General features: G+C 37.1%; 3 protein-coding genes across 7 annotated transcripts in view; 1 reads left to right on the forward strand and 2 right to left on the reverse strand.

Moving 5' to 3' along the window:
* LOC109112997 (adhesion G protein-coupled receptor F5-like) overlaps positions 1-3,634 on the reverse strand; it is an 18,284-nt gene extending 14,650 nt beyond the window's left edge. The window contains exon 1 of the mRNA XM_042747249.1: positions 3,344-3,634. The gene's annotated coding sequence lies outside the window, so the exon portion shown is untranslated. The remainder of the gene's footprint in view (positions 1-3,343) is intronic.
* A 35,660-nt stretch (positions 3,635-39,294) lies between these two features.
* Positions 39,295-62,193, reverse strand: tnfrsf21 (tumor necrosis factor receptor superfamily, member 21). Its single transcript, XM_019125573.2, has 6 exons — positions 61,700-62,193; positions 56,571-57,213; positions 54,692-55,219; positions 47,244-47,509; positions 41,917-42,130; positions 39,295-40,634 (listed from the first exon to the last, which is right to left on the reverse strand). The coding sequence occupies exons 1-6, from the start codon at positions 61,781-61,783 to the stop codon at positions 40,405-40,407; spliced, it is 1,965 nt and encodes a 654-aa protein (XP_018981118.2). The 5' UTR covers positions 61,784-62,193; the 3' UTR covers positions 39,295-40,404.
* Positions 62,194-65,557: 3,364 nt separating this feature from the next.
* On the forward strand, positions 65,558-108,825 carry LOC109112666 (CD2-associated protein-like). 5 transcript variants are annotated; one of them, XM_042747420.1, is made up of 20 exons: positions 65,558-65,829; positions 73,868-74,028; positions 76,771-76,969; positions 79,376-79,476; positions 79,794-79,865; positions 80,445-80,565; positions 81,504-81,673; positions 83,211-83,304; positions 83,602-83,696; positions 86,793-86,891; positions 87,107-87,160; positions 94,696-94,732; positions 96,823-96,885; positions 100,846-100,993; positions 101,485-101,588; positions 102,868-102,980; positions 103,734-103,820; positions 104,849-105,027; positions 105,233-105,296; positions 107,512-108,825. In XM_042747420.1, the coding sequence occupies exons 1-20, from the start codon at positions 65,826-65,828 to the stop codon at positions 107,551-107,553; spliced, it is 2,007 nt and encodes a 668-aa protein (XP_042603354.1). In that variant the 5' UTR covers positions 65,558-65,825; the 3' UTR covers positions 107,554-108,825. The 5 variants fall into 5 exon arrangements, with proteins under 5 accessions (XP_042603354.1, XP_042603355.1, XP_042603353.1 ...); XM_042747419.1 differs by having other exon boundaries at positions 65,559-65,829; positions 100,846-100,999; XM_042747421.1 differs by lacking the exon at positions 87,107-87,160 and having other exon boundaries at positions 100,846-100,999.
* The last annotated feature ends 6,657 nt before the right edge of the window (positions 108,826-115,482 follow it).

Raw genomic sequence — 115,482 nt, forward strand, 5'->3', positions numbered from 1 at the left:
CTCTGATAATATTAGTACGTTTTCACCGGATCACAAAAACTGTTCAACAAGGTAGGTTAATTACGTTTCAGATTCTAACGAAGATAAGCAAATGTTGAATATAATTGTTCGTTTGTGCACAAAATGTTATTGTTTGCTGTTTTAAATGTTTACTCAACAATAACAGCCACTGATTTGCCAGAAGCAGCCTATCGTTAGAATACGCTACAAGTAAATGGGCCAGTAGCTGTTAAATATTTTCTCATATTCCTGTGTTTTGCTATTAAAAGTATGTAATTTGAAGTTGTGTAGCATATGGTGGCACAAACTTGCTCACTGTATTGTAAGACTGTAAGGTGAGAAATGAAGAACGATATAAAGACTCTTATGTAGTAACAACTATTTAACTTTTTTTTCTCCTTAAAAAAGGTGTCACATGGAAGTGCATGACAGCCTACAGTTCATGTGGAGAAGCTGTTTGTTTGCAATTAATATATCTGTTACAAATCAGCAGAGTTTGATACTTCTACCTGTTATTTTTTTTCCTATAGCTTACAGAAGCTCTTCTAATAATGGGGAGACTTATATTTTTGTCAAGTTATATATGAGGCCACTATTGCACACATACATGAAGACATGCGTAAACGTTCTCAGAATTAAACTTTTGCTTTTTTATCTGATGCAGGGGGATGGTGGATGTGTACTTATCAGTGTAATAGTTAAACAAATCATATGCAAAATAAAAAACTTGGATAGCCTACTATTTGATACAAATGATGTATTATTTACACCAGTTTTAAAGTTTTACTACATTTTGTTCCTGAAATCCACACTTTTGGAATCAAGATAATCAAAGGTAATCAAACCAAGCACAAACTAATAAAACATGTTTCATGGATAAAAGGGTTTTTGTATAATAAAAAGATCATGTTGGTGGATATTCCACTATATTAAAAAACATGTGGGTCATTCTTGAATGGCTTATTCTGCAGTGGTATAAACAATATGATCCCATTGATTTGGAAGCATGTTTCTTCTCCCAACATTTAGACTGATTTCATTGAGTTTGTTCATGGTGCATAAATTTCTGTTTGCCATTTCTTGTTCATATAGGAATTTACTTTAATAATGTATTTAATAATTTACTTACAAACAGAAATCATATAACATGTGCTTGTTATGTTGATCAGTAGGCCTATCCCTGAACACATCATACAAGTTGTTACATCCTCTGTAGCTTTCACCGGGTTTTTTTTTTTTTTTTAAACATGACCACGTATTTTATATTTATACAGGTGTGTGTAGTAAATGTCATTTATGTAATGCCTTTCACCACATCCGTTTAATAAAACTTTTAACACCGAATCAGTTGAAGTCTTTATTCAGCAAAAGCAATCTACTTATTATCTTTGAAAAGAAAATATACAAATTACTGTATGTTTTTGATATAGCCACTTTCTATTAAACTACAAACATTTTAATTGTTATAAGTTTGTAGAAAATAAGCAAAAAATTGTTAAAGTACTGCAAGGTTGTGGATTTCAAAACTTGACCAATACACATTTGAGTCAAAATGATGATTTTCAAGTGCACCACAATGTGTATATGAATTAAATACAATAATAAAGTGTATAAAGACATTTGTACATTTTTGTTTAACTATATAGTGCATATATAGTGCATTTTATCTACTAAATGTATATTTTTTTAGACAAATAAATAAATAAATACAGAGATTAAGAATGTTTATATTCCAGTTCATGTGTGCATTAAAAAAAATTCATCTTTTGCTTTGTTATTAAAAACATTTGTTTGAATGATTGAGCAAACGATTAGGAATGACACAGAATAATCATCATACATTTTATTATGGCACAACAGATACATTTTGGAACAGTTATTAAACGACACATTTTAAGGACTCTTAATATTATAAAAATGCTTAATTGTTGTAGGCTCCATTGGAGCATAGCCTACCTCAGGTAAATCATTACGACAATCACAATCTTTAAATTATTTTTGCATATTAACAATAGTAATAAAAACAACAATACACTAAGCATAATGTCATTCTACGCTAAAACATACCCTTTTGAAAAATCGTTTATGTTTCAGTGACAACGTACTAATATTTTCAGAGACGCTTTAACGCGAAACAGGAAACTCATGAATATTCATGTAAGCTCCGCCCAGCGTCACCGAAAATCTCAGACACCGAATATTTCAGAACACCGGCAAACAGACCGTGTATTGCTACCTACTGTTTGTGTGTGTGTGTGTGTGTGTGTGTGGTGGGGGGTTATAAGGCTACGTGCCCATAGTTCATACATGGTCACGGTTTATCTCCGTGACAGTTTTCAACGCAGAATTAAGCAGTTTTCTGTCAATGTGTGAGACTTCGTTAGCGCTGTGGCGTCGGAAGACAATGGGCCTGTGAGGTTCAGCTGTTCTCTTGTGCTGCGCATTTAATCAGGTAACTTAGTGCCAATTCATCACTTGGCTTTTAGTATTTATTTCCCATGCGCTACAGTAAAGCCGATGCGATTAAAAGATTCCAGCAACTCTGGTGTAAACAAGTACAAAGACATTTTTATCACTCATATCGTTTGCACTGAAATAGCGCAGACACTAATATGTGTGGCATGGTGGGGTTTCGGCAACCGGCACAGCGGGAAGAGCTCGGGTGCTCCCTGTTGCCAATCAATTGTAGGTCTAATTTTCCTTTCCTCCACAGCCAATCACATTGGGCCCCGTCTGGATCCTTGATGTATATGACTTTTTTCTTTCAGACAAATTCAGTCTGAGTTATATTGAAAATTGTCCTTGTTCTTCCAAGCTTTAAAATGGCATGAGTGGGTGTTTTTGTTCAACAGACCAAATTTAGTCAAATAAAGCGCAGCCATCCATATTAAAACGTGCCTCACACAGCTCTGGGGATGAATAAAGGCCTCCTGTAGCAAATCGATGTGTTTTTGTAAGAAAAATATTTAAAATGTTCTAAACACCTTGTTAACTGTCATAGGTGGAAGGCATTCCGGGAGATGACATAGGACATACGCGTTGCGCACGCGCCAAGTGATTAGTGACAAATGCAGAAACACAGCGGAAAGACAGCAAAACAAAAAGCCGGTCATGAATTAGTAGCACAAAACGAGGATTTGTAAAGAAAAATGTTCTTTACAAAAAGCGTTTTTTTATATATCTGCTTGGACCAGAGCCTCTGAGCTCGGTAAAGCCGCATAATAGCCACAGTCTAATAGATAACCCCCTAGATTCCATGGGAAACTCTTAGTAAAACAAAACAGTGATCATAATCGTGCTGAGGCTGTGTAGTTTTTAAAGTGTGTAATATATGCCGACTTACGCATATGATCTGCTCCATGCGATCGTGTCTCTGGACCAGAGCCAAAATCCAGAGTAGACTGTGCGAGCTGCCGCGGTTAGTGTGACAAGGTGAAACCAGGCCTCATTTGCCCCAATCAAAAGCATATTTACACTGTCTAAATCCTTCCCGATCGCCTACATTGTGCACTACGAGCCATTCACTGTACACCAGTGCTTTAAGTGGGCCGGTAGGCTACGCACCGGTACTCAGTACCGCCACTTCCAAATATAGCTCTTGTACCGCCATCTCTCCGTGCGCCCAGAACGTGCTTTTAGCGTATACCGGGTCCGTGTACCTTCGTATAATTCGTTTTTTGATTTAATATTGAAATCTGAAAAATGAAAAAACTGCACATTTTTCGTTTTTCATTTGTTCAAACAAAACGAAAAATCAAGAATTCGGCTTCATTTTTTCGTTTTTACGTTCTGGGACAGAAAACGAATAAAAAACTTGAATATTCGATCTCTACATGTGGGCGGGAATGAAACGCCCCTCTCTGCTGATTGGTCAACCAAACATTACAACATAATAATAGCCCTAAAAAGCATAATAAGAGTCCTTCCCTTCTACGGATTCTTAACGTGTTTATTTATACTACATTTTATCTCTTTCTCTTCATCAAACAGGGCCGGGTTTCTCGATAACGATTGATCTTAGCGCTTAAGAGCGTTTTCTACGAGTCATTTTACGATCGTTTGCTATTGTTTCACTTGCATATCCCAAAAATGCACTTAACACAGTCGCACGTAGCCATGCTACTTAAGTGCTATAGGAGACGCTATCCGTCTGTCAAGTGCTGAAATGTCACCTTATAGAATGGCTCTAATTGTACACGATCGTTTATTGAAATGTTAACCTAATGCTGCATTCTAGACAACTCGGAAATAATAACTATAATACAATATTATTATATTATAATTTACATAATAATATACTATATATATATACTAGTGCTGTCAAATGATTAATCACGATTAATCGCATCCAAAATAAAAGTTTTGTTTACATAATATATGTGTGTATACTGTGTATATGTATTATGTATATATAAATACACACACATGCATGTATATATTTAAGAAGAATATGTTATGTTTATATATTAAATAATTTATATATAATATAAAATATAAGAATATAAATATATAAATGTATATACATGTAAATCTTTTTCTAAATATATACTTTATGTGTGTGTATTTATATATACATAATAAATATACACTGTACACATACATATATTATGTAAACAAAACTTTTATTTTGGATGCGATTAATCGCGATTAATCATTTGACAGCCCTAATATATACACACACATACATATATATATAGTACTACAGTATATAATATAGAGACGAGATATATTATATATAATAAAGAGATTGCTGGTTTTCATGCACTTGAATCAAGTTACGATGCTTTTGGTAGACAGACCATAATATTAAGATCAGTCGTACGATCGTTTTTACGAACTTCTTAGGCTTACGAATCTTTTGGGAAATTCAGCCCAGCCAGATTAAAGAATAGCTTGACACAAACCGTACCGAGGCAGAGCCTTTTGGTCCTTTGGAACGCCGCCTGTTTTATTATAGTATCCACACCTATCAAAATCTGTCTGGGAAAGCTGCCCGACGCACTGCAGCGCGGGGAGAATATAGTCTATTGTAGCGAAGCGCAGACCACTATCAATTTATGTGAACATGTAGTCATAACTTTTGTTTTAGACAATATGCTGCATTTTTTGACTATAGAGGAACTTAAATAAAATTACAGATATAAAAAGAAATTAGCACATCTATTATTTTCTTCTATTTTGAGTTTTATTCATAAAGCACTTTATACAAATTTCGGAAATCGTATGTTGTTATCCCACTGGCATGGGACTATTTGTTCGTCAGAGTGCTTGTGTTTCAGTGATTGAATTTAGTGAAATGTGAATTCGACGTCATGAATTGAAGGAAAACTCATTTGAGTTATAAGAACATATCCAAACCCTGAAATAACACTTCGAACAATAAACCAGAGATCAGTGTCAGAAATTAACTTTCCCATAAGGGGCACCTGATTTTCAGTGTTTTTTTTTTTTTTTTTTTTTACCTTTTACCTTGTGTATGTCATCTTTAATGTCAAATTATTACTTCAAAAAAAATGTAATAATATGACAATAGGCTGTTACCAATTAAATCAGTATTCAGAGATATAGAACCTGCATCTAAAGATGCTTTTATAGATGTATTTACAGTTTAATGCTGATCAGAGGGCTGTACATGCCTTTGCATAGCAATAACAAATGTATAATGAAATAAGATTAATGTTTTATACAACATTTTTAATACAGAAATATGAACAAAATGAAATTATTTGAAATGAAAATGAAACTTGAATTATGAAAGTAATATCACCACTAGGTGGCGGTATTTCGTTGTGTTAATAAAGAAGCCTTTTATTCAATCTATTCGTTCAAAATGCTTAATTCATTAATTCAGGAATAAAATCAAGTGGCTGTTTGGTCAGTGAATTGTTGTCTATAATAATGGGTCTTTCAAAGACTGATTCAAGGAACGATACACCACTCTATGCACCTACTGTGAGTCATTCACACAACGGTTCTGTGATGTGGGTTTATTTGGCAGAGAAAATAATTTTCTATGCTATCAGTTAGAAGGCCAACACCCAATATTAATTAAATAAATAAGCTTATTGTCTAAAACTACCTATGTTCACATAAATAAATAGTGGTCTGTGCTTGTCTAATACATTCTCCCCGTGTTGCAGTGCACAAAGGTGTGCCAAAGATGTATAGGCTAGTAGTTATTTGTGAGTGCAGGTGCGAAGAGAAAAGAAAGCTCTGTAGGCTCTGCCTCTGTACGGTTTGTGTCAAGACATTCGTTAATCTGGGCTGCGTTTCCCGATCACATGATTGATTTTAGACCTTAAGAGCGTTTTCTACGAGTCATTTTACGATCGTTTGCTATTGTTTCACGCGCGTTTCCCAACAATGCACTTAACACAGTCGCACGTAGCCATGCTACTTAAGTGCTATAGGAGTCGCTATCCGTCTGTCAAGTGCTGAAATATCACCTTATAGAATGGCTCTAATTGTAGTACACGATCGTTTATTGAAATGTTAACCTAATAATTCTGCGTTCCAGACAACTCGGATATAATAACAATTGTATTATATTATATTAAATTATATTATATTATATTATATTATATTATATTATATTATATTATATTATTATGGTATAGTGTATAATATTATACTTTACATAATATATATATATATATCTATATATATATATATATATATAGAGAGAGAGAGAGAAGAGAGAGAGAGAGAGAGAGACGTTATTTCTAGGTCCAGTACATGGCTGGTTTTCGTGCACGTCAGCAAGCCATTGACAGATTTTTTTTCCCCCAGTCTTTGAAGCATATTTCCTACATTACTTATTTTATTATTATTTTTTTTTGTTCAGTCATTAAATTTAGATGTATTTCTAAGTTTTTTTTCTGCCATTTTTTATTTTTTCATTTATATATATATATATATATATATATATATATATATTTATATATATATATATATATATATATATATATATATAGCCTATATATATACACACGAGTAATAACGTGTACAGTAAAGTACAATCAAATCATTATATTATAATCACATTGCACTTGAATAAAGTTAAAGGTGTAATCTGCCGATTGTCCTGCAGGTGACTGCATAAATCTGTTCTTATGATGCACTTTTATCATTAAAAGTTAAAACTTATGATGCTTTACGATTACGATGCGTTTGAGAAACAGACCATAATATTAAGATCAGTAGTACAGTCGTTTTTATGAGCTTTTGGGAAACGCATGCCTGGCTGTTTGATGAAGAAAAAGATATAAATAAAAACGTTAAGAATCCGTAGAAGGGTAGGACTCTTATTATGTTTTTTAGGGCTATTATTATGTTGTAATGTTTGGTTGACCAATCAGTGGAGGGGGGCGTTTAATTCCCGCCCACATGTAGAGATTGAATATTCAAGTTGTTTATTCGTTTTCTGTCCTTGAACGTAAAAACGAAAAATTGAAGCCGAATTCTTGATTTTTCGTTTTGTTTGAATGAATGAAAAATGAAAATTGTGCAGTTTTTTCCTTTTTCAGATTTCAATATTAAATCAAAAAACGAATTATACGAAGGTACACGGACCATACCGGTACAATCAGGGTATCTTCCGTCCATTCCAAATCCGTTTTCAATTAAAAAAACAGAAAACGAAAAGACTCAAGAGGATTCAAGTGAGAGAACATGGACAAGACAGTTGGTCCGTGTACGTTTTGATCATTTCATTTCCCTATTTAGAATTCAATAACGAGAAATGGAAAAATGGCTCGTTTATTCGTTTTTTCTGTTTAGTTTAGTTTATTTGTCGTTTGGGGTTTACAAATCGGTTTATGGCTTCAATATTTCATTCGCACTTGTGGGCGGCGCTGAAACGCTGCTTTCATCTGATTGGTCGAATCGCTCCGCCTTCAGTTCGGTCTTTTCATTCTTTCAGGCAGAATAAGAGTCAGTGCGAGTGCGACACTGTAATGTCTGAAACTATCGCTCACTGTTAATTAGCATAATATTTGAGTCAGATGTAGCTGGGCACATAATTCGTGCTGCTGCGACCTGCAAGTGACCCCTTTAAATTATTTCTATCTTATAGTATTGTATGAATATTGTCCCACTGATAAATACAGTGCAAATAGTTCTGTCTCCTCCTTGGATAAAAGTGAAGTGTAAATAAAAATTAATAATTAATTGAACAGATCCATGATAATATGTCTGTAACATTTACCACTCTCGTCTTTTTAAGTCAAAAGGTACTAGGTGTGTGTGACAATAATAATTAATTTTGAAAATTAATATAGTTAAATTTATGAAATTAGTAATATTAGTTTTATTACATACTAAACTGAATTATGTTTTCTCTTCTTAGTCTTCTTTGTTGGGCTTGAGAAAGCAAACATATATTTGAAGATTATTATTATTTATTATGAGAGTAATTGACACAGACTAGAACTTTAATGTTTCACCAAATTCAGCTCAGATCTTCAGACTCATCTGACTTGCGGTGCTATATAACTGGCCAGACTTACCTTCCCAAAAAAATCCTAGTGACTTTTGTTATCTAAGCAATGAAGGCCTTAACACTTAATGTCCACTAGAGGGGGCGACAGGATTTCTGTTTACATCAGTTTAAATGACAACTAAATACATGAATTTCATGTGTACTGCAATGAATATGCCATATCTGTGTACAAGAATAAACTTCACACTTTAAGCTGTACAACTACTTAAAACTTTCCCATTCTGGCTTTTTCAACCTACCTCCAAATTTCTTTTAAGATATTGTTTATTCACACTGGTTTATGTATTTAATGTTTGTCCATCTGGAACTTCTATTTTTCATGAGCTGTATATTTTAAGATGTACTAGGTGTTGATAAATCACATGCAAAAAGAATGTAAAGAGCTAATGTCAGGACTCTCAGTCCTGCTCCTGGAGGGCCAGTGTCCTGCAAAGTTCAGCTACCCCCAATTCCAACACACAGGAATCAAACAAATAAACACACCTAAGCTAACCAAGGTCTTCAGGATCAGTAGCAATGTCCAAGCAAGTGTGCTGGAACTGAACTCTGCAGAACATGGTTCTTCCGGTTCAGGACTGGGTTTTTAAATCTATAAATTAATTTGTACAGTTGGGTGTCTGCATGCAGAGGTGTACGTCAGTTAGTACAATGGAAAATGTAATCTATAAAGACAAAATCTTCAGATCTGCATTTAGGGCACTGCCTTGAGGTCTCCATCCATTGGTCAAAACAGACCTGGCACCCCACCACACTCCTGCTAGCTGTCAACATTAACTGCGGCTGGGGCTGGTGCCAAATAAAAATTATTATGTATTTATGTAACAGCAAGTCAAATGTAGAATAGAGGGCCACAGACTTGCACTGAATGTAGCATTGAATAGACTGAACATGAGCAATACCCATGTTACTGTTTCAGGACCATATTTGTTCCTCCTAGTTTACTGTGTTTTGGTTAGGATATTTAAAGATGCAGGTTTTTTTTTGTGAGTGGGTACCTCTGCAGATAAGACACATGAATGTTTCCTTTAAGATGGTCACTAGGTTTGCCCTATGTGCTGATTCCTGTTCCTGTTGTTGGAATTAATCTCCTGAATCTGTCTGGAAACATTTTCCAAGCCATGAGGGGCCTCCAACAGACGTTCTGAAGTAAGGAGGGATAAGTGAAAATTATAAATTATTTATGTGGTAATGTTATATATATATATATATATATATATATATATATATATATATATATATATATATATATATATATATATAGTCACAGTGATGCTGATCCCTCTGTTTTTCATAACCTCAAATTACAAATCGAGGATCTGTTGGAGGCAGAGGTATAAAAAAAAAAAAAAACTGCATCTTTAAATATCCTAACCAAAACACAGTAAACTAGGAGGAACAAATATGGTCCTGAGGCAGAGGTAAGGGTATTGATAATGTTCAGTCTATTCAATGCTACATTCAGTGCCAGTGTGTGGCCCTCTAGTCTACATTTGACTTGCTGTTACATAATACATAATAATTTTTATTTGGCACCAGCTGCAGTAGTAATGTTGTTTTATATTATACAGCTATCATTGAGCTAAGGTTTATTAATTTTTATTTCCACTTTACTTTTATAGAAGGAGATAGAATTATTTGCACTGTATTTATCAGTGGGACAATATTCATACAATACTATAAGCTAGAAATAATTTAAAGGGGTCACTTGCAGGTCGCAGCAGCACGAATTATGTGTCCAGCAACATCTGACTCAAATATTATGCTAATTAACAGTGAGTGGTGGTTTCAGACATTTCAGTGTCGCACTCGCACTGACTCTTATTCTGCCTGAAAGAATGAAAAGACCGAACTGAAGGCGGAGCGATTCGACCAATCAGATGAAAGCAGCGTTTCAGCGCCGCCCACAAGTGCGAATGAAATATTGAAGCCATAAACCGATTTGTAAACCCCAAACGACAAATAAACTAAACTAAACAGAAAAACGAATAAACGAGCCATTTTTCCATTTCTCGTTATTGAATTCTAAATAGGAAATGAAATGATCAAAACGTACACGGACCAACTGTCTTGTCCATGTTCTCTCACTTGAATCCTCTTGAGTCTTTTCGTTTTCTGTTTTTTTAATTGAAAACGGATTTGGAATGGACGGAAGATACCCTGATTGGTACGGTCCGTGTATCTTTTGGTCATTTGATTTTTTGTTTAATTTTGTAAGTAGAAAAATGAAAAAACAGCTCCTTTTTTTCGTTTTTTAATTTTTTGCAAAAAAACGAAAAACAAGAATTCGGCTTAATTTTTAGTTTTTCGTTCAGTTTTTTTTTTTTTTTTTTTTTTTTTTTTTTTTTTTTGTTAGAAAATGAATAAACAGCTTGAATATTCGATTTCTACACGTGGGCGGTGATTAATTAAACTCCCCTTTCTGCTGATTGGTCAGACAAAAAAAAAAATCAAACCATGCTGTCATCAGTCCTTCTGCAGTTCCGCGCGGCAGAATACTAGTCCTCTGCTGCAGCAGCAGCAGTGTACAGATTCTTAAACTTTTTTATTGCAACTACATTTAATCTTTTTCTCATCAAACAACCAGACAAATGAATGGCTCGACACAACCTGTTCTGTGGCAGAGCCTAGGGCTTTCTTCTGTGAAGATATAAATTCTATGCTTTGCATCAGCTGGGCATGCCAGGGCAGGCTATATCCTACCCTGGTCCCCCAGTAAGTTTGTTTGTTTTAATTAAGTAATTAATTATTATTATTATAAATATTATTAATTATTTCAAAATAAATATTTTAAACACTAATACAAAAAGGAAAGAGTAATGCTTTGACTTGGGTATATTCAGAGCTGGGTAGATTACTTACAAATTGTAATCCGTTATTGATTCCAAATTACATGACAAAAAATGTAGTCAGTCACTAATCCACTACATTTCACGTTTTAGGTAATATAGTCAGATTACTTTTTGATTACTTTTGACCTAACTGGTTTATCACACTGATTTAAACAGGATAATCTTGTACCATAATGATGTAAAAATACAAATAGTGAGAAAATATATTCCTTTCATTGTAATTAAAATAAATCATACACTTACTAAAAAAGATGAAATATTTTATGTTTACCTTCATTTGTTTGTGCCATATGACCATTCATCTATGTCAGAGGGTACTTAAAGGATCACTGGTTATGATTTCACTTTTTTTAACTTTAGTGTGTAATGTTGCTGTTTGAGCATAAAAAACATCTGCAAAGTTACGATGCTCAAAGTTTAACGCAAGGGAGATATTGTATTTTACAGAATTGCTGATTGACCACCCCTTTAAAGTAAATATGTTAGGTAAAAGAGGTTCAGAGGACAAAGAGTTTGAGAATGTCTGCAAATAAGAAATAATGAGAATTTGTGCATTTTAATGAGTTTGAAAGACAAAAGCCTTTCAATGATACATAATAATACATGGTTAACATACTGAGTGATCATTTAAATAAAAAATAATGCGTTCATCAGTAGGTGATGCAATGTTGAAACACTTCTTAAACCTGAAATTACTTTTTGGAAACCCATTGGTCAAATGCTGTATAGCCACCGGATTAATTGGTGATATGTTTTTTATTGTTATATGACTGTAAGACTTTCTGAGTGTATATAAGCGGTAGACTATTTTAGAAAGGAACATTAAAAAAAAAAAAAAAAAAAAAGAGGAATTAGAGAGAATCAATAAACGATGAATCATTTATTTCTATTGTGTGAACAATATGTAATCTATAAAAAAGTAACTGTAGTCTGATTTAGTCTGACACTTGTGCACTCGCACACAGGAATGTAACACAAGATTTACATAAATGTAAGGAGGGGCTGGCCGCGTTTGTTTCTCTGGAAACCTTACTGTATACCTTCAGAACGTTTGGAATATAGCATACGCCACGAGATGCATATTATTTTATAACAGATTTGCATCCGCTTAAAGAATGAAAAAGTGAAAGTCACCGTTCTCTGCCATTAAATGGGTAAGTGCGAGCAGGACATTTTTGTTTGTGTGTTTCGGAAAAAAGAAGGTAGACCTAATAAGCCTTTAGAAAAACATCTGACTAGTTACCCTAGTTAAATAAAACAGGAAGGTATTGAAGTGCACAGGAAATATGCAGCAATCTAAACAGTTTATTTAATTAATATTGAGAATTAGTTGATGTTCACCTGGATTTGTTCCTCAAGAGGGTAAATAATTTTATAAGTTGTCATTTATAGTCATATGGTAAAATGCATATTTTTATTTGTGTACATTCAAAATGACTACAAAATGTCGTCCCTTTGAAAAATAAAGAAAACAACAGAATGCACTGCTTTAGCGCAAAACATGAACCAATACACAGCTAGTAGGCTGCTTGATGCGCCTATTTTTAAAAGTCTACATTAAGGTGATTTGACGTTAAATGCATTATTTAAGTCATTTTAGAATAAATCACAGTAGTATATATCATGATAAAAAGTGACTTTACAGTGTTGGAAAATATGGTAGGCTATGAAATCCCCCCCAGCAGCAGCAGAGGACTAGTATTCTGCGCGAGGAACTGCAGAAGAACTGATGACAGTTTGATCTTTTTCTTTTTTTTTTTTTGTCTGACCAATCAGCAGAAAGGGGCCGTTTAATTCCCACCCACGTGTAGAAATCGAATATTCAAGCTGTTTATTCATTTTTCAACCCCTGAAAGAAAAACTACAAATTAAGCCAAATTTTTGTTTTTTGTTTTTTGCAAAAAAATTAAAAACGAAAAAGGAGCCGTTTCTCATTTTTCTACTTTCAATATTTGAAAGAAAATCTAATGATTAAGAGATACACGGACCGAATATTAAACAAAAAATCAGACATCTGTTTTAATAGAGGTTTTTAATCCTTTGCCTGCGCTGCCGCTTTTCAGAGCGCCCTTCATAATGCACGCTTCCTAATTCGTCCCACCTAGAGCAGAGACTACATTACCCATACACCCTTGAGTTTTACAAGTGAAAAGCGCATGCGTCGCTTTTGCCGCTTTCAGTGTCAACAACTCAACGGAGAGGGTGTGTGAAACGCGCACACTCGGCTCGGTAAAAATACAAATACAGTGAACAACACTTAATATGCTCTCCTGGCTTCAGACTCTGAGTACTAAAGAACACGGTCAGAATCAGATGACTCGCTGGCTGATACCCTGTTTCTACTGTTCTATGGTTATGTTATGTTTTATAATTTATTTTATTTACATTTTGTTAAAAAAAAAAATTCAATACCCTTTTGCACATTTTATTTATGTTCAGTAGCTCTTTCTAGCTCAAGCAAATCCACAAAATAATAAAAGGATTTATTATTTTTTTATAAGGTCGTCTGTTGAACTGCTGTATATAAAACCCCTTCAACATAGTTTGTTGTTACCTTTGATGAATGTAAATTCTAAAAAAAAAAAAAAAAAAAAATAATAATATATATCTATATAATATAATATATATATATATATATATATATATATATATATATATATATCGATATATATATATATATATATATATATATAGGCTATCGGCACCTCTTTTGGGCCACTTAAAGCACTGCTGTACACTGTAAACAAGTGACCAATCTCAGCCGCAACTTCAACTTCTATTTATAGTGTAGGGGTCGGGCGCTTTGGATTCTAGAGAGCATTTGATTGGTCAGAAGATTTGATGACAAGCTGAAGTATGAGGTGACGTAAAAAAAAAAAAACATTGATCTGTTTTGGCGGAAGTGTAGAACAACAAGCTTTGAATGCTTTATATCTTCTAAATCCGAATTTTGTCACTGTTTTGGAGCTCACTGGCTTATTGATAACCTTAAGACTAGGGATGTAACGATTAACCGTGAGCCGGCTGAAAATCGATTCAAATATGTGACGATTCAAATCGGTTGAGATGCTGAACAATCGTGATTCAATTAAGCCCCTTTCACACTGCACGTCGGTCCCGGAAAATTGCTGGAAAATTGCCGGATCCCCTTCTGTGTGAATGCAAACACATCCCGGGATTGATTCCGGGATCGATCCCGGGTTGGGGACCTAGTAACATTGCCGGGTTCAGTCCGAGCGGCAACATCGCGCTCTCTCTCGTGAAGCCAATAAGGAAGTGACTAAAACTGTAATTCATCGACTGGCCGCTTGAGGCTGGCTGCAAAAGGGAGTCAGTTCCATAGACTCCCCATGTTAAAATGCCCAACTTTACAGCAAAAAAAAAAACGTTTACAGCCTGGTTCAAAAAAATGATTTTGGTCTATATTGCTAATTTTGCCCTTCATGACAACTGTGAGGGGGTGAATTTTTTTTATAACTCATCCGTTTAAATTTTATTAAGCCTTAAAGTTCTGCATAATTAAGGGCGTGGCCAATTGATTGACAGCTGGATTGCCGCTGCTGACAATGCCGTCGCGCTAGGTGGGCGTGGCTTCAGCAACCAACTCCCTCCTTTTTGCCCATTTTCGATTATCCGGGAGAGTCGCGCGGTGACGCGCTGCCAAGATGACGACGGCCCGCTCTGCACACTTTGAGCTTCAAAACCGCTATTGAGGAGTCTATGGGTGACGTCACGGACACTACGTCCATATTTTTTTTACAGTCTATGGTTCAGTCCTGGAACAAGCTCTGTGTGAACAAAAGCCAGAACCAATGCCATAAAGGGTGTGTCGTAGTGATGACGCACATTATCGTGTGACTGTTTTACCAGGTGTTTTGAAGGCATGTTTTGGAAGGATGTTCTTTTTGGCCTTTATGACCTCAACAGAATTAAGACTAGGCCTAATGAAACTTTCATTATTAATCTCATTATTCTCTTGGCAAAATTTCACATTCATAAATGTAAGTTTGCACATTCCAAAACATCTTTTTTTGCCTTTAACATTGAGGTCAAGGAATATGTCAACACTCTCTTAATCAATATGTCAACATTCTCTTAATCAAAAGGCAACAAAAACTGTGAAGTTGTGTAAACAATTTGATATATTTTTGTAAGTCCGCATTTCCCCTGGCAAAATGTGATGATGTGAGTCTTTTGTTTGTTTTTTGTTTATGTTAAAATACTTGCAATGTTGGAAACTGCACAATGTGATATTTTTATAATGGAGATGAACGCTCTTGTAAACTGTGCAATTGTTGAAAAAAAAAAAAAAAAAAAAAAAAAAAAGGTGTTTTGAAGGCAGATCAACGTTCGCGACGAAAAAAATATGTGCAAACTGTAATGAAGCAGAGATCAGTTAGCTCCTCACTATCCGTGCTGAAACTAAGATTGTTTGCCAGCTTAAGTGAAAGTTAACGTGCCTAGTGTTTTTGACTCATACATTACATCCTGATGTCACATGTCATTACGGGACCTTTACAGGTTGTGTGTAAATGCACGCATATATTCCGTGAAATCGCTGGCAGTGTGAAAGGGGCGAAATCTAGTGAATCGGGAACAATTGCCGGGACACATTTCCCGTGTATTTTCCGGAATTGCAGTGTGAAAGGGGCTTTAGGGGTAGGAATTTATATGAATGTATGTCTGAGGAAAACTTACTGTCTTTAGAAAAGTTTAGACTGTATTTTTTCTTTTCATCTTGCCTCTGTGTAATGCATATTGAAGTTCATAAGTGCAGCACTGCTGTTTACAGCAGAAACCAAGGAAATGCTTTAAGCACCACCTGCTGGCAGAGAGTGAATCTGCATCTCTTTCAGTTCGTTTGATGTTTAAGTTTCATGCAGATATTTTTATGTATAGTTTCAAACTGAAGTCAAATCATTCTGTTTTTGCTTCAAATTTCAAAATTATACAATCTAATTTAGATTAAAAACTGCTCATGTTGCATGTATGTAGGATTTTTTATTTTTATTTTTTTTAGATCAAGATGCAAATGCAGTGTTTGCCTGTCTCTTATTTTAAATGGAAAGATGACAGACAAAGCATTATTTTGTTTATATGAGATTTATTTTATTTGTGTTACTTATTTATTTGATTTGGAGCTTGTTTTAAAATTTCAATTTAGTTTTGTTATTTACATTATATTTAAATTTTGTTATTTAGCAGACGCTTTTATCCAAAGCGACTTACAAATGAGGAAAATTGAAGCAATCAAAACCAACAAAAGAGCAAAAATATGCAAGCGCTATTAGTATATAATTATAGTGTTATATTTAAATCTCACAAAGCAATAATAAAAGGACACATTTAATTTATAATTTGTCTTAAGTCTCATTTTGTATGTGAATCGAATCGTGAGTTGAGTGAATCGCTACTTAAGACTAACATATTGATAATAACACCCAAAAAACTTTCATTTTGATTTCATGAGGACTTTAAATATGATTTATTGTTCAAAATCCGAAGTCAGCAAAATTAAAGGAAATTACTGCTTTACGTTCTGCTTTAGAGTCCTTGCATATAAGTTCTGCTGAGAGAAAAGTTAGGTTCGCTAAGCAAAGGCTCTATGAACATGGTGATAAGCCAGGGAAATACCTGGCTTATCTTACTAAGAAAAAAGCAGACTCACAAATGATATCTTCAATCAAGGATGATCAGGGGCATTCTTCTTCTGATGTTACAATAATTAACAATACATTTGTTAACTTTTTTAAAACACTATATAAAGCAGAGTCCCCATGTAACTCATTAAGCCTTATGGATGTGTTTTTTTCTAAAATAGAGTTACCTTCTATATTGGAGGATCAGAAGCTTGCTCTTAATGGTCCTATTTTAAAGGAGGAGGTGTTATCAGCAATAGGGAGTTTGCACACTGGGAAAGCCCCTGGTCCAGATGGACTAAGTTCTGAATTTTATTCAGAGTTTCAAGATGTTTTGGTAGATCCTCTTTTAGAAATGTTTAATTATTCATTAGAGAATGGTATTCTACCTCCTTCCTTACGGGAAGCTAATATTTCTCTGATACTTAAAAAGGGAAAACAACCAGAAGATTGTGCCTCTTATAGGCCAATATCTCTATTAAATTGTGATTTCAAAATTCTTTCTAAAATTCTTGCTAAAAGGCTTGAAGACTTACTCCCTCAACTTATTAAAGAAGATCAAACTGGTTTTATTAAGGGACGTAACTCTGGAAATAGTATTCGTAGACTATTAAATATTATTCAGTTTTTCACATGAGCAGAAAATGGACAGTCTTGTTGTCTCAATGGACGCAGAAAAGGCGTTTTGATCGAGTTGAGTGGCCTTACTTGTTTTATACATTATCTAAATTCGGTCTGGGTGAAAAATTTGTTAGTTGGGTGAAGCTGTTGTATACAGGCCCTCTTGCTGCTGTTATAACTAATGGCTTACGTTCTTCCAGTTTTGGGATCAGTAGGGGCACTCGACAAGGCTGTCCATTATCACCCCTTCTTTTTGCTTTAGTAATAGAACCTTTGGCTGAGGCAATTAGGTCAAATCCAGGTATACATGGTTTGGCTTTAGCCAGTAGGCAACATAAGATTAATCTTTTTGCTGACGATGTGCTCGTTTTCTTATCTAAAAACCGGACATATCTATAATTAATCTCATAAGTGTCATTAAAGATTTTAGCGTCTTCTCAGGCTATAAGATTAATTTTAGTAAATCTGAAGCTATGCCACTTGGTAACCTACAAACTGTCCCTTCAGGTTCACTTTCTTTCCCATTTAAGTGGTCTACGATGGGCTTTGTATATCTGGGAATACATATAACCCCTAAATTTGACCAGATGTTTAAATCAAATTTTACTCCTCTTTTTTAATCGTATTAAGCTTGATCTAGAAAGATGGAATACTCTACCTATTTCTTGGCTGGGGCGCATTGCTCTTTTGAAAATGAATGTTCTCCCAAGATTATTATACCCGATTCAGATGATTCCAGTTCTTTTCTTACAGAAAACATTAAAAGATATAGACAGATGGTTCAGTTCTTTTATATGGGCTAATAAAAGACCTCGCCTTAGGATTAATATATTGCGTTTAACAGAGGATATGGGTGGCTTGGGTCTTCCGGATATTAGAAGATATCAACTTGCTGCCCATTTACGTTATATAACTCCCTGGATTTCTGAAAGACCCAACTTCATTGTGGCTGGATATAGAGTCCTTTCAATCACAAGTCCCTCTTCAAAATTTGCTTTTTATTAAAAAAATGAAGACAGTTAGAGTAGCTTGTACAAACCCAATTACTGTAAATTCTGTGAAAGCTTGGCAGTCTGTTAGGCGATTTGAGGGCAAATCATGTTTAACATCGCTTTATACTCCAATATGTAACAATCTAGATTTCCCCCCAGGTATCAGTGATTCACGTTTTCGACAGTGGGCTCTTAAGGGGCTTTCTAAACTAAAAGATCTTTTTGATAATAATATTCTTATGTCTTTTAGTCAGATTTCCCAAAAATACAACTTAGATGGGCTGGATTTTTTCTGCTATTTACAAATAAGAAATTATATTCAAAAGGATACAACACTTCTTTCTAATGTATGTTCTTCAGAAATCGAGAAGCAGCTTTTCGAAATGCACTCGATTAAATCTATAAGATTGTTTTATGATGTGTTATCAGAGTATCTTTGACACTTCCACTCATTTTCTTAAAATAATTTGGGAAAAGGAATTTAATATACAAGTAACAGAGGAAAGATTGGTGTACGGTTTGGGAAAATGCAAAGAGTCTGAGTATATGTAATAAAGTAAGAGCTATCCAGCTCAAGATTCTTCACAGAGCTCACATTTCTCCTTCCCAGCGTAGCGGATTTAGGGCTGATTGCTCTCCTTTCTGTCCCAAATGTAAGACAGAAATAGGTAGTCTTACTCATTGTTTGTGGTTTTGTAACAAGATACAGAGGTTCTGGTGGGGAGCTTCTGAAGAACTGAACAAAATTTTGGGGGTTACTTTGGTTCCAGATCCAAGGACTTATTTGCTGGGAGTGTCTCCTCCTGTGGGTCTTGATAAGTGCAAAATTAGGCTTTTTAATATTCTGATTTTCAGTGCAAAGAAATGTATACTTTTAAAAATGGATATCAGATAAGGCTCCCTCCATTAGGATGTGGCATCAAACTATTCTTGAATAGCTGTCGTTAGATTACCTGACTTGTATTGTACATGATAAGACTGGAAAGTTTCATAAAATTTGGGAACCTTTTATGACATATGTTGAATTTGACATTGCTTCCATCCTGACAAGAGGATTTATCTGAGGGTATTATAATCTCTAATATTTTTTTCCCGACTTAGTGAATTCCCATGTATGTGTATAAAACTATGTAACCCTTACTTTTAGGGTGTGAGCTGATTTTGTGGTGTTTTTTTTTTTTTTTTTTTTTTTTTTTTCTGCTTTTTGTTTTTGTTTTGTTTTTGTTTACCTGTCATTGTCATTATATTATCACAATTTTGTAAGGATGTTATTTCTTTGTGAAAAGTGAAAAAAAAAAAAAAAAAAAAAAAAAAAAAAAAATATGATTTATTAATTAATTAATTATTATTATTATTTTTTTTTTTTTTACAAAAACGCATCAGTTTGCTTCAGGAGGCCTTTATTCACCCCCTAATGTGTGAACAACATATTAATTTGGATGGATGTACTTTATTTGACTACTTTTGGACTGTTGAACAAAAACATCCGCCCATACCATTCTAAAGCTTGGAAGAGCAAGGACAATTTTAAATATAAGAAGAAAGTCATATAGACCTAGGATGTCTTGAGGGTGAGTAAAACATGGTGTAACGTGGGGTTTGGGTTTTGTTTCTGGTTTAGGTTATGTCTTTTATTTTGATATTTCATGGTACTGTCATGTTGTGTGATCCTGCTAGGTGGTCCTCTTGTTCTTGTGTCTTGTTCTGATTGGTTCCTTAGTTGCATGTGTCATGTTGTCATTGGTCGGTTTATGCCATGTGACCCTTATTGTTTGGTATTTATAGCCCTCATGTTTTCATTGGGTGCTTCTCAATTCTTATTTGTGCATCCTTGTTTAATTTCCTTGTGTCTTAGCTCCACCCCTTCAGCAGGTGAGGGAAGGACGCAAGGAAAAGGATTGAGGAACTGAACGAGGATTGAGGAACTGAATCAAGTGAAATTAAATATCCCCGCTCCCTTTAGCATCACTTTAAAGCGTCATCGACTGCGCTATAAAGGGATCTGCCCTTATGTTGTTAAAGTTTGTTATTTAAGACATTCTTAATAAATATTAATAAAGCAAGATGCCCTGTTTGGAGTATATGACATGTATGGTTTATTTAAACTGCAAAGTTAAAATATAAATTAAAATTATTACAACAGATGTGAAGGGGGAGGATAATTTATATGTGCGTCAGGGTTTTAAATGAAAAACTTGCTCATGACTCCTCAGGAAGCCTCCTCACGCCTCGATCCTCGCCTCCTCATGGTGCAATTAGATAATTGAAATGTCCTTCAAGGTGGCTGTGCTTGATCAGTTTCGGGGGTCATAGGATGGAGGACAGAGGATCGAGGAAACAAGTAGGGATATTGAGAAGCGCCCTTTAGATGCGTTTGACTTAACAGCGCTGCGCAGATCGATCAAATTTTGACTTGAAGCAGTGCATGCTGGTTAGAATTTTTTTCTGACTTGAGACGGCACCGACTCCATGTGACTGTCACTTATGGCATCAAAGTACCACAAGAGCATTTCTAGAGCAGTCGGCCGACTCAGCTGATGCAGTTTCTCCAGAGCAACTGCAGGAGTGCTGATAATGACACTACTGTTTCACGATTGGCCAGATTCACTGCATGACAACAATCAAATGTGTTTCAGGTTTATTCTTTTTTTTTATTGGGGAAATATATAGAGTACAGATAAGCTTAACAGAATTCAAATCAGAAGTTCCTCCAAATTTTCCTTATGCAAGTTATAATTTTTTCTGCAGTTATTAACTATATGTACGTATTTATACATACACTTGAATACCCAATAAACATAATCCTATATATGCACATGCACATATTTTCTAACATACTATACAGAAACTCCTAAAACAAAACAACACAACTCTATACCCACCCGCCCAACCATTCACCTTCCTACCCACCCACCCAACCACCCACCCACTCTCACTCTATCTGCCTGATACGCCATCCCGCTATGGCTCCCTGAACTGCCTGCTCCGCCATGGCCGTCTAAACTTTCTGCACCGCCATGGCCCCTTGAACTGCCTGCTCCACCATGGCCCCCTGAACTGCCTGCTCTGCCATGGTTCCCGGAACCAGTACTGCCCTCCCATACAAGGCCTCCCGCTTTGTCCTCTTGCAACAGTACTGCCCCAGCACCAACTCTGCTAGCATCCACTAGTAGCTTAAAAGGCATGTCAAAATTTGGAGCAGACAACAAAGGAGCATGACATAAGATCTTTAGCAGAATCAAATGCAGCTTCCCACACAGCATTCCACACAAACTTTGTTTCTGCTTTAAGAAGATCAGTCAAGGGTGTGACAACAGTAGCAAATTACTTACAAAACCTACGGTATCCAGTCATCCCCAGGAAACGGCATAACTCTCGCTTGTTACTTGGCCTTGGAAACTCTACAATAGCCTCTACCTTAGCTTGCACAGGCCTCACTTGGCCCTACTAATTTGCCAAAGTAGGTCACTCTTTCCTTAGCAAATTTACACTTGGTTAAGTTTAAGGTAAGATGGGCTTCCAGCAATCGCTTAAACACTAACTCAAGAGTTTGCACATGTTCTTCCCAGAACTTCCCAGTTCTCTGAGATTCTGTTAAGAATAAATGTGGTTTCCTTATCCTGCTCCTGCGTCGTGCTCTTCACAGCAGCAACTTGTGACATGAAGTTTAAAACTGTAATCTTTTTTGAGGAAAATAAAATAAGATATTTTTAAGAAAGCAGTTTTGTACGTTATCTTCTATACATCACACACACACACACACACACACACACACACACACACACACACACACACACACACACACACACACATATATATATATATATATATATATATATATAAACAGATTTAGCATTCTTACCTTACTTCTGGGAGAAAAAAAATGTACTGATATGATGCCATGAACTATCAAGTAATCTGTATGAAAAAGTGTGTTTGTTTCTTTGTAAAATTTCTGTTTTGATAAGAGGATGACTGTAAATGTAACATGAGAAAGACAAGTGATAAGTGAAGAAAAAAGGCAAGCGATTCAGTTCCTGACTGATTGCATTCCTCTGTATGTTTTTTTTTTTTTTTTTGGGTTGTTAAGGTTACAAGTGAAGGTTCAAGAATCTGAAACCCCAGGCAGGTTTTTTTATAAGCTCAATTTTGCTACTCCAGGCAGGTATTTTTATAACCTCAAATTTTTTCTGTTTTTTTCATAAATATATTTAGGATAGCATACAGCATATCAGCTACACTATGTGTAATAATATGTAGTTTGTAACCATCATAATTAGGATTAATATCTTGGAAAATGTGTTTTTTTGCACTCCTGTGAGCTCGAGCATACACTTTTTTGAGAAAAGCAGGGGAAAATACATTTAAAAAATGTCCTTTTCTGATTATATTAAAATAAGAATGTGAATGACATGCAACATATCAGCAACAAGGCTTGCACATATCAGACAGTCATCATCATGATAATAGGCTTACTCCTCCCATGTGATAGAGGAAAAATGTGCCTAAAATAACAAGAAAAACATGTCATGAGATGAGTGGATAAAATTACTTACTCTTAATGTTGAAAATTAGCCACTAAATTAACTGATATTTTGCTATTTTTATGTCACTCAAAAATGAGTGCAGCTCATGGACAAAGCAAAAATTAAGACATACAATGAATTATTCGTACAGTAAGAACAACACATGAAAACCACAAATTATGACAAAAAAACAATCGCATGGTAATCAACAATAATAACAAATGTCTTGGTTACATGTGTAACAAGATAGCAGTTGGATGTAACAAGTTTTGTTATTTCACAGGAGTAGCAGGTAAGTAACAGATTTCCCAGATCTTTTAACAGGGATACTGGAAAATGAGGTAAATCCACAGGAGAAAACAGACTAAACACTGGAGACCATGGGCATCGCTAGGCTAGTTTATTTTGGGTGTGGATATAGGTTTGAGTTTGGGTTTATATAAATAGAAAATACACAAATTTGTGTTCGCCAGAGTCTCCTTTAAATTTCATATGAAAACGCTGTGAAACAATGGATGTGGACAATGGGTGTGTTTATCGATAGATTGTTATAATATCCGCATCTGTGCAGTTCTGTTCTTTGTCATAAATACAGTTTACTAAATATCATGGGGGAGCAATAATTGGTTCGGTTCCCCATCTACTAAGTTTTCACTGTGTTCACCCATCACACCACAGCTGTTTCATCCAGTGAAAATGAAGCACATATTAACGCATACTTTATAAAAAGATCATGTTACCATTTTCATTTGAAAATGTAACTTTCAGTGTAATAAATCCAGTGCATGTAGCAAAGTGGTTTGCATACTTGAGCTAAGGAAAGAGGGTTGTACTAGAAATGCAAACAGTAAAATATTGCGTGTGTACAGTAAACTGGTGTGTGTGTGTGTGTGTGTGTGGCTTATTTGGCTTATTCAGTTATATGTTATACCTATCTATGCAAAACAGTGGAATACTGCACTTTTTGGTATATAAGTTTAGCATACCACCCCTATTAGTCATGGGGGCTGAGCCCCCCTAAAATGAAAATCGCTTCGGTTGCTTAACGTAACCTCGGTTCCCTGAGATAAGGGAAGGAGCGTTATGTATGGGAAAACCCTTTTTTTCCTTTCTGCTGAAGCCTGATTTGTTCACGTTTGTGTAACTGCACAAACCAATGACGCTTCAACCCGCCAAAGGGGGCGGGGCCGACAGCTACATAAGTCGGTCCGTAGGGCCATTCATCAGATCTTTCGACTGAAGCAACGATCATCGATTCATGCAGCTTGTAGTGCGGTAAGTGACATAATGCTTGTTCCCTTATCTCAGGGAACTGAGGTTACATTAAGTAACAGAAGCGTTCCCTTTCGAACGTTCACTCACGTTATGTATGTGAATGAATCCAATCATGCCGCACTACGAGCAACAATTATATGCACTGATAAGAGCCCTAAGGGACCTAGGCATTATCTCTTAGCTGAGGGCATAAGAAACTACTACCCACATGGGAGGTTTAAACAGATAGAATCCGTGCCTGCAGGGCGGGGATGTCTAAGTTATAAAATCTGGCAAAAGTGGACCCCAACGACCAGCCGGCGGCCGCACAGATCTCACTGATAGATATTCCGCTGGACCACGCCCATGAGGAGGCCATTCCCCTTGTGGAGTGGGCTTTCACACTATTAGGGCATTCCAGTCCTTCCGATGCATAAGCCAGAGCTATTGCATCGACAATCCAGCAAGACAGTCTTTGCTTAGTAACCGGCAGACCCTTCTGGCAGCCTCCAAAGCAAACAAACAGCTGGTTAGACTGCCTAAACAGTTTAGAACATTCCACATAGACTCTCAGCGCTTGTAAGTCACCCACACGCTAACCCGACGCCAAAGCAAGGAGAAGGGACATTTTAAGCAATAAGGGCCGCAAGTCAGCCGAACTGAGCAGCCTTTTTAGGGGAGCCTGTCAGGCTCCCGTCAAGGCACCAGACATGAAGGGTCCACAACTCTGGGTGGGGATGCCAAATCATGCCTTTCGCTTGTGAGAGAAGGTCCCTCCTCAACGGGATGGGCCACGGGGACCTCATCACCAGCTGCATCAGCTCCGGAAACCAAGCCTGGTTCTTCCAGAGCGGAGCTACTAGGAGGAGGGAGCATTTGGTTTCCTCAAATCGCCTGATGATCTGGGGAATCAGGGCAATAGGAGGAAACGCATACAGACGAGGCCTGGGCTAGCCGTGGGCCAGGGCATCTCTCCGTATTGAGAAAAATGTTGGGCAATACTTATGTAAGGTTGCGTTTGTTACTGAACAATCACATATGCGCAACTCCGGTGCAGACTGATGTGCTTAATCACAACCAGAGTGCATGCAATAAGCAGTGAGCAGCGCTCCGTTATGGGCAGAACTGCGCAAGAAAAAACTAATGCAGTACGTGGGGCTGTGCAGACGATAGTATTCATGCCATTCAGGGATATAATATAGTTATTGTGTGCGTTGATGCCATATAGTAAGTTTTCTATTCTCATTTCTTATTTAATCATTTAGATTATTGTGTTCGGGCGTTATATTGTGATTTATGGCCAGCCTCTAGATGACGCAATGCTAGATTCATTTGATATCTCCTCGTTAACTATTATAAACACAGTGTATATTATGTTTGGCTGTCGAATTAAGATATTTTCTGCTATATTGTGTATTGTATAGCTGGATACTTTGAGTTTCCAAATCTTTGACTTTTAAGTTTCATCAGTAATACTCGTTATAATCTGTGACGCACTTTTTATTTAGTCACGTTTCCGTACATGTGACTGTGTTTCATGGCAGTCATTATTTCTTTGACGATGTTTGTAATTAATTTGCACACATTACAGTTTAGTTTCTGTTTTAGTTATTGGATGAATGTATATGGATACTAATTTCATATGATGTTACTTATATTTGTTATTTGTTTATTTCAGAACCACACACGCATATATTATAAAGCCAACTGCAAGATTGTTAGCCCATGCCTACTCAACTGTTCATTAAATAACCTCAATTCAGCAATTGGTCTGGTTCCTGTGTCCTGACCGGCACCCGAGAGTGATTACCACACAAAATAAGACTCGGCAATAGAACTCAATATACAGTCCTTCTAAGTCTCAGTAACATTGGTCCTTTGAGCCGGATGTGTGTCATTTCTCTCTAGAAGATGGATGATAGAGCCTCAACCAGACCTAAACGTCGGACCCACCCCCCACATCATTATGATGAGTACGAAATGGGTTTTGTGCTACCACAAAGACAGTTATCTGAACCAAGAATCAGTAGGCATGGGCAAGAAGAGGAGTTGTGTTCACAAGAAAAAGGAGCTGTCAAGAGGACACCCCCCACTTTTAGTCGTCGTCAGTCATTAAGGGATGATGACTGTACAGAGGAACAGCACATTGCAGTGAGTCAATACAGCCAAAGACCAGTTTCTGAATTCCAGTTAGCCCATCAGTACACAGAGAGAGCACAGGCTGAAAAAAGCAGATTATCCACTCCAAGCAGTTGGTCTTCAGTACAGTACAATTCACCTCCAGCCTCCCAGAAAGATCTTCTGCAAAGTAGAGATGAGCACCTGAACGCCACATTAGCTGAAATCAGAGAGACCAGATCTGAGTTAAGATTACTAGCAGAAACGGTGCGCAGCCTAAAGCAGATTCCTCAACCAGCTACAGGGAGCTCTCAGTCGAATACATTGGATCCACGTAAGTCTGATCAATTACCCACACTCCCTTTAGACCATGGGTTTATGCCTCCGCCCTGTGAAGAGCTGATCACTAATGTACAGGTTGATGAGTATGATGAGGCAGACTGGCCTGATCCCCCTCCATGGCCAGAGACAGGAGACCCACAACCTCAGCCTGCCAGTAGTGAGCCCATTGTCGACTTTGTGGACAAGATGATGAGTGAGCTTCAAGTTCTAAAACAAGCAGCTGTTAGTAAGAGTAAGCCTCTTGTTGCACATACACAAAGCCCTCCTATCGTTAAACATGGTACACTGACAGCAAAGACAAGCAGGATGCTTCAAGGCCATTTGAGTCAACCACAAGGCTTCCATCCTCAGCCACCTATTCGAGACATTCCAGCATATAACTCAGAACAGTACAAGAGTTACCTTCAAGGTGAGCCTGCAGCGATCTCACAGCCATACCTGCCAATGAGGGCCCACACGAGAACTGTAATCGATCCTCGACACCAGATTCCTCTACATTCTGAGCCGATATACCGAGGTCCGATGCCGTCAATTCCCTACTTCTGTCGCAGAGACCCCAGTGAGTTTGCTAGGATGAAAATAGCTTTAGAGAATCGACTACCCCCAGATGGGACGGAGCTCTTTAAATACCAAATCCTGGTGGATCACTTGAAGTTGGAAGAGGCAAGGTTGATAGCAGATTCATATCTGAACTCCCCCAGACCTTACACTGATACCATGGCGGCTCTTAATCTAAAGTTTGGCCAGCCTCATCAGATGGCTCTGAATAAAATAGCCAGTGTTATGGACTCGCCTGATATTCGACGCGGTGATCAAGCTGCCTTCGAGAAGTTCGCCCTACAGGTCCAAGCACTTGTGGGCATGCTTAAATCCCTTGGTCCCCCAGGAGAGATAGAGCTACAGTGCGGATCTCACGTAGCACGCTTGCTGAGCAAGTTACCGACAGAGATGAGGGCTGAGTTCAGGCGCAGCAAGTTCCATTATCCAGGAACAACCTATACTCTCACTGATCTCTCTGAGTGGCTGCAATATGAGTCGTGGTGCCAGGAATATGACGGTTCATCAACAGTGAAGATCACTAAGGAGAGACAATGGCCTAGACAGGAGCCTCGGCAGAAGAGGTGGACCACTACTGTGCTACATGGATCTAGAGAGGCGATGGAGAGAGACGTTTCACCCACACAAGTGAATCCATCCACTAAGAACAGAACTGCACCTTACTGTCCATTCTGTAACAATGCAGAGCACTTCTTAAACCAATGCACAGAGGTTGTAAAACTGACCACAGACCAGTTATCAGAATGGATCCGTACCAATAGAAGGTGCTGGCGATGTGCTAGAACTCACCAAGCAGCCCAGTGCAATCTGCGGAAACCTTGCAGCATTTGTCAAGGTAAACACCTACCAGTGCTGCATGAAGTTAATTCCAAAACACCTAAGACTGTGGTCAAGTCAACTAAAGAGGAGAGCTGTCTAGTGAATACATCTTCTGAAGTGCTGTATGTGGACAAACCAGTAGATGGAAGTCGTGTGCTATTAAAGGTTATTAGAGTACTACTCCACCATGGTAAGCGCACTCTGAGCACCTATGCTATCCTGGACGATGGCTCAGAGTGGACTATGCTCTTACAAGCAGCAACACACCACCTGGACCTCCAAGGAGAGCCAGAAGACCTGGCCTTGCGGACTATACGTCAAGATATTAAAGTTCTCCACGGGTCCAAAGTGTCATTCCGTGTTTCCCCAGCCGATAAGCCTCAGCACAGCTTTCTCATAAACCGATGCCTTCACTGCAGATCATCTTGGTCTTGCACTTCACTCTTACCCCATGAACAAATTACAGGAAAGTTACAAGCACCTTGTAGGCCTCCCAATACAGGCATTTGAACAGGCACAGCCCTTGCTGCTAATTGGAGCGGATCACCCTCACTTGATTACACCTGTTAAGCCAGTAAGGTTAGGACCCCCAGGAGGACCGGCAGCCTTGAAGACACGATTAGGGTGGACATTACAGGGTCCCACCCGACTTGTCGAGCAGTCCATTCGGCCACAGCAGTGTTTATTGACCTCGACAAATCCCCTAGTGGAAGAGCTTTTCAAGAACGTAGAGAAACTGTGGCAAGTGGACGTACTTCCTATTAAGAACGAGAAAGAGGTTACCAGGTCACGACAAGATCAAGAGGCCATTAACATGCTTGAATTAAAGACCAATCGAGTTAAAGTGGACGGAGTTTTACGTTATGCCACCCCGCTGCTTAGGCACAAAGATATGCCTCTTTTCCAAGCCACAAAGGAAATGGTAATGCCCAGCCTCCGGAACACCGAACGGTGCCTCGTTAAAGACCCGGAACGAGCGAAGGCATACAACGCTGAAATTCAGAAACTGACTCAGGCCGGAGTAGTTAGGAAGCTGAACTACCATGAGATGACACAATCAGTTGAATCATGGTATATTCCACACCACATGGTGACCCACAATAGCAAGAATCGTATAGTGTTCAACTGCTCTTACCAGTACCGAGGTCTGAACCTAAATCAGTGGCTGTTACCTGGACCCACCTTAGGACCCTCACTCCTAGGAGTGCTGTTACGATTTCGAGAACATAGTGTAGCCATAAGTGGTGACGTGAAAGCCATGTTCCACCAGGTCCGCCTGCTCCCTGAAGATCGCCCCCTTCTGAGATTTGTCTGGAGAGACCTGGAAAGAGACCAAATTCCATCTGTGTATGAGTGGCAGGTTTTACCTTTTGGTACGACGTGTAGTCCGTGCTGTGCCACTTACGCCATGCAGCACCATGTAATCAGTCACAGCCAGCCAGAGGATGATGTGAGGTTTTCCATTGAGAAATGCTTCTACGTTGATAATTGTCTGCAAAGCCTCTCCTCACCTGACCAGGCCAGAACCCTGATAGATAAGTTAAGGAAGACTTTAGCCTCAGGTGGATTTGAACTCCGACAGTGGGCCAGCAATAAGCCGGATGTCATCAGTCACCTACCCGAAGAAGCTCGATCAGACAATCTGGAACTCTGGCTAGCTCATGACCGAATAGATAACCCTGAATCTGCTCTTGGCCTCAGCTGGCACTGTTCCAACAGATGAGCTGAGATACAAACATCGCCCTGTGGATTATGATGCTCCTACCATGCGGAACATCTACAAGGTTTTAGCCAGCCAATATGACCCTCTCGGCTTTATTCTGCCATACACCACCCGTGCCAAAATATTAGTGAGACAACTATGGGACAAACACAGAGACTGGGACGACCCCCAGCTGCCGCAGGATTTGCTACAGGCCTGGAGGGATTGGGAAGGAGAGTTAAAATTCCTGCCGAGGATCACGTTCCCCCGAGCATACGTACCTCCTGCCATGGATGAGAGAAGAATAACTCATGAGATACATGTGTTCTCTGATGCCTCGGAACAATCCTATGGAGCTGTCGCTTACCTGAGGACAGTTGATACTCAGGGTCAGCCTTATCTCTCCTTTATTGTAGCCCGTTCAAGAATTGCACCTAAACGACTGCACTCAATGCCCAGACTGGAGCTCTGTGCTGCCCTCACAGGAGCCCAACTCAGTAGATTGTTAGAACGAGAGCTTCCCCTGCCAATCAGCCGAACTACCCTCTGGACCGATTCAACCACGGTCTTGTCCTGGTTACACTCTGAGTCATGTCGATTTAAAGTTTTCGTTGGCACTCGAGTGGCAGAAATTCAGGAGCTCACTGATCGACTTTCATGGCGATATGTTGACTCAGCGGAAAAACCCTGCTGATGACCTCACCACAGGTAAGAAGCTAGAAGAACTGGCTGAGCCTAACCGATGGAGCCATGGGCCACCCTTTCTTCTTCAAAGCCCAGACAAATGGCCGACCCCACCAACAACAGTAATAGACGAGTGTCACACAGAACTTCGCAAGTCTATATTCTGTGGAGTCACTATGACCATACCTGACAAGGAGCCTTACCTACCAGATGTGCATCAGTACACCACTTGGAGGGAACTTTTGGAGGCAACCGTACAGAAGCTTCAAGGGGCGGCAAGTAACAGCAGAGCTCTGAGTGCTGATGACTACAGTACAGCCGAGATTTTTATCCTAAGAAGGGCACAACAGGATAGCTTCACAGAGGAGTTCAGCCTACTGCGAAATGGGAAAACAGTTCAACGTAATAGCCGTCTACTTACGCTGTCTCCAGAGCTGGACAAGACAGATGAACTCATTAAGGTTGGTGGCAGATTGAGACAATCTGAAGACTTAGACCCAGCTGCTGTGCATCCCATTATTCTGGATCACCACCATCCCACCACTAAGCTTTTGATCCAAGACTACGATTCTCGACTCGGCCACCCCGGCCCTGAGAGAGTGTTTGCAGAGATCCGCCGCAAGTTTTGGATCTTATGAGGTCGAGAGGCAATTCGACGATATCAGCATACCTGCACAGATTGTAGACGATGGAAATCAAACCCTCAAATTCCTAAGATGGCAGACTTACCTATAGCACGCCTACGCCTTTATAAGCCAGCATTTTACTCGACGGGGATGGACTGTTTCGGGCCCTTTGTAGTTAAGGTGGGCAGGCGGACCGAGAAGAGGTGGGGAATCATATTTAAATGGCTTACAACCAGATGTGTACATCTAGAGATCCTCACCAGTATGAATGCCGACTCCTTCTTAATGGCCTTGAGGAGGTTCATCGCCAGAAGAGGGACACCAGCTGAGTTGTTCTCCGACCAGGGAACAAATTTCCGGGGAGGAGAAAGAGAGGTACGAGAGGCTCTTGCGGAACTGTCTCCAGAACTCCAACTCCAGCTTGCCAAACATAAGATACATTTTCACTTCAACCCACCTGGCGCACCCCACTTCGGCGGAACGTGGGAAAGGGAAATTCGCTCTGTGAAAACGGCACTTTACAGAGTAGTAGGAAGTCAAGCTGTCACGGAGGAAGTGCTCCATACTGTTCTCCTGGAAGTAGAAGGGATGTTGAATGCTAAACCATTGGGATATGTATCCTCTAACCCTAAGGACCTTGATCCGGTGACTCCGAATTTTCTTCTGATGGGGCGGCGGGATGGATCCCTGCCCCAAGCAGTGTACCCCAAATCTGAACTCCTGAGCAGACGCCGATGGAGACATTCCCAAATTCTGGCTGACCAGTTCTGGTCTAGTTTCATTAAGAACTATCTCCCAAGTCTACAGTCCCGCCAGAAATGGTATTCCACCTCTACAGATATATCCCTAGGATCTGTAGTACTGATGATGGACCCTCAACTGCCGAGAGCGCACTGGCCTATAGGACGTGTCACCAAAGTTTACCCCAGTGCTGATGGACATGTAAGGACAGTGGACGTAAAGATCAATGACAGAACCTACACTAGACCGGTAGCCAGGCTGATTGTTCTATCAGAGGTTCAAAATGAAGATAGGAACTGTTCACAGCTACTGAACTAAGTACTTATTCAGGAACAAATGTGCTCCACACATTTGGGGGCGGCTGTAAGAAAGGCCGCGCAGATAACTGAACAATCACATATGCGCAACTCCGGTGCAGATTGATGTGCTTAAACACAACCAGATTGCATGCAATAAGCAGTGAGCAGCGCTCCGTTATGGGCAGACCTGCGCAAGAAAAAACTAATGCAGTACGTGGGGCTGTGCAGACGAGAGTATTCATGCCATTCAGGGATATAATATAGTTATTGTGTGCGTTGATGCCATATAGTAAGTTTTCTATTCTCATTTCTTATTTAATCATTTAGATTATTGTGTTCGGGCGTTATATTGTGATTTATGGCCAGCCTCTAGATGACGCAATGCTAGATTCATTTAATATCTCCTCGTTAACTATTATAAATACAGTGTATATTATGTTTGGCTGTCGAATTAAGATATTTTCTGCTATATTGTGTATTGTATAGCTGGATACTTTGAGTTTCCAAATCTTTGACTTTTAAGTTTCATCAGTAATACTCGTTATAATCTGTGACGCACTTTTTATTTAGTCACGTTTCCGTACATGTGACTGTGTTTCATGGTAGTCATTATTTCTTTGACGATGTTTGTAATTAATTTGCACACATTACAGTTTAGTTTCTGTTTTAGTTATTGGATGAATGTATATGGATACTAATTTCATATGATGTTACTTATATTTGTTATTTGTTTATTTCAGAACCACACACGCATATATTATAAAGCCAACTGCAAGATTGTTAGCCCATGCCTACTCAACTGTTCATTAAATAACCTCAATTCAGCAATTGGTCTGGTTCCTGTGTCCTGACCGGCACCCGAGAGTGATTACCACACAAAATAAGACTCGGCAATAGAACTCAATATACAGTCCTTCTAAGTCTCAGTAACACAATGAGAGTTGTCTTCAAAGGCGAAGAGTTCGACCTCTGCCTTCCCAAAGACCGCCCAAATTTGATGTACCGTCTGAGGGTGCAGCGCCCAATCGCCCGGGGCTACCTTGCCTCTGGACAGCATGTCCGCTCCCAGGTTCATCTTGCCCGGTACAAGAACCGCCCTTAGTGAGAGGAGTTCTTTCTGTGCCCAGAGAAGGAGGTGACGAACCAATCTGTATAAGACGTGAGACCTGAGACCACCTTGGTGATTGATATAAGACACCACTGTAGTGCTGTCTGAATGGACCAGGACGTGGTGACCTTTGACGGCTGGAAGGAAGGATGCCCATCCTCAGTCCTGTCTGAAACAGGTGAGTGGTCCTCCAGAGGGCCGAAGCTTCGATACAGTGGTGGTCCACCCTGACCGTAAATCTCTTCCAACTGCCAAGCGTGGGGTGGGACTCTGACTTTTAGCCAAAATTGGAGGGGCCGCATGTGGAGCAGGCCCAGCTGAGTTACAGAGGCGGCAGCGGCCATGAGGCTGAGCAGCCTCTGAAAAACCCTCAGGGGGCATGTAGTCCTCGGTTTGAGGGAAGCCCTCAATCGCTGAATTGTCAGGGACCGATCCGGCGAGATGCACGCCCGCATTAGGGCGGAGTCTAGAACCATTCCCAGAAAGACAGTTCATCATCTGGGCAACAACTGGCTCTAGCATGGATGACCAACCCGAGGAGCTCTGAGCAGCAGCTCTTTGTGAGCGTTCAGTTCCCGTTCTGATCTGGCTAAAACCAGCCAATCGTAGAGGTAGTTCAATACGCGGATTCCCATCTGCCTAAGAGGGGACAGAGCCAATGCACTTTGTAAAAGTGTGTGGGGCCCAGGACAGTCCAACAGAAGGACTGCATACTGATAGGCCACTCCCTCAAACGTGAATCTCAAGAACGGTCTGTGACAGGGGGCTATGTGGATGTAAAAGTAAGCATCTTTCAAATCCACGGTCAACAACAAATCCTCGGGGCAAATATGTGCGAGAATTTTCTTGACCGTCATCATCTTGAATGACTGGCGCATAAGCGAGCTGTTCAGATGTTTGAGATCTAGAATGGGTCTGAGCCCGCCATCTCTCTTTGGGACAAGGAAATAGAGGCTGAAAAAGCCTGACTCACTGTTCGCTAGGGCACTATTTCCACAGCACCTTTTGCAAGCAGTGCTTGCACCTCCTGCCAGAGAAGAATTGCTTTGTTGTCCGGGACAGAATTTTAAACAACGCCTCTGAAGTGGGGCGGTCTGTGAGCGAACTACAGCGAGTAGCCTCGTCGAATTGTTTCTAAAACCCATCTCGAGATTCCTGGAATGGCTGCCCAAGCTGTGTAATGGGAGGCGAGGATGAGGAATTTTGCTATTTAAAGCATGTGGGTCCGCTATCACAGCGGTAAAATATTCAGGCACGCGCTGCACCTGCAGGACGTGACCCACTGAAAATTAAACTCCATCTCTCAGAGGTGTTCGAAGTGAAGGCGAGCTGTTTTGGGGGGCATTCAGTCCGAGGCGAGAACATGGCCCCCTCCTTTTCCACTCTAGCGCCTCAGGACAGCTTCGGCGGCTCTGGGTCCAGCACAACTTATGGGCGGGGACCTTGACGCTTCGGGAAGGGGAAGTATTTCGCCGGCCTGGATTGTTGTTTCAGCCCAGGCCTTTGCAGGCTGAGCAGCAGGGCTCTTCTGGCAGCCCACAGCCGCGGTGCCAGGGCATTTTGGGGTGGAAGTGATGCAGTGCCTGCAACGTCTTCTGAGCCTCCAAAAACCGTTCAGTGAACCGATGAACAGCAGAGCCGAATAGACCTTTCGGCGAGACTGGCGAGTCGAGGAAGACCATATTCTCAGTGTCCCTGATCTCTGTCAGCGTTAGCCAGAGGCGGCACTCCAGCTCCACCAGACTGGCCAGGGTCTTGCCGATCACTTACGCTGTGACCTTTGTAGCGTGCAGAGCGAGATCTGTTGCTGTGCGCAGTTCCTTAAAGGCCTCCTGGTGCTCTTGGCCAGACATGTCCATACTATGGAGGAGTTTGGCTTGAAACACCTGAAGGATCACCATTGTGTGCAGCGCTGAACCGGCCTGTCCAGCTGCTGCATAAGCGCTGTTGGCGATTGCCGAGGTGGTCCTGTAGGGTTTAGATGGATGCGCTGCATGGCCCTTTAAGCCGAGGGCAGATGGTGGGCACAAACGTGTGGCGATCGCTTCCTCCAGGGGGGGAAGTTTGGTGTAACCACTTTCATCAGTGCCGTCAACGGTGGGGAGAGCTGCTGCAGTAGAGGGGTTCATCCATGCCGAGTAGGGGGCTCGCCACGTCTTGGTGAGCTCATCATGGACGGCTGGGGCTGGGCGCTGGCGGGAGGATTGCTGTCGGGTCTCTGGCAGAAACCATTTATCCAATAAGCCATGGGTGGGCTTGTCCGGAGCTGACCACTCAAGGCCCAGATCCTCTGCGGCTTTTGCGAGGACTCGAATTAGCTCGGCGTCTGGCTTTGGCATCGGCACTTGAGGGGGAGGGGCTGCTTCGGGCTCCTCGCTGGAATCACCCCATTCCTCCGTTTCTGACGCTGCCAAGGACACAGAGTCATCGGCGATGTCATCGATGACGATGTCTGCCTCAGACGTGCTGAATGAGACCAGCCCGCGTGCAGCTGAAGAGGGGCGCTGGTCCTCATGGTGAGAGGATGCTGGGAGGGCAGGGCCACTGACGTGACACTGCTCGAGCCCATTAGAAAATCTCACCTGCATGAGAGGATGCTGGGAGGGCAGGGCCACTGACGTGACACTGCTCGAGCCCATTAAAAAAGATGCGCTCCCCCGTTGTTTTTTCCTCTTAGGGGAGGAAAAAGACGGGAGGGCCTGGCGGAGAGGATCGCAAGTGCAGACGGGAAAGGCTCATGCTCTCGCAAAAAGAGCATGAGACACCAGTGAGCACAGCCTCTGAATGGGCGCGGCCGATGTAGGTGCCGTACTTGCTGTGCCCTTCTTCATCTTGCAAGAGTCCCTTGCACGAACCACACTCGCGGTGCGACATTTGATTCAACGTGCGCTGAAAATTTACTCTTTAGGAAATTTGCTCTTACCCGGATGCCTGCAGTGATGCTTCCGTTGTTGCTTTCGGCTTCTTCCACGGCAGTGAGCAGAGCTGGGGGTGACTCGTGGGGTTGTTCTTGTTGTTGAGTGAGAGTGGAGATGGTAATGGCTTATGATGGAGATTAATCTGACTTATATAGCGGTCGGCCCCGCCCCCTTTGGCGGGCTGAAGCTCCATTGGTTTGTGCAGCTACACAAACATGAACAAATCAGGCTTCAGCAGAAAGGAAAAAAGGAGTTTCCCCTTAACGTGAGTGAACGTTTGAAAGGGAACCTATAATAACCCCTACTGTAGACATTAACAGATAAATTACACCAAGAGTCTTTGAATCCTTAAACATGGCCAGACCCTGACTGTGGGAGAGTGCAGTTTTTCTATGAGAGTCCTGATGAGCAGATTGATGAAGTGCAGGCATGTGGGTTAGTTATTGGGTGAGTTGGAGCATGCAGCAGGGAGTAAGCAATGTTTCTAAATGGTTTTAAACCAAAGGTGTCCAATCCTGCCCCTGGAGGGCCAAGGAGTCTTGCAGATCATATTTATCTCTTTTTAATTGATTATTAAAGTTTAATTAATGTTTATCTATGCTACTCTCCATGACAGAATTCAAGATAAATCTCTTCATTACTACCAGAGCTAGTTTGCTAAGTTTCAAATGATTATTAAACAGCAAGCACAAACTATGCAAAAGCAGCAGCCCTTCCGTTTCCAAATTCGCTCACTTGTTTTCATTCACTCCTTCAAGTAGACTTTATTAATGGATTAATGTAGGGAATAGTGAATGAGGGTATAGGAGGCGATTTTGAACACAGCATAGACTGGATTAACTGGTTCAGGTGTGTAGCAGAAGATAGCAGAAGAGCACCCTTCTTGGTACTACAGTAAGTAGAACCCTATTTATACAGTTCTATAAAGAACCATACTTTGGAAGTACTATATATGATAATAGTGTTATAAAGAACTATTTTTCATTAATATTAGCTTCTTTAAAATATTATTTATTTACTCCCAACAGTTATTAGCTAAATACACATTAACAAATGACAACTGAAACTGGACATAAATAAATGCATAAACGCAGTAAAACACAAAATAGAAACAGATCAAGTTCCAGTGGAATCAGGAGAATGCTTCATTCACGCTATGTGAATTCTAATGCAAGGAGCGACTTTTGATGTGCAGATAAACTCCTGTTTGAGCATTCCAGAGGTTCCAAAATTACATACATTACTTGTCTCTGAATGACACAGTGGAACAGAGTCAGTGCCAATTTTTGTGTCCATCACATTGGTTTTTGTAGCTGATGATAGTAATACCATTTGTCTAAAGTAGGACAGGCAAGTGACTGTAGAGACCAGGGCTGCATCCGAAAACTTAGGCAGGTGACTTGCTGCCTCGCTGCCGTATCAGGCCATGACTTTGCAGGCAGCATTTTTGCATGAAGGCACCTCATGAAACTGATTTTGGACAGGCTTCTGAGGCAGAGTAATGGTTTAATGATCTACAGCAAAATATAGAGAGCTTTGATGATAACATATATAAGTGGATATTTCATTACTGCAATATTAATTTCTCGCTAGAAATGACATAAAAAGTGGAAAACGTTTATCAAAAACATACATTTACACACAAACTGACCACCAACTGCAACTTTCAGACGCCATCTTTATGTTTTGACTTAACTGTCACAGAATGGAATGCACAGGATTGTGGGATATCAAAGGCAGCGAAGGATACATCTATGCTGCCTTCAAAAATCGGCCAGATGAAGGCATCTCAGAAAACAGGAACTGAAGCTAACATTGAATTCGGACGTGGCTTGATGCCTTCCTACCTTGGAATGAGTCCTCCGAAGGCAGCTTTTTCAGTTTTCGGATGCAGCCCAGGTGTGGAAAACTGCAGAATTTAGACTCAACCCTAATTAAACGCACCTGATCCAGCTAATTACAGTAAGTCCTTCAAACTACATGGTATGTGGGTTGTAGCAGGGTTGGAACTAAACTCTGCAGAGCTGTGTCTGAAACACCCCCATATGCTTAAACATGGCATTGTTTTAAGGGACAGCCATTTGTAGTGGAGTCCAAAACTATAGTGGATGTTATCAAGTGCATTAATTCAATACCATAGTGCACCACAATAACGAGTAGACCATAAATATGTATATAGGTAGATGACCTATTAGTGGCTGTTTCTATGGGCTGCTATATGCTATGAGTTATTACATATTAAAAACACAACTGTGAAAAGTTTATCCAATTTCGTCATGAATTTAAGATTTTTTTTACAACATGAACCAGATGCTGCGCAATGTTGTGCCGTCTTGAAATTAATTGATTTTAATTGTGAATGACAAAACATTGACCGCTCCAAGGTGGCGGATGCGTCAATGTGTCTAGAGCAGTTGAATGTGGAATCTACCTATATACATCTATGGTGTGTACAACTGATGTACACTGAAAGGCTAGAGCAGGGGTTCTCAAACCTGTCCTGGAAGACCCCTAGCCTTGCACATTTTGTATCTCTCTTTTATCAGACACATCCCTACTAATGAGCTGATGAGTTGAATCAGGTGTGTTAGATAAGGGAGACAAACAAAATGTGCAGGGCTAGTGGTACTCCAGGACAGGTTTGAGAACCACTTGGCTAGAGAATACTCATAATGCACTGTGAGGGTCATGTGGAATGAATTCCCGCATCTCACCAGAAGATGGCATCTGCAGCTAAATCATACATCCATCCATTTTCTGCACCCAAACTGCTGGTCCAATATGGGTACAGTAATATCGCACAGGTATAAATTTATTTTTAACTGATTATTAAATAGTTTAATTAAGATTTATACATACTTGTTTCAGAGTTCAAGATAAATCTCTTCATTCTCAAGTATTTTTATGTCACTCAGAAATGAGTGCAGCTCATGGACAAAACAAAAATGAAGATTCACATTAAACTATTTATATAAGCACAACAAGAATACTACCACAGGTTATGACAAAAAAAACTTTAATCTGTTGATTTCCCAGGTTACATGATAATTATCAATAATAATAAATGTCTTGGTTACATGTGTTACATTTGAACAGCCATTAGAATACATATTAGCTATCCACTCCATGATTCTGTCCTTGTTTGTTTCCAAACAGCTCATCTGACACTCTTCCTCAGATCCAGGAGAGTCAATACAGCTGCTGTTTTGTCTTGACCCACTTTTTTTTTTTTTTAAAGTTCAGTGGTCAAATGACCATAAACACCGTTATTGGGATAAAATTGACCACTTTCCCATAGTTTCACATCTAGCACCAGAGTGACTTGATTTAACAGAGTTCAACAGAGACATTCTCTCTGTACTGCATGTCATCTGCAATATCAATACTGAAATGCTACATTTAAATGTTAAATAGACTTTTTTTGTGGTACTCTAGCCTGTGTGAAATTACTTCGCAATCATACTTGCTTCTTGTCCCCTTTTATTGAAAAAGCACATGGGAATGGAGCTTATTTTGAGAGTTGTATAGTGAATGCACATAATCCACAGTCATGATTTGTATCATAACTAGTTGGAATTATTTTCAATGCCCTTGAAATCACATAAAACACAAAATTAGTATCTAAAAAAGGCTACAGTGGTAATACTTGAGAACATAAAAAAGACAAACAAAGGGAACAAAAATACCTTGCTGATTAGGATGTGTTAATCTGTAAGTAGTAATAAAAAAAACACATTTTAACATAACATCAAAGGACTAAAAGCTTGATTTAACAATTTACAAAACGGTTCATAAATTACATCATATAGCTTTGAGTAAGACATCATGCTGAGGTGTGTGCAAGAATATGCTGCATGTTAGAGAGGTTATAGCATTGACACCAGCTGTATCCAGTCAAGAGCTCACAAACAAGAGAACGCTTCATCCACGCTCTGTGAATTCTAGCGCAAGGAGTGGCTTTGATTGCAGAAAAACTCCTGTCTGAGCATTCAAGAGGTTTTAATATTACGTGCATGTCACCGAATTACACAGTGGAGTGGAGTGAGTGCACATCTGTGTGTCCATCACTTTGTTTCTGTAGCTGACAATAGTGAGATGTTGTAAAGATCTAAAGAAGGTCAGGCAAGTGACTGTAGACTGAGTCGAGCAGCGTCTGGCTTGCTTCTTGACTCTTCACCCCTGCTATCTCGAACAAGCGGTCCAGCTTGTCCTCTGCCATCGGAATCTCCTCAATAACATGGAGCTCCTCAGGGTTGAGAATGTGCAACATATCGTCGAAGATGGGCTGCAGGTCACAGGGGTCCAGACGCACCTGCCGCAGCACCGTGTCCTTTTTCTCTGCGGGACAGAAGATTGAGTGTTGCCATTAATAAAACATAAAACATTTTAGGATTTATTATTCATTATAGTCTTTATAACCACATACTAAAAGAAAAGTGCAAATTTGAAAGAAAAGCTTCATATTTAATAGGAGATGGTGTGATGAAAAAAAAAAACAGCATTTCTTATGATTGTTTGTATATTTTAACAGCGGAACATAAAGCATCCACAAGGGGGCAACATATTTTCTTTTATCACATTAAAAGTGCAAACACTCTAGTTTGGGTAAACCTGTTTAAATCTTTCCCTGAACAATGTAGGACACTTAACTGTCATTTAAAATGTAATCTTATTACTTAATTACTTTTATTAATTACGAGAACTGAATAATATTTATATTAATTAGACTAAATATTTAATAATATACATGTTTACTGTTATGCATTATTATTTCAAAATTTTACTGATATAAAATCAAATTACAAAACTGCATTTAATACATGATTAATACATAAGTATTATAGGGCTTAGCAATCAAAAAGGTAACATTTCTAGATTTAAATTATTTATGACCTTGGACCACAAAACCCGTCATAAGGGTCATTTTTTTTTTAGATTTATACATGATCTGAAAGCTGATGTAGTACTCAAAAATTAAGTTCTGATATATTTACGGTAGGAAATTTACAAAATATCTTCATGGAACATGATTTTACTTAATATCCTAATGATTTTAGCTCTTAAAAAATCAATAATTTTGACCCATACAATATATTGTTGTTTATTGCTACAAATGTACCCATGCGGTTTTGTGGTCAAGGGTCACGTTTTAATTATTGAACATACAATGCAGAAACATAAGCATCCACAAGGGGGCGATATATGGTAAGATACTACTGTACTACAATAGCTATCTATCTAGCCTAGCAACTAAAAACGTAACAATAAATTATTTGCATATTTAAATGGTACAACATACTATGCAGAAACATAAAACACACACAAGGAGGCCATATACAGTAAAACATTTATGCAATAATTTATCACAATAAAGATCATTAAACACTACCCAAGTATTCGATGAAAACTATTAAAATCTCTGAGGAATTTAGAGCACTTAAATGATAAAATTACATTATATTTAAATGTTATATTTTAATTCAAAAGTGTGACATTTTGATGATCTGAAATATAATACAAATATTGAATTTTTATATATCATAAGTTTATTACTACTAACTTTTAATTTCTGTGTTTTTCTAGCTGTTTTTCTTCCTAGTGTTTATCCATGTGCATTTACCTTTGGTTATGAAAGAGCCTGTCCGGCTGAGGGCAGAGTCCTTGCTGGAAGTGGAGTCACAGCGCAGCAGCGGCTCTGATTCGTCGGGGAAGAATCCTTTGGTGCGCTCCATGGGGGACTGCTCCACCACCACACCGGGCGATTCGAAAGGCTTATGGCTGGGGCTCAGACAATGGCTTACATTCACAGCCATCATTAGCTTGTTCAGGTCAACCTACGGCAAAAGAGGTGTCGCAGTACATGTTAATGACAGCGATGAGAATGTCATTCTGGCAAAGGTTTCTATAGAGATTCTTTTTCATGCTGTTCTGTACCCACAAGTGTATCCTGTCAGAACAAACAAAGTTTTCTTGGAACAACTATTACGTGAGTAATGGATTTGAAAGAATGAGAGTCTTTGCTGATAGACAGCGATGACTGTATTAATGTGTGGGCTCTACAAGTGTATCACTATGTGCTCACGGCCGGGTCAACACAAAGGGTTCAGCCGTCGCAGCCCTGGACCACCCACATGAGTCCTGTCTTTGTTGGCCTTTGCGTCAGGGGAGGACAGATGAAAAAGATCCAGTACTGCCCACAGAGCACATTGTTACACAGGCCTGTGTTACAGTCACAAAACCCCCTGTGCGCAAAGCATACTTGTTATGCCAGTTTGTTGGAACATTAATGGTGCATTTCCGAGAACGAGTCACTTCACAGGAAGTCGGTACAGTCCGGATTTTATTACCGCAGTCTATACTGGACACTAAAGGCAAATGTGGCCACCATTTTACCATACTATGCATATTAAGTGAACGTACCCAAAAAACATGCTCAGCATAATCCATATGCAGGCCCAATTTAAATACGACATCTTGTGAGCATAGTTTGATCGGTGGGGTTATCTGAAAGGTATTTGATTGTAATGTAGCTAAAATCAACATTAAATAGACTTGGTGCCTCCTAAGAAAGCTCTGGTGACTCCCAGATTGGGAAATCCCAACATAAGCTATTCAAGGAAGCATATAATAGGCTGGGCAGGTATTCAAACTTCTGAAGTGGAACATCCAAATTATAGAAAGGACGGAAACCACTCCATTTCCGGGAAAGTCTCCCTTGGAATCAGCAGTGAATAATCAATGGCACATAAAAAGCAGACCATTACTCTGAGTGGCACGGCGAGAGATCACATTTAGTCATTCATTAGCCACCCCACACAGAGAAAAACAGCTCTGAACTCAAAGACACCACCAGGAAAATGGGAACACAAGAGGTCAAGCGAGATAATTTATGAGTAAAGGAGCATTACAGAACACAAAATTGTACATTGCTTGTGCTATTGTGTTTGTTTTTTCTTAGAAAATTTGGTACTTCCACTGAACAGGTAGTAAACTGACCAAATTTAATACACTAAATTTATGCAATGATGTGAGTTTTCTTTGACTTCAGAAATCTTGTATTTTGGCATACAACAACAGTAGGAACTAAGCTAACAGATAACACCGCTCCACCCTGTCCATGAAATCATGCATTAGTGCAGAAAGGAAGGAAGTAAGTGTGCCGCAGCACATGCAAGATACAAAAATAGCCACTTTTTACAAGGGAAGCCAGAATGAGTGCAGCAATTACAGATGCATTGCTGGCAAAATGTTTACCCGTCTATATCCAAATGCAAAAGCTTTACGCCACAAAAAATGAAGAAAAAAGGGATCATTTAGATTTTTGGCAATGTGCCATTATTTTCATGACAATTAGACATGTTTTCATACAAAATTACTGTAATATGAAGGAAATTTGCAGTAATGAGAAAGAGATTTGTACAGTAGTCTAATGACAATGGAGGTTTAAATGTGCCTCATTTTAATAAAACTAATCACATACAGTATGTTTATATACATACTGTGTGAAATAAATGTTTACCTAATTTCAGGTATATATACACTCACTGGCCACTTTATTAGATACACCTTGCTAGTACTGGGTTGGACACACTTTGGGCTTCAGAACTGGCTTAATTCTTCGTGGCATAGATTCAACAAGGTGTTGGAAACATCCTCAGAGATTTTGGTCCATATTGACATAACAGCATCACGCAGTGGCTGCAGATTTGTTGGCTGCACATCCATGATGCGAATCTCCCGTTGTAGTATACAGTATATGCACACATATCAACATTGCACTATTGCTGAATCCATATCATTTGTATTAGAACTGACTAATACAAACTAGAGGCTTCCACATCTAATTTCCAGCCTCAATGAAATCAACAAGCGCATTATTCTAACCACACAGTCTACTGTTCAGTCAAGTTGCATGTCGCAGAAAGAGGATGGGTGTATACCCAAATATCTTCTCTATTAATATCCAGCAAACAAGCTGTTGGCAAAAGTCCGGAACCACAACATGGGAGTCGCCATGAACGCTGTGCCATCACCCACCAGGACACAAGCCACAGATGTGGAAAGTGTGTCCCTCCCACACTGATCTTATTAGCCACAGCTAACACTGCTCCAGACTCAAGACCACCTACAGCACACAGCGCATGGTCCACATCTGACTATACAAAGCCTGGTAGTGGAACTTCAACATTATACATTAAAAAAATATATATGATTTCAAAAGAAACAAAAGTTCTTTGTTTCTCTCAATGGTTTGGAAAACCTGTTAAAAGGCGTTATATAAATAGTAGCACGGGACAGACTGGTGGTGGCTTTCAGATGGCGTCTAAAAGTTCTGGGGCTGTTTGGCCCACGTCCATGACAAGTGAAGCACTAGGTGTGTTTAGGGCCCTTATCTGAGGTTTACATGCATTCTGAGTGCAAGTGGTATGACTTTTTTATCCTTTGTAACTCATAAAAGTGCATGTGATTCTGTTTATAAGTGGTAAAAGAACAATAACATGATTCCGGGAGAAATCCGAGTGTATATAAAATTATAAAGTACAAGAGATCAAACATTTGAAGAAATTATGCACTTTACTTCCTTACTTCCCAGACATTTGTAAACAAGGAGGAACATACCTAAATCCAAATGTCCTAATGGTTTTGAGACTCATTTAATCTGATACTAATGTCTTTCTATTTCTTACCATGTGCAATTCATTCTTTGTTATGTGCACTATGGCACTGTGGAGCATGGGATATACGTGATTTGATCTACAAACATGTGGCTCTGATGAATGCCGCTCTGTCATGAGAATGAGGTTTCATCCTCTTTGCTGCATCATTTTCATTCAGCATTGCTAATTCAATATCAGATTTTGTAAGCACCATTGTGTTTTTGCTCAGAGAAAGAGAGAATGCCCTGACAAAGCACATTTAATTTTCACATTCCATGGTCTTTTAAACATCTTTTAAGGGATGTTCACCACAAAAATAAAAGTCCTGTCATTATTTACTCACCCTCATGTTGTTAAAAAATGAAAATAAAATAAAAAAATCTATTAAAATAAATATATAAACAATGGATTGCTCAGTTCCAAGGTAGAAAAAAATGGTTATATCCAACTGCCTCACTTGTGAAAGACAGTTTGGAACCAATTGTTGGTTAGTTACTAGTTACTAATAAACTTATGTATATATTTTATCATATTTACTAATTCACAAAAGGAATCAGACAAAATGGTCATGCTTCTTATTCCATACAATAAAAGTGATATATAGTTTTATAATAATCATATTTTTATAAAACCTTTTTTAATGTTAATCTATAGGTGAATTATATATTTAAACATACAGATTTATAAACAAGACATGAGGACGAATGAAGCGAAAGAGGACGAATGAAGCGAAAGTAGGGGAACTGCTTTAAAACATTGAACAGGATGTGCTCCGCAGAGAGATGACTTTGCTCAACCTTTACAAACAAGCATTCAGTGAAAGTCACCACCAGCACTGGCAGTTAGGTGATTATGAGGTGGCGTTGACAGGAAGACATATAAATAAGTCTGAGAGTTTTATCTCACTTTATCCTGGTCATATCAGTAGCATCAATATCAGTCCAAAAGCCTTAACTTCACCATATGCTGTGACCTTGAGACAAGGACAGAGTAAATAAAGTGGCCTTTATAAAATCTGCACACAGGAAAGGCTGTAAACTCTAAAATGAAAGTTGATGGCTGATCCTCCATCTCCGGTAGCCTGTCAGGCTTTTGTCATTAGTAATGCAGCTCAATAGGATGCAGCCAGGAGTCACGATGCACTCATGAGGTTTGTTTACTCTTCTGAGCACGTATTATCCAAATAAAGTGTCATTAGACCTGGGGTGTGTGTGTTATGTTAGACTATATACACATGACTACTTGATCCATTATTGTGGCCTGACTAATGCAGCAGCTTGTGGCTTGACCATAACAGGACAGGTTTGATGTTTACTAATATACAAAAATAAAAATACTTTTTACTATATAATGTAAAACATTATAATATTATATTTTACTTACAAAATCCACAGACCTCCAAAATTATGTTTTTTATATATGTAAATTGCTTATTTAATTATTATTTATAATATAAGTACACAACTAAATATATTTTTATATAATTATATTTTCTTCATATTATCTTTATTTATTATTTATTAATTGACTATTTTTTCATTTTATATTCATTTATTTTCTTTTTTGATTTATTTAAATCATTTTTTTATTTTAATACAATTTATTTAAATAAAAGGAAAAAGGGATAAATGTATACATGTTTGATTTTTGTTTAGTTTTATGTTTGATTTTTGTGTTACTTGTTAATGTGTAAAGTGTTAATTTGTTGTATGTTGTATTTTTTATTTTTTTTTTAATTTATTTTTTATTTATTTAACAACTGTATTATTTTCAATTGTTTTGCTCATTTAGTTATTTATTTAGATTATTTTTTTTTTAAATCAGTAAATGACTAAATATTTATTTTAACTATATTTGTTTTAATTAATAATTTAAATGTTATTTATTTTAAGCAATAGCTTTTGTTTATTTAGCTATTTTTTTTTTTTTTATTTTAATAACATGTATTTGTTTTTATATATTGTTTAATCTTTTTTATTGTTATTATATATATATATATATATATATATATATATCTATATATATATATATATTTAATTGCTTTTCTCTCAATTTTTCCACGGACCCCCCTAGCATTTTCTTGCACCTGGTGGCTCCAGCTTGAGAACCCCTAGCCTAATGGATGCTGCCATGTTCAGGTCACATGACCAGCTGAAAATAACTCACTTCATGCTGTAATCATGGCTGACTGCTAAAATCTCATGTTTACAATGGTATCTGTAACCAAAAACATTTGTTGTTATTTTTTTCGCAAGACTTCATTGTCAACCTGAAACCTAAAGTTGCTTACCTGAGGATTGTCTTCCATGACACTACGTATCTTATCCACCACGTCAATGCGGCGTTGGCGGTGAAGGGCATTGATCAGCTTTGCCAGGTTGGCGTCGCTGTCGCGTATGGTCCAGTGCTGCAGAGCAGCGTATGCCCTCTCGTGATCAGCAGAGTAGCCGTTGGAAAAGGCGGCCACCTCTCGCTCTGTGGCACTGGCCAGAGACTTATACATGTCAATCCACTGACTGCCAATCTGTGCTGCCACCAGCTTCAAGATGTCAATACCTAGAGAATGAGAGGAAAGGTCAATCCTATGTACCATTTAAATGTTTTTTTATTATTATTATGTTTATTCAGCAAGGATGTATTACAACGAAGACTGGAGTAATGGCTGCTGAAAATTAAACTTTGACATCACAGGAATAAATTACAGTTAGATATAGTAAAATAGAAAACAGTCATATTAAGTTGTAGTATTATTTCAAAGTGGTGCTGTTTTTACTTTATTTTTAATCAAATAAATGCAACCTTGGCATGATGTTCTGCTGGCGCATTATAGAGTAGACAGTGAGGAATGGAATCATACAGTGCAGAAGGGCAGCGCTCTAGGGTTACAGTACACCAGCGGCTCCTGTGGGACATACTGTCCCATGGATAAGGTCATATGAATGACCTAGATTGATGCCTGTGTTTATACACTTTGGTGTAGAATGACATACAGATGCCTCCTAGGAAATCATTTTAAGAGTGAACCCCTAAAGCAAACCCAGGGAGCCATGATAAGGTTTTTTGTTTTTTTTTAAGATCACACTATACTCATATATATGGCATATTTCCACTTGATTCAAGTATTTGCTCATAGGGTTAGGGATCTAAGTGCAGCCCCAAACCAAAGTCAGCATGTATTGTAAATCATCTCACACCATTTGTGCTTTAGTCAAAAATGAGAAATCAAGAATCACAAATAGATGAATAGAAGTACTATTAAGTGACACCCCCCCCCCCAAAAAAAAAAAAAAAAATCCCCCAGACTTTGTGGAAAATCCCATAGATTCGCACTGAGGAAGGAACTAAAACTGAAACTAAAACCATAAATAACATTTTGTTACCTGAAAAAAAAAGTTAACTGAAAACAAATATTTCAAACTGAAATTTATTTTATTTCAGGTAGTTTCCAAGGCGACATTTCTTAGTTTCCTTTAGTTTAAAATGAAGTACCAATATAACTAAAACTAATAAATAAAAATAAATAAATAAAAATGTATATATGACAAAAAAAAAATTACTAAAAATTTAAAATACTAAAATAAAATTTAATAATAGAAATAAAATAAAACTACAAACAAAAACTATAAAAAACTATAATAGTATATCAATGGAATTAAAATAACACTAGATCAGAATAGAACAGAGACAGAGAGAACACCATAGCAATCGCATAGCAATGTGCTACAAACACAGCAACGCACTCTGCATTCCACCTATGGAGATTTTTAAGGGAAGCACCACTCATGTTTTCTTCAAGAAATGTACAAATCTAGTTGTATTGTATTGTTGCTTCACAATTATTGTGTAAAAAAAAAAAACAATTTTAAAAAGTCATGAAATTACATTAATTGTAAGCAGTGAAAATGTAAAACCCAAACAATTTAAAAAACAAACAAATAAATACATAAAATCAACCGTAAAGCATTGAAAAATATAAGACACTTCAATTTATCAATAACTTTATACTACAGTTTCTTAAAAACTCTGGTTTTCTAAAAAACAATGCAAATCATGTAAACTTTCATCAAGAGAACCCAATGTAAAACAGCATAGATCAATGCAATCCATGTTGAATTAGTCTCTACAGCAGATAAACGTGACTGAGTTCAGTGTAACAGGATGACTGTAGAGGACAACTACTGCTGGAAGGTATTAGAGCATCTATCTGTAAGCCAGATCTGTCTTGTTTGGGATCCATCTGTAGCAAATTCACTGGAGCTCTCAGGAGGATAGCGTGCCACAGACTGTACTGCGGATGTAAAAATGCCAAGGCCTGCAGGCTGCCCGTCCTCTCGCCTGTTGTTTCCAGAGGTCACTACGGCATGACAGCGTGTTAAAGGAGGACAGGCTTAGTCTGAGTGATTTAGGCCAAAGTCAATGGGTTGCATGATGCCTTCTCCTGTCTATGACTGTACTGCGTGATGGATTTGGTTGCCCTAGTTCCAAAGGCAACTTTTATGGAATGCTGGGAAAACACGTGTTGCTACTATCTGAATGTACAGCGTGCTTACAAATGTTTCCAGGCTTGTGCTTTAGTCAGCAAGTACAATGTTATTCTTACACTCTTAAACTAATGAGACTTATATTTGTTATTATACTATTATTTTAATAATATTATTTTAAATATATATAGTAAATCTATTTATCTGTTATCTATTTTTATTGTATATATAATATTTAATATTATAAATACATAAAGATTAGGTAGATAGATTGACTGATTATATATATATATATATATTACAAATACTACATATTTTTCTTTAGTCTTTACTGTATTTTTGAACAAATAAATGCAACATTGATGAGCGAAGAGACTTCATTTACCAACCCCTATATTACTGCATAAATACAATATATATTTTGTTAAACTGTATTTAAATATTTTTAAAAATATTACAGTGTATAAAAATACAGTACATTCTAGCGATGAAACTGTCTGACAATTTCATGTCAAGGTTATAGTGATCAAAATTATCATGGTATTGTTAAAATGTGCTGGAAATGATCAAAAAGTACATTGCATCAAATGATTTTTATTAAAATATTTAGATTACTGGAGAATTTTACAAGAAAATACCAATTCACAATAACCCACGCAAGGCTGCGGGTCCTGACGACATACCTTGCCTTGTACTGAAAGACTGTGCTGCACAGCTGACAGATGTCATAACAGATATCTTCAACACCTCGCTGAGCCAGGCAGTCGTCCCCACATGTCTCAAATCCACAACCATCATACCGTTACCAAAAAAAATCACCCCGTGTCCTGTTTTTTAAACGACTACCGTCCCATAGCACTGACTCCAATCATGATGAAGTGCTTTGAGAGGTTAGTCATGCACAACATAAAAACCAGCCTCCCCAACACACTCGATCCGCTCCAGTTTGCATACCATCCAAACCGATCTACAGACGATGCAATTTCCTCCATCCTCCACCTGGCTCTTACCCACCTAGAAAATAAAGACTCCTATGTCAGAATGCTGTTCATCGACTTCAGCTTAGCATTCAACACAATAATCCCACAACAGTTCATTAAGAAACTAAACCTGCTGGGCCTTAACAATTCCCTCTGTAATTGCATCCTGGCCTTTCTAACTGGAAGACCTCAGTCAGTCCGTGTCTGCCACAACACCTCGAGCCCTACCACACTGAGCACAGGTACCCCACAAGGCTGTGTGCTCAGCCCACTGCTCTTCATGCTGCTGACCCACGAATGCACTGCTAAGTTCAACTCCAACCACATCATCAAGTTTGCGGATGACACAACTGTGGTAGGTCTCATCAGCAACCGCAATGAAATACACTACATAGAGGAAGTGGCACAACTGGCTGAATGGTGTGGCACTTACAACCTGTCCCTCAATGTGGAGAAGACAAAGGAGGTTGTGATGGACTTCAGGAGAAACTCCATTGACCACCCCCCACTGACCATCAACAGCTCAACTGTGGAGAGAGTCAGCATCACTTAATTCCTGGGGGTGCACATCACAGAGGATCTCACGTGGAATACCATGTCACTCTCCAAGAAGGCACAACAGCGGCTACATTTTCTCTGCCAACTGAAAAGATCAAGTCTCCCTCCACCCATCCTCACCACATTCTACAGGGATACCATTGAGAGCGTGCTGACCAGCTGCATCACTGTCTGGTATGGGAACTATAGTGCAGCAGACTGCAAGACCCTCCAGCGGACAGTGAACACAGCTGAAAAGATCATCGGGGCCCCTTTCCCCTCCATCCTGGACATTTTCCTTACACAATGCTCCAGCAAAGCCAACAGTATTGTGAAGGACCCCACCCATCCCTCCCACAGTCTCTTCCAGCTCCTACCATCAGGAAGATGATACTGGTGCATCAGAGCCTGCTCTGCCAGACTGCTCAACAGCTTTTTCCCCCAGGCTGTGAGAGCCCTGAACTCAAACAACCCCACCCACCTCTGAAACCCCATACAAACCCCCTACCTCCTGAAACATGGACCATCTCATTTCAAGTAAAGCTTTGCATAATGCAGGACAGTATTTAATAGTAACATGAGATGGATTCAAGACACATACTAGGTGTAAACGGCTGACCACTTGTGTTCGGACCACCCTATCTCCATCTTAATAACAGCTGTAAAAAGGGTACATACAAAAGGCGTTATGTAAAAGGGAAGAAACACCTTATGGCTCATTTGCATGTACAAAGACAACAGCTTACCAGCTACAGCCGTTTACAATAGAACGAAGCATTAACGTCTTCATATGAGAATTCAAAGAGGTGGCAAACCAGCTGCAACAGGTCTAGGTTGGCTGCAAAACAAAGGAATCCTCAAAGGGAGTCAGGACTTCCCCCTTTTAGAGAGTCGACGTGGTGGCTTTGACGGAATGTCTCACGGCAATGCAGTCATCCCATAAATCCCTGACACCTCATACACCATGCCAGCCACAGTAATTACCACTTCCCCATCAAAACAATGAAACCATTCGCTTGATAAAGACCAGGGGAGGTTCACTAGCAAGGGGATCCTACAAGCTTCCCCGGAGTTTCCCTGACTCCTAAACAAAATGCTGGCAAGGTTGAGCTCACCCATGAAGTTCCTAATCGTCTCTTATAAAAGCCCCAGCCCACCCTGACTCTGGGCAGTGGGCTTTTATAGATAACACCTATTGCAGAGGTTGTTATATGAGGCGTACATGCGGGTGGTTCTACGTCTTTGATCTCCGCTATGCGTGCTTTGTTATACCTCCAATGAAAGAATTCATTATTTGTACGATCGCTCCTTCATCTTTATGTATGTTTCCCATGCGGCCCTTTATGGCCATTATTTCACTAATGTAGTAAACGGACACACATGCACTTCAGGCCGCCCAATTGCACACATTGAATGCATTAGGGATATGTTTTGTGTTGTGTTCGCGGAGGCAACCGCCTGTTTAAAGGTTACCTGTGCTTTCTAACATGAATCTAAGAGGCTCTACTCTCTCAGTTTAATTCAAAAGTTCAGCATGTAATAAATTCTTCGCTCGCCGAAGTCAATAAACAATGAAATTGTTCACGTTTAGGAGTGCAAGGGAGAAAAACACCGCAGTAAAAATAGCACAAGTGTTTTTTTGTTGTTGTTGTTTTGTTTGTTTTGTTGCACCTGGTGGAAGTGTTTAAGGTCATTGGTTCCCCTTTTCCTTGATATTCCACTATTTTCAAGGCCAATTAACAATGAAATATCATAAAACTACTCTTAAATTGGTGTTTTAGATTGCTCATATAATTATTCATCATAAATAATAGCAATATCTAAATAATAGTAATTGTTGGAAGTCCACAAAGCTGGAAAAAAAATCAATGTTACACTTTCATAATTTGAGTTCAAATCCAGTATTTTTGTTTTAGGTATATTTTTGGGTGCTAGGTCATTAAGGTGTGGCCAAATTTCTTGTTTAATAGGTATAATCCATTAATTTCAATATAAATCCAATGGATTGGGAACTTTGGGACAAAAGGTCTTCCCACACAGATTTCACAATTGGGTTCAGTCGGTCATGCAAATTCTCTGTGATGATCAACAGAAAACTGCTTGGTTTGAAAGTGACCTCTGTGTGAACTGTGATTCATACGTCACTAGACTATTGACAATAGATGATTTTTGCCCATTAAATTTTGCTGATGTGTCCACACCCTTATGGGTGGTTGGTGGTTTCTCAATAGAACTAAAGTCAAAATAGCCCAGCCGAAAGTCTAAATGATCTGACATTCCATGTTTCAATGGGAGTCTGAGACAATTTTTTTACTCATTCGATTACTCATTTTATCCTAAACATGATTTAATGTACCAGTTGCATCTATAGCACAAATGGTGTAGGATAAGTTTCACACTAAACACTTACAGTTAGATGTTTGCTCAGTGGCACCCTGAATTCAGACCTCTCATGACACATTAGTCAGTCCACCCACTCATCTCCCACCAGACCATGTCCACCGATACACTCCTCTGGTTCTCAAACCACAAAGAACTAGAATAATCTGGTTCCAACTGCTCGAGCATACACACAGGTGCATATCTGAGGCTGATATAAGCCGGTGCCCACTGCCACAGTCCCAACTAACCTAACAGCCTCTGTGGCATATTAACAACCAGAGTGTGAAATAATTAATAAAAGAGAAAGAGAAACACCAGAGACGCAAAGCAAATGCTACCCAAGGAGCAGAATGGGAAACAGAAGGAGATTAGGTTCTGTATGATCATGTGACTGACAGAACACGAGAGAGGTGATCTTATCGCTGGTCATGGTTGTGTAACTCTTGAAGTTCTCAATACGATACGCACTGGTGTGAAGACAGATCCACAGATGCTCTAGTCTAGTGCATTATAATTCATATTGCAAAGTCCTGAGTGTCTGTGCAGCCGCCCAATAGCATATAGTCATTAACACTTTTTCATAAATGGCATTCATCAATCTAGTTTTAGATGAAGCGTGTAAAGTCTGCACAAGTTTCCGTACTTGAGGACACTCTTTCTGCCTGCCACTGGTCAGCCAAACAGGTAGCCACGCCTAAAAATCACACCATTGGTTGTGTTGTTGTTGCTGTGCAGTGCTGGTCGGGATTCTCAAACAAACAGAGCAATGTTTTGAAACCACCAGAGTGTTTATAATTTTCTGGGAAAATCAACCTACGAATGATTTACTTAAAGATACGCTGGGATAAGAGAATGTATTTTAACATAAATCACCTTTAATGAACTTTAATGTAAAGTTGAATTTACATTAGCACTTAAATGCTATTCACACTATGTCCAGATATCTATCTCTACAAACTTCTTCACACCTTCTGAAAATACGTACTTTGGCAATATATTTTTTTTTTTAATTTGATTTGAGTTTAAGTTGATTTTTAATTGTTTGGACTGGTCAACTTAATCAGGTATTTTGATGACACATTCAATAAACATTTTGACGAAAAATTAGAAAAAAAGACATTTAAGAGAACATGGTGACAGAAATTAAAAATTAAGAGATGGGAAGAACAATTATATTTAAGTGCTATAGTGTTCTCTTAAGAAACTATTGTGTTCCCCTGAGAAACTCTGAGTTTGCTCACAATGAAGCAAAGAAATATAGGCCTTCCTCCCATCTCATATTATTCCCATCACAAAAGTTTTGTAAACAAACACAAAATATTGAAATATATCTATAAAAATACAAAAACATAACTCACCCTGTCCATTTGAGTAGTAGATCCACCTCTCCTTGGTCTGCGCTGGAGAGCTGGGCTTCTTGTGGATGGCTTTCTCCATGATGCTGCTGGGATCCTGTCTGGGACCCTTCTTCAGCACTCGCGAACTGCGCTTTATGCTGCACACCACAATCACTACCAGCACCAGCAGAAGCAGCAGGACTATCATCCAAGGCAGGTGCTCATTGATGTCAAAGTGCTTGTGCGTGCTAGGCCTCGGTGCACCCCTGCGGATGGGCCGGTAGCCCAAACCTTGGACCTTGCCCTCAGACAGAGTCTCCATGGCCTGTTGACTGGCAGGCAGGGGGTCTTGTGATAAGGAAAACTTGTTTTGCAATTTAGGGAGGTCCTTAGTTGCAGCAATTAAGAGTCTGCCATCCTCATCACTAGCCTTGGAGGAAGCTGTAGTTGTGGGAATGTCTTCTTCAGCGTCGAGGGCCGTGTCTGTGCTACTGAGGACTGGCCCGTCTACATACTGAATCTCTGTAGCTGGTAAAACTGCAGTATTTGCTGTGTGCAGAGTAGACCATATAATTGCAGACAAAAACAGAGACAGAGAGAGAGAGAATTAAATACAGTCCTAAAGATGAGCTTAACCTAGACAACAAAACAGAAGGGAGAGTATCTAAAACTTTAATCCAGCATCAAGCTGGCATGCGTAGATAGCAAAGTGGAGCTGTGCTGCTCAGCCAACATAATCTCACAAGGATTTCTCATCTTAACTGCTCAGATTTGACCCAAAAACTAAAGTCAATGCAAACTGAGGAATCAGAAATAGTTTTCTTCTGAAAATAAGAGATAAGGACTAATACTACTGGCAATACTATGACTGCTTTGGTGAAACACGTAAAAAAAAATTATTTATTTTTTTTGCACATTTTTTCATATATATAAATATTCAAGAGTTTGGGATCATTTTTTTTTTTCTTTAGGAAATTAACACTTTTATTTAGCGAAGATTTGTTAAATTAATCAAAACTGACAATTAAAACATTTATAATGTTACAAAAGGTTACTTCTATTTCAAATAAATTAGGTTCTTTTGAACTCTATTCATCAAATGCTTCTGAAAAAATGTATCACAGTTTCCACAAAAATATGAAAAAGCACAAAATCAGCATTGTAGAATGATTTCTGAAGGGTCATGTTACACTGAAGACTGGAGTATTAAAATAGTTAAAAAATAAATTATATTAAAATAAAATAAAATATATTAAAATAGTTTAAAAAGAAACAGTTCTTTATTATTGTATTTTTGATCAAAATCCATTTATGCAGTTTTGTTGATCACAAGAGTTTTCTCTGAAAAACTTTTAAATAATCTTACCAAGCATTAAAACTCTTGATAGGTAGTGTATGTGCAAATTAAAAGGTGTTAAATAATTTTCATGAATTTATATTATTATTATTATTATTATTAATAATAACATAATTATAATTATTATTATTTAGGCAGTAAGCTAGAAAAAATTGCCTAGCAGGCACTAAGTTAATTTTAAAAGCTATAGCTCATAAACAGCTACATCCGTACAGGCTTAAAAAAAAAAAAGAGTTCTCTAAAGAACATACACAAAAACATCACATACAACCACTGCTTTATTTAAACACCAAATTAGGGAAGTTGATGAAGGGGTTGAGCAATCAAGTTGAAAAGAGGGAGCTGTTAGTAACAGAACCAGTGGATGAATGCACTTGTACAACAAACCAAGAGAATATAACACTACCAAGTGTTGTGTTGTTTATGTATTTTTTTTTTTTTTTTTTTTTTTTTTTCTATCTATCTATCTATCTATCTATCTATCTATCTATCTATCTATCGACAGTGAGGAATAGCTCTTCACTGAGCTTTGTCCACTCTCACCTCTATATGCTGACTCAGTGCTGGAAACCGTGGAAACGGAGGCCTCTCCAAGTAGGACATAGAACGAACTGGCTGGAGTTGGCCCACACACACTATCTGTCTTTTCTGTGCCTTTGATCAGCATCGTTAAGCCCAGAGATGAGCAATCTGTGTGAGATCGGCACCTCAGAGCATCTGATGCCACGTCGGAGAAGGTGCCACGCTGACATTCCCGGCAGCGCACATCCCCTGTCTCACTCCCCCGCTTTCGGACGCCCCACCCCGGTGGACATAATGAGTACCGCTGACACTTTCCACCCTGGGAGAAGCTGCCTGGCGGACACACGCACAACCGGTCGTTGGTGGACGTACAGGGAGTTTTCTCGACAAATGGGGCTTGGCAGCGTCTCTGACAGCGGTGGCACTGCTGAACACCGTTCTCGCCCCGGGTGAAGGTGCCATCTGGGCAGGGGCTGCATTCCCGTACGCTGGCCTCTGTGCAGTGGGAGGACACATAGGTGCCCGCCGGACACTTGTCGCACACCAGCTTGTTTCCAGTGGCGGGGTCGATGTGGTGGTAGTGTCGAGGAGACAAGGGCTTCTCTGTGGTCGGGCTGGGGGTCAGTGTGTGGGTTAAGATGTCACTGACCGCAGTGAACAGCAGCTAACAGCAATGAAAGAACAAAAAGAAGACTGTTATGCAATGACAATACAAACAATCCAAACACACAATAAAAGTCTATTTAGCATGAATGACCACTGCGTCATCAGTTTGTATTGTAACAAGAGTCAACAATATAACGATAAAGAAAACCACTGGTGCTAGAAAATTCTTTCATTTGTTTGATGGCTACATACTCATGTCCTTTCAACAACTACGAGACAAGTTTGACATTTCATAATCACCAGTGGAAGAGTCACTAATTCAAGAAAACGGAGCCAAGAGTCATTTACAGTTGTGATGAAATGGAAGTAGCAACAGATGATTTCTTCCATAGTGTGACGTACATCTGGGTAAAATGGATTATTGAAAAAATATACAGGGTGGGGCGGGTTTATGTGGACAAAATTATTGGTGAAGTCCAGCATACGTCATAAGAAAGGTCTGTCATTTCACAGGGAAAGAAAAAACACATTAATAGATGAACAAATGTGTTTAGAGAATAGATTAATTTCTATTTCATCCCAACATTTTTATAAAGAATGATCATCGAAATTGAAGATTGTGCAAACCATTTTATTTGAAATAAGACAAAGAAAACACTGTTTAAAATTGCTCATCATCTCCACTTGGCCTTGTTCTTAATGAAATAAGGCACTATATAAAGAAATACATAAATTAGACTCTTTATTTGGCTGCACAATTTGTAAAGACCCATTCACCTTTCTCAAAAGCTGCTAGTTATTTTTTATTTGAACTAATGTATTTTTCTTTGGAACAATGTTCCTTTCAGATCATTAGTGATTTGGGAATATTTTCAAAATTTTCAAATTTCAAAGTCTCCCTTTTTTGAATTTCATCAGATACCACAAAAAAACTGCAAAGTTTCACCACTCTATGCAATGAAAAAACACTGCTTTGCACTGTCCAGGATGAGTGGGAGCCTTGTTTTTGTTGAATTTGTCTTTTTTATTATTATTACAATTGTTTCAATGTGTGTATTTACTGTTAACCAATAAATATTCATTAATAACACAACAGTATGCTGTACAAAAATATTGCTCAATGGGCAATTTAAAAAATGTCATTGATTATATTGAAAAAGAGAAAAACAGAATATCCCAACAACAACTAGCATTACGTTTAGGTAATGAGCAATATCTCAAAGGGCATATTGATGTCATAATATGGAGCAGATGACCTCAAGAACTTTAAATTGCAACATCAGTGGCATCGGATTAACAAGCATGTTCTCTTGAGCCAGCTATGCAAGCAGAGACGTAAGCAACTCATAATTCCTCTCTAAAACAAAAGTCTGCTTCCACAGTCTTCAACAAATCACCCATGCAAAAACACTTTATAGACCAACAACAGGGAACCTTAGAATGCGTTGACAGCACTCCCACAGCCCGGTGACCTTCAGAATAACTTTTAATGACAAGAAGCCTGTAAACACAGCCGCTCTAAAGTTACTACAGCTTAAGCTTGCCCCATTGAAAGCCAAATTCCGATCATAACGGCCCCCTCTTTCCTCTGGCGCATCCAGCAAAGCCGACTGCACAGCATGTTAACTGCACCTAATATTCTTTATGATGCTAGCCCATATTTTAATTCGGCACCTAAACACGACAGGCATCTTGGGCTTGGTACAAAAGTCATCACCAAAAAATATGATGCTGGAAAGCGCGGCACACATGGGCCTCGCTGCATCATCAGTTTCTAAACACAACGCTCTATTAACTGCTGATCATGAATCCCCTGTAGTTTTATTACATTTCCTCAACAACAGACCGCACAGAAGACTAGTATAAAAGTGCAGGAGACTAATTTCCTCGCTAATACGGGGAGGGCTGAATCAAAACAAACATGACATTAATATTCTCCAGCCAACAAATACTGCCATCGCTGGGAACTGTGGGACGATGCCAGAGCGCTTGGGCTCGGATGCACATGTTGCTCTTCATGAGGTGATGGGGATTGTTTCAGGAGGACAGACTGAGCATGAATAGCGATTAGACAAAGCTGTGCTTTCCCAGAGGCCTTAGCTCTAGAAGAGGGCCAGCAGTGAACTGACAGACGAGGGTTTGAATTAGGGCAGCGAGGGGGATGACAACTTCACTGATTACAGGACAATGTCTGTATGCTTAGTGTGCTTCTAAAGTGAAGAATGAGTACACTGTTGTCGCACGAGTTGGTTTTTCTTTCAAAAGGTTCTGGTAAGAGGAACTGGCAACCCAAGATAAGAGGAACACTTTTTCACGCACTCTTGCTTTCAAAAACCACAAGAAGGAACGTGATGTACAAAACACTAAGACATGTTACAACTCCATCTTCTCATCCCACCCTAAACAGCGTCTGGGTTAAAAGGGCACTTGTACGAAACCTAATTTGGACATTTTTACGGAAGCTTATATAAACATGACTTCTTATGTGAGAGTGTATTCGAATTCTTGCCATCCATGTCTGTGTATAATGTCTCAACATTCAGAAATATGCAGTTCTGGCACCAATTCAAAACGAACCCTTTTATAGCTGTGACTTTCAAAGTGCCATTTTCATAGAAACTCATTAATATACAAAAGAATTCATAAATATTTATTCTAAATGTTAGGCAGACATATTATTACCTTAAAGGCCATGAGAAACAACAAACAAGCAAAAAAAGCTTCTTAAACTCTATTAAGACTAAGATATTATCTTCTGTTCATCAGAGAACAGATATTAATGAAGTCTACTGCATTTTGTTCCCTTTGTGGTCTTTACAGATTTTTATTAAGTGAACACAAGGATAGAAGTTCAATTAACTATTTATCTGAATATATATTAAGCGGTATATTTAAAACCGTAATTTACACTTTGCAAGGGTTAATTGTTGACTGAGCTGCTCTTATGAGCATGATGTTTTGTAATGACTCATGGGGTTTCCTGACTAACCTTTGAGTAAATGGACTTGGCATTTCACTGATACATGAGCTTGCAATCTGTGCATACATAATTACATAACATCACATTTATTTATACTTGGTGAGTAATCAATGACGTAACTAAATACTGAACATGTGGGGTGACCAAATGTAAAAGTGTCATTGAACAACCCCCTGGGTGTGTCTCAGTGAATTTGCCTATGAACTTCAGGTTAAATTTGAGAATAGTTTGTTGTCCTCAAGACAAACATAGCATGCAATTCTACAAGAACAGACACAGGGCCAGATGTGATATCATCAGGACTCCATGTGCCAGACAATCACCTGTTACACCTCTGATACATAATAACTGAAGACTGCGAAGCAAGAACAAACATTCCCTGTCTAGAGGCATTCATGCCCGTTTAATAATCCACAACAGCCAACGAGTCTGCAGGTGGCATGAATGAGTGAGGAATATTCCTGCAAATGTCAGGCCACCTGCCAAACACATTGCATCATTTGCGTCAATGCCAATAAATAAGTTTTTCGAGGGTGCATGGATGATTTAAACCGACAGAGCAAACTGCTAAACCTTCTGGTGTTGTGAAACTAACAATGCACATTGGCCTACATGGGTATCAAACAACTGAATCCAATTTTTGAAAACTGAGCAGCAGCAGTAAGCTGCGTGCATTATGGGATTTAAAGGTCCCCTGATAAAGACCTGCTAATGGATGAGCCAGTTTGAAGAGAGATACCAAATTAACCTCAGCTGGCTTCTAATTTCATGAGGATATTAAGTAATGTAAATCTTTACAACGCAATAGCCATATTAAGCCATGTCAACATGACATTGTCTATGAAACAATAACATATGTCATGCACATGTCTTTAGAATGAAAACATATAGAAAATATCAAGCCAATGACATCAAAACCATGACTATAGGCATAGTAGTAAGTCATACGAATCACTTTGATTTAATAAAAAATATCAATGGTTAATATCTTCAAAACAAAAACAACATAGGAACATTAAGTGAATGTTTTAACAAGGCAGCAGTTTTAAGTAAAACAAATGTCTGTAAACTAATACATATGAATATTACTAAGCCATAACAACTACAACAATGTAATATAATGTATACTCAAGAGGAAAAAAATATACTTCCCATTTTAATACATCTTAAAATAGGTCAAGTGGTGTCCCTAATTTAACCTTTAACAATTCAACGTTTGATAGAATTGTTATTTGGAGTTTTTATTTTTAAATATTGACTAATGTAGGATAATATGTGAAATTAGTACCACAAACAATAGCCTACAATAATACTCTTAAGATTGTGTTTATCCATTTAAGCTGTGTCATAAGCCTACGTGTGCCACCTTAACTATTAATTCGTTTAAAAGGAAAATAATTGCTTTATTATTCTGTGCTAATCTTTTGTTTGGGCTCCATCCTCACTACAGTAGTATACACCAAGAGCGACACCAGGTACCTCTACTGTCCCTTTAAATCCAACAAAAGCCAGAATATTCGAGAGGACTAGAGAAGCATAATGCGTAAATAAATGTATCACTTACCATTATCAGCGACCAACTCATAGACATTTTCCCAGGCATTGTCCCAGTGGAATCACTCTTGTTTAAATATGCCCAGATCCACATCTGTTACTTTTTGGCTTCATAGGTGGAGCATCAGCATCTCCGCATCAACAGGACACCCACATTGTTGTGAGGTATTGTCCCTTTGCTGGCTTATTCCCTCAGAATGTACAAATTCCGTCCACTGACGCCTTTATAGTCTGTGCCCCGGCGTGCACTGGTTTCAAGTAGTAGGGGATAAGAGCTTCGTTTTGGAAGAAGAACGCTATAATTCCCATAGCGATGATGGATGGATCTGTGGACTGAAGTCTGGCTGCTGTTTGTCCAGGTTACCGATTCCTGTGCCGCAAAGACGGGCTGCGGATGGGCGGGTACTGGCGACACACGTCACGACCGAAACTCGTCACTGGCTGCTTGTCTGCGCCGCACGCCGTATCAGGAGCCTGATACGAGCCGGTTTCCGGGAAGATACTGGGGGAGTCGTGGTGTAAGTGGAGTCAGACTAACAAATAGTATGACTAAAGGTGTTGCACAGGTGTACTGTACGCACACACAAAGTAATAAAGTTAATTATTATCATTGTGGCACACACTGTGTAAATCATTACAGTAAATTGGACAATGTGACCTCAATTTAACCTTACAACTTATATAAAGTTAAATATAAAAAGCCTGTATAAAATGTGTAAAAACATATATAACATGCTGAATAAAAATACTGTTTATTTTAAATTTTATCATTTAAATTTTATAATTTTAAGAACACATCCTTGCTGAATAAAATCATGTGACACTGAAGACTGTATATATGATGCTGAAAATTCAGCTTTGCTTCACAGGAATAAATTATATTCTAAAGTATATTCATATAGAAAACTGTTATTTTAAATAATATTTCCAAAAATGATTTTTTTCTATGTTTTTGATCAAATAGCCTTGATGAGCATAAGAAAGTTTTTTTTAAAGAACACACACACACACACACACACACACACACACACACACACACACACACACACACACACACACACACACACACACACTCACAAAATGTAATAAAACATACAAACGACAGATATAAAAACATATGTAAATAATAACTATATAAATATATAAGGTTCTTATATAAAAATATTACATATGTTGAATAAATAATAGGCCTACATTTACATACATTTATGTTAAATTGTATCATTTATGCTATGGAATGATAACATATTATAGGGCTATCTAAATCATATATGTACACACATAAATGTATGAAAGTAGGCCTATGCCTATACCTACACTGTCCAGTCTCATTTGCATTATTGTTTGAAAGAAAGTACCTCATCCAAACAGTCATTCTCAGGCCTCAGACATATGCAAACAGCATACAGCTCTTTTGTGTCACTGGCACAAAGACAGGAGATCATTTCCAGTGTGTCTCAGACAGGCCACTGGCAGATGAAGAGCACACCATCTGGCAAAGGCCTACACGTGCATCTGAGAGCTAAAAGGATGAAATGGAGAAATGCTCCCACGTGCCACACTGTTTCTGCCCCGGGAACTCGCTCTAAGTGGGTTAGTGAGTTAGACGTTAGGGTAAGACAAAATGCCTTGCTATGACTAACATTAGTGCATCCATGCAGAAATGTACAACAATATGTTTATTTGTGCCTTTGTGCAGTCACACACCACCTAGTGCTATAAACAAACAACATTCCATCAGCACTGTGGAGTGAAAGCTTTAATATTTTACTACATTTTTATTATGTGTGCTGACACCAGATTTTTGTTAGCATCTGCTACAGGATATAAAGTGATGTGTCTGTAGTTCTAGAGTTCAGATCATGAATATGTCTAAAGCTAAACAACCAAATTATATTTTATAATTATATGTCAGTCATTATGTTAATATGTCAATCATTAGAACAGCAATACTCAAAATGCCTTAAAAATTACGTGTAAATCATTATATTATATTATATTATATTATATTATATTATATTACATTATATTATATATTATTTGAATGATTTTATTTCTTGTGCAAACTAAGACATTTAAAGTCAGAAAGTAAAAGAAAAAACACTATTGATGTAAAAGAAAATACAGCGTCAATCCACCCTGTCTTAGTTTTGTAATTTTTTCATATTCTGCCTGCCCTCTGCTGGCTGAAAAAGAAGCCATATATTGAGAATTTTACAATATCGTTAACCTTATTTAATGATTTGATTTTGAAAATAATTTATACAATAAATAATGACATTTAATTAAGGAAGGCTAAAGATTAGGACTTGATAAGTTTACCCAATTTGTACTAAGGCAACTTAAAGTGAATGTTTCAATGGTTTAAAAGGTCTAAGCAATTGCTTGGAGTGCCCAGCAGAGAGAGACAAAAACCATAGGAATATATTGAAAGAAATGCCACTCACTTCATAGGTCTGTATAAAGAGGGTAAACAAAACAAAATAATTGAAACATCAAGCAATATATTAAGGACCTATTAAGGAGTACAGCCAGCATTTGCCCTTCAACCGATTTGGAATGCTGTTACTAGTTCTGAACTGTGTTTATGAGGGGATAGATTAAGCACATATAAATCTACTAAAATCTGTGCTTCAGAACTACTCATAAAGTTTCAGTGTTGTTTATGTCTAGAGATTAGGAAGCACATAGAAAGCATGACTTCATTCTGGAGCTCCATTCCTAGGAAACCATTGGATCTTACGACCCCACTATAGATGGATATCTATTATGTAGATAGATGTAAATTGTGTGTGTGCGTGTGTGTCAATATTTGGTAGAGTTCACAGCAAATGTATGTTTCTGTATGGTCATGTAATATAATAGAATATTACATTTTAAACAGGTTGTAAATAATAGATTGTCAAAATCTAAAAGTACAGCACCGAGCTTTTCTTTTAACTTTTTTGGTTACTTGCTTTCTCATACATTTAAGATATTATGACCATTTTGCATATTATTTTTCATGTTTTTCCTTTATTACTGCATAGGTTTTCACTATAACAATAATACATTTAGGTGTTAAAATTAGGTTGCATATTAATCCACTATGTTGCAGGGCTATAGAATAAAAAGGGTCTCATGTTACTTTCAGATGATGCCATAAGCCCTCTTCCAGTGTAAGTCGTAGTGTAATGCTACCATTCTTTCTCAGTAAATTTAATTCTTTGTGGTTGTCCTGTAATCATGGACATAGGCTGAGCAGATATCATTTCAAACCTGCCATAAAACTTAGGGAAGTACATAGGCTAGTTATGGAAATTGACTTTGATTGAGGCAATTTCAGTTTACCGTTAACAGCTTAATAGCCAAATTGAATGCAAATAATCAGCCACAGAGAGACATTCAGCTGAGAGAAGAAGAGATTTCACAGCTACTTCACCGCCTACATACTCTGTTGACAAAAATATCATGAGTAAGTGACTGCAGAATGACTGGTATCCCCACCCCAATGTAAATGCAACATAATCTCTTTTTTTTTTTTTTTTTGTATTAAAATAGGCCTATTTAAGACATGATGAACAAAAAAATCGCCTTTTTCATTTTTAATACACATGCTTCTTATATACAATAAAAATACGAGTATATTTCCAGTTAATTTACAATGTTTGCTGTACAAATTCGCAAAGTTTAACTATGTATATGTATAACATTATATTATAAATATATATTATATTATATTTTATATTGGTAAATCACTGCAATATTTGCGTGGATGTGGCCATGTGTGCTTTAATAACCAATTTACACTAAAATGTCACACCTCAGCCTTTTGCATTCCAGCGAGGAAATCTGACTTCTCGCGGGATCCTCCCGATGAAATATCGCGGAGGCAAATCTAAGAAAGGTGGAGACTTCGGGATAACTTCCTGCACAGTACTCTCAAGAATTATACCTCACACTTAAACAGCAGGCCGACGTCAAAACCAAGTCGGATGGATTAGTAACGCAAATAAACTCGCTAACAAGCACTTCATCAACACGTTTCCTCGCACAAGTAGGATTTACCGCTAGCATCCAGCCTGCTAGCTAACATCAGCTACCAGGACGGCAGATTGTACACATCAGATCAAGACGGTCTCGTATCGAAGGACAGTATGGGTGAGTTCAACTCGCTTCTTATGGATCAGTTAACTTACAGTGTCACCTCGCGTTTCGGTTTCCAATGAAACAGCGAGAGCGAGTCACTTTAGCGTCATTTTAAAAGAAGAAACTGTGTCCAAGTGGAAAAAAGAAAGAAAGAAGAAGAAGAAAAAAAACTTGCAGATGAATATTTGACTAGGCGCCAGTGTCGCAAACTGGCTCGGCTTGTCCAAACCAGTAAATTCCAGGCGTTTACGTCAAGATTAATGACTCCCTGCTCTGCCACTACAGTATTATTGTTTACCTTTCGGATGTAAGTGGCTTTGACGTTGTTTGATTGTTTTTAAAACAGTTTGTACTAGTTGCTGTGGCTCAGTTCCAAGGAAGCCCCCTTAAAGGTACAGTTATTTTTGCTGATGAATAAAAATTAATATTTAAAGAAATAAACCGCACTTTTGGCACGTTTTATTACAATGATATGCGCTTAAACAAGATTGACAGTCGAAACCATGTCAGTTTATTAGATAAAGCAGTTTTATTTAACACGAAGCGGGTCGCCCCCTTATGGGTGCCGTCATATTTACATCACATGACACGCTGTGCGATGACCCGATTTACTACTATTATTAATAACCACAATAATAGTGTCAGTGTAAGAAGACAGGCAGGTATTAGGTAACGTAAACAAATATTAAAGTGGAAAACGTTAGGTTAGTGCATGTTTTGCACTGTCATGCTCTACTGCACGACTCTGCTGGTTTGAATAAAGTGCAAATGTTATAAGTTGTCTACAAATCCTGTTTTGGGTTAGCTTCATTTCCATATTTACTCCTCTCGATTTCAGGTTGTTGACACGTATTGAACTTACTGTATTTTTATTAGCAGTTATTTTTATTATACTAATGGAATGAGTCAGACTTAGAGTTGTGTTTGTTTTATTGGCCACGTTCTATGTCAGGTGACCAACCCATTGGCTCATTCTTGTATTGTTAGTAGCCAAAAGCAAATGGAACATTCAGAAGTAGGCTACATTTTTTTATGACTGGTTATTATGGCTTTTAGCAAAACTCTTTATGGATCTTTTCTGTCATCCATGTGGTTATCTGAATGATGGGTCTTAATTGTATAAGACCATAGAGTGGAGTTTTTAATCTCAAACACAACCTCTGCATACTAGAGTGGAAGATGTGTTAGAGCATGTCCCTTTTACATTTACTTTTTGTTGAGAACATAAGCACTGAGACTCAAAGGAAAAGGTTTGTGTTTTCGATACATGTTACATGGGGCATAATGGTCATTTGTTTTCCCAGCTGTAGGTTAGAGTAAATGTGTGGCGTGGGCTGCCGGCCGGCTGGCAGACAGGTTGCTTTCCTGGCCTTGAGTGCCTCCCCCCTCTCGTCAGTAATTCGTCATGTTGTCACAGAGTTATGAAAGCGCTTGATTGGAAATTGAACCCATCAGGAAGTATGGAAGTGTGTTAGAGTAATAAGTGTACTTTGCACAGGTGCGAGTAGACATTGCATGGTCATGTCGGGTCTTGACTGCAAACAAAATCAGTACAGGCAAAGTGACAATAGGTGAACATTTCTCACTGATCTCAAATTTCAATGGGATCTTTAACACTGATCTGTTTTCCTCACATGTGGGAATCTGCTCTACAGATGGCCTTGTCATGTTGTTTAACAACTAAAGGGTGGCCTAATAACTTTCAGTTGATTAGTAGTCAACTTCTTAGTCTGCATAGATTACATGTTTCTTAATGCAATGAATTTTAATAGACATTAACTACATTATTTTTGCCAGCCGGAGCCTCACTCTTACAGACCCCGAACTTTTAAATGGCATTGTACACAATTAAGAACATTTCTAAATCAAAATCGTTTCATTTTGAGTTCACTGAAGAACCGTTAAGATTGATTAAGTGAATGATTGAGTCTAATTTGAACTGATAACATCACATTTGGTTTAAGCACTCATGTGGTGAAGGAAATATTATTACAGTGCTTCATTATGAAGTTTCTTCCACATCAGCGAAAGAATGCAGACAGTAAAGACCTATTAATAATAATAACTGATGCATGAAAATAATGTTGTTTCTGTATTTTTATAGAAAGCAAAAACAGAACTAGTTCTGAATAAGCTTTCTACAATGTCTCTTGACATCATGCAAAGGGCTGAAAATATGTGAGGAATCTCAGCAGCCTCTCCCAACATGCTAACTACTGCACTACTAGTTATTTCACTTTTGTTAAGTGATTTTGAAGAAAGGAGTCTGGTTGACCTCTGAAGTATGTGTAATAATCTTTTGTTTGATTGTGTTTGACTGACGTGCTTAAAAATCCCAGATCTTCTCTGTGGTCTCAAACTTTTGACCTTTTGAAAATGCTTTGTTTGGGGAAACCAAAAATGATGCAGCTTCATGTATGACTTTAAGGAGGAGCAGGCTAGCTCACAAATGGATCCTTTCAAAAAAGAATAACTTTTTGTGTTTAAAAACTTTAAAGCTGTTGTTATTTTTGACACGAGTCAAAAGGTCTTCAAATTTGTTTATTTCATATCTGCATGTTGGAAAAAACCCTCTTTCTTGAAGTGCTGCAGGAACTTCCATTCTGGTTGGTACAGGTTCTTCTTTCTGTGTAAATTCCAAATCTTTAAATGAGGACTAGTTTATTTAGTGTGTGTGTGTGTGTGTGTGTGTGTGTGTGTGTGTGTGTCAACCAGCGTCTTGATTAACTCAGTCCAAACTGCTTGAGGGCATTATGAGGTTAAATTGAAATGAAGTTCTCATATTAGTTGCTCTATTTCCTCCAAGCTCCAGTCGCATATTGATTGTATGTGTTTTTTTTTTTTAGTGTAGTAATTTTATTTTATTAAACCATTGACCCATTTAATGTCTGACCTCTCTATCTGATTCATGGCACACACGACTCGCCTGGATTGCACTTCCACAGTAAACATATGCTCTGAATAATTTTGTCTGTGGAATTTTGAGGTTGTCGGCACATGGTTTTAAAAAAATCGAACCAATTTAGTTTCATTTACGTTCAGAATCAAGGACGTTTTCAGCTAGAATTTACTCTGGAGTCATTGTTCCTTCACTAATTAGTCTTGCATAATCAGACTTTTGACTATAGGCAGAAAATCTGGGCCAAGAGCCAGCCATTTGTTCTGACATGAATGTTATCAACCCTTTTTTTTAAATTAATTATTGTTATTTTTTATACATAGGTCAGGTACAGAAATGTTGTATGAAAACATTTTTAAAAAATCTTGCAAATGTCAAACTCAGAAAAACGGCACATACATGCCAACCCAAGGCAGGGACTGACTTTTTAGCACTCTAGACAACATTTTCTTTTTCTGTAGTAAGATACAGATAATATTGTATGTTTTTCTGTAAACCTTTTGTTTCACATTTTTTATGTAACAAATCAATAAAACTGCAGTAAGGTAGCAATGTTCAGTTGTTAGAAGTCTAGGAGAGGTTGGACAGACAACACAGAATAAATTAATATTATATTTCAAACTTCTGCCAACTTCTTGCCATTTCTGTGTGCAATATGTATCAGATGGTTTGTGGGCATGCCATCTGAAGATCTGACAAAGCTCTAACCTACTCTGGCAGACAAATGTTTCGGATTGGTATGATTTCAATGTTTTTGAAAGAAGTCTCTGATGCTCACCAAGACTGCTTGTACTTTAATAAAGATACAGTACAAACAAAGATATTATGAAATATTATTACAATTAAAAATAAATGTTTTCTCTTTTAATATATTTTAAAATGTAATCTTTCCCTGTGATAGCAAGCTGAATTTTCAGCAGCCATTACCCCAGTTTTCATCCTTCAGGAATCAGTCTAATATACTGATTTGGTGCTTAAGAAACATTTCTTCTTATCAATGTTGAATACAGTTCTGCTGCTGAATATTCTTATAATTTTTTTTTTTAAATAATTTTTTTAAATAAATAAAATGTCCAAAAGAATAGCATTTATTTGAAATAGAATACTTTGTAATAATTTAAAATCTGTACTGTTACTTGATCAATTTAATGCATACTTTGTTTAAAAAAAGAAACAATTTCTTTAAAAAACCTCTAGCCATCATATTATCTCTATAGCACTTGTTGCTATATAGATGTTGTGTTAAATGACCTAAAGATTTTATAATTATAAATATTAATAAATCATTTCCATTAATGGATGAACTGTTTGAGTACCAGAACAGTACAGTGAAAGCATTCTAGCGCTTTGATCCATCAATGAGCCATTTCTAAGGTTTAGAATAAACAAGGGGCCGTTTACTTCAGCTCCACCTGTGGAAATTAGTCTGAGAGGTAATTTCAAAGATTGTATTGCTTGCTTGTTGGATAAAACTTAAACAGACCTTATTAAGACCTCGTTTGTTGGACTCAAGGCCGAAATTGTTTCCTACTCCATTCAGTCTTTTGTGTTATTTCACTGACCCGGTATATTCCTGTAGTTATTCACAAACTGGCAACTGTTAATAGCGTTTTAAGTAAAGCTTTAAGAGATTTTGGCAATCAGAATGCAGAGAAGTAAATTACCTAATATGTTTTCCTTTCTAAATGGCTGCAGAGGGAATAAGAGCGAATGAAAGCAGAGTCGCTGGCTCTGGATCTGCTCCTGACACTCATGCCAAGTCGGCCAACTATGTCATTATGACAGTTTCTGCAAAGCTCTGCTCTAGATCAGGATGCTTCGGCAGGCGAAAACAGAGAGGCTAAGTCAGCATGAAACATTGGATACATGAGCTACACGAAGAAGCCATATTGTTGTTTTACTAGACACTTTGTTTCCAAAAATCCTGACCTCAGTTATTCTCTGCATTTCTGTCATGTTGGTACCGACCAGAGTTTTCTATGCAATAAGAGCTCAGCATAAAAATAAAAAATACACTTTTTATATACTCAATGACGTGATTAAGCCTTTAGAGTGAGTTAATTTGGAAGCTCATCTTAATTTGGAAGTTCTTCTTCCCCCTTCCCCTTCTTTTATGGTTGGAAACATGGTCAAGCCTAAATTAGAAGCAAAACTAGCTAACCACAATTTATGGTGGTTTGACATTATACATAACTTTGTCTTCTGCAAACTGGACCAACAAGAAGAGGAAGAGACGATGACTGTGAGGCTATAAGCCTTCACACAGTGTTAAAAACAGAAAGTGGCCACAGATTTCCATCCAAGAGGAGAGATGAAAACTCATCTCTTTCGAAGCTACTTGACTTCATCATAAAAAAAACCTGTCTTTCTCTTTATTTATTCCTTCTCTTTCTAGCTTGTGCTTATTTGAACAATGTCTAAAACTTGGTATTACAAGAACTTCCTGTGTCTGTTTGCCTCTTTAAGAAAAATCGCTTTATGTATCCCCCAAACTTTGGATAAAAGCATCTGCAAAATGACTAAATGTAAATGTAATTAGGTGGTTATTGTGGCAAAAGTCATAGCTAATAGTTAGGCTATTTAATAGTGAGATTTGGTCCCAAAAATAAAGTTTATCCTGGTCAGAATTCTTGTCAGGGTAGCAGCCATACAAACTAATAAAAAGATTAAAATGTAACACATTAAACATGATATGCAAAAACCAATGTGATGTAGGCGTCACACTATGCCACCTGTCATAAAACAGTAAATTTAAAGAAGAATGTGATTAGTAGCATTATTTATTTTTTAAATTTATTTATTATACTACAGGGCCATTGAATGCTTTAGTCTGATTGGCTGACGAATTCTCTAAGGTGTGCAGTTATTTTCAGGCAAACAACATTACATGTCCATATCACTTTGCCAAATGATTCCAGTTATTCCAAAGTTCCTTACAGCCTAAAACAGCAAAATAACCAAAACCCACAATGTCACTGGCTAAGCAAATAAATCTAGTAAACAATAAGAACAATAAAAACTACATTTTTTTTTTTTTTTTACTATGTACGGAAAGCAAATAGTACTTTGTTTCTCCCACTCTTTCTCCCTTACAGACGCACTTATACTGACAGTTACACACGCTAGTGTGGACAAAAACTGGAAGAATGACTTAATGCCTTAAAATTTATCATCTGGTCAATGTTTTGTATTTATTCAACATTTCTATAGATAATTCTTCAGGCTGCAATAATTGTGTAGTAAAAATTTTATATTGTGACAACCTTTGTAATTCAATACATTGTAATATTATTCACCGCTGCAATGTGTACACCTTCCACTTTTTTATCAACAAGAAAATGTCTTCTTTGTCAAAACCACAAAACAGATTCCTCATCATCAAGTCGTCAAGTTGGCCTAAACCGGTTTATTTTGCATCTCTCGACAGATGCTCCCAAAAGAATTCCCCAAAATATGCGGGCCTTACAGGCAATTTTGTTTGATGATTACAACCGTTACATATTGTTTGTAGAAATACTTTGTACAGACATAACCAGACAAGGATGCGATCCTGTCTCAAACACACTGACCTCTTACCTGTGTTTTCCATGAGAAGTCCCTGCTATCTCTAACATCACTGTGTAAATAATCTGTCAACAGAAGTACTGTGTGCGCATATGCAGCTGATCACATTCCCCTCAGACTCATGCAACTCTCACAGCCAGATTTAGTGCTTTTCCTAAGGCATTGTCTAACATGATACAATTTCCAAAGACTCTGCAAATGGTTGGGAGATGTTTGTGTCTGGGTGTCCGTGGTAATGATTAGGTAGCAGAGAAACACACATTGCTCAGACATTGTTGTTTTTGTTTGCCTGAAACTTGATGGAAACCACTTTGCTTGGAAACGGTCATTCCAAAGCCCTTGAAAAGCGCTTAAAGTGCTTTTGGCTGTAAAAAAGACCATTGTTAGGCTTTGTCTTTGAAAACATACCTATATTTGATTTAAAACATTGTTTATAGGCTGTGCTCTGCTGGCCCTTGGCCCAGTGATTTTGAAGTTATCGCTCAAACAAAGAGTTCAAACAATAGTAGCTGTAAAGGGCAAGGTCTAGACTTCCACACGGTTCTTCTGTGGTCTTGGTGCGGAATGTTTATTCACTCTTTAAAGGTCTGAACCAACTATATTAGGACACATTTTAAATATTGGACTAGTCAAGTTTATGTTGATCTGAGCTTTAACCCCTGTGTTAAGTAAAAATCTGGGTACAATCATTATGAAATTTTAATTGGATTCATTACAGTTAATCAGAAATCACACTATGTAAAACAAACAAACAAACAAACAAAAAAACTGGTACAATCAGCACAACTTTAAAATTAATACCTATCACACATTACAAAAAAATTAACATGGTTCTAATAATATTATAGACTTTTTTTTGCCGAATACATAAATGTGAATACCCTTAGGGCTTCTTTGTTGAGAAACTGACATGATGAAATGCATCAAAAAAATATTTAATTTTGGGTCTGTACAGCTGCCTTTACCAATGAAATATGAGGTCAAATTGACTCATAATCATCATAACTGTAATAGAAATTCTATCACATCAAAGTGTCGAAACAGTGCAGGCATGTTAATGGTCTGAAGTAAGGAAAAATCACATTTCAAGAAAAACTTTGTAAAATAACCAGTATTTCGGACAACATGAAATTCAAAATGACCCGAACAGTTCATCCCAAAGTTAATATTCTCATAATTTTCTCACCCATGAGACGTTCATATGACTTTTGGACTGCTTGTATGATAATTATTGTGCTTTTTTTATATATATATGTGTTTCACCTAAGAAAGTCATGTGGGTAAATGATGACAGAAGTTTCATTTTTGGGTGAACTATTCTTTTAAGGACCATCAATACATTTGAAATTGTATACAATATCAGTTTCAGTGTGTGTCAACGCAAACAGACCATTTGTTATTGAGAGAAACCATTAATTTTTCCATTTGTTTAGCTTTATCAGTTTGTATTTGGTGTGAAAAAGCCTTGGTTGTATTTTACTGTACATCCTTGTCAAGTAATATCTGTGCCATTATGTCACAAACAACCTTTATCAGAGTCTTAATCACAGCATGACTTTCAGTGACTGTCTGTTCTCCCCTTTGTAGTTGAGGTGGTGGTGGAGTTTGAGTATGAAGCTGTCCACGAAGATGAGTTGACCCTCAAACTTGGAGATGTGATCAGAAACGTGCGACGGATTGATGAGGAGGGATGGATGGAGGGAGACCTCAACGGGAAACGAGGTCTTTTCCCAGACAACTTTGTAAAGGTAATTTCAAGAAATGTTTTTTTTTTTTTTCTGTCATTTAATATATTGGGTTTATGTAACGAAATAAAGAAAGGTAAAAAGCCTTGTGGGTGGCCAAAACTGAGTGGCAACAGGTTGAATTCCGTTTGAAATCTGGCCATGTGTCATTGCAGGTATTGCAGTCTCATCTTCAATTTGTGTTCCTCTTAAATAGTGTTTTGAGTAGTTACTGAAGCAGCCTGAGGAAACCCAGATTAAAGTCGGTTGTAATGGCAAATCTTGTCAAAGGCAGGAAATTATTGCTTTCGTTTTCCTTGTGGAGATACTTTAGTAGGGTGTGAGGTAATCTTCCACTCCCTTAACTGAACTTTGATCCCGGAAAGATTTGATAGTCAGCACTCAAGTAGTTTTTGGAGAAGATCATGGAAATAGAGCAGGTAAGAAGCTTGTTTTAGTTTGCCTGTCTGTCAGTTCATATCTAAATAAGATCTTGGACTTGTCATGTCTGGAAAACATATTACTGGTAATGTTTTGTCTTTTAGTTGGTTTTCTGTTGATTTAGTTTCTCATAACATGGCACTGGATTTGATTGCCTGTTTCGCTGAATCACCAGACAGATTCAAGATAGCACGGGATTTAAAGAGAGCTTACAGTAAAAGCATAACCAGAAAAGAATTTAGTGAAAAAAAATGTTTTTACACTAACGGCACAATTTGATTTCATTTTCTACAGTTGTGCATTTAGAACATTTGTGTTTTTAAAAAAAATGCTATTTATTTATTTTTAGACAGGAATGATTTTTGAAGTGATTTACACTTTTTAACTGATTTGATGTACCGCTTTCTGTACACTGGTTTCATGTACGGATAATTTTGTATATTTATTTATTAACTATTAAATTATTCAGGTATTATAAGAAAACCAGGAGCTTTAAAAAGGTTGAGAAGGCTGACCTCAAATTAGTTACTGAACAGGGAGTAACAAAAAGGAATTTCTTTGTCAGCACCTCAGGCAGGAAGTTTGGAGCGGATGCAGTCTGTGGCATTCTCCATTCTGCACCGGAGCTTCCAGGAAACAAAGAGCGCTGCTCCACATGCCTTTCTCTCAAACCCAAACTCTGTCTGAGTCCGTCTAAACCCAGCTAAAAAGACTTCTGTGGAGTTTCTTTGGTAATACTATGGCAATGCTAGAATAATGGGTACTTTGATGTATTACATAGCACTGAATATATTACATAGTGCTTACCATAGTATTAAAGGGTACTTAAAAGAATGTTGTGTTATCAACCATAATACATTTCTAAAAACAACATAGTATTATGCCCCAAAATCCATGGTAGTTCCTTGGATAGTAGACTAAATAAAGCAGAAGCAAAGTGTTCTGAGGTTGGCATAGCAAATGAGCTTTAAGCAATTTAACTTTTTTTTTTTTTTTTTGGTATTATTAACATTTTAATGTAATTGCATTTATGTATATTGTGCCACTAATTTTAATTCTGCTTCATTACCTTCTAAGTGCTACCTTAATTAAAATTCAAGAATTTAAAAGGTTTCTTAATTCAGTGCTGAATTGGACGCTGAATACGTGTAATAAACTGGCTCTACCAGCTCAGGATTCTTTATTCTTGTTCATGGTATAAAGTGCTATACTTCAGATCCTCTTAATATCCATAACAAATACAAATATCATTGAGAGAGAAAGAGAAGCACAGAGCAAGTTTCAGCTGGATGAGCTGAAAACTTACTTCTCGGGGCGCATGAGAACACGGCTGTCTGAAGTCGCTGGAGATCTTATCACTCCTTTGTTTCTCTTCTGTCTCTCTCTTCGCACCTTTTATTTGAACGTGTGAGGGAGGCTGTGGTGTTGCTGAATTTACATGTGTTTGGGAACCGTGAGTGTAGGTGCTAGTCAGTGGTTTCTGTAGAGTTTTACATAACGTGGGTGTGAAGAATGTAAATGTAAATGTAGAATGTAAACGTAACAGAATTCATGCATTCATGGTAAAATAAACAAAACAACCTACAGGTGCTGTTGGGCGTATAGATGTTGAATTCTCTCAGACATTTTCATTTGAATTTAAACTGCCTTAAATTCAGATTTTTTCATTTATTGTATTACTGAAGAAAAAAAAAATTCTGTATTTATTTATCAAACAGGTTTTGCTAAATCATTTACACCAGTGAATCTCAACCCTGGTCCTTGGGTACCCCAACACTGCACGTTTTGCATGTCTCCTTAATCAGACACACCTGATTCAGGCCATCAGCTCATTCGTAGATACTCCAAGACCTGAAATTATGTCAGAGAAAGGAGATATGCAAAATGTGCAGTGTTGGGGTGCCTCAAGGACCAGGGCTGGGAGCCACTGATTTATACCATAGTATACTAGCAATGCTATGAGTGACAAAGAAACATGGTGTAACGTGTAACAACAGAGACAAAATAATATGAGAGAAATGGCTTATATAACGAAGATATAACATCTGTCAGGTTCCAAACAAACTGAGAAAATAATTAAAAATAATGAATTACCTTTCATTTGTGCAGCATTTTCTTCACTGAAAATACGCAGGGTCATATGATTATTTAATATATAAAGCATTTTCATTTGAGTTTTCACGGAAAATACCATGACACATGTTGTGTCCGTGGTATAAATTACTTTTACCATGATTTGTGATTTGTAGTACTGCTGTTATATGTGATGCTATACGTGATATTTGATTCTTTGTGTGTGTGTGTGTGTGTGTGTGTGTGAATCAAGAGGTGAAAAAAGATGAGCCAAAGTCCAAAGAGGAGCCAAAGGAGGCTAAAGAAGTGAAGGAGGTGAAAGATGAGTCTCCGATACAGCGGCGGCCATCAGGGAATGTGGCGAGCCTGGTGCAGAGGATCAGTACCTACGGAATCCCGGCAGGAGGAATTGGCTTACAACCCCGTTCTCAGCCCCGTGCCTCAAAAAAGAGTGCGTCTTTTGTCGTTTCAAATTCTAACAGCTTTTTACTCTTCTTTATCTTAGAGATTTTTTTTTTTTTTGAATGCCACACATAAAATGTCCCTTCTACCAGACAGACCACATAACTGTTTCTGTGACAGCCCTGGACTCAATAACAGCAAAAAAATTGTCACAAATCCACCCAAGCTTTTTAGCAATTGAGCAAAAGTAGCCAATCAGAAACACATTCTACCTGTAAATCATTTTGCATGTTAGGGTTTGCTGACTGACTTCATTGGGTAGACTGACATGTCTTTGGATGAAGGCCATGTGGTCTATAGATTGTGGTGGTCTAATTTTAGTCTAGTGGATAATGATATTAGCATAATGGTTTACAGCATCTTTACTGTCGATTGGTTACTTGTGTGTCATTGTGGGAGTTTTTGTTGTCAGAATAATTTGTCACAGCAGGCTGAGATGATTTTTATATAGTTTACCATAATACAGCATATATATCTTTCACTAATTTTATTTATTTTTTTATATATATATTTTTCATCCGTTTTTGTGTGTTTGTTTGATGGAATCAGAGTTTAGCAGAAAAATGTTTAGCCAATGAGAGCTTTGGCCAGTAGTGGGCAGCAGTTGCTTTCTTATTGGCTCATAAAGCCTGTTTTCATTTCCTCTGTCTTGAGTGTAGACTGTCTCAGATTTCAGAGGAAGTGCACTTGATCCTCTCCAGCTGCGTGGGAACATTGTCACAGAACACACAATGATTGTGGTGCCGTCCTACCTTTAAGGCTTCTGCTGAACAAATCATCTAAAACAGTGATAAGAGTGGAATGTAGTTGTGTTGATTCTCTTCCTCTGTGCTCCTGTGCAAGTTTATCACATTGTACCCTTGAGGAAATGAGGGGGGGTGTGGGGGGGCGTAGAGAGGGATCTATGGACTATGGTACAGTATTAAGAAGTGCTAACCTGCAAACCTACAAATGATATGCTATCAGATGCAATATTTATCAATGTAACCCAATGTATACACTCAAAAAATGACTCTTTGGCTGAACATGATTCAATCGTGGACAGTGGTTACACGTGTTTGTGCCATGTTATTTGGACATGAATAAATCAAGTTATTAGGACATTAGGGCAAGTTCAGCCAAAGTGTTAGAAAAACATTAGCAAGTAAGATATAACTTTTCTTTACACATATGATGTTAGTTGTTGGCAGTTTAAGGATGGTACTGTGTGTACATCATGCACTAGCTCTCTCATTGGAGTCACTTTTTTAATTAAAGTATTTTAGACTTTTTAAGCAGGTCCTCGACCCAACCATATGCTCCAAATTTCACCACAACGGTAACTCGCACAAAATAAACCAATAGAAAGTCTTTTAAAATGCCCACATAATAAAGCATTGGACATGAAAAAATCTTCCTATTATCACATTTTACTAAAAAAAATGCATAAAATAACACTTTATATATAAGAGCATCAAAATATATATTTTTTTGAGTGTAGGTTAAGTTCAAATTTTTGAGTTGATTAAAATCAAAAAAATTGTTAACACACAAGAAAATGACTAGAGAACATTCACTATTTCAGAAGTATGCTTTTATTGCATAATTATATACAAAAACAACAAAATACAAATGCACTAAATAAAATAATTTAATAAATTCATATTTACAATTTAAGCACTTAAGTATTAAATAATAAAATAAATAACTAGAGAAGGCTGACTATAATCAGCTTGCTTCTATTTAGTGAGAAAAGCCTACTCTTCAACTGAATTAGAAAAAAAAAGCTCCTCTGGTCTTCAGTGGTGCAGGGACAACGTTTGAGCGTACACATATATCTGAGCGAGAGAGACAATTCATGAAAGAACCATGTATATTTAAAAGCACACGTCCAGTTTTGTGTGAGTGAAGGAAATCTGCGTGCGAGTGGAGATACGTGCTCGCGCATTACATGGATCACTTAATATTATGTGCTCTCGACATTTTCAGTAAGATCATGCTATAGAAACCACCTAAAATTAAGTATAAAGAAGAGAAAAAATCGGCCCTAGGCAGCTGCCTACACATGCCAGGATCCGCCACTGCCAGATGCAGTTATAAATACCACCCCTGGCCACCATGTAGACTCGCCCCTAAGGTAACATGTCTTAATTTGGCATGTAATATGGAGCAAACAGAGTAATCTGCCGTTTTCTTTTCTCCTTAAAGGGCACATGAATCATCTCAAGGACAGGGTGTGGCGTCTGTGTGTGAGAGTGTATGTGTGCATGCAAGTTTAATTAAGACTCTTCCTGATAGTGCTAGTCTTTACTCATAGAGCCCTCTTCAGGTGGCTGGAGGAAACGCTCCCCTTACATACTGGCCTAAGCAACGTGTCAAGCCAGATCCAGAGTGACTTGTTGTGTTTTCATTACAGAGACCAAGAAGCGTCAGTGCAAAGTCCTGTTCGAATATGTGCCTCAGAATGAAGACGAGCTGGAACTGAAGGTTGGAGATATCATTGACATCACTGAGGAGGTCAGCTTCTGTCTTTTGTATTTAATGTAACTCGATGTTTTGAAATTGTGCTGAACATATTAGTTTTCTGTTTATAGAAATTCACGGACAGCTAATGTTCTTTGATAGGCTTTTTGCATGCTGCAGTGTGAGATATGATGATAAAGTAGTTAGATGTTCTTTAATTTTCATTTCTCGTGAAATGAGCAATTTCCTTGTCATTTCAGTTGCCCGCTCAGATGTTTCTCATGGGCTAGTAATAAAAATGTTGTTTATTTATTTATTTTACATACTCTCTCTCAAACATTCTTTGTGACTTCATCCATAATGGTATGAAGATAAGTGGTTCTCCAACGATGGTTTGTGGCCCAAAAAGTCACAAGTCTGTTTGCAGACATGAAGGAAAACAGGTATATAAAATGCAAATTAAACAATTCAAGTAATCATATAATTGTGAATAGTTAGTAAATGAATAAAATAAAATAAATGGTCATATATAGGCTGAATGCTTCATGTATCATGTGTTGTCAAAAACAGTGTTTCTGATAAAACTGTAATATTGTAGTGCAAATTATTCTAGCTTAGTAGATGCTAACCAGATAAATGGACACATACCAATATGGCCAACATGCTTGACATCTCCCTCATCTTAAAAAAAAATTAAATAAATTGAAATGAAATGAAATGAAAGACTACTTCAAGCCAGACTACATTTAATATGACTCTTTTATGTCATGGATTTTTTTTTCTGCCTATCAAAATTCAAGCAACATTAAAAATATCAAATCATTTAATATAATTTAAGTCTTTGCATTTTTTAGGATAGTTTTGCTTCATGCTTTAAACAATTTTGCTATTGTGTTGGTTTGTCACTTGATGTCCAGTGTAAAATCTGCATCCTGAAGTGAAACCAGTTGAGACCCACTGTCTTTGAAAATGAGCTTTTGACTGGACAGTTCCTGTATTAGTGCTGACTAAGTGTTTTTTAGGTTGAGGACGGCTGGTGGAGCGGAAGCATGAATGGGAAGTCTGGGCTCTTTCCTTCCAATTTCGTCAAAGAAATAGAATCAGCTGAAGAGACAGAGACCAGCGACGTAACAGATGAGCCAGGTACTGCTCAGCTTATCTCAGAGAGGGCATGTCCTTACACGAAAACGCTCAACAAACACCTTTGTTGTTTTTTTGTACATTTAAGGGTGTGTACGCTGTGTTTTGGAGGTGTTAATTTTAGTATTAGAACAGCAGGCCTACTAATAGTAGTTAGATGCCAGATATATTAGCTTATGTATTTTTAAGCTATGATTCTGGATAATTGATTTTTAGAATATAGATCACGGTTCTCCCGATTCTGAAAACAAAACATTAGACAACCAAACAAAATAATGTGTAGGCTAATTTACTGACAAAAGTTTTTGACAAAATATTATATTTAATGGTATGAGGCTATTTAAAAATATTTATTAGGCTACTTTAAATGAATTCATTATGACAAAATCATTGAATGAAGACTTGTTTCGTACAGTTTTTTTAGCAGGTCTCTTGAATGATACAGACATCAGATACATTTTAACAGGCACTGGTCGCCACCTACTGGCATAATGTAACAAAATCTATATTTGAAGCGCAACATAGTTCCAAATGTCATTTACTCAATTTGATCGAGGCTGCCGCAAAATCAGAGTTTATGTCTGGACTAAACTTTTATCCCAATACTTTGGTTATTATTTAACGTTTGCAACAAAGTAATGTAGCCTAACCTACTGTGTAAGTAGACTGTGAAGCTGTTTCAAACATAAAGATTACATGGTGAGCTGCTCTCTCTGGAAAAGCGGCTGGTTGAAAGCAGGTTTAAATATTCCGATGCGACTGTCATTTTTCAAAGGTTAAATAGACATAGCAGAATCGTAATTTAGGAATAAAGATCGCTTGTATTTTAATCAAGATCGCAGTCTTTTAAAGATTAATTGTACATGACACATGAGTTTATTTTAATCAAAATTTTGTACAGCTTGTTGTGGTGGTATTAATACAAAAGTGTGTGTTCACAGATAACAGAGATGGAGCGTCTAGCCCCACATCACCTCACCAAGGCAATGGAGTCATGGCCCAACCGAAGAAGATCAAGGGCATCGGCTTTGGTGACATATTCAGAGAGGGCTCTGTAAAACTCAGACTCTCTCAAAGATTACCATCTGACAATGAGGAAAAGAAAGAAAAAGTAAGTGTAGTTCTGCACATGACAATGTCTTATTTGCCTTTCTCAAAGTCTTTCCTTTGTCTATACTGCAGGACTAGTACCAGTCCCAGAAAATGCAGTATAAACTTTACATTAAACAGAAATCTTTCAGTATTGTAGATGTCACAATCAAAAAATAATTATAGTTATATATATATATGCAAGATATTCTGGTATTTATGAAGTAGGAACTGTACCGCAAACCAATGTAGCACATGCCACGTAGCCTTGGCATGTATGGAAATCAGTGCTGCCCATTCCCATAGCCAAGAGCAATGGAGCATTACTTCTAACTGCTCTAAAATTTGTGGTGATGGTAATCCATACTCTGTTGGTAAGGATAAATTACTATATAAATCAATGATATTCAAACTGGGTTACAATTCGAGGCAACATTGTTCTTTTACACAATAAAACACTAAGAATTAAAATTTTCATTGTACATATGAAAAGTTTGTATATTTCTAGGTCATTTTTCATTGCTACTGTTGTCGTTAGCTTGCTCAATGGTTTTTCTGCTCTCCAATGATATTTATTGTGAAAAGAGCTATAGAAATAAATCCAGATTTATATGAAAATATTTCTCTACTATTCTAATGTTGGTCAGAATATATATATATATATATTTTTTGTAGCAAAAAAAACAAACAAACAAAAAAACAAAGTATTTCCAGATAATGTTTATTAATATGTTCAATTATTTATACATGTTTATTGCTTAATTTTTGTGCATGCATTTTTGCTTTGTGTATACAAAGTTTTCTTCATAATATCATGTTTTTATTTTTTCTGCACACACACACACACATATATAAACATATTAGTATATATGTGTATATATATCCTTTAGAAAGCATTCTTATATACTGATTTGGTGTTCAAGAAGCATTCCTTTTTATGATCAACATTGAAAACAGTCAAAGGAGCAGCATCTATTTAAAATGGAAATCTTTTGTGATATTATAAATCTTTACTGTCAGTTTTGGTTATTTTAATGCATCCTTGTTGAATAAAAGGTAAAAACTGATCCCAAGGTTTTAAATGTTAGTGTACATCATGTTATAGTTGCTAAATTTGCCACAAATGACCTTCCATGTTATGTTTTAAGTCATTTAGCTCTATTTACAATATTAATGCATTTAACCAAACTTCCTTTCTCCCTTTTTGTCACATTTTGCATCCCATTATGTCGTTCAGTTCAGTTGAATCATCCACTACGTCTCTTATCAAGAGCTCAAAGGTCATTTATAACATGTTGTCATGTGATGTCAGATGATTTACTAAATACTTACAGATTCTTACTCCACTTTGGATAAAAAAAAATAAATAAAAACGTCTAAATGCGGCATGCACTCCTATTAAATATGTGCATATGTAAGAGTAGTGATTGTTTGCCCAGCATTCCTTTCATTCAGGCATGGCTGACCTGTCTCAAAGTCTCTACCTTCCAGCGTGCAACTGCATGTGTTTGTGTGGCTGCCGTGTCAGTAAATCCATTTGTGATTCTGCTTAATTTTAGCCAATTCCATCATTACCATCAGCCACAAAACCCACCCCTCTGAGCACTCCTGAACCCCCTAAAGGAGAAAAAGAGGCAGAGAGCAAAAGAAAAGGTGAGTTCATGTGAAGGTTGACAAAGCTGTATGTGATAACCAAAATAATGACAGGAGATTTATGGAAATGCACCAGACATGAACAGCTGATACTGACTGCCCTGATTATGACTGACCAACATTGGTTTTCTTCCACTTGGTTATTAGCTAAACCCAAATTATAGATTAGTATGTCTTTCTGTTAGTACTGGTTGTGCTTTACTAGTTGCACTCCACAACTTAAAGATTTTAGTACAGAGTCAGTAGTAGCTACATAAGACAAATCAAGGTGTAGTCTTTTGTCTTGTCTCTCTACAGTAAAAGAATATTGCAAGGCCATATTCCCCTTTGAATCAACTAACCAAGATGAGCTGGATTTAAAGGAGGGTGACATCATCCACATACTGAGCAAGGTATGGAACATGGTGAACAGATGTCTTTCTAACCACAGAGATCTCCAAATAAACAGCACATATTCAGGAAGCATCGACAATAGGTCAGCTATTATTTAATAAGTTACATTATGTAATGTATAGTTATAAAAAAGTCTATTAATGTCTATTAAATGTAACAATGAATTTGCCAACTTTTTGAAATATTTTTAAAATGATTAAATTACATAGGCCACGTTCACACAGCAGCAGAACACGTGTGTCACTCCATTATTTGAGTCCTTAATATGGTTACACACAGTTCGGTTATTTATGGGTGTGACAACCGCATTCTGTAATTTTCAGGATTCACAGCTGCATTCTCGGAACATACTCGCTGTATGAACGGAACAGGACTGGACAACTAGCTGTCTGTCACATCATACAGCAGAGAGCTGTTCTGCTGCACAAACGTGTTTTCATGTGCTTTCGGTAACTCACAGTGAAGGAGAAATGAGCTGCGTGTCATCTGAAAGCTTTAGATCCCGTCAGTTTTGTGTCCTGCACTCGACTCAAATGCTCCGCTCTCCACCCAAATTTAAAAGCTGCTGTCGTTTAATGGAGATTTGATGAAAGATCTCGTCTCAGAAAGTGATAAGAATTTCAGTTTTATGGACTTCGCCATCTTACTTCTAAACACAACCGTAAGCTGCTGTGTGAACGGGACATTTCGAGACTTACACCTGTAAAGAAAATACAGTTGTCATTCCCAAAAACAGCATGAACTGTGATCAGAATGATCACAAATTCAAGACATGGGGGCAGAAAATGTGTATATTTATACCACTTCATATAGTCAATCAATTTCACACGGAAGAGTGTCTTTTTACAACAGTTCAATAAACTAGAATTTTTATTAAGACACTTACGTTCTAGACACCATATTGCATGTTTTTGCTCCATTTCTCCAACAAAAATCATTCCAAACACAGCCTCAGCGCTATTTTGCATCTCTGAGTAACAGGACGGTGTTTTGTCCATGAATGAATCAACCCTTTAAATGATTCGGTTCAAACCCTATGACTCACTTAACAGTGACTTCCTGTCACCTGCTGGCAGTTTTAATTTCACATTTAACGTACCTTTTTATTTTTTATATAATTTCAAACCTCTATTTTTAGTGTTTTATGTTTAATATATTAAAACACTATTTATGCATTCGTAACTGCAAGTTAAAGTATTCCATGTCCCCCAGAGCTGCATTAAACAGTGTGTAAATACATCTAAATGCCACTTCTAATGCAGCTAAGGTAAAAATGCCCATAAAACTTCTGCTGTGACCTGACCACACAGAATATGAAAAATATCAAAAAATTCAGGAGTCAGCTGTCCACAGCAGTCCCTACGATGTCAGCACAATAACACACTCCGCAAAATATCGTCTAATTATAGTTATCGATAAAAATCCCAGGAGATTATCGAAAAATAATTTTTGTTAATATCGCACACCCCTAGTGTATGTTATTTGGTATATTAATTTATTGATAACAATTGTTTAAATTAATAATTAATAATCTCGCCTCATCCATTTTCCTAAAAGTGGTCTAAAGGCTGAAATGTAAAATTTATCATTTTATAAAACTTTTTGTTTTTGTGAAAACTTGTATCTGAACTGTAAATTATGCTTTTTATAGTAATTTTACAGTTTAATATGGTACTATAGACATTGCCCTACCCCGCTCTTATGGTATTAATTTTATTTGTGCAGGTCTTAAAAAAGGTCTTAAAGTCTTAAATTTGAGCTTAAAAATCCTGTTTTTTCTACAAAACAAAACTGGAAATCGGGGGTGTATGATGTCATTGGCAGCCGACGCAATGAATAGGGACGAGCCACTATTTAAAATTGCTATTTTTCTGGATTTAAACATTCTTCAAAAAGTTTGGGATAATGTAAGTACACAAGTCAGCAAAATATATAACACTGTTCTAGTGATTTTTGGATATTTTAATAAAAAAATCTTGCATATTGTGCCTTTAAGTGAAGATCATGTTCCATGAAGATATTTTTTTACATTTCCTACTGTAAATATATCAAAACTTTATTTTTGATTAGTAATATGCATTAAGAACTTAATTTGGACAATTTTTTAGTTATTTAGATTTTATTTTTTTTCCAACCTCAGATTCCAGATTTTTCAGATATTGCTCTATACTATTTTTTGATACATCAGTTTTAAGATTTTTTATTATTGTTTTAGATGGTCCATAAATCTCTATTTTTTTAAAAAAATTGACCCTTATGACTGGTTTTGTGGTCCAGGGTCACATATGTCAACTACTCCCATACTGATTGGTAAATAAAGGAGGAGTAAGACTTAGCTTTGTTTAGCCATCAGGGAGCAGTGTAAACCAATTTTGGTATCTATCTACATTAATAATAAGGCAGGAAGTGCTCCGTCTCTTACAAAAACCTGTGAACCAATCACTTTTACTCTCTTCAGTTAGACTAGTTAGTCTATATCCTGCTCAGTAGTTTAGTCAGGTGTGTGAAAACACTACCTGATACAAACAAGCTTAGGCAGTTAGTCCACATTTCTGCAAATTATGCCAGAGAGGTAGAGTCATGGTTCATGTTAGATTTACAGTGTAATCATGAAGAATATTAACATCTAATGCATGGATTAAATCACAGTTTAAAAGAAAAAATCACTCATCCTAAAATGAAAATAGACTTAATTTACAAAAACATGTATGACCTGTAATGCAATTGTTTCTAGTACAGAGCTTTTTTTTTTGGAGTATTCTTCTGTGCGTGTTTGATGCTATCTGCAGACACATTGGAAATGTATGATACTGTAGCTGTTGCATCTCATTACCAGTGGAGTCTGTTCTGTAAGCAACCTAAGGATGTGTTTGTGACACATGGACACTGTTTTCCCACCTAATGCTAATGTTTGCCAAAGGCCTTGAGCAGGAAGCAGATCAAAGTTGGAAATGTTTTCTACTTGTTCACCATCTAGTGGCAAGGGATATGTCTGCATTTCCTATTCCTAGTAATGTGTATTTAAGCTTTTAAGGTGTAGATTTTATAAAATAAGCAATTTATGTTCAGAGGGATTGATGGTTTTGATGTTTTAGGACACAGGAGAGCCAGGCTGGTGGAGAGGAGAGATCAATGGCAAGGAGGGAGTTTTCCCAGACAACTTTGTAGCACTGCTTCCTGAGACAGACAAAGAGGTAAATTTATATTCATTAATGCTGCTTTTGATGTCTACCGTTGGAGTCTTCTTTTTCTGAAAAGGAAATAGAACTACCAGTGCAGATGTGAAAAGAATTATCTACTTTACTTTAGAGAGTAATTATTCTCAAAACTAATTCACATGTGCAACAAGTAAAAACTTCCTAAACAATAATCTCTAATAAAAGTTCTTATTTTTTTTCCCTCTATACAGACACTCACATCCAAAGGCTCTGTTAAAGCGTCTCCTAAACAGGAATTAGAGGAGGTAGGCAATGCTAAGCCTTTCATTAGAGAAAAAAAAAAATAATAATAATATATATATATATATATATATATATATATATATATATATATATATATATATATATATATATATATATATATATATATATATATATATATATATATATATATATCTTTCCATTTTTTATTATTTTGAGAATTTTAAGACAAATCCTTTTATAGATAAATGCATACATTACAACATATACACTAGCACTGAAAAGTTGGGTACACCTACTTGTTTGTGTTTACTATAATAAAGTCATCAAAAACTAGATCAAAAGGATTTTAATCTCATGAGAAAGAAATTGACAATTGTGTCTCAGTGTATATTAAAAAATACAAATGTATTTATGTTTTTTTCCCCCTATCCCTGATATTTTTTCGCTCTGTCTCCCAGCCCTGCTTCTAAGTGAAAGCTCTTTACTAAACATTTTAATCAAAGACTTTAAGGACCACAAACAGTCCAGACAATATCGGGTTAACATTTGATTTTTTTTTTTCTTTGTGGTTCATCGTTGGGAATTTGAGCTTGAAAGAAGCGTTTAAATCAATAATAGCCACTTATTATCACCATATGTTTTACAAACATGGCTTCATTCTAGCTTTGGGGTCTTCAGGTTTACCCTGAGGGTGCATGTTTAACCACATTTTGGCAAACTCTGGATCAACAGGCCCTTTTTATTGTGAGAAGCAGATTATTTGTTCAAAGCACCAGCTAGCATGTCTAGAGAACAAACAGAGGGCTTGTGCAGGCAAAAGTTATGCCCTGCCACATCTATTTTCCAGGAAAATTCTGTGAAGCCTCATACCCCTACACTGAATCAGTTCATGGGTTGATATGCTTTGGGCACAAGTGTTTATTCTTTATTTCTTTTTTTTTTCTTTAATCTGTTCGTTTTCAACTTCATTGGTGAATTGGTCTTTGTGCTGCTGCAGTGAGAATGTGATGAGCTGAAGCTCATGTGATGGGTTGTTGAGGTCAGTGAGCAGTTCATGAAAATTTGAAAGTGTTCATTCCCCCAACCGACTCCAAGAAGCCCATGATCAGTCCTTTATCCTATAAGTGTCCTGTCAGATGATGAGGCATTGATCTCTTTATATGAAGGGGATGGAGGGCTTTTACAGGAAGGCATTATTATCATTATCATTATTATTATTATTAATGTATTTATATTGTGATCAAAATAATATATAAATGATCAAATAGCACAACACACATCAGCTTCAGTGTTAAACTGGAAGTTTATTTTTTGTATCATTTTAAAACTTTTTTTTTTCTTCTTCTTTTTTACATTTTTACATTTGAACTAAAAGATCCAGCTTGCTGTTTGACTGTTTTTCTCTGTGTGCCATGAGCGATTGAATATTAACCCGTCAGCCCTTGATTTCCAGGTATATGTCTGATGTTGAAGGAGAGGAAATTGTTTTGCATCTCTTTGGCCCCAAACACAATTCTTCATAGATAGGGTTGGTTACGGACTGTCTCAGTCTAATTTCTTCTAAATTGTGAACTGTGGTTATTTGAGCTGTCTGCAACAGTAATTTAACCAAATGTATGGTTATTACTGTAAGATCTCACTTCATGTAAATAAGTGTGTGTGTACTGTATGTGTGTATATAGTTGTGTTCATAAGTTTACATACCCCTTTCAGAATGTACAAAATAAGAGGGATCATGAAAATTGCATATTATTTTTTATTTAGCACTGTCCTGAATAAGCCATTTTACATAACAGATGTTTACATATACTCCACAAAACAAAATAATAACTGAATTTATAAAAATGACCCAATTCAAAAGATTACATACCCCTGAATCTTAATAATGTGTGTAATTTACTGGATGATTCACAGCTGTTTTTTCTATTTCTTGATAGTTGTTCATGAGTCCCTTGTTTGTCTTGAGCAGTTTAGCTAATATATATTAGCATATATATTAGCATATATATATATATATATATATATATGTATATATATATATATATATATATATATACATATATATATATATATATATATATATATATATATATATATATATATATATATATATATATATATATATATGTATATATATATATATGTATGTATATGTATGTATGTATGTATGTATGTTACGATCAGGGCTCAAGTGGATTTTGTGAAGGGGCAAGTGAGAGAGAATTTTACTTGCCTGACCGGACAAGTAACCTGATTAAAATGTTAATAACAAGCAATAACTACGGCAGCACAGACACGTTGGTAAAAATGATTCTGATTTTATTGCTTTCAGTGTAAATGGTGACTAATAACGGATAATGTATTGACAGTATCAAGGTTGCGTCAGTTGAGGCTTGCGCAGCCTGTCTGATTCATGGAGAAATCAAAACTATAAACAACAGCACACACAAAGAAACAAACGTGAACAAACAAACTGCTGTAAAAAAAAAAAATTGATATATTATATATGCAACATCATACGACCAGGAGTGATGTTTTCCCGACTTTCAGCATGATTGCAAATGTGAAGTTTATTTTATACAACTTTAGTTCAGTAAACAAGTAATATTAACTGACTTACATTTTAGACACATTATTGACCGTTTTTGCTTAATTTCACTAACAAAAAAAATAGTTCCAAGCAAAGCCACAGCAAAACATGCGCATCTCCGAGCAACACACAACAGTTCCGTTACTGAATGATTCAGCTTTTTTGAACATTTCATGTTTGTATGTAAAAAAAAAAAAAAAAGTAAAACATTAATCTAGTAACTTTATTTATGCATTTGGAATTTTGAGTAAATGCATTTATGGAACCTCTTATCTTCATTAAACAGTCTGAGCAGTAAATACATCTAAATGGCACTTTTGATGCAGCTTCTGTGTTTCCTCTGCAGTGGAAAGATGGAGTTTGTTGATACTGTTTGTTGAAAATTTTAGAATTTGACGTAAATGGTGGCACATACATTTAATAAGGTTAGGAAAATATTATCCTTCATAAAGTTAAAAAGTGTAACAGAAATCAATTTAAGGCAAATATCACAAATATGTTGATTAAAGTAAAAAATTTTACTCGGACAAGTCAATGACTGATTTACACATGTCAAGGGTTAATGTCGAGCCCTAATAAATACACACACACACACACGACTCGGATATATATATATATATATATATATATATATATATATATATATATATATATATATATATATATATATATATATATATATATATATATATATATATATATATATATATACACAAGAAAGTTAAAAATAAGTTATGTTTATATTTTAAATATATTTATATATAATATAAATTATTAATATAAATATATAGGTGTAAATGCATGTAAATATTTTCGATATATATGTTGTATGTGTGTTTATTTATATGTACATCATAAAGTGCAGTGAAAAGGCTGTGGAAAAAGCATGCCGAAAATTTATATCATAAAATCTTATTCAGATGTTAACTAAAATCTGAACTGTATTTCCAGGGGTTACATAACACCTGGCAAAATCAGTGATTTATTCATTACAATGCACCATATGGCAGTTGCGCGAGTACTGTATTTACAAGTGGAACAATACGTGTGATACAAAATAACAACGTACAAGCAAATAATCTTTAAAAATAATGAATAAAAGAAACACATGGCCTTTTTTTGCTCCCTTCCTGTTTTTTTTTAATTTTTTTACATATTTGTCACACTTAAAAGATTCAGATCATCAAACAAATTTTAATATTACACAAAGACAACCCGAGTAAATTCAAAATGCTGTTTTGAAATAATGATTTCATTTATTAAGGGAAAAAAGCTGTCCAAACCTGCCTGGCACTAGGTGAAAAAGTAATCGCCCCCTAAATCTAATAACTGGTTGTGCTAAGCTTTGCAGCAACAACTCCAATCAAATGTTTGCCATAACTGGCAATGAGTCTTTCACATCGCTGTGGAGGAATTTTGGCCCACTCTTCTTTACAGAATTGTTTTAATTCAGCCACATTCGAGGGTTTTCGAGCATGAAAGGACTGTTTAAGCTCATGCCACATCATCGCATTTGGATTTAAGCGCGGACTTTGACTTGGCCACTCCAAAACCTTAATTTTATTTTTCTTGAGCCATTCAGAGGTGGACTTGCTGGTGTGTTTGGGATCATTGTCCTGCTGCATTATCCAAGTGCGCTTGAGCTCGAGGTCACAAACTGACGGCTGGATATTATTCTTCAGGATTTTCTGATAGAGTGCAGAATTCATGGTTCCATCAATTACGGCAAGTCGTCCAGGTCCTGAAGCTGCAAAGCAGCCCCAGACCACCATAAGTGATTTCTTGATTCAACCGGTCTGGCAATAATCAGGCCTGGGTGTGGCTAGTTAAATTTAACTTTCTAAAATAATGTGGTTAATCACAATTCTTTCATGATTTAACAGAAGGGGGCAATACATTTTTCATGTAGGGTAAGGTAGGTTTGGACAGCTTTAATAAATTTTAAAAACTGCATTTTGTGTAATATTAGAATAAGTTTAATGATCTGAATTTTTTAACTGTGACAAAACAAACAAACAATTAAAGGAATACTCCACCCCAAAATTAAATTTTGTCATTAATCACTTACCCACATGTCGTTCCAAACCCATAAAAGCTCCGTTCGTCTTGGAACACAATTTAAGATATTTTGGATGAAAACCTGGAGGCCTGTGACTGTCTTTGGAACGACATGGGGGTAAGTGATTAATGACAAAATTTTCATTTTGGGGTGGAGTATCCCTTTAAGTCCAGGACATAGTGGCATAAGCATCTGTTTGCTAGAACGCTAGAAAGGAAAATCTGAACTTGTGAGCTAAAACAATTAAATGTCAAATGAAATCAAATTCAGTTATGTTTACTTACTTGATACGTGTTCTTGGTCTTATTGTGAACAAATCTTCAGTACAAAAAATGTTTTTATCATAATCTTTAATCAATGTTAACTTGATCTAGCTTCTGTTGTGGGTAATGCAGGCTTTGTTAATGGAGTTATTTATTCACAACTTAAAGGGATAGTTCACCCAAAAATGAAAATTATGTCATTAATGACTCACCCTCATGTCGTTCCAAACCCGTGAGACCTCCGTTCATCTTCGGAACACAGTATAAGATATTTTAGATTTAGTCCGAGAGCTTTCTGTCCCTCCATTGAGAATGTATGTACGGTATACTGTCCACGTCCAGAAAGGTAATAAAAACATCTTCAAAGTAGTCCATGTGACATCAGAGGGTCCGTTAGAATTTTTTGAAGCATCGAAAATACATTTTGGTCCAAAAATATCAAAAACTACGACTTTATTCAGCATTGACTTCTCTCCCGGGTCTGTTATGAGCGCGCCGTTCACAGCACATCCGGTTCGCGAACGAATCACTCGATGTAACCGGATCTTCTTGAACCAGTTCACCAAATCGAACTGAATCGTTTGAAACGGTTCGCGTCAACAATAAGCATTAATCCACAAATGACTTAAGCTGTTTAACTTTTTTAACATGGCTGACACTCCCTCTGAGCTTCAAATAAACCAATATCCCGGAGTAATTCATTTACTCAAACAGTACACTGACTGAACCGAGCCAGATAACGAACGAAACATTGACTCGTTCTCGAGTCAAGAACCGGTTGCATCGGTTTTTCGGATCACCGGTAGTGATGGGAAGTTCTGTGTCTTCTCCGCGAACCGGTTCTTTCGGACAGTTTGATTCAATAAACCGGTTGCCGAAAACGGTCACCCAGTTATTTTGCACTCGACCGTAATGACTTCATTGGCGATGATTGCCCTTGATTCAAGCCTTCGGTTTACCCGCGCTCATAACATTAGCACAGAATCGGTTCAGAATCAATCACCAAAAGAACCAGTTCGGTTCAGACGCGCTGTGTGTCAGTCTGAATCACCCATGCGCAGTATCATCAGCTCCTCGGTTCTCGAATCGCACGCGTCCGACAGAAACGGTTCTTGACTCGAGAACGAGTCAATGTTTCGTTCGTTATCTGGCTCGGTTCAGTCAGTGTACTGTTTGAGTAAATGAATTACTCCGGGATATTGGTTTATTTGAACTCAGAGGGAGTGTCAGCCATGTTAAAAAAGTTAACAGCTTAAGTCATTTGTGGATTAATGCTTATTGTTGACGCGAACCGTTTCAAACGATTCAGTTCGTTTTGGTGAACTGGTTCAAGAAGATCCGGTTACATCGAGTGATTCGTTCGTGAACCGGATGTGCTGTGAACGGTGCGCTCATAACAGACCTGGGAGAGAAGTCAATGCTGAATAAAGTCGTAGTTTTTGATATTTTTGGACCAAAATGTATTTTCGATGCTTCAAAAAATTCTAACGGACCCTCTGATGTCACATGGACTACTTTGAAGATGTTTTTATTACCTTTCTGCACATGGACAGTATACCGTACATACATTCTCAATGGAGGGACAGAAAGCTCTCGGACTAAATCTAAAATATCTTATACTGTGTTCCGAAGATGAACGGAGGTCTCACGGGTTTGGAACGACATGAGGGTGAGTCATTATTGACATAATTTTCATTTTTGGGTGAACTATCCCTTTAAGAAGCACGTGTGTGCTTTCTTGGATTCAAATACAACCATGGTCTCATTTATTTTAGGGCTTGTTTTAATTTAAGGTTATTTTAGTTTAATTTTAAGCACAAGATGGAACATTTTGGCTGGATATTTTTGGAAAATGGGCAATTCAATGAATGCTGAAAATATGTGCATAAAAGTCATGCATGTACATGTCGGCCTCATCATAAATGATGCATATCTATGTCAGCTGCAAATGTTGATCTAGGCCTATATTATTGTTTGAACTCTCTCTCCTGCTGTGATTATATGTTAAATGATTTATTCTGGTAATCAGTGCAGCGATTCATTGATATGTTGCAAGAGTCATCAAATCTTCCAGAGCCATCAAAGGGGAGGCTGGGGAATTTCCAACCTAAGCAGTTTCATCTGTTCTAGTTCTGGTTAATTTTAATTTGTTGAGCTCTTTAGAAACTTGCAATTCCCCCCTTTTAATTTTGTTTTTTTTGTTTGTTTGTTTGTTTGTTTGTTTTTTGGCATTTGCAATTATTATCAGAATAACATTCTGAAAAAAAAAATGTAATGGATTATGGAAAAATAAAAAATGTTGGGTTCTATGCATCGGTTCTTGATTTAGATTGAATTATTTTAAATAATGTCTATTAAGGTTTATATCATCCTTTTAGAAATTTTTCTGTAAAGAAATGGGGTGAATTTTCATTTCATGCTGACAGTAGCGCACACGTTTGTGTAAAACCGGACAATTGTGTTCTTCAGCAAGATTAGAGAAAGATCTGACACAATTTTGCTTACTTAACCTAGAAATAACGCAGCACATTGTTAAAGATATATTATTTTATGTCAATATCTAGATTTTTCCCCAATTTTAACAGACCTAAAATATTTATTTCTAGGTTTAAATTTTATTTTAAATGGCAGGTTTATTTATTTATTTTTGTTGTTTCTCCACAGAAGCCAAAGAAGCCCCCACCACCATCCAAAACCCCAGGTATAATATCTTTAACATACCATTTCACATCTGAAATGTCCCTTATAAGCTCATTGTCATCAAATATCTTTCACTTGTTTTTGCCTGCCAGCAAAAAGCTATTATTATTAGCCACAGGCAGCTGACATGATTTGATGGCCCTTTATAGTGGTACTTGAAGGGAACATGCCAATATGTCTGCATCAGTATGTGAGTGGATAATAGCTGGTGCTATTTGAGCTGCTTCCCCTGTGGTTTTCAGAGAAGCTTGCTGGTGTATGCTGAGAAGATTAGAGGTGATGCCAGCTAAACTGGCATATTCAATTATTGCACTGAACACAGAGCCCATGTCTGCCCACGCATCAGTGGTGGCATATTCAATGATTTGGACTCTTCTTTCATAGTTCCTGATCTATTTTTAGCTTAAACTGCAGCAATGATAATTTTTTATTCATTAATTTGGAATAATCATTATTTTTAAATTATATTTTTACTGACCCCATAAAAAACGACATCTGTGCAGCATATGTTATATATACCAGAAAGATTTTCATTTAGTTTTAACAAAAGTTTCTTTATTTAAAGGGATATTCCACCCCAAAATTAAAATTTTGTCATTAATCACTTACCCCCATGTCATTTGAGACCCATAAAAGCTCCGTTCATCTTTGGAACACAATTTAAGATATTTTGGATGAAAACCTGGAGGCCTGTGACTGTCCCATAGACTGCTAAATAAATAACAGTGTCACGCTCCATAAAAGGCATGAAAGTCAGCATCAGAATACTCCATCTATCTGCCATCAGAAGTGCAATCTGGGTTATATGAAGCGATGGGAACACTTTTTGTAAGCGAAGAAAACATATCACCGTATGCTCTTCTCTGTCATCCGCGCCACAAGGATGCGCTGTTTGTACGTGTATTTAGCTTTAATTTGAAAGAAAACAGTGCATCCTTGTGGGCACAGATGATACAGAAGAGCATACGTAGCATACGCTGATATGGAGAGACACAGAGGAGACCGTTGACAAAGGAATTATTGAATAAAGTCATTATTTTTGTTTTCTTTGCTTACAAAGTGTTCCCATCGCTTCATATAACCCAGATTGCACTTCTGATGGCAGATGGATGGAGTATTCTGACGACGACTTTCATACCTTTTATGGAGCTTGACACTGTTATTTACTTGGCAGTCTATGGGACAGTCTCAGGCCTCCAGGTTTTCATCCAAAATATCTTAAATTGTGTTCTGAAGACGAACAGAGCTTTTACGGGTTTGGAACGACATGGGGGTAAGTGATTAATGACAAAATTTCATTTTGGGGTGGAGTATTCCTTTAATTGTTTGTTTGTTTGTTTGTTTGTTTAAATAATTGTTTAATTTAATATTTGATTTGAAAAAAAATTCTTATGTTATAATACATGGCAGCTATAAATTCATATACACACTTGCTGTAAAATAGCATTATAATTCTATTGTGGTTAATTTGCTAACCACCTATGTAACATTGGTTTTTTATTTCGGCATATTTACATTCAATAAATTGCTTATATCAATTGCTTATAAGATATCAATGAAATTTTAAGGTTAGTGAGATATCCAATCATGCATGATCAAATAATGTAAGGGGATATTAATAGATAGTTGACTGGATAGTAACCCAGTCGATCAAGACATCAGTTGTTTAACTGTAAATGGGCTTTAAGACTGATGCAACAACTTTTAGTTGTCTAGTGTTAGTTAGAGTGGTGGGGAAAAATCCGATGATCTGTCAATGCAGATGTAAAGTCTGATAATGCAGCTGTAGTTGTCAGTCCCTCACAGCTTTTGACTGCAAAACATGCAAAAAAAAAATTGCAGATGGTGTTATGCATCAAAGGGCACCGCATCATTCCAGTTGCTTTATAGAAAGCTTGCATAGAAGGTTGCAAAGATTTGGTCTGTCTCTTCAGCCCACACAGGAAATGCAAGTCATTGACTGTATGTTTCCTATTCTCTTCAAACGTCTGTCTCGTTGTTCTTTAATCTAGTGTGTCTAGAGCTGCTCTACCTTTAGTGTAGTATCTAAAAAAAAATATATTAACTCAGTCAATATGCTTCGTTTCTCAGTCCTGAAACCAGAGGCCCCCAGTGCGGACAAGAAGCAACCGCAGCCACGGCCTGAAGATAAAGGTAAGAGAGGGCCTGATGCTTGGTTCCTGTTATACCACAATTTCTTGCCAACTGTGGTGTCATAAAGAATGAATGTCATAAAGAATGAAAGAGCAGAAACTGATGTGTACAAGTGTCTGTGAACATGTGTAAATATTCTTGTCCTAGAGCATGAAAAGCAAGGCCACATGAGGGAGTAACAGGAGCAGAATGAAAGAATAATCAGTAAAAACAAGAGAAGGACGAAAGGTGGAAAAGAGTATGATGTATAAGAGAGAGAAAATGCAACAAGGGGGAAAGGGGGAAGATGAAGAGGAGGGAGAAATGGGGTGATTTGGAAATGTGAAGTGGCTGAGTTGAGAGAAGAGTTCACAGACAGGCAGAGTATCCATTGTGATAAATACTGCATTAACTGCACACTGCTACATGAGACTTGCGTAACTTCAAAGCTGTGAAAGAAACTTGCCACTCTGTAGTTTATTTTCCTCGACCCTGAAAAGTCCCGCAGTGAGAGCAAAAAGTCTTCTAAATTCTGGATTAATGAATCTGTCCAAATAATAAATGACTTGCAACATCTTCAAGAATCAATAATTTGCAGTCTGTCTGAAGGAATGAACTCTCGTTTAGTCTTGTTTTCTTATTAGTTCTTTTAAAAAGTCACAGTGGTCAATTGAATAAGTATAATTGTTTAACTGCCATACTGTTAAAATCTGTATTTTTAAGTAGTGTCGAAAAAAAGTATCTTTATTTGACCCTCTAACTCTAATTCTAATTCTGTTCTTTAAAAAATGATCCTTTTAGACTTGCACTCTATTTATTTACTAACAGCTTGTTTTCTTTAAAAAAAACGAACTAGTTTCTATAATCTTTTTGTATTCGATCTGTTTTCTTTTTTATTTATTATACAATTAACAAAAGCAAAAAAGGCCTCTATGCTCTATTCTTTTCCTATTCTATCTCTTTTTTTTCATTTTCTTTTTATTTGTTATATGATTTAAAAAACCTTACTATGTGTACTGCATTAAGCTAACTGAGACTTGTTATAGCACTTGCATATCATTAGGGCCTTTCGCATCGCTTTAGTTCCAGAACTAAATGTACAGTACTAAAGTACTTGGACGATTTTGAGTGAACTATTTGCCAGTACCATTTAAAGGGTTACATTCGCACGGACGGAGTGTACTAGGAAGTGACGTAAGCCGGTTGACAGTGACGTCATTTGTGCGCGGTGTTCAACAATGAAAATAAAGAAGAGCAACAGTAACAAAAGGAGGATGGAGGACACTGTGAACGGAGCTGTGTTTTTGTTGTGTCTCGTGGGTTTCACAATAAAGGGCATGGAATGTCGACGTATACGTAAAGTGATTAAAAGAATGGAAAGGAGGATTAAGAATCTCTAATGTCAACTGGCAGTGCTATATTTGCCTGCACTTCAGCGTCCGTCCATCTATCGATGTTCATCATACTTGCGAAATAAGTTGACACAATGTTTACAGAATGTTTACACAGCATTTCAATTCATGGCGGGTGAGACCATTTTTGAACGCATCTGGCCAATCAATGTATACTTACTTCACGGGTAATACCAGTTATGCTGGTTAGACCCGAGTGGCAACCTCCCGCTTGAGGCTGGCTGCAAAAGGGAGTTAGTCCCATAGACTCCCCATGTTAAAATGCCCAACTTTACACCAGAAAAAAAAAACATGTTTACAGCCTGGTTCAAAAAATGATTTTGGTCTGTAGCTCCATGTTTTTATACAGTCTATGGTTATACCCTGCTCCGGAGTAGGAACTAATTTGGTTCTTGAAAAAGGCAGTCTGGTACTAAAATCGCACCCAGTTCCTGCGGTGCGAAAACGCCAAAAAGAGGGTAGTTCCACAATTAGTTCTGGTACTATGAAAAGGTTCCCGCGGTGCAAAAGGCCCTATAGCTCTTTTGTTGATTTTTGCTTCTATTGTCCTCATTTGTAATTCACTTTGGATAAAAGTGTCTGCTAAATGACTAAATGTAAATGTAGTTCTTCATTGGATAATTTGAAATAAATAGTATCTGTTAACAATGTGTTAGTAATTAAGGATGGAGTCCACTTTTAAAATACCCCTAAAAAATCGTCATGGTGTTAATTTAATTGATTGCGGATTTATTTTTATTCATTCATTAGTTTTCTAAGCACTTTTCAAGAGCCTTCATAAGAGAGAATCTTCCTTGCTTATTTATACATGCTTTCAATCCGGAACTGTTGCAATGCTGTCATTTCACTTTTATACCCAATCTTCCCTACAGACAGGCACTGCGTCACAATGAAACTAGATTGCTAAAGCCATAAGCTTTGTGCACAGCAACAGCCTGACTTCATAACCCTCACAATTTGTTGATTTTTATAAGTAGATTATAGATGAACTAATTGGATTATTTAAAAAAGATAGAATGTGTTTCTGTTTTTTATTGTTATCATTTTAAACACTATTGTTCAAAAGTTTGGCTTAGTTTGATTTTTTTTTTTTAAAAGAACAATTTATTTGATATTTATTTTTTTAATTGTTATTTAATAAATAATTTTATTCAGCAAGGAAATAATTTTAAATTGATCTTAAGTGACAAATAAAGACATTATTCATGTTCCAAAATGTACTTTTTCAAAGAAAAGCTGATTCATTTGAACATTCTATTCATAAAAAAAAAAAACCTACATAAAAAATGTATCATAGCTTACACAAAAAAATTAAGCAGCACAGCGGTTTATAAAAATGTTTGTGAAGAATCAAATTGACTTATTACAATTATTTCTGAAGGATGATGTAACACCAAAGGCTGGAGTAATGACTGATGGAAATTCAGTTTTACCATCACATGAATAAATATTACATTTTAAAAATCATTAAAATAGAAATCAGTTACTTTAAATTGTAATAATTTTTTCGCAATATTACAGTGTTCACTGTATTTTCGATTAAATATATGCAATCTTGGTGGGCATATGAGACTTCTTTCAAAAGTATTAAAAAAGTACTTACTCTAAACTTTTGAACGGCAGTGTAATAATGTTACACAGTGTTGTAATAACAGTTGTACACACAAATTGGAATTTTAAAGTTTACTTCAGATGGTATTGACCGTGTTAAATGGCACTTGATCTGCATAGTCTGGGCCCTGTTGTCAATTTTCAAAATGAATATTTTCATATTTTATTCTTTTATATATAAACAAAATGGGCATTATAACTGAAATATACCCAGACACTGAAAATGAATATTATAAAATCCAGAGCTTATGAAATGGGATCAAACTGAAGCAGGAATTCTATTGTAAGTTGTTAATATAGCTCAAGGCAGGTGAGGTCTATTAAGGTCATCTGATGTGCGTACTCTAAATACTGTTTATAATGTACTTTACATAATGTCATAGCTACTTTGTAGGAAAAATGTCATGCACTCTGACCAACTGCCTGTCTGAGTATCTGCTATTGTGTATGCATCAAAGACTTCCTGCCAATTATTTTTGCATATGAATGTCACTCTACTGGAACATATATCTGATAATCTTTGCAATGTCTGAAAGCAGGACTTTGTGTTTATCAGATAGAAGTCTCTCCTATTTAGAGCAAGTGTCACAAATTGAACACAACACTTGTGATGTGACAAAAAAAAAAAACATTGAATTGAGAAGATAGAAGCAGATCGATGTGGTGCAAACATCCTGCCAAAATCTCTCCCGACCTACTTTGAGTCACGTCATTGTGAACACTCAGTCAGTCAATAGAGATAATTTTCAAATAATTGATGGTTGTATGAATTTCCATAAACAGGAATGAAGGAACTAACACTATTTCTGTACTAACCTTATTACAATATCCTACATATAGACAATTAACTCCCAGAACCTTGTAAGAGACCATGTTTTGCATAAATCGTGTGTCTTGCTATGTCTGGGTAGACGTTTATTATCTCAAAACGTATATATTTGTCCTTTGTTTCTCTTAGTTGTCAAGCCCTTGCCAGAGAAACCCGCCAAACCTGCTGGCCCCATCGTGCCCCCGAAAAAACCTGTGCCTCCAAACAAGGGACTGCTGCGTCCTTCCATCCACACAAAACGACCTGACTTGCCTCTCACTCCATCACCAGCCGCCAAGCAAGTGTTGGTGTCATAAGCTTTATCGTAATACATTTTTAGGTTTTAGAAGCATGGTAAATTTGTAGCATAGTTAAAATATTTGGTGGTTATTTCATATTACTCATTTTAATACACTATTTAATTAAATTGAAATTTGATTTAAAACCAAATATGTGTATATTGTTAAATAATTAAATCAGATGTAATATATTTATGTGTATTGAATGTGTATTTTAAATGTATACATACATTTATATGTAACAATCAACGTTTTTTTTGCCATATTGGATAAAATATGGCAATGCTACACTGAGCTTGTTGCAATGCATTGTGAGATACACAAGATACATTTTTTGTTTCTGCAAAAGACACGGTATTTGTGTTACCTTACATCTTTAATCAAAAATAGCTTTCTTATTAGTATTCTTTTTTCACTGTCTGTTTGAATTTAGAGTGTGACAGTGGACATTGCAGGCAATTGTTCTAACTTTTCCTTATAAATCCCGCAGGCAAAATGGAGAAGTTCCCATTATACGAACAAAACCAGAGAGCGAACCTGTACCTATTAAGCCAAAAACCATTGTGGACAGCGGTGAGAAGAATTCAGATATGGGTAAGTTGTTCTGATTTGTTCTGGATTGTATTGACCATCATGTGGCAACAAAACCATAACAAAGTTCAGAACTTTTTTAGCAGGAAACAAATAGACCCTGATCACAGTACTTACACATGCAACAACAAAACATGTTAGCAATTATATTAATATTTTAACTCTGAGAGTTGAGAACCACTGGCACAGAGGCTATAATGTTAGTGTTTGGAATGGTTTTGGTTCTTGTATGCTCAGTTTTTCAGAACTCAATATGGTTTTTATGTTAAAATTACCTGTTAAAGATAAAGGAAGCGAGAAAAAATATCTTTTTGGCTGTTAAAAGATTTTTAAAAGGTTTTTTTCTTATACATATTTTAGACATTTGTTGCAAAATTGAAATCACTGCAGTGTAGATAAAATTGCCTGATTAATTGGTGCAACTAATCTATCAGCTCAAGTTTGATCTGATAACAAAGGTCTGACTGTTTGTGTTAAATTAGTTCTTATGCATTACTTGTTAATACTGTGACAGATAAAAGCATGTTTATATGTTAAAAACATGCACTTACAAGCACACTGGAGAATGTTCACCTTGTAGGCACCATATTTTGCTTGGAAAAAATCTAACTGATGAAAAGGAAAAACGGACAACAAAAATTCTTTAAAAAGGAAAAAAAAGTATGCTGTTTGAGTAGATTCTCTGTTTGTGGACACAAACACCAGGATGTTGCTTCAATCTCAAAGGTTGACAAAATTGCACCAAAGCTGCTATAATAGCATCGTTTTGAAAGGTCATGAGCATGTCACTGCAGCAGGCGTCTGGATTCCTTTTAGACACTGTCAGAAGGAGAAAAACATCAAGTTCAGTTTTGCCACTTCTGGATATGGGAAAGCATGAGACATTTTACACTTCATGGAAATCTTTTGTATATGGTCACTGCTTTTTATAGTACTTACTACTTTTTGTGTGTCCAATCTCTAAGATATCATTCAAAGGGTGACTAATGGGTTAAATTGTTAGGTAGGTAATGGTTTTAAGATATCAAACTGACGACCATACCAGGATGATTGATTGGAAATTTTTCAAACTTAGGCACCATCATCATTCAGTAATAGTTTTGATCTAGACAAACTTACTTTATTACCACATATGACATAAATTGGCTTTTATAACTCCAAATAACTTTTTTTGGCTCTTATAAAACTTCTAAATTACAATTCAGCTGAGATTTGTCCTGTTTGACTGTGTGACTGAAGGCTGTTCTTATGATTGAGTCTTCTTTGTGTCTTATTCCTGTAGTTAATCTTATGAGTTTTGACGATGTCTCCTCGGCCTCGGAGAAGTTAACCCACCCTACCACACAGCGACCAAAGATGCCTGGCAAAAGACTGCCTGGACACAGAGGCCACTCCGTGAGTATAAAATGCACATATGCTTAGTTGCCTTGGGCTCTGGTCTCTGAGTTTAATGCTAAAAGACTAATGAAAATATCTGAGATAATAACATAAAAATGTATTATTATTTTTTTGTAAGCAAAATTTTATTAAAATAACATTTTATCAAAACATTAATTTTGCACATTCATTAAGTGCCATGCTTCCACTTGATAAAACATATTGCACCAATTTTCATTAATGTTAAAAAAACGAAAAGAAAAAAAAAATTAAATACTTCCACCTAGAAGAAAAAGCATCAAATTTCATAAAAAATATAGTTTATTAATAAAAAAACATTAGGTGACATTCTCTATATCAACCAATCAGCTTAATTATTGTTTTATAATTTTCAATACAGAATTGTTGTGTTATTTTATGTGTAAATATTTTTGAGTTTACATACTGTCATGTGTGAAATCACAGATGTTCCTGTAATCATAGCCCTGCAGGATAAGCAAACCAGGATCTGTTAAATCTCTTTGTGCCAAGCACTAACATTTATTTTTAATTGATATTTTTGTAAAAAATCTATTAGATATATTTTGATTGTGACAGAAAATAATTTTCTTATGTGTGGGGGGGCATAATAAGGCTATCAAGTAGTTTTTTTGTCTGGGTCAAAAAAGGCCTTACCAGTGACACCCCAGGTGGGATGTGTGTCAAGTATAGTGCTATTTGCGCTTTTCTTTTCTCATGTTTTTGTGTAACATGCTCTGTAACGTCTTGCAGCCGAGCAAGGAGACTGGCGAGAAAGCTGAGAAAATCGAGAAAGTGGATGAAGTTGATGTTGCACCTTCCACACAAAATTCGTTTAAGGTACCTCAAATATATAGCACACAATTCACTTTCAAAAAAGAAGATACTGTGATTTATATACAAGTTTATTTAAAAAAAAGGGAGGGGGGGGGATGAATTAAATGATGAATTAAATTTTTTGGGTGAACCATCCCTTTATTCAAGAATCTTGTGGGCTTTCTGCAATATCTGAATCGAGTAATTAAATAGCTAACCGAAAGAATATGTAAAAGGTTCAATTCCCCAAGATCCCAGTCTGATTAACTGTGACTCCTTGAAAATGCATCCCATGAAATTATATTCTAAAGGGTTTGTGAGATAAACAGCATCTCTGATATGATCTCGACTGACTGTCTGGCTCTTCTTTTTAAATGAGGCTTCAGTCCTGAGGACTTATTTTATTATGTAGTGTTCTTTACGTTAAGCTTGTGTGAAATGGACTGAGAATACACTGTCTGGTTTCACACAGATGGTACACATATTTGGTATAGCACAAGGTCACTCTTTTAAGAAATAATGAGAAGAAAAGGATTGACTGTATGATTGTCTTGTAGTTTGGATTAAATGTATTTATATCTATATATTAATAGTAACACTGATATTAATATTATGTTTAGATGTAGTAAACTATGTATTATAATTAATATATTGATGGATTATTTTATTCACTTTAAATATTGTCATACAAATCAAAATGTATGTGAAAAAAATATATATTATTGAGTGATGTGCATTCAGAATGCATGCTATAATAAGTGAATCACTCTGTGGACAAATGAACTCAGACCACCTTCTGAGTTTGTGTGACCTTTTTATTAATATTTCACATTTTTAGCCTAAGAAATGATTAATTACATTTAAGTGGAGTGATTAATGTTCCTCCTTAGCAGAAGTTTTCAGCAATTATGAACATGACCTCAGTGTCTCAGCTGGAAACACTTTAGAGATTTCCATAACCTAACAGTTGTATTGTACCATTTGTTTGCTAAACAAATGGCATTGAGTATTTTTCATACTAATTGATATGCTGGATTTTGCTTTTCTTGCAGACGTCTGTCTCATCACACTTACCATCTACAATACCTAAAACCATTTCAGCAACCCATATCACCCCTGAGCTCAAACCAAAACTTGACAAGGAAGAGGAGAAAGGATCTGAACTGGAGGAACTGAAGGCTCAGATCAAGGAGCTAGTGCTGTCTATAGAGTTACTGAAGACACAGCAGTCGTAAGTAATTGTTTTGTTTCATGCTGCTTGGTTTTTGGTATTCTGTACTGGTCAAGTTATGTCTATAAAATATAATGCACAAAAGATGTTTCCACATTTGAAATTTCATTTAATTGAAGATAAAGTATTTAGAAATCACTTGTGACATAAAGATGGAAAACCTGTTGATTTCTGTAATTCTGAAACATCTTTCATAACTTTGTAGGAGAGAGCTCAATGAACTCCGAAAAGAGCTGGATGATGAACGACTCAAACGGGTGGCCCTGCAGGTAAATCAATCTTTAAATCAGAATTTGTCTTTACGGCTTGTCAGAGTCTGTTAGTTTGATGTAAACGGATGTCAGAGTGCTGTTTCTGAGGACAGTGAAATGCAGGCGGGATACCTTGGGTTTGCATCCACACTCAGCAGGGTGAATGCAAGGGGTCTTACTCAGCTCCGAGTCTCCTGCTGTGTGTTTCTTACACTCACTGAACATAAAAACTAACAATACTTTACCTAAAGTCCACACCTGCTAGCAACTAAGATATATGGCATCAAACAAGGCCAAGGCCATCAGTTCTGATGATTGAGGTGATCTGAAATGTTTTTTGGATATCATGCTTTTAACATATTTATATACCTAAAATTAAATAAAATGTTGACTTTAATTAGTGGCATTTTCTAAACTTCCTAACCCACAGTTTGTATACTTTTTGTATACATTTAGTACACAGTTTGTGCACTTTATTGAACTTCTTTTGGACTGTTGAACAATAACACCCACCCACTGCCATTATAAAGGTTGGAAGAGCCAGGGCATTTTTTAATAAAACTGATTGGATTCATCTAAAAGAAGTAAGTCATATAAATCTAGAATACCTTGAGTGTGAGTAAATCATGGGGTAACCAACCCTTTAAATTCATTGTAAAATGTTTCCTCTTTAACGATCTGTTTACTTAAAGTATAAGTTCACTTTCAAATAAAAATTTCCTGATAATTTACTCACCCCCATGTCATCCAAGATGTTTATGTCTGTCTTTCTTCAGTCGAAAAGAAATTAAGGTTTTTGATAAAAAAAAAAAAAAACAACAACATTCCAGGATTATTCTCCTTATAGTGGACTTCAATGGCTACCAAACGGTTGAAGGTCAAAATTACAGTTTCAGTGCAGCTTCAAAGGGCGATACCAGACAAGGAATATGGGTCTTATCTATCGAAACGATTGTCATTTTCAAAAAAAAAAAAGTATATGCTTTATAAACAAAAATGCGCGCCTTGCTCTGCGATGTGCGTCCATGACTTCAAGTAATACGTAGTTACATTGACACGCTTGACTTAGGCGTAAGTACCAACTCAGTCAGTGTTTACAAATGTGGAGAAGGAGAGCCATTCAAAAGTTGTTGTATGTTCAGTGACACCTATTCAAATGTCTTTGTGTCAGTTTATCATTTGAAATGGTCACTTCGTGTGCGTATCCTGGATGTTTAAATCTTTTGAAAACTAACTTCTGCCTACGTCAAGTGTGACCTTTTCAAATTAATTACATGAAGTCATGGACGCACATCGCAAAGCAGTGCAATGTGCGCATTTTTGTTGTTTTTGTTTATTAAGCATATACTTTTTATTTTTTTTTAGAAAAATTATCGTTTCACTAGATAAGACCCTTATTCCTCGTCTGGTATCGTGTAGAGCCCTTTGAAGCTACATTGAAACTTTAATTTTGACCTTCAACCGTTTGGTAGCCATTGAAGTCCACTATAAGGAGAACAATCTTGGAATGTTTTCATCAAAAACCTTCATTTCTTTTCGACTGAAGGAAGAAAGACATAAATTATCAGGAAATTTTAATTTGAAAGTGTACTAATCCTTTAAGGTACTATGTTAGACATTAAAAGAATAGTTCACAGGAAAATTAAAATGAATTGAAAATGTAATCACCCTCAGGCCATCCAAGATGTAGATTTGTTTCTTCATCGAAACAAAATTTAGCATTACATCACTTGCTCACCAATGGATCCTCTTCAGCATTAGTCTCAAACTCAATTCCTGGAGGGCCACAGCTCTGCACAGTTTAGCTCCAGCCCTAATCAAACACACCTGATACAGCTAATCAAGGTCTTCAGGATCACTAAAAACTTCCAAGCAGGTGTGATTTGGAGCTAAACTGCAGAGCTGTGGCCCTCCAGGAATTGAGTTTGAGATCAATGCTCTGCAGTGAATGGGTGCCGTCAGAATTAGAGTCCAAGCAGCTGATAAAAATATCACAATAAACCACAAGTAATCCACACAAACACAATCGGTCTTATAAAGCTAAAAGCTGTGTTTGTAATAAACAAATCCATCAAGACATTTTAACTTACAGCAGAGTCCTCTTGTCCATAATATTGCTTTCTCCAGGGGAGCAAGTTGTCTTCTCTGAATTAGGAAAGACATATGCACCGATCAAGCAATGTTTACAAGCAAAAACAGTCAAAACAAAAATGTCTTTGGATTTTATTTTCAGATGGAGATAGAAAAAGTAAAGAAGATTGTACAATCAACATGAAATAAAATCTGGCGTCCTGAACTGGACTAATGGCTCCGCTGTCGCATCACGAGTGGAAAGTGACCTCCAGATGGAAGGATGGATATCGTTCACATCACACTCACTGACTCACTCACAAATTGTAAGATTCAAATATTTGCACATGATGAGGTTTTTTCTAGGTTTAGAAAATTGTAATTATGACAGATGTATATGTTTGGTTTCCTCTTCTTTTTTTTTTTTGCCAACAAAAATGATTAAGGCCTTACTTTACTACTGTGCTGGATATGCAGTCTGTGCACTTATTAAGTGCAGTGGATTATGCATTCAATACTACTGAGTCTGTATAAATGTTGGGGGATTATGCTGTTTCCTTGTTTTTTATGACATGGGTTAGTTTTAAAAAAAAGATATTATGATCTCAGCAATATTCTGTCTATATTAGCCTCTTTAGATGATTATTAAATGAATGACATACTCTTGTTTCCATAGTGATGATGTATTCTGATGATGTTGAAAAGGGAGAACATTTCTTTTTGTTTTTCTTTTTGTTTTTTGTTTAACATTCCTATCCAGGGTAACACTATTGTGCCTGTTAAGATTTTTTACAAGTGTTAATACTGGGAGCTCTCATATTATATAAATATATATGTGTATACTTAGATCTACAGCATTATATATTTTTATGGTCTATTGATTGTGACATCATTAAAATGTACTGTGTTTGTGAACACTTCCCCAGAAAATAAAAACTGGCTTCGACAAGCAGTGCCATTTCACCATACGATTGGCAAGAAATCCATTTCACAATTTAAGCTGTGCGGAGTGCTGGTGGGTTTGTTCTGCAGTTATGCCACCTTGAACGTACAAAACTGTAGTGTGCCCATTCCTCAGGCCTCTTAACCCTTAAGCTGGAGATCCATTTTTAAAAGCATTCCTGCCCAAGAATTGTTTGTTTGTCTCTGTGTGAGAGTGGAGTTGCTGATGCAGTAGGATGACAGGTTGACCCCTAAAGCAATAAAAAGACATGTTTGGTTTCCATTTTTAAATGTCAGAGGAATATGTTCATGTTCCTTTGCAGCAACTTTAAAGGATCTCTCGTGAAAGTACATTGGAAATTAGTCATCTCTGTTGTCTGAAATTTGGTAGAATATATTTCATTTTATTGTCTTAAGATCTGTTGTGCACATTCAGCATCTATCAGAATGATTTTGTTTACATGATTACAAAGTGAATTGCATGAGCTGAGATTTCTTTTCCCCAAACTAAATAAATATCATGTTTATTTACAGAGATTGTTCTGGTCTCTATGATTTTTTTTTTTTTTTTTTTTTTTATTATTTTTTTTTTTAAGGTGTTCAAAATTTTTATGTAATGTTTTTTTCTCCCTGGATAATCATAAACAGTTTACTTTTTGGAGTTGGCACAATGTTTTTTTATGTTCTTGAATTCTCTTATGCTCACCCAGGCTGTATTTATTTGCCCAAAAAAAAAAAAGCGTCGAAAGCTTTGTGGGCAGCATGTCTACATGTAGCACTGTTGCTCTTCAGGCATCCTGTGTTCGAGTTCCAGCTCATGGACCTTTCCCGATCCATCCCCCCCTCTTTCTCCCACTTTGCTTCCTGTCTAACTACTGTCCTATCAAATAAAGACAAAATTGCCAAAAAAAAATCACACACTTCTCTATAAAAGGCCTCACAGCTGACAATGCAAATCAGAGCAAAAACCAAGCCATGAGGTCAGAGGAACTGCCTGCAGAGTTCAGAGACAGGATTGTATCAAGGCAAAGATTTGAGGAAGGTTCCTAAGAGCACAGTGGCTTACATAATTCTCAAATGGAAGTAGTTTGGCACAACTGGGACTCTTCCAAGAGACAGTTGCCCAGCCAAACTGAGGAATTGATGAAGAAGGACCTTGACTAGACTGGTGACCAAGAACCTGATGGTCACTCTAGTTGAGCAACATGATCATCTATGTAGATGGGAGAAATCTACAAAAGGACAAACATCACTGCAACACTCCACCGATCTTGGCTTTATTGTGGTGTAGCCAAACTCAATCCTCTTCTCAGTGAAGACGCATGAACACACACTTGGAATTGAAAAACCGCACCTAAAGGACCCTCAGACTCCGAGGAACAAGATCATCTGGCCTGATGAACTTCAATTCTAAGCATCATGTTTGAAGGAAACCAGCTCTGCTCATCACCTACTGAGTAGCATTCCAAAATTAAAGTGTGCTGGTAGAAGCCTCATGCTGTTGGGCTGTTTTTCAGCAGCAGGGACTGGGAGACTGGTCAGGGTTGAGGGAAAGCTGAATGGTGCAAAGTATAGAGATATCCTCAATGAAAACCTGTTCCACAGCACTCAGGTCCTCAGACCGGGCCGAAGGTTCAGCTTCAAACATGACAATGACCCTAAGCACATCGCCAAAGCAACAGAGGAGTGGCACAGGGAAAACTGAATCCACGCCAATGCTCATATTTGTAAAAACTGGCTTTGACGTGGAAAAGTGCTTAGCATCACGTCAGAGTCTGAGCAGACGTACGCACTTATTCTTGTTTGAGTGCTGCAGGTTTTTTGAAGATGTAAGCTATTCTTTCAGCTCGCTGATGAAAGGATTTGGATGATGACTGGTGATCTTTTACATGTTAATGACATTAATAAGGAGTTGTTTACAGCAGAGAGCTTAGACCATTCTTTTGCGTGTACTGTAAGTTGAAGATCATTTGCGATTTCATAAGTTTCACATCTGAAAGAGACCCATACGTGTGTTTTCTGTACATATGTTCATTTTATGAATCACATGTACGCATATTTGAGAGATGATCGTAAGATCAGTTTTAGGATGGTTTCTGCGCAATATTTTATAAATGAGGCCCCAGGAGTGCAAAGCTTGTTGCATCTTACCCAAAAAAGGCTCAAGGCTGTAATTGCTGCCAAAGGTGCTTCAACTAAGTACTGAGTGAAGAGTCTGAATATGTAAACATAATATTTCAGGTGGTTTTTTTTTTTTTAAATACGCTTGTTTACATAGCCTTTCAGCTCCCTGATTGACAAGTTAATTAGATCAGAAAGGACATTTATATATATCTCATAATTATATAAACAGGTCACGAATGGCAGGAAACTACTGGAAACTCTCCAATCAGCAGAGCTGGACTCAGACCAGATCTAAACATGCTGAGAGACATGCTGTGAAAGACACACATTTCCATCTGCCGAGCTGATCGGAGCCAGTTTACATTTCCATAACGGTCAGTTTCTGCAGCACCAGGAGAGAGCATGCCCTACCAGATTATGCTCAGTGCTGTGTTTTTACCATAGATAAATCCAATCCATCACTGGTCTTATGTAACAAAGCCAGACAGATATCAGGATTGTCTTGTCAGGTCAACAATAGTTGACCTGTCTGAAACAGCTGCAGCCATTCAATCAAGTCAAGAATTTATAAAGTGCTTTATACAATACAAAGAGTTTCAAAGCAGCTTTACAGTGATAAACAAGAAAACAGTGATTCAGTTATGCAAACAAAATTCAATTCTGCTGCAATGCAGCTCAGACATTAGACACAGACAAAAAGCAAGTGACAAGTCCCGGTTGGTCTAATGCAGTGCACAAAGCAAAGGTTTATTTTAAATAACAAATAGAAGGAATAAAAAGTGCATAATACAGTAGATGGGGTCAAGTTATTCTTTTCTTATCGTTAAAAGTAGCTCGAATTGAAAAAGAATAAAGTATGTTAATGTTAGAGGGTCAAGTTTTTATATAATAAAAGAAAACAAGTACAGAACAAAAACAGAAATAGAATATTTGCATTTAGTCTACTCTTTAAAAAAATAGTTGAATCAGGGAATTGTTTATTTGAGACATTCTGAAGGTAAATGTAATAACACTATACAACTGCTGCCACCTCAGTAACGAATTGAATTTGAATTTGTTTGAGTGCTTATTGCTTGCTTACAGACACTTACTTATTGATAAGAAATGTTTCATCAAATTACCAAATATATTTCTTAGTTTTCAGAAAAAGTCATATAATTAAGAAAAAGTCATTTAATTGTGTTCAAGTCAAATCAAATCTTAGCGCAATGATGCAGCCACAACTCGACAGCAATCGTTTGGTGAAAGAATTGCTTCATTTAGTAAGTCAGCTGACATCTCATTAACTCGAGTCTTGGCACTCTCATAGAGTTGCTTTGTGCTTTTTCCTAGAAAGCCTTCTTGAACCAAACTTGTGACTATCAATGGTGTCCGTTAATTTGTGCAGTAATGTGCATCCCTTTCTTTGGTTGTGGCAATAATCATAGCGACGGTTTCTCTTGAGGCCTTTTTCTAGGATCTAGGATGTATGGTAATGCACAATTTAACTAGTCAGAATTCAATTTCTCATAAATGGGAATAGTTTCTGGTAAACTCATGATGGAGCACTAAAAAAAAAAAAAAAAAAAAAAAAAAAAAACAATATATAGAGGTCAAGATTTAATAATTACAATTTGTTCATGTTTTTTAGTTTTTTAAGAAGTTTCTTATGCTCACAAATGCTGCATTTATTTGAAAATACAGTAAAACAATAATATTGTGAAATACAATTTCAGTTTAAGACAACTGCTATTTTATTTGAATATTCTTTAATTTGTAATGTATTTCTGTGATACCACAGCTGATTTTTCAGCAGCCATTACTCCAGTCTTCATTATCACATGATCAGGATTTGGTCCTCAAGAAACATTTCTTAGTAATATCAGTGTTAAATACAGTTGTTTTATAATTTAATTATTTAACTCTTCCAAACCTTTGATTACTAGTGCACATAATATTTGGCATATCATTTAAAAAAAAGAAAATAGATGCTTTGTCAAAGCAATATTTATCATGGCCTTAGAGAAACAAAAGACCACCCCACTGTTTTAGGGCATTATGCTGCTTCCTTTGATTAAATTATTGGATTTTCCAAAGATTCATCTCAAGCACATTTGTCAGTCCGACTGTAGTTTGTAACAGCTGAATGTTGATGATAGATAGGAATTTCTTGCATACTACTTTGGAATTATAAATTAAATTAAATTAATACCCATAAAAGTTATAGGCTAGTGAAAAAGTTCTTAAAAAGCAACTAGTGAAGGAATGCAATAAAGTTATTTTCAAGCTATTTTTAAAATGTTTGCTGCATTAATAATAATAAAAAAAAATCTACTAATCACGTACAGTATCAGTCAAAATTGCGAGAAAAAATTAAATTGTTGGCTAAACCTTCCAATTTTACGGTATTCAGAAGAGAGCAAAATTTAAGCAGCTTTAAAATTATAATAAAAATATTTATAAGCTATATAATTATAAAATAAAACAATTTAAAATGCCATTAGTTATGAACAACATATAAACGTATAGCTAAAACAAATTTATTTAAAGAAAAACTGACCCACAAACTAATTAGCCTAGTACAAAAACAGTTCAAGGCATACGTGCAACCTGCACACAGAGTTCCTGTGGCTCAGTGGTAGAGCATTGTGTTAGCAGCACAAAAGGTTGGGTGTTGAATTCCCAGGGAACACACATACTGGTCAAAAAAAAAAACATATGTAGCCTGAATGCACTGTAAGTCACTTTGGATAAAAGCGTCTGCTAAATGCATAAATGTGCTGATGATGTCTACCTGCCTTCAGATTGCTGAGTTTCCATACACTCAGAATGTTTTTATTTTTCATTTGTATTTTGGTGTATTTAGTCATTCTGAATGGATCCGTATATTGGCTAGGTATTGACTTTTCTGACCTTCACAGTGATTGTACTGCACTTTAAATAGCGGACAACTAAAGCCAGTGAATATAATCAAAGCATTATCTTACACTGACATATGACCATAGCTGTGGGAACTATAGGGATGCTGCAGCACCCCCCCCGCCTCAGGCCCGGATCTTCTCACTTCTTAAGACGTACAATCACATTAGCACAGCTCTTTAACTGTGCTAGTCAAATGCGCTCAAACCACTGTAGCCTATGTAATCTATTTAACTAAGCACATCATAACGTTTTAGGCAAGTACCATGTTATGTCATAAAATATGACTGAATTTGTATTTAATCTGATCACGTTTAATAAAAACACATTCTAAGTTTAAATATAACGCCGCATGTCCACAATTTATCAAACGTAAATTATACAGCGAGCAAAGAACATTTACAAAGAACATTAGGCTATCAATGAATTCAGCCTAGCATGAGTGTAAGCACTCTAAAAAAAGCTCCAGTTATAATAAGTGAAGCTCTCTGTAGCTGGAATTATGCCCTATCAAAGAATATTATCACTGACAGTCTAGTGTGTGTATAAGAACTCTCAAAAACTCCAGTTATAAGTATTGAGTCTGAGTGTGCGCGCACTGAATTTTTTTTGGCGAATAAAAAAACTTCTTGAACTAAAATCACAAAAGCACAAATATAGCCTACATTGGTTTTCATATAACTCTGTCTTCATTCATTTGTATTTTCATCTACAGTTGGCTATATAAGTGTTTGGGATGTTTAATATAAGGATTTTATTCAAATCCCCACCGTGGCCCTTACAGAGATGGCTGTTCATTTATCTCATTCTTTGGCTGGCTGTTTATGTTGTCTTTCTCATTTATACAACTTAAGTTTCAGGGATTGTTTATTCATATCAGTTAATTATTTTAATGACAATTTCTTTTTCCATTGTTTTTGTGATCATGTAAGCCATCATGTGAGTTGTTTATTTATTTATTTTTACCACAGAAATATTTGATATATGCAAATAATTTCAAAATTTTGGTTTATTTTAAGGTTACTTGGAAAAAAGCTCCTTGATTTTTTAGACTAATTTCAGACTTTCGGATACCACTGCAATAAATGTGTCTTTGAATGTGCTTCAGCTCCAGATGTAAGTCATTTTGGAAATTCATAGCTTAAAATATAATTTATAATAGTCACAGAAGGTACATTGTTGAATAACAGTTCATCTTAGTAAATGGAATCATGCATCTAAATGTGTCAGTCTTACCATTTACAATTTCCAGTACATATATACCTAAATGCTATTTCTATATTGCCTTTTTTGATATACACTAGTTATCCACTGAAGAGTGAATAGTCCTCTTAAAAAAAAACGAATGTGAGTTTCATCCTTTTGTGGAAGCAGATGAGAAAATGCTATGCAGGCTGTCTTTAATCTGCCTTTTTATGTGTCATTGGCTACAGATATATCCAAATACTGTATGTGTGAATCCGCTAATGCATTTCTCTGATATGTTGCCAACACTTCAAGCTGCTATTAAAGGTGCAAATGGACCTTGTTCCTCATACAGAACTTTGTCCTCTGGATGTGACATTTTCATATAAGTTGCACCAAACTAAAAATGATATTTTACTAACATACTTTTTTAAACAATGTGGTTTTATAGCTGAACATAAAGTGTGAAGCAAACTTATGTCTTTGTTGTTTTAGGGTTTATTTTCAGATTTTTTTTCCCCCTCAGATTTATGTAGTGATTAAAAAAGATATCCAAAATCCCCTCTGTAAACCTTGAACAAAATGAAACAAAAACCTGGCTTAATACAATACTCCACCCCAAAATGAAAATTTTGTCATTAATCACTTACCCTCATGTCGTTCCAAACCCGTAAAAGCTTCATTCGTCTTCAGAACACAATTTAAGATATTTTTGATGAAAACCGGGAGGCCTGTGACTGTCCCATAGACTGCCAAGTAAATAACAGTGTCAAGGTCCATAAAAGGTACAAAAGTCATCGTCGGAATACTCCATCTGCCATCAGACGTGCAATCTGGGTTATATCCATATCACTGTATGCTGCATATGCTCTTCTGTATCATCCGTGCCACAAGGATGCACTGTTTCTATGTGTATTTAACTTTGATTTGAAAGAAAACAGCGCATCCTTGTGGCATGGATGATACAGAAGAACATACGCAGCAT

This window comes from Cyprinus carpio, chromosome B20 (assembly GCF_018340385.1).
Source record: "Cyprinus carpio isolate SPL01 chromosome B20, ASM1834038v1, whole genome shotgun sequence".
Lineage (NCBI taxonomy): Eukaryota > Metazoa > Chordata > Actinopteri > Cypriniformes > Cyprinidae > Cyprinus > Cyprinus carpio.

What these genes read in the sequence shown, in the direction of transcription:
- tnfrsf21 (XM_019125573.2), bottom strand. Translation starts at nt 61,783, where the DNA reads ATGTGGATCTGGGCATATTTAAACAAGAGTGATTCCACTGGGACAATG. An exon ending in CTACTACTCAAATGGACAGG is followed by an intron (nt 47,510 to 54,691) that starts GTGAGTTATGTT and finishes CTCATTCTCTAG; the next exon opens with GTATTGACATCTTGAAGCTG. An exon ending in TCATGGAAGACAATCCTCAG is followed by an intron (nt 42,131 to 47,243) that starts GTAAGCAACTTT and finishes CTTTTGCCGTAG; the next exon opens with GTTGACCTGAACAAGCTAAT.
- LOC109112666 (XM_042747419.1), top strand. An exon ending in TCATCCACATACTGAGCAAG is followed by an intron (nt 83,697 to 86,792) that starts GTATGGAACATG and finishes TTGATGTTTTAG; the next exon opens with GACACAGGAGAGCCAGGCTG. An exon ending in TCACCAGCCGCCAAGCAAGT is followed by an intron (nt 101,000 to 101,484) that starts GTTGGTGTCATA and finishes TAAATCCCGCAG; the next exon opens with GCAAAATGGAGAAGTTCCCA.